The following is a 144,179-nucleotide window of genomic DNA, read 5'->3' on the forward strand; positions in this document are numbered from 1 at the left end:
CTTCCATTTATACATATACAAATTAAGGCCCTTATCTTATGTAAAAAAATGTTTAATATTGTTTCCTGCTTTGGGAGAGAGAAGCTAAGGATTTAGTACTATTTCATCCAAATGGCAAGTCACATGTATGACCCCTAATACTTATGTGTAATCATACTACATTTGTTCATGATTCATGCCTCAGATAACAGAATACACAACATTCATTTTGATAGCTCTTTGGAATAAAATGCCGCATATTTACCTAATAGTCATGATTCAAAGAGTTTCACATATAATTGCACTTACCACTAGTAACATAATAACTCTGATTAGAGAGATGAATGTCCAGTAATACACAGAAATAGTGAAAAGAGGCCGGAGGTAGATAATAGCTCTGGACCTTTATTTCATGCTCAGCTGTTTTAATACATGGTGCAATTCCAAGGATCAATTTGTTATCATACAACAAATATGTATTAGAAAAGATTCTGTTTTTTAAAAACATACATGTCTGTATGTAAATTTATGAAGAAATGTATGAGATTTATGGTTTTACAAGTTCAGTAGACATAATAGAATGCCCAGCCTCAAAGCCTGGCAAAAGGTAGTGTCCTCATTGTCACTTACCACATTATATACACTTAATGATGACTAACACTCTAAAACCTCAGTGTTGAGAGACACCACAGGCACTCGGGGACCTTATTTCAGACCATCAACTGTAAATGTAGCTACACATGAAAATCTTCTGTAATTCTATTCCATCCTTAGTGAAATATAGTTTTAGATGGGAGATGTTCTTCCTCAGTCAACTTATGAGCCATTTGCTTTGCCAGTAAATGTAGGTCTCTCCCTTCCTCTCTTTTAATGGAATGAAATGACTCAGCATTAAGGCTCATTATCAAATTGGATGCAGTAGGAACTTTAGTCACAAGTTAAATTCATGGCTTCAGAAAATGTACAAAAAAATCGTGTGTGTGTGTGTGTGTGTGTGTGTGTGTGTGTGATATGTTTGCTACCACTCAAAAATCTGAAGCCAACGTGGCACATTCAAGATCATCAACTTTCTTTAAGGTTTTATTTTTATGTTTAACAGGTGTGCCCTGCTTTGAGGACAAATGAAAACCTACTGTAGTTTAATGTGTTACTGTGGCTGGCCAAATGTCGCTGAGGCTGGGGACACCCACTTTCTACTATTCCATCCATCTAGCATGCACAAGGCCTTGGATTCCATCTGTAACAATGGAGAGAATAAGAAAAGATCAACTTTGTTGAAATTCGCAAACTCAGTAACAATATATTTCACAATTCTTGAAACTTCAACTATCCGAAAGTTTGAAGTGTCACAAGGTAGCTAGCAAGAAAGACCATGTCTCAATTTGGATGTGATACTAAGTACACAAGGTTTTATTGAAATGTATCAGTGGATGGGTAGATTAATTTAAGATCACAGGGTAAACAAGGAAGAGGAAACACGATTGTGCAGTACACTACACCATCGAACACAGTTGTTCCATGTGGAATAGGACATGCTGCCTCGTTTTTTGTTTCGGTTTGGTTTTGGGACTTTTGGGGGCAGTTGTTGTTGTTTTTGGTTTTGTTTTACTTTTCTCTTTTTACAAAATATAAAGGTGTCCCAAAATTAAAGATTTGTGATTTTAACTTAATGTTAAGAGCATGACAAGTGGCTCAACAGATAAAAGCCCTTGATGCCATCTGAGGACCCAAGGGACCCCACACGGTAGGAAAAGAGAACTGACTACTACAAGGTGTCCTCTGACCTCCACATGAGTGCCACGGCAATTAAACACACACACACAGGTAAATATAATTCTAAGAACACATTTTAGAGAAACAGTTGGAGCTAGGAGATGGTGGGACACTTAAGAGGCAGAGCCAGATGGATTTCCATGAGTTCCAGGACAGCCTGGACTACAGACTGAGTTCCAGGACAGCCCCAGCTATTAACACAGAGAAACCATGCTTCAAAAAAAAAAACAAAAACAAAATAAAACAAAACAAAAACAAAAAAAGAAGAGGATGGGAAAAGAAGAATAAGAAAGAAACAACCTAACAGCTGAGGCTAGAGAGATGGCCCAGGCCTTAAGAGTGCTACACACCTTTCATCTCAGCCATCAGGAGGCAGAGGCAGGGGGAATCTCTGTGACTTTTAAAGCCAGTCTGGTCTAAAGAGCTAGTTCCAGGACAGCCAGGGCAGTTACACAGAGAAATCCTGTCTTGAAAAAAAAAAAAAAAAAAAAAAAAGCACTTGCTGTTCTTGCAGAGAACCTGCGTTGAATTCTACCACTCAAATGCCAAATCATAAAGAACTGTTACTACAGTTCCATGGAAATCTGACACCCAATTCTTTTCATGCATGGCACACTTAAACCCATGAAGGTAAAATACAAATAAATGAATAACCACCATACTGTTGGTAAGACATATACAACTTGGCTACCTACTTGGTTGATTATTCAGCTGTATGGGGTGGTACACAGAAGGAGGTGGATCTCTGGGAGGCCAAGGCCAGCTTAGTCTACATAGCAAGACTCAGTACATACAGGCTTGCATAATGAGAACCCCTTTCAAAGATAAATGAATAAAATAAGGATTCAGGAATTCTCAAAACACAACACAAATGCTTAACATAATTAAAACTACAGGTATTTTTAAATGATATTTTAAAGGACCTTATAAATATCAGTTTGGGATTTATCGTATCACATTTGTAAATGTCTAATTCAGAAACCATTATGACTATCTCTGTGGTGCTGCACACTAAAACCAAGCCTGCCCCCTAAAAATCAGCTAGTCTGCTGGAGTGATGTATAATAAAGCAGTATCCTCTCAAGCTGGGGTTACAAAATCATAATAAACAATTATTTATTGTTTATGTCACATTCAAGTTTAAGTGGTCATCAGTAATTTTATGTGTCTTTATGCACATATGTGTGGAGGCCAGAGGTTAAGAATGAATTATTCCCCACAATTTTTTTTGAGGCAAGATCTCCCAATGAACCTGGAGCTCACCAATGAGCTAGGCTAGCTGAACAGTGAATTCTAGGATCCATCTGTCTGTGCCTTCCAGTACTAGGATGACAGACCCAAACCATCACTTTCTGCTCTTCCATGGATGCTGAGAATCTGAATTTGGGTTCTCATCCTTGTGTAACAATTGCTTTACTCAGGGAGCTATTTCCCAGTCTCCTCATTCAATATTTGAGTTAGCTAAATCGACTAAAGTTAATAAAGTTTCATACCACCATATCAGACAAGAGCCAACAAAATGGCAATTGCTACAGAATTCTGAGGACTTGAGTTTGCTCCCTGGATCCCACATAAAGCTGGAAGAGAGAAATGACTTCCTAAAGTTAACCTCTGGCCTCGACATGCTCATTGTATCCAACAGGAACCAACATATCCACATCTATATATGCACAATAATAATAATGAATAATAATCATAAATAAAAATTTAAAGTTCAGAATTCAGTTCTGTAATTCAACATTGTTTACGTCTTTATGTTTTGAGGATTTTCTTTTGGTTGTTTGTTTCTTTGACCGTCTCATGCTGGCCTAAAACTCTCTATGTAGCTTTAGATGACCTTGAACTTTAAACTTTCTTGCCTTTACTTTAGAAAAACTTGAATTAAAGATGAGAATCACCAAGCCCAATTTTATTTAACATTCTTTTTCTTTCTTTTTAATTTTAAATTTTTTATTAGTTTGTATATATACTAATATAACTTTGGGGGAGCTTTGAGACAGGGTTCCTGTGCAAACACCATGGCTCTCCTAGAACTCACTCTGTAGACCAGGCTGGTCTCAAACTCAAAGGGATCTGCCTGCCTCTGCCTCCCCTGGGCTGGGATTAGAGGCAGTTGCACTAAGATAACGTTATTTTTTAAAAAATGTTTTTATTATGCTAAACAACATTGAAAACTCAACAATGGTTCCTTTCTTGTTATGACATACACATAGGTGTATACATGAAATCTAACTGTTCCATTACTTTTAGTTTAGGATGGTACTAGCTTGTGGACACATTTTAAGTTTCTGTGCAATTCTGGATCAATGAGAAGATAACTTTTCATTTTAAAGGGTTTTTAGCGGTCTCTCTGCTGTCAGGTGGGGCCCCCTTTTTATTTCCAGATGTTCATGTTCAGTAAACATAAGGGCAGGGACTCAGGCACATGATTCTGCCGTGACAATGAGCACAATATATCTGCTTCATACTTGCTAGGCAACAGAGGGTTAAGCTGTTTTAATACTGCCACTCAAATTGCTGTTTACCATCTAAAGTACAGGGTACAGAGTGAGGGGAAAGGCCACAGGGTCATTATACTTTGGTGGCAAAAGAACTACCTTTTTTTTTTTTTTCATTTTTTTCAGTGCCAAGAAGCCATTTATTAAAGAACAAAATCTGGAAGGTGTCTATGTTCTCTTTTTAAGGCCTGAGAAGAAGGAAGCAGGCCTTCTTGCTGGAGCACAGCAATTGTGCTCAGGCTACCGTCATCCAATGAGACAGGGCCCATTGTTGAGTCTACTGAATCCTATTATTTCTCTCCATAGGGTTGGACTATTTTAAAATCTTGTTACCGAGGCTGGCTTCATGAAACTGACATGTCATTTTGGTCAGCTACTGAAGAAAGCTAATTGCATGAGGCTTTCAGCCTGGAGGAGCCTGTCACTTCTCTAAAGATCTCTCCTACTTCATTTGTACCACTCATTCATCCTTTTACTCCGAGAGAACAGAGCCTCAAGTATCACTTGGGTGTTGAGCTGGGGATGTTACCTAGGGGCCTTGCACATGATAGGTTCACATTCTTCCCCTGAGCTATATAACCTACACCTTTGTCTTAATCTGCTCATTGAGAAATTTTCCTCACATATTACTCTGGACCTTGTTTGTTTGATACTGCTATGTAGTTCTGGATGGCCTTTAACAGAGCAATCGCCATGTGTCTCTCTCCAGAGTACTAGGAATGCAGGTTAATACCACGGTGTCTGTAATATTCCAAGTTACGGATAAATACTTGTTAAATTAGTGAATGCATGAGTGAGCTGATATATTTTGTACTAAATGTAGCCTGAGCAGCAACATACTCAGATGTGTGCAAGCAAATACCTTCTCTTTCATTAGCTGGAAAAAAATACATCAGAATGCTAGTATCCACAGTTAGTTGAATGAAGAAAAAGGAGGAGAAAGGTTTGGCATTTTCTGCACCGACTAAATCTGAAATAATACACAACTAAAAACTGAGGGGGGGTAGATAAATAAAGAAGTTTACATTAGAGCTGGAGATGCTGCTCCATTGGTAGAATGCTTGCTTAGCATGCACAAAGCCTGTCTGTGTAAAATATCCACGACCACATAAAACAGGCATGGTGATATACGTCTTCAATCCGAGCACTTGGGAGGTGTTGGTTGGAGGATCTGATGTGGGGCAGTAGTGGAGATAAGGTTGAGAGAGGGAGAGGAGGAGGAAAGGAGAGAGAGAGGGGAAGAAGGAAAGGAAAGTAGAAGAGGAAGAAAGAAAAAGACAGGGGGTGTTGGTGGATGCCTTTAATCCCAGCACTTGGGAGGCAGAAGGATCTGTATCAGTGAGTTAGAAGCTGGCTTGGTCTACAGACAGAGTTCCAGGACAGCAAGAACTGCATGAGGAAACCCTGTTCGAAAAAGGAAGGAAGGAAGGAAGGAAGGAAGGAAGGAAGGAAGGAAGGAAGGAAGGAAGGAATGAAGTCTTTTATAGTATTCTCAAGGCCAAGACAGGAAAAGGTCAGTTTGGTTGAGACATCTTCCATCTGGATTTTAGGCTGTTGTATGCTGCAAGACAACTCAAATGTGAGCAGAAAAGGAAAACAGACCCAGGAGGGTTGGAAAGGTTAATGGGGCCCAGATAAAAACTGGTATGCTGATCTAAAATGTACCCTCCCAACATATATAAATTAGACATCATTTTTCCAGGAGTATTTTCTTGATTATCACCCAGATTACTTATTCAAACTGGAATTCCTGAGTCTTTTTAGTATCAAAAAGTGTGTGTGTGTGTGTGTGTGTGTGTGTGTGTGTGTGTCCTCACATGCATGCGTTCTGTCTTTTGCCTCTGCTATTCCATTTCTTTGACTACCATGCCTCCCTGGATCAGACATTCCCAGAAATTCAGTGTAAACCATGATCATCTAGGATGATTATTAATATGTGAATGCTGGGATCTTCAAGCCAGGAGATATGACTTAGTATGCTTGCAAGGGGGAATGACTCGGGAATCCCAATTTGAGGAATTAATCCAGGCGATAAGCAAAAACAGGACTCTGAAAAATGGTGTCTGGTTTAAATATTCAACATAAGGCTACAATCGGGTCACCCTTAAAATGTAAAAGCTGTCGGAGTCTTCAGTGTCCCCACAGTGGCGTTGCCATTAGTTACAGCACACAGTGAGAAATAAATGCTATTCAGTGCAATAAAATGTCAACATTTCATGGGGCCGCCCCTACTGCCACAAAAAGACTTGACAGTCACTCTTTCCACATATTGTCCTGTTTAAAGGGAATTATACCTGCTCCTACTTTAATAACCTACACTGTCAAATCTGTTTGAAGAATGCTTAAAATGAACCAAGAGCGGCTGTAGCTATACTTGCAGTGGTGTGGAACCAATCTATTGCATTCACAAGTGTAGGGATAACTAAAGCAAGTCAGCACCCCCCCAAAAAAAATATAGCCTACACTGCATTTGAGAAGAATTGTGAAGTATATAAATCACATGTGGAAATATCAATAGGTCTGGATTATACAAAAATGGAAAAAAAAATAAAACTGAAAAGCTAATACTGAACAAGGATACCTGAGAGGCACACCATAACCTGGGAAAATATTTGCAACAAACATTCAAACTGAAAGATAGATTTAAAGTATATTAAACACACACACACACACACACACACACACACACACACACACACACACACACACGAGAAGTCAAAATGGGAAATGAGGAAAGGAAAGAACAAAGACAAACATTCATGAGTCAGATCCAAATTTTAGAGGCTATGTTTTTTAAACGCTTGACTCCCCTCTGCCACACTTTTTTTTTTTTTTTTTTTTTTTTTTTTGAAGCTTTAAGGCTTAAGTTTAAAGTAAGACCGTTTGGGGCTGGAGACATGGCTCAGTGGTTAAAGTTACTGGCAGCTCTTGCAAAGAACCTGAGTTCATTCCCAGAACCCACACAGTGGTTTATAACCAGCTGGAAGTCCAGTTTCAAGGGATCCAAAGCGCACTTCTGACCTCCCCACCCCCGCATTAAGCATCCACTCAGTGTATATAAATACATGCAGGCAAAATACTCATGCACAAAAAGTTATTGATACATTTTTAAAAGTAAATAACATAAGAAGGTTTTTCTGGGTGGGGTGACTCATTCCTCTATTTCTAGCATTCAGCAGGGTTGAGACAGCAGGACTACCATGAGTTTAAGTCTAGCCTGATATATATAGTGACTTGTGGACCAGACTGGGCTACAAAGTGAGAGTGCATAAGAAAATCACAAATAATAATAATAACGACATGAAGTAAGGTATTAATTGATGTGGTAAGAACAACTATCCAGAAAGCCAAATCCTCAACCAGCCAGGGTCCATGCAGAGTATTTGTATAAGAACATGTGACATGTGTAAACTAAACCAGAAGGTCAGAGAAGTTGGAACACTATATATCATACAGAAATTGTCAAATTGAGAAATCATACACCAGTCATGCATCCTGAAAAAAAAATCTGTGACCATTATCTCTTCAGAAATTTTCTCTGTGAACATGTAGGCATACTTCATTTTGTTAAATAATAAAGATGACATTACTTAGACTGCAACCCAACACCTCACTGTACTGCTATGACTGAGTTAAGCTATAATGATACATTAAGCTTCTTTGACATATTGCTATAAGAAATAGTCAAAAACAGGTTAAACATTTTATATGTTTGGTTATGAGTCCAGCCTTTAATGGCTGAGTCATCTCTCCACTCCAGGTTAAACATTTTAAAACATCAGGGATGCGTACCATTTTGTCAATGAAGAATTCAGAAAGGGTACGGCTTCCCATGGGGAGTCAACAAAGTCTGGCGTATCAAGTTGAGGCAGGATAAAACCGCCCCCCCATGTCTAGTCTTAGCAATGTATCCCTTCATAGAGAATGGGCTCTAAAAGCTCAGTCCATGCACTAGGGATAAATCCTGGTCCCACTGCCAGTGGCCCCATAGACTGTCCAAGCTACAGAAGTGTAGGGACCTAGTTGGGTCTTGTGCATATTACCCAGCAGTCAGTCCAGGGTCAGTGAGCTCCCACTAGGTCAGGTCAGTTATCTCTGTGGGTTTTCCCATCATGGTCTCAAACCCTTGATCATATTATCCCTCTTTCCTCTCTTCAATGGGACTCTTGGAGCTCACCCCTGTGCTTAGCTGTGGATCTCTGCATCTGCTTCCATCAGTTGCTGGATGAAGGTTCTCTGATGGCAATTAAGGTGGTCATCAATCTCATTATAGGGGAAGGCCAGTTCAGACATCCTCTCTACTACTGGAGTCTTAGCTGGGATCTCTAGCACCAGATTTCTCAGTAACCCCATAATGGCTCCCTCTATCAAGATTTCTCTTTCCTTGCTCTCCCTCTCTGTCCTCCCCCCCCCCCCCCAATTCAACCATCCCTTTCACTCATGTGCTCCTCTTCCCATACCTTCACCAATCACTCCACTCCAACTTCAAATTTATTCAGGAGATATTATCTATTTTCTCAGAGTCCTCCTTGTTACCTAGCTTCTCAGTGGTTGTGGTAGCCTGGTGATCCTTTTCTTTATGTCTAATATCCACTTATGAGTGAGTATATACCATGTTTGTCTTTCTGTGTATGAGTTACCTCACTCAGGGTGGTTTCTTCTAGTTCTGTCCCCTTGCCTGCAAATTTCAAGATTTCATTGTCTCCCCCCCCCCCGCCCCCGCGCTGAATAATACTTCATTGTGTGGATGTACCACATTTTCTTTATCCATACTTCAGCTGAGGGGAATGTAGGTTGTTTCCAGGTTCTGGCTATTACAAATGATGGTGCCATGAACATAGTTGAGCAACTGTCACTGAGAGCAATAATCAATAAATGGGACCTCCTGGAACTGAGAAGATGCTTTAAGGCAAAGGGCACAGGAAATAAGACAAAGGAGCCTAAAAAATGGGAAAAGATCTTCACCAACCCCACATCTGGTAGAGGGCTGATCTCCAGAGTATATAAAAATAATACAAATTGCTACTTGCTCCCTGAAAACTCAGCTAGAACCCAAATTGCTTCGTGTTAAAATCACAATGGTGAGCTGGGTAGTGGTGGTGCATGCCTTTAATCCCAGCATTTTGGGAGCAGAGGCAGGTGAGTCTCTGAGATGGAGGCCAGCCTAGACTATATAGTGAGTTCCAAGACAGCAAGTGCTACATGGAGAAACCCTGTCTCAAAAAACAAAACAAACAACAACAAAAAACAAAACCCAAAAATCACAATGGTAAATAGCACCCCAGCAAACAAAAATTAAACAGCTTATTAAACAAAGAGCTCAATGCCAGCCTGGGATACCATCAGATACCCCCCTTCTGTCACAACAAAGAAGGGAGGAGGGAGGAAGGCAAAGCACAAGATATTTCTCCTAGCCCTATCTTGATCATTCCCATACTCAAAGGGAGCAATTTGATTCACTGAGTTTTAATTCTCCATGGTCGTATCTTTGTTTTGGAGTGCTTAGGGGGCTTGTTTTGTTTGTTTTGGGATTTCTTCTAAATATGTTTGTTTTTATGGTTTTTGTTTTGTTTTGTTTTGTTTTGAGACAGGTTTCTCCATGTAATAGCCCTGGCTGTCCTGGAACTCACTCTGTAGACCAGGCTGGGCTCAAACTCACAGAGATCCTCCTGCTCCTGTCTCCTGAGCACTGGGATTAAAGGTATGCATCACTACACCCAGTAAAATACTCCATATTTTTTAAGATTTTTATGACTATTCTTTTGTGTATATATCTGGTGCCTGTGTCTTGTGTGTGTGTGCCATGTGTCTTCTTATGCCCTTGGAAGCAGTAGAGGTGTAGGGTTAGGGTTACAGGAGGCTGTGAGGCAACCAATGTGGGTGCTAGGAAATGAATGCAGGTCCTCTGGCAGAGCAGTAAATGTTCTTCACCTCCAAGCCAGCTCCACAGCTTCAGTTATACATATTTAAAAGGACAAGCTGGCAACATAGATGAAGGCTATGGTGCTTGCCTAGATGGGTCAGGCTGTGGATTCCACCCCCACAATTGCAAAATGAAAAAAAGAAATTCAAAGAAAGGAAACCATTAACACACTGGGGGCGTGCAGGGTAAGACGATAGTGTGAAGAGGAGATAGAAGGGTTACATAATAAAGAATGGGGATGAGCCCTAAAGCCAGTTATTGATCTACATAAATACAACCGACTTTTATTGACCTGCTGCAAATACACAAAAGGAGAGTCTTAAAGATTTCATGGTTTAGGGCTAGAGATATAGCAAAGTCCTAAAGGGCCCAGAAACCTAAACCAGACAAGAACACACTACTACAGTCTCAGTACTCCAGCAGAAGGACCAGAAGTTCAAGGTCATCTTTGACAACATAGGGAGTTCAAAGATGCCCTTATCTACATGGACTCTGCCTGAAGAAGAATAAGAAGAAGAAGGAGAAGGAGAAGGAGAAGGAGAAGGAGAAGGAGAAGGAGGAGAAGGAGAAGAAGAAGAAGAAGAAGAAGAAGAAGAAGAAGAAGAAGAAGAAGAAGAAGAAGAAGAAGAAGAAGAAGAAGAAGAAAGATTTCATTCATAGTTTAGTGAGACTGTAGGAGTTAATATTTGCTGTAAAAAGCATAATCAAATCCTACGTTTTATTTTCTTTTGTGTGACAGGGTCTCACTATGTAGCCCTGGCTGGCCTGAAAAACCAGTAACATACACCAGACAGTCCTTGGATTTATGGTGATTCTGAATAAATGCTGGGGTTATAAACCATCACAACTCATGTTCCACCATACATGGCTTTAAATCCTTGGTCGTAGAGAAGTTCTGGTAGACAACTCAAGGCAGTCTCCTTCAGTTTCAAAATGTTACAAGGTGACTTTCCCAAAGTCTCAGACATAGCAAGTTACCGCGACAAGTTAATTCTGACTCTCGGTCTGTACTAGACCCTGGGTTTGAGACTTAGCATTGCAAAAATGTTCTGACCCTCCTGAACATACATACATTTTTTACCTTAAAGCTGATGAAGTAGGTATACAAGTATGTTTGGGGAATGACTAACAGGTTTAGCTGGAACATATAAAAGAATGTGCAGACTAGGATAGGATGAGAAGCAACAGGAAAAAAATCTATGGAATGTACCAGTATTTTATATGTTGTTTTACATATTTGGTCATTTGTGTTTGGTTTCAGAAAACGAGAAATAATTCTTTTTGTGTGTGAGCCTTTCCAAAAAGATCCTGGAACAAATGCAACAACAAGTTTTAAAGTTTAAACAAACTTCTGCCCCTGAAAAATTGATGATGGAAAAAATAAACCAAGCAGGAATTCAACTGATTTTTCAATTCAGCCATCTTGTTTAGCTGGGATTAATTTAAAACATTATTATGTATCTCACAGCTCTCCAGATAAGATACCAGAGCCCAAGCAACAATAAGAGAACAGCTCTCTGAAGCAAATAGGACATGGGTGCCAAGCACAAGTGACAGCCTCTACCTTGTATCATAGCTGTATAGGATATGGTATGTCAAAGTTCTCACAGTCATAGACACATTGCCAGAATCTACATAAAGCATGAAAACGCATTCTAGCAGAATGAAATCTCACTGAATCATCTGGTATTATGCTGGGGCTACAAAGAAAAAGGAAGCTTTTTTCAGAAAAGTCCATTGCTAAGGACAGACCTTTTGTGAGATATGTATTAAGCCTCAGCGCTGTATCATAGAGATCACTGGAAAAATTTGCTCAAGTTGAGATGGAAAACATTGGTTTTTGCTTTGTTCACAGGCAAACATTTAGTTGCCATGGACAATCCAACCATTGTGATTAGTTTAAGATTTAATAGATTAATTTAAGATTTAATAATTTAAATATGGAAACAAATTAAAAGAATTTGAGGCTACATTCTAGACTTGGACATCCATAAGTGCCTTGGGAAACTCCAGTTCATAATCATGTTGCTGGAAGCTAGGAAAGGACTGGCATCATATTGGGACTTAGAAGAAGTCCTGAATACCCAAGATGGAGTTGAGTGGTGGAGTAATTGTCCAGAAGGCTAGGGGCCCTGTGATCTAGCATAGTATTGTTCCTGCTTTGACAGGTAAGTAACAAAGGGAGTATTGCCTTAGTAACCCCTTACCTACCTTCGCTCCTCATGGATTTTTAAGTTTACAATATTCTAGTGCTACTGTTAGCCTACTGAGTGGTTGCTTCACTCAAAGTTTTAAAAAGGGAGGCAGGTGATGTAGTTTAGTTGGTAGAGTGATTGCCTGGCACACATGGTGCCCTGGGTTTGATTTTTACAACCACCCAAAAATGCATACTGTGGTTGGATAGAGTATGGACTCACCCTCAGATGCAACATGATCTTGTCTCCTAGACTCCTTGCTTTCCATTTAGCATTTGAAATAGGGAGTCCCTGTGTTGTCTGGCTGGCTTCCCCTGCGCTGGAATTACCACATGCCAGACACCTTGCTGAGATCTGACCTAGAGAAAAGACCTGGCTTTGGGAGCCACAAACAGGAGAGGATGAGGTAAGTGAGAAGGGAGAAGGAAAGAAGGAAAGCAAATTAAGTCTTCCCATTGTGTAGGACAATGACCTGTCTAGCGGTGAGCTCTTTGCAGACTCTGAATTTCTTAAGTGAAGTGAATCATTTACTCCAGCCTCCCTAGGAATTTCATGGAATGTGCTGCTGTCATTAGGGGAGAGCAGACTCAAATGAGAGGGCGAAGGAAAGATCTGGACATGGTTTTGTGTATTTGCAGGCAAGCTATCTCAACCCAAACAGGAACCGATCATCAACTCTCCCTTTATCCACTGAGGTGCTCTTCAGTTTTCCCTGGCATTACCTTGCTTCCACTGACCTTGAGTTCGGTTCTTAAAGCTCTTAAAGCTCGCATTTTGCATTTCCTTTTTTTTTTTTTTTTTTTTTTTTTGGCACAGCCACAGTTGTTAGGAAATGAGGAACTTCGGTTGAGAAAAATGCTCCCATCAGATTGGCCTGTAGGCAAGGCTGTGGGGACATTTTCTAGATTAATGATTGATGGGGGAGGCCCAGGCCAACTGGGCAGATTGTCCTGGGTGAGATAAGAAAGCAAGCTGAGCCCAGCATGAGGGGCAAGCCACTAAGCAGCGTGCCTCAGTGGTCTCTGCTCCGGTTCTTGTCTCCAGGTTCCTGCCTTGAGTTCCCTCCAGGGTGGACTGTGATGCAGAATGTAAGCTGGAATAAACCCTTTCCCTCCAAAGTTGCTTTTGCTCATGATGTTTTATTGCGACAGTGGAAAGTTAACTAGGAAGGCACTTTTCCCGATGGCTTGCTTTTTAAATTTTTAATTTTATTTTATTAAGAATGCCAAAATGGGCTGGAGAGATGGCTCAGACATTAAAGGCTAGGCTCGCAACCAAAAATATAAGAATGCCAAAATGGGGGCTGGAGAGGTGGCTCAGTGGTTAAGACCACTGGCTGCTCTTCCAGAGGACCTGGATTCTGAGCATCCACATGGCAGCTCACAACCCTCCGTAACTCCACTTCTAGGGGATCTTGTTCTTTTCTCTCAACTCTGCAGCCCCAAGGCATACACATATCACACAGACACATGCATGCATTTTCTTGGACACCTCTGCCCAATGACTCAGAGGGAGGTTTCCCATGCCTGGCATTGGGGTTTTTGTAAGATAGTGTATGGAGTATTGTCATCACATGTGGCTTAATTCCATTCCATTTCATTTATGATTATATGTGCATACAATTCCTCAGTAGTCTGAAGTAAACAATTACAAAATACTGTGTTTCCTACAGCTGTTACAAACATGTTTATTGCCTCTTTTAAGAAGTCTCATTCTTCAATCTCTTCCTCTCTCTACTCTCTTGCCCCACTCTCTAACATCCTCTCTCCCATTTTTAACCTCTTTCGTCCCTCCTATCACACAACCCTCATCTAGAGTTCCTTTCCCTCTCACCCCATGGTCTTTATCTGCTTTCTTAGTTCCTAGGATTCCTTCACTGCTAGGATCCACAGATGAGTGAGACCATGCAGCTTCTGAATTTCTGGATCTGTGTTACCATGGGTTACCCTGCTCAGCACAATATTTTGCAGTTCCATCCATTTAACTGCAAATTTCATTTCTCTATATAGCACCACATTTTCTTTGCCCACTCATCAGTGGAAGGACAGTTAGGTTGTTTTCATTTTCTGGCTATTATGAATAGAAGAACAATGAACATGGCTGAGCAAATGTCTCTGTCAAAAGATGTCAACTCTTGGGAACATATGCTGAGGAACGGTGTAGCTGAGTCGTGTGAACACATTTAGTTTCAGGTTGTTGCGAACTCTACATACTGATTTCCAGAGTGCCGGGACTGGTGGGCAATCCCACCAACAGTGCATGAGGGTGCCCTTTTCTCCACACCTCCTCCAGCGTTTTTTGTGGGTTGTTATGTTGATCTTGGCTGTTCTGGTTGGGGGTTAAGATGAAATCTCAAAGTACTTTTAATTTGCATTTTCCTAATTACAAAGAATGCTGACGGCTTTTCAAGATATTTCTTAGCAATTTTTATGTCCTCCTTTAAGAACTCTATAATCCAAGCACTCGAGAGTCAGAGACAGGCCGATCTATAGAGTAAGTTCCAGCCAGGGCTACACAGAGAAGTCCTATTTTGGAGGTAGGGGAATGAATTCTGTTCGTATCCATAGCCCTTTGTTTTCATTGGGTCATTTGATTCTTGAGTCTTCGGACTTTTCAAGATTTAATTTTATTTTTAATTATATGTAGCTATGTGGGTTTACAGTAAGTATATGGACATGAATGCAGGTGCCCTTTGAGCAAAAAGACCTCAGATGCCCTAAATCTGGAATTACAAATGGGTGTCAGTTGCCTGACAAAAGTACTGGTATCCAAGCTAGGGTTTTATGTTAGAAAAACAAGTGCTCTGAAGTGTTGAGCCATCTTTCTAGTACCTTCTTTGCTTTTTAATTATTTGTACATTCTGCATAGTCGTCTATCGAACATGCAAGTGAAAAAGATGTCCTCCAATGCTGGGGACTTCCTCTTCACTCAGTTATTTTTCTTTGCTATACAGAAGATTTTTTTGTTTCATGAACTCTTATTGGTTAGCTGTTGCCATTAATTCCTAAGTGAATAGAGTCCTATTCAGAAAGTCCTTTCCTATACCTATGTCCTATACAGTAGTGCCTACGTGCTCTTCTTAGAACTATTTCCTCCATTTAGAAGCTCAGCCATTTTCCTTTTCCCTATTTGTTTGTTGATCTGAAAGTCTCTGTCTCTCCTCTTTTCTTAATATTTATTCATTTATTTATGTGTGTACATATTTGTGTGAGAGAGTATTCATGTACCTAGTGTTCTTTTAGAGGTCAGAGGACAACTCTGGGTGTTGGACCTCTCATTCCAGCCTATTCCAAGGCAGGAGCTATAGCTGTGTCGTGGGGATATATAATTATCTGGCATATTTATACAGCTATTCTCAAAATTCCAATGTAGGGAAGAAATGTGTAATTCTCCAATATGCCACATATACCGAGGACAGACAATGATACAAGATTCAGGAGGTCTTGAATTTATCACATGTCTCCTGTCTCTGCCTCCTTAGTACTGGGACTATAGGCATAGGCCACTCCCAGGCAGTAAAATGGCATTACTTAAAGTAACTTTACAAACAGGCTTTATAAGGAGGGAAGTCATTGGATGCCTGCAGTCCTCTGTTTTACTACTGTATCCTGAAGAAGATGGTCCATAATGGGTCTTTCACTGAAGCAATATTATTTCCATTATCAACTAAATTTAATGTTGCAAGAGCCTTTGTATTAAATAAAATGAAAGGAAATGTCAGCTTTGAGCATTGTGCTTGTAGACATTGGCTCTTGAATGTATTTGATTTGCTTAAAACAACTTCTTTGTGATGATTGATCTGGTCTATAATGTAGAGTTTACCAGGTAGGGAAAATTGGACTGTAACAAGACAGATGAGAATCTGTCAGTTTGTATTTGTACCAAATAGCAGATGTAACAAAACCTTCCATTGAATATACATATATATACATACATACATAAATACATACATATATATATTATAGACAACAACCTGAAAATTAAAACTCTAAAACTCTTCATTCTTCTGGGTTTTGTGGTGATGATTGTTTTTGAATAGAATATCACTTTGTTGCTCTACCTGGCTTTAAACTGCCAGTGATGCTCCTGCCTCAGTTCCCAAATACTAGGATTATAGATATGCACTGCCATTCTTGGCTGCTTCTATTCTTTTTATTTATTTTTATTTTATTTTTTCTTATTTTACATATCAATCCTAGTCCCCTCTCCCTCCCATCCATCCCATTCCCCATCCCCAGGCAGGGTAAGGCCTTCCATGAGGGATCATCAAGAAAATGGGAATCAGTCTACCACAAGATCCAGCAATCCCACTCTTAGGCATATACTCAAAAGATGCCGATTCATACAATGAAGACATTTGTTCAATTATGTTCATAACAGCATTATTTGTAATAGCCAGAACCTGGAAACAACCTAAATGTGCCTCAACTGAAGAATGGATGGAGAAAATGTGGTGCATTAACACAATGGAGTACTACTCAGCAGAAAAAAACACAATGGAATCCCGAAACTCCCAGGCAAATGGATGGATCTAGAAGAAACCATCCTGAGTGAGGTAACCCAGTCTCAAAAAGACAAGCATGGTATGTACTCACTCATATATGGATTTTAGACAGAGAGCAAAGGATCACCAGCCTACAATTCACACTGCCAGAAAAGCTAGGAATCAAGAGAGACATACATGGTCCCCTGGAGAAAGGGAAAGGGACAAGATCTCCTTAGCAAATTGGGCGCATAGAGGGAGGGGAGAGGGAGCTAGAAGAAAGAGAAGGGGAGAAGAGGAGAGGAGAGGAGGGCATGAGGGCTGCTTCTCTTAATAGTACTGAAGCAACAATATTAGCATCCCTGAGCAGGAAGAATGTCATTCTACTTTGCTACTTAGTAATTTTTTAACTTGCTGAAAAATAACAGTTCCATTTGGTGAAAAGAAATGCCATATGTGAAATGGTGACAAAGCAAGCATATGCTATTATACACTGCTAAAGCAGCCTAGCTATAAATGTGGAGTTTAGCCTGATGTGTTGCTGTAATAAAATATCTTAGAATAGTGGTTCTCAACCTGTAGGTCTAGACTCCTTGGGGATCACATATCAGACATCCTGCATATCAGATATTTACATTTGATTCCTAACAGTCGCAAAATTATAGTTATGAAGAGGCCACAAAATAATTTTATGCTTGGGGGGGGTCACCCCAACATGAGGAACTATTATGAAAAGGTTGAAGCATTAGGAGGGTTGAAAGCCACTGTCTATGATTTCTAAACAACAGAAATTCACTGGTCACGATTCTAGAAAGTATGACATCTAAAAAAGATCAAGTTCCAGATGACAGACTCAAGTCATATGAAGACTCTGCATTATAGATGATGCCATCGAGTGCCCTCACATGACTGAGGCAAGACAGCTACCTGGGGCGTCTTTTATGAGGGCACTAATACCATTGTTGAGGGCTCCATCCCTTTGACCAAATACCCTATTTTCAATACTGTCATGCTGACTAAGTTTCAAAACTTGAATGGAGGGTAAGAAAGTTACTAACATTCAGATCAGAGCATGAAATAAATATGCATAGCTAAGAAGTTACTGCCTAGGAGCCAGCTAATTTTTCACAGAAGTGAGAAAAAAAAAAGCGAAGTCATGAATAGTGTTCTTATTTATGCTTAATTTCATAGGACTGAAGTCCAGAAATGCTTCATATAAAATCCCCTATCTGCAATTATGGGCTATATACTCAGACAGGAGACAGAATCATGGCCTCTGCACAGCCTAGGACTTGTTTCATTAGCTAAACTGATCTTGGACAGAAATTACTTAGTCTGTTAGTTCATGATATTTTGTTGTTTTGACTTGATATTTTTTTGAGACCAGCTCATCTTATGTAAAACCAAGTAGGCCTGGAACTTACTATGTAGACCAGGACGGACTTGAGTTAATCCTATTGCCTCTGCCTCCAGAGATTTTGGTCTCCCAAATACCCCACTTTAAAATACCAACACCTTAGTGATTAACTTACAATGCTTAAATGGAAATAGGGGGTGATTACTAACATTCAGACCTGAGCATGGAATTGAGAAGGAAAGTGAAGTACATGTAGTATTCTAATTTGACTAGAAGTGCTTATGTAACAAACAGGGTGCATGCATGCTTCAGCATGGGTCTTCAAGTCGAACAATTTCTAGGAGTCTGTTCTTTCTGGCATTTGAATTCCAGGGGTTGAACTAATGTCGTCAAGCTTGGTGCCAAGTGCCTCTGAGCTATCTCACAGGCCTGTCTATATATTTTGGAGACAAGGTCGCATGCAGACTAGTCTGGCCTCAGACTTTCATTTTTATTATTATTGTTATTGCATTGTTTGTTTAGTTACTGTGGGTGCACATACATATGTGTACACAGGTTTGTGGAGGTCAGTTATCTTCTACTACATGGGTTTCTAGGATCCAAATCTGCTAGTCAAGCTAGGTGACAAACACCTATAACCACTGAGCCTTCTCACTGGCTTATAGCCTTAGAAATTTTATGTGGCCAAGGATGATATTGAATTTTTGATTGACCTGCCTCCATGTTCTGAGTTCTGGGATTACAGCTGTGTGCTACTGTACCCAGATTATGTAGTAATGGTAATAAAAACCTGGGTTTCATTGTGCATGCTAGGCAAGAAGTCTACCAACTGAACTACATCTCTATCCCTATTACTGCACTTTCAGGCAGACTTACTATATAGCCTAAGCTAGCCTGTAATTCATGGTCATCCTGCCTTAACCTCTCAAATGGTGGTACAAGCACTCTTGGTGCTAGTACATCCCCCCATACATAATTAAAAACAATAAAATTAATTTAAAAATAAAAAATTCAAACACATTATTGAATCCCAAGGAAGCATACCATATGAGATAAGATCATATTACTAAGAAATATTTTTTAAATTAGGAGTTAGCAATGTTTGTCTGAAAAAGATTGGGATTTTTGTGTGTGTTATTGGATGATGGTGGTGGTGGTGGTGGTAGTGATTACTCCAGGACCTAGGGAATGCTAACCAAGTGTTCTACCCTCTGGCCACACCCCAGCCCATGCATACCAAGTATTCCTTGCATACAGGCCATTTAATCTCTGTTTTAAGGACTCATGTCTATTGTTGTAGTAACACAGAAGCAACCATACAAAGCAAGTAGACAAGTGGGTGTGGTGGTGTGCCTGTCCAAGTTAGTTTGTAAGACTAGGCAGCAACAGATGAGGCCTTCAGATGAGGCTACTCTTATCATTCTGTTTATTTCAGTGTGGTTTTAGCATCCTGATGGAGGGCTGTTCATTTCTTGTTCTTTTCTTAATGCTATAGATGTATCCCAAGGCCATGCATACAGTAAATAGATCATCTATCACCAAGTGATGCATTCAGCTAGAACTGTTCTTCTTTTTTTTTTTTTCTTGTTCTTTTTTGTTTGTTTATTTATCATTGTTTAGAGACAGTCTCTCTGGGTAGCTCAGGATTGCCTCTTTTTGGGAATAAGTCATGTATAAGCAATTCTGGGTCACCCAAAGTGGGTGTTGAGAATTGAACTCATCTTCTACAAGAACAATGGTATGCTCTTAACACCAGGTAATCCTGTGACACTGGTAGACAACACAACCAGCACATTCTTTCTTCTTGCATAAGTATCATGTTCCTCTTTATATGTATCAAAACGAATACTGAGCAATGGATTCTAGGTTGCAAAAAAAGGGGGGATTTATTTTCACACTTATCTCCGTTGCCTTTGTTCACCAGTTGAACAAAAACACCCACAAGTGCTACCAAGAAATGTTGCCTGGCACCAGCGAAAATTCTTATTAGATAAGCCTTCTGTGACATTTCCTAAAGAACCTCTTTGGCATTTAGACCAAATATCCAATTAACTTTATAACTGCAAGTTATATTTAAAAATGGTCTATGATTTAAATCTTTGAACTAGTTGTCATATGGTAATTCAAACTGATCTAAAAATATCAAAGAAAAAACATGTCATCTTTTGCTATCAGAACTCTGCTTCCAATTTAATTTAAAATAATCTTGTAACATTTATCTTAAATCTCATTTTTGGTAAATTGAATTGCATTGTCCTATTGTTAATGAATCATAATGTAAATATCTGATATGTAACCCCCAAAGGTGTTGTGACTCATAGGTTGAGAATCACCTCCCTAAAAGGAACACCTTCTCCACGAGCTGTGATTGCCCCTTTTCCTCCTCCAACTCTTCTCCCTAAAAACTACTAGCTTACCTTTTTTTTCCTAATGTAACTAGAATCATAACAATACATGGTCTCTGGAACTGGTTTCTTTACATTAGCTTGATATTGCAAAGTTCATCCACTCATTCACTATCTGTTTCTTTAAGTGTTTTTTTTTTTTTTGCATATTTAGTAGATACAGACTCCAGTATTTAAAAGTGAGAAGTTTTGAAGGAATAGTAAATTGGGATAGTATTTTAAAATAATTATATATGTATAGTCTCTTTCTCTCTTACACACACACAAGAACAAGAGACACGGACTCTAAAATTCACCAAAATGTGGTCAAAATATATTCAAGAATTAAGCAACCAAATACAACAGATAAATCACATCTGTTTGTTTGTTTTGTTTTGTTTTGTTTAATGTAGACCATCATGCATCGTCTTTATAGATTTTTCAATGTGCTTTTAGCAGAACTTTCTTTCCCTGAAACCTTCAATGTTTGAAATTCACATTCTGATGAAGATTTAAATCTGAATTTTCCACTTTATAACCTTGATACATAAGATGATGAATAGGGGCTAGCAATAATACCATCCTTGCAAGTTGCAGTTTTATTCATACTTATTCTAAAAGCAAAGTGGTATAATCCTAGCACTCTGGAAGTTAAACCAGGGGTATCATCTTGAGTTCCAGGATAACCTAGGCTATAGTGCAAGGCCATGTTTCCAAAATCAAACCAAAAAGTCGAACAAGATGCCTTAACTGCTAAAATTATTGCAGTGCTAGCCTAATGATGCTGTGGGATAACCCTTTTGTACTCTGTGAATATGCTTTATTCCCATTGGTTAATAAAATAGCTATTTGACTTATGCCAATGCAGGATAGACCCAGGCAGGAAATCCAAGCAGAGAAGCAGGAGAAAACGGGCAGAGTCTGGGAAGATGGCATCCAGACACCCAAGGGACAAGATATCAGAGAACTGTTATGCCACAGACCATGTGGCAATTTATAGATTAATAGAATTTGGTTAATTTAAGTTGTAAGAGCTAGTTAGTAATAAGCCTGGCCAAACGGTTTGTAATTAATATTAAACTTCTGAGTGATTATTTTAAAAGTGGCTGTGGGAGCAGGTGGCACAGAAGAGCCTCCCTCCATTTACATAATGATAATCTGAGTTCCTTATCTGGAACTCAGGTTGACAGGAGAGACCCAACTCTTGTTAGTAGTCATTGTATATCTGCACTGGCATACACAATAACACTCGTGAGCACATATTGGATGAGTTGTGTTTGGTGACCATAGTTGCAGGTTGATGGAGAGAAGGCAATTCTCATTCCTACGATGCAAGTTGATTTCTCAAGGCAACCCAGAATATCGACACAGTGAACCATGGAATGACAATAATTTTAAAAACTAAAACAATGCCAGGCATCATTGCATAATCTCAGCATTCTCAGAGGAAGTGGCAGGAGGATCTCTGTGAGTTGTAGGCCAATGAGGAACACATAGAGAGAGAGAGAAATAGAGAGAGACTGTTTTCTAAAAAAAGTCTTAAAACCTAAAGAAATCAAATAAAAATTTTAAAAATATGGCATGTGTCAATGAGGTAGATGAGGTAATTAATAGCACTATACCAAAAGTAACACAAAATTTCTGTAGACAAAAGCAAGACATTCTGTAATGTAGTGTTTTATGACTGTAAGACAAGAGTCACGAGCCTTATATGTTTCTAAAGAAAGTCTGTCCAATATAAAGACCCCACCCCACAGTGAAAATCTGTAGGAGGTTGGTTCCTGGATTCTTGTGCATGTTCAATTCCTTAAATTGCATTTACATCTAATTTAATCGAATCCTACAGTGTACTTCAAGCCATTGGATAAATGGTAGCTGCATTATTTAGAAAAGAATAATGACAAGGAGGAAAAGTCCCTATGTGGTCAGTAAAAGATAAAATCAAAAAATACTTTCTGGCCACGGTTGACTGAATATGGCAGATAGGAGGAGGCCTGGTACCCTTGGTGATTTATCTTTTCAATGGATTAAATAGATGAGAGCTCAAGCAATCAGTTTATCCATTGATGCTATCAGCAGTCCTTTATTTTGGGCAAATCCTTAGCTTTTGTTTTGCAGATGGAAACCTAGGAGCCCAGAAGGGAAGCCCAATCCCAGAAACACACCTAAATACCCCTTTTGTTTTCTTCATAAGAGGACTTTTTTTTTGCTTTTTTTTTTAAGTCTTTAATGTTTTACTCATTTTCCAAACCTCCTTGAGGCTTGCTGTACAAAGGACCCCTTTTCTAGGGTTTTCAGCTGAGTTCTTTTCACACATTGTTTTCATAATCGTTCAACATGTCTTTAATATATTTTATCTTGAATTGTTTTTCCATTATTTAACTTGTGTTGATTTTGCCATTGTGTTAATATTAGAAGACAAATTCCTTGTGTTCTGTACATATGCTTTTCAAGAAATACTTCTCATCATAATTCAAGGGCAGTGCCTCGCAGATACTTAAAAAAAAGAATAGTAATAGATTCATTTATTTGTTTGTTTGTTTGTTTATTCATCCATTCATTCATCTATTCATTAGTTGGTTTATGGAGAGGACAACTTTGCCCAAACTGTCCTCAGTCTCCCAAATTCCTAGTATGAGAGGTGTGTATCACCATGCCCTTTGCTTAAGTGAATATTTTAACAGACAGCAAAGACAAGAGGCGCAGGGACACTTTAAATTTAAAACACCCAATGGTGACAGTGGCTTCCAGTGACACTATAGAAATGAAAACTAATGTTGGTTTAAAATGCCCAAATCCTATCAAAGACATTTCAACCAACTTTTGCTTTTTATTCTTATTTATACCAAAATTCTGAAATAGCTATAGGTATGTCTTAACACTTTTTTTGACAAAGTTTTATGAAACATAGGGCCTGCCTTAGCTGACACTCAGACTAAGGGTAACCTCTGCAGTTAGAAAAGCATTTCACAAGTGCCTAGTCAAGGAATTAGCATCTGTGACTCACATATGTTTTTATTTTGAGTTGCAAACATGGAAAGCAATCCCCAGTAAACAATGGAATGATTATTGACATTTTCACTCCCCAGTTCAAAATACTTAAAGAATTTTGCAGGTCTACCAATTTACTCCATGATTAGTATTTTACTTACCTGAGAAGTCTTTAAAATCACATTTCATTGTAATAAAAATTATATGTCAGAACACATTGAATAGAAATGTAGAATCAAAGGAATACAATTATCATATAAGACATAATTATTAAAAATAATGAGAGTTTCTGTTTGTTTTTCGAGACAGGGTTTTTCTGTAATCTTGTGTGTTCTAGAACTCACTCTGTACTCCAGGCTGGACTTGAACTCAGAGATCAGCTTGCCTCTGCCTCACAAGGGATGTGCCACTACTACCCAGCAAAATAGAGTTCTTGAAAATAAATTGTGAAGTAGGTATACAATTAGTTGACACAAATGGGACTAAGGCTGTGACTCAAAAGTAGAACACTTGTCCAGCTATGCTCAAAGCCTCAAGTTCAATCTCTAGTAAACGGATATGGTGGATCTCTCTCTCTCTCTCTCTCTCTCTCTCTCTCTCTCTCTCTCACACACACACACACACACACACACACGTAACTTTAAAAACAATACAGTACATCAGTTTGATAAATAATTTAATGTTGAACTGACAAAGATTCTTTTAAGATTCTATTATATAAAGTTTATGTAATCAAATCACATCATAGTACAGTATAAAAAGAAAGATGCTATTTTCTAATTTTATTATTAGTTTTCATTTTTATATTTATTAACTTATTGTTGCCAGGTGGTGGTGGCCCATCCCTTTAATCCCAGCACTCTGGAGGTAGATAGGCAGGCCTACACAGAGGAAATGTCTCAAAAAAGCAAAAAAAAAAATGCATTGTGTACGAATATGTGTATGAGTTCAGTTGTGTATGCTATGACATGCCAATGGAAGTCGGTGGGCATCTTTCCTTCAACAATGTGGGTCCCAGGTATCTAACTTAGGTTGTCAAGCTCGGTAGCAAAAACCTTTACCCTGTTGAGCCATGATCTTTCAAAAACTTTTATTGGTTTATTATTATTATTATTATTATTATGTTTTTCTTTGTGTCACCCTAGCTGTCTTGGAACTCTCTTTGTAGACCAGGTTGGCAACAACTCAGATCTACCTGTCTCTGCCTCCCAAATGCTGGGACTAAAGTTGAGATAATTAATCTATTGTTTAATAACAAAAAATACAAGATAAAAAGAAATTTAACACACCAGCATAGCACAAAATAAACAGACAAGGGCCCTCAGAAAATGTCTGTGAAAACCTGTGGACTAGATTGAAAAGGTGTTGGAAAAAGCAATGGGAAAATGGAACATCGCGTGTAGCTAGGTAGAATGCACAAGAAAAAAAAACCTAAAAGATAAATCAGATCCTTTTAGGAGCTTCAAGGAGGACAGGAAGAAATGCTTTCAAATTTCATGTGATATTGATTTGAAGTTATTTATCACAAACTTGCGATGGGTAGAAAATTCGAGACAGAAAGTAAGAGCTAAAAACACTTAGGTTATTGATTCCCAAGGTCCTAAGAGACCTATGGAACTTTTCTCTTCACTATTGTTTTACAAGAATAGTCAATAAATATTCACTGACCTACATAGCACAGCACTTTTGTTAGGAGCTGTTAGAGGAATTAAAGACTGGAAGCACCTGAGGGGACAGCAAAGGGAGCAGGCTGATTTACATAGATAAGAAAACCATCAACTTTAGCAGACCTTCAGGAACTCTCCTTTGTGTGTTAAATTCACAGAATGAAAGGTCAGAAAGGAAAGCAGTCTAAATACACCTGTGCCTGAGTGAGGCTGCTTAGGTCAAAAAGCTAAACTTTGAAAATACCTTTGATATGAAAGGCAGCTTGCTTCTATCTTTGGCTATCTTCATGGTAGTCATTACAAAGGAGTTCTGCTGGGGTTTTATTGTTGGGCTTGTCAAACAGGAATCTCAACTACAATCCAAAAAACGTGCGTCTGTTCTTAAGGCACACATTATTATCTCTTGGAAAGTTACTGAGGTAATGAGGTATCACACCACAGCTAAACTGCCATTAAAGAGTGACATTTGACTGAGGGCTTTTATTGTGGTGGCGGTGAAGGGGGGGGTGCGCTTTGTTTTGGTGCTAGGGACTGAACCCAGAGTGTTGTTCTGTGGGGGCAAACATTCTGCCACTGAGTTACATACACCCCCACCTCTTTTGATTGAACTTGGAGATCTTTAGTGGTGAGGGAAAATACTTATTAGTAGAAATTTATTTACCAGGGAAGATAGCTCAGTTGATAAAGGGCGTGTCTGGCAAACATAGAGACCTGAGTTAGAGGTATTTTTTTCAACAACAACAAAAAAAGCATAGCTGGGAAGATGGCTCTTTGGATAAAACTCTTGCTTGTGCAAGCAGCAAATGCCTAAAAGGCCTGGTGATCACCTCTTGTCCCAGTGCTCAAGAGGTAGAGACAGGATCCCTGGGGAAAGCTGCCTGACTAGACTATTCCAGATCAGTCTGAGACTTGCTTCAATAAATAAAGAGAAGGTAACGAAAAGGGCGATTTTAGTCTGATACAGCCGTGTGCACACACATGAACCCTACCACCACACATGCACACTCATACATACCACATACCACACACATACACCCAGAAGGGGAAAAAAGGTGTGTGGCACCATTTCTTAAGGCATGCTAACTCAGGTGATCCTCTGACCATGCATGCACACTTACTGGCACACACATGTATCCACACGAGAACACATGCATGCTCACACAAAAACATACCATAAAAGAAAAACCCTGAAAATAAACCAAATGCTCTTTGTTTTGTTTTCCAGGGTCTTTGGTATCCCAGGCTGGCTGTGCTTATTAGGTTGCCAAGGATGACTGTGAACCTCCATCCCCTGTCTCCTATGTGTTGGGATTTCAAGGAGAGCTCCACCTCAAGGCTTCCCTTGCTCAGTAAACCCTTTACCAGGCCTCTTTTCTCACCAGCTGTATAAGGTTTTTGTTTGTTTTACTAAGAAACAGGTGCCTGAAAATTACACATAAATGTAACATTTCAGTTTTTTTTTTTAATTTTTTTAAGAGAAGCTTTTCACTCTGTAGCCCAACCTGGCATCTGCCTCTGGAGTGCTGGGATTATAGATAAGTGTCATCATTCTATACTGCAGAATTGTTACACCATACCTTGTTTTGTTTTGCATTTAATTCAATAATTGAACATACTTGTGCACATGCTCATGCAGTCCACTTCTGAGGTGACCTTATGCGCTTGTCAGAAGACACCTTTGAGGACTTGGTTCATTTCCTTCCATCATATACTTTCTGGACTCGATGGCAAGTGCCTTTACCTATGGAGCCATCTTGTTGGCCCCTTTCTGCCTTAGTTTAAATTCTAGAAGTAGAAAAGCAAAGTAAAACCAAACACAAAGTTACACTAGACAAACTCACCTATACTGGAACACTGCCAGAAACCTGATGGGCTACTGTTAAGTTACTGATTTCAACTTTAAAGTGGATGGGAATTGTTCGCAGTGACCTGCACAGTGGAGGTAGAAAACCAGCCTTCCCATTCAGTATCTCCAGAAATGATGTGTAAAGTGTTCCAGTGATCAAACCAAGCCTTGGGCTAATTACTGAAAACGAGGAGTCTTATTCTGGATCCTATTACAAATGTGTGTGGCAATATACTACATGTTCAACCCAGGCTGACTCAGTGCAACATCACACATAACAAACATTTAATGTCTCTGAAAAGCATTTCTTCTTCATCTTTCTGGGCTTTTTCTAAGGTCTCCTAGTTGGTGAATCATTGACTGATATTTAACAAGGCTTTCCCCCAGTGCCAAGCCTTTCCCTGCTAGTCTAGCCTCTAGGCACTGTGTACCCCCTTCATTAAAGAAGGCCCAGAGCCTGGTGCTGGTGGTGCACACCTTTAATCCCAGCATTTGGGTGTCAAAGGCAGGCAAATCTCTGTGGGTTCTAAAGCCAGCCTGATCTACAGAGTGAGTTCCAGTTGCAGGCAAATGACAACAACCCCCCCCCAAAAGGCCTAGAATTCACTACAAGTCTTATCCTTACACCTCCCCCATCTTCTTCTCGGCCTGCAATTCACTATATAGCATAAGTTAGTTTTGAACATTTCAGCAATTCTTCTGCCCAAATATTGGGATTACTGGTATAAAATAACAGAGTACGTTCTCTAGAGAAATTCACAGTAACTATTGGATACAGAAGCTCCTCTGTGAAAGCACTGAATTACAAGTTTCAGATATATCCGAACAAAAGATGCATCATTTAATTTTACCTTTATACCTTCTATAATAAAATCTTTGTAAATATCCCACATGGCATGAAATTTGTATTAATTAAAATGAGTGGTTTATTTGTGTGAGTATATGTGTATTTGTATGTATGTATGTGGTGTGTATGTGTGTGTGTGCATGCCAAGACACACGAATAAAAGTTAGAGAGCAGTTTTCTTCTTCCACCATTTGGGCTCAGGGTTGGATCTCAGGTGGACAGGTTTGGCAAGCACCTTTACCCACTAAGCCACCTCACTGGCACATACATCCAATTTTTAAGCTTCTCTATTTTCAAATTCTTTCCTGGCATATGTAACTCGGAACTTAACTGAACTAATTTTAAATTTTTAGCAAGCATCCCAAGCATACTCTTCCTGAATAACAACAAGAGTGTTTAGGGCTGGAACGGTGATGGACTTGGAAGGACTGAAGAGTTTTTTCTACTGTTCTCTTACAAAACAATTTAGACAGGATTGAGGTGGACACCTTCACCTTTGGGCCTCCAGGCTGATTTTTGGACCTAGGATGAGCCAGTGGATTGGAATACAGATACTGGGGGGAAATGTGTGTTGACAGGGAAAAGGAGGCAGGACTGTGGGCATAGGAGAAGATGAAATGAACCCGCATGTCTCCAAGTTTTCTCAGGGGACAGGGCACTGAGGAGACCGAGTGACTACTGCAGTCTAATGAAACGATTCTACCACCCCTTCTGTCTTTCACCTACTCCTCAAGGACAAAGCTACCAGACAGGTGATTTAAGCCAACAATTCTTTTGGCTGGAGCCAAAGACACAAGGGCCTTGCCCTGACTATGGTGAAATGGGCGTGGCGGCTCTAGGAGATTTTCCCAGTACTAGGGGTTGAGCCAGGAGATAATCAGCTTGAGGAAGCCACAGCTACATAGTGTGACCCTCTCTCAAAACATACCAAGGAAAAAAGGACAATAGCTAGAGATTCAGTCCTTTGGCACCAGGTCTGAACAGAGCAAAATGCAGTACTTCCTAATGAAGAGGAGCATCTTCTTCCCCATAGCTAACTTAAATAAGCTATGCTCAAACACGTTTCACAATTCCCAGCTTTAGTTATTTTAGTAATGTTTTCTAAAACATGTATTCCACGCCAGGCACTATAGACTAAGTTCTTACACCGGGTAGGGAGTGGAGAATCAGGGTTGCAAACACAGAGTTCAAGTTCCCATTCCTCCTGAGTGCCCATCCCTGTGCCTATTCTCTGACCGCTCAGCCCAGTTGATGTGACATGCTCGTGGCCCAATCCCCTTCCTGGTTCCCAGGCCGCTGGTGAACACCACCCTAGCCAATGGCTGCGGCCGCAGGGCGGAGTGGGCTGGCGGGAAGGGAGGGAGCGCTGGCTTTAGAACCACAGCTGCAGAGAATCCTAGGGCCAGAAGTTGCCTGAGAGCTTGTTGGGAAGCTGTAGAGCCAGATCTGCGACTCTGCGACTTTATGTAAGTGCTTTGCAGCTCTGGTGCAGGCAGAGCGGGTTTCCTGGGCGTGGGCAAGAGTGGGTCCTGGAGAGAGCATCTCCCGGAACCTAAGAACCTAGGCAGGAACGTGCCTTGCACCAGGCGGCAGGCGTTGGGGAAAGGGGGAGATCGAGGATAATTTTTTCTGACGATCTTTCGCCACCAGGATGGGTGGCAGCTTCAAATGGTTCCATGTCACTGCTAACTGCCTTCACTTTTTCTATTTACTGTGCCTGTTCTGTAGTTGCTTTTAACTTGTTGCCCAGCCCAGGCAAGAGGTCCTAGGTTCTCGAAGCCAACCTTTACCCAGATTCCCTAAGGCAGCGACCGCATCTGAAGTGGAAGCCCTGTGCCTAACTTCCCTCTGCCTTCCTTTCCCAGCTACTGCCATTCCCCAATCCATCCCTCCCTCCTTCCTTCTCAGCCACTGGGAAATCCCGGAGCCAGCAGCCTGGGTCGCCTCCAGCCAGTTCCCAGTGGACTGCTGAGGGTGACCCAGTGGGTTCCTGAGGACCCCGTGGCTCCTTGATGGGCCGGACGCCCAGCGGGTGCAGTGGCCCTGGGAAGGAAGCTGACCTCGGCTGCCCACCTTCTGCCTGCTCCCCTCCAGATCCTTTACCCTGAGCGTCCGGACCATGCCGAGTCTCCCTATGAGTAAGCAGTTTTGTGTGTGTCTGTGCGTGTGTGCGTGTGTGCGTGTGTGCGTGTGTGTGTGTGTGTGTGTGTGTGTGTGTGTGTGTTTCTTTCCATAGTAGAACCTCTCTAGGCTAGCCCAGAGGTGCCTTTCGGTTCTCTCCACACGCTGGCGGTCCGCTCTGGTCCCAACTGCTAAGGCTCTGCAACCCAGAGAGCTTTCCAGCTCTCCATGGCATTGGGGACCGCTCAAGATCCCTAGGAGGCTGAGCAAACTGGGTGGCTGGAACCCCATTCCGGGGCACAGCTGCACTTGCCTGTGTTTACTTTTCTCCACCCGCCTTACTTTAGCGACCTAATGAGAGGCCTGGGGACGCAGACTATCCCCGCCCTGGCGGGTAGCCAGTCCCAAAGTTGCTGCTGCTGCTCTGCTTGGTCAAGTGCTGGCGTTCTGAACCTCTGCCTGGCTCCAGGCCCTAGCTAGCTGCTCCAGACTGGCTGACACTTTCCATCCTGGAGACTTCTTGCTTTTCATTTGAGCTGTAGAACTAACTACTCCAGTGGTGCAGTAGCTATATAGGACCAGACCTGAGGGATGCTGGCATTGCCTTTCTTGTTAGGGGTATTGTAGACAGGGTGAGGGACTTTGGGTGGCCACAGTACTTAGAAGATATAGGCGAAGTTAAAACCTACCGAGCAGTCAGCTTTTACTCCATTTCAACATCAGTGTGCGTTTGGGAGCCTAAAACTGATCTCTGAGATACAGTTTACTGTGAATTGCAACTTAATGGCTGAGGTCCCACACGTGCCAATTGGCATCACATGCCTTAAGCCTCTGATGTCCCTAGGATAATGGTCACATGACCTCTTTTGACTTTAAAACTGGAATGCAATGGCTGAGGCCCATATTCCCCAAACTGCCAAGACCAAAAGGGGGAGGGGGCCATTGTATGGCCTTTCACTGAAGGGATTTCTTGGATTTGTATGAGGGGAACAGAAAGGGATTTGTTGCTGCGATTTTAAACAAACTATATTAAAATTAAAAAAAGAGGAGCTGTTTTAAGAAGAAAAGCTTGAAATATGTGCCATGACAGTTATGTCTCCTGACAATTCCATGTGTCTTTTTTAAATTTGAAAAATATTTTTAAATCATCTTCTAAGAAAGCTAACCTTTAATTCGTGTCCCATTTCATTCCTAAATGCTAGTTTTGAAGCCATATCCCACAAGATAGTTTTTAGAAACATATAGACTATCCATATCCCTTGGTCTGGAATTCTTACATTAAACCATTCTCTGTATTAGGCATCTACTTAAAGGTGGTGAATAATCCCTTGACTACAATTAACTATCAGTTACTTGTAGTTTAGGTTTAATTGGCTCAAAAATCACACACAAAACTTTACACAAAATTTCCGAAGTTGGTTGGGGTTTGTGGTCCATAGTGGTTTGGTTAGAAGACTATGAAATGACTTTCTTTTATTATCCTAGACTGGAGTTTCTTCTGGGAGAAAATATGGACGTTTCACTATTAATGCTATATATTATAACTATGGAAACCATGTAGGACAGCCAAGTGTGGGAGGTAGAGGCAAGAGAATCAGGATGGACTACACGATATCCTTTCTTAAATAATAAGTAAATAAGTTAAGGAGACAAATAAATAGAAGAAAAGAAACACGCAGTGGAGTCTCCAAGGTTAGGAGCTTAAAGGACTCACTTAGTTGTAAAAATAGGCTTAGTTTGCACATATTTGTTCTTAAAACAATTATTGCAAAAGCTACAGAAATGAAATGAGCGAAGGGGGTTGAGAGGCTTTGCAGATGGCTCCCATGATAAAGCACTCACTTTCTGTCCTGACTACCTGAGTCCAGTCCCCTAGATTTATTGAGTAGAAGAGAACTGACTCCTGCAATTAGTCCTCTAACCTTTACACGCATTCTTTGGCATTGTGTGTGCATGTACACACACAACCACACACACACACACACACACACACACACACAAACTTGGAATTATTGAAGAGAGTTTTGCTTTGTGTCATTCCCCCCCAGACATTATTTCAATAACCCTCTGAGTAACTTCTGCTCTCCATTTTCAGCGTGTGTGGGGTTCTGAGCATGAAAACTACAGCTATCTTAAAGCAAATGCTTCTAGTCTCCACACAAGCCTGTACCCCAGATAAGCTAGCAATATCTGAACTCCTACAGTTGAGCCCTCCTACTGGAAGTGAAGTGACAATACAATTTTAGACTGAATTTCTTCCTTCTTCCTTTCCTTCCTTTCTTCTTTCCTTTCTTTCTTTCTTTCTTTTTGACTGAATTTCTAATAAAAGCTCAAGTTTAAAAAAATCAGTCAAAATAACTGCCTTTGAAATTCACCATTATGTACTATGAATCAGTACTAATAATTATTGTTAATATCCTATTTCCCCCTTTTAAAAATGTTTTGATTGATATATAAAATGAAACTATTCACATCTGGGTGAAAAGTAACAAAGTCTGTATGATTGTTGTTGTTTTGTCAATATAAATTGACATCATTTCAAAATTGGTTTAAAGCCAGTCATGATAACATACATCTGACATTTAACATTTAGGTGGCAGATGCAGGAAGATCAGGGATTCCAGGTCATCACCAGCTATGATCCTAGCCTGGATTCTGCAAGAGCATGTCTCAATAAGCCAAGAAGGAAAAGGTTTTCAATAGCTCTCTTTAATTATACTGAGTTTTTATCCTTTAATTATTATTTAATTTTTTCATACAATACAGTTTGATCATATTTTTCCTCTCCCCAACTCCTCCCAGAGCCTATGCAACTTCATATTTGTGTTTCTCTCTTTCTCCAAAATGGCTATCAAAACAATTCAGACAAAAATTACTAGACCTAAATCATTTTTAAGAGGTAGAATACTAACAAACTGGACTGCAGCTTTTATAAGTCGTGTAAAATCAGAATCATGAGCCTATAAGATGGCTCATTAAGTAAAAGCACATCACTTAGGCTGACAACCTGAAATTGGTCCCTTGGACCCACATAATAGAAGGGGAGACATCACTCCTAAAAGTTGTTTTCTGACCACCACACATGTGCCAAGACATGGCAAGATGTCTCACACCCTGATTTATGTTATACAGAATCACCACTAGTTTCTGGTCTACAACAATTCTTAGATTGCTCATAATTTAAAACAACCCTCATTGTTCTTGACTTGTGATTCAATATTATCTAATTTACCCAGATTTTTGTTGTTTTGCTTGATCGTTCGTTTTTGGAGACAAGGTTTCTCTGTGTAGCTTTGGAGCCTCCTGGAACTCACTTTGTAGACCAGGCTGGTCTTGAACTCACAAGAGATATGCGTGCCTCTATCTCCTCAATGCTGTGATTGAAGGTGTTCGATAACACTGCTAGGTGAGTCCAATTCTTAATTTCTACCCTGACATCTAACCATTTACCTAGAGTGCAAACTAAATTGTGTTTTGTCTCTGTTTCAATATTGTAAGTAGACTTGAAATCTAGTGACTAATCTCTTTGATGCTCTTTAGAGTGATCCTAATTGCTAAAATGTACCTATGTTTGTGGCATTGGGAGTTAAGGATTCATTATGATGATTGAGTAATATTTTAAGGGAATTAAGTCTCTTCTACAAACATGATACATACATTAGACTTCACTATGATTGTTCTGGCAAAATGTTATTATCCATGACACTATCAGAAACCCAGGGATATTTTTCTCCTAGGCAAATATGATTGTTACTGTGAAAAAAAAAAAAAAAGGCAGCTTGGTCGTCATGGTGCTTGAGCACTAAAGTGATGTTGTGTTTTAAATGTCATTTCTACTTGGCTATCCATATTTCTTGACATCATTTTTTTTTTTTTTTTTGGTTTTTCGAGACAGTGTTTCTCTGTACTGCTTTGGAGGTTGTCCTGGAACTCTCTCTGTAGACCAGGCTGGCCTCGAACTCACAGAGATCCATTTCTTGATTGTAACTGATTTTAAAAGTAGCTGGTATGAAACCAAATTTGAAAATTAACATCTATCACTATAGGTCAGCTTGAGTATCTGTTTTTAGAATTATTTTGTACTTGCTAGTATGACAGGATATTGGATATTGGTGGAAAAGATGTGGGAAAAGATTGATGGGTAAAAAGTAAACTAAGGTTAGAAGAAGTCTAGAAACTGAATCATGTTTTGAGCCTGTGTACTTATTCTAGGGAGTGATGCACCATATAATGGAAGTGTAATGAGTTAGAGGTTTTCAAAACCTTTTCTGGATGTACTGTTGTGTTTTCAAATTTAAATCCTTTGTTTAAGGTCGTGACAACTAATGCCTTCAGGACACTCCCACCCTGTGTGTCTGTGAATATATATGTCTCTGTATGTCTGTGTCTGTGTCTATGCCAGCGTGTACCATATAAAGATGGACAAAAAGTGTCTTCCACAGTGAACTTCCTCTTTAGTTTTTAAGACAGGGGCTCCAACTGAAACTGCCTATTTGGTTAGACTGGCTACCTGGCAAGTCCCAGGGATCCTCCTGTCTCTACCTCCTCAGTGCTCTCAGTACAAGCACAAGCAACCTACCTCATCTGTCTTTTTTACATATGTGCTGGGGAATCTGAACTCAGGTTCTCATGCCTGCACAGCAAGCCCTTTACTGCTGAACCACCTCCCTAGCCCTAGACATCCCATGTGGGTTCTAGGGTTGAAGAAATGTTATTACATTCAAAAGAAAATACTAAGGGAGGAGAGGGTGTGGCAGCACAGGAGGTCAACCTCAGTGGCATGGGATTTTGTCCCAAAACAAAACAAAAAATGTGAAGGGGAAGTATATTGGACATGGTCTCAGAGTAACTGCTGCTGAGGTAGAATTTCGCCTTGAGAAACAAATACAATTGTTATATTGGTAAATAATAGCGGTTAGTTCACACATACACTAGACACTAAACATTTTCTGTTTTGAAATGTGGAGAAGCTCAGTGATTTCAGTTGGCTGAATTTTGTTTTTAAAATGCCTGTAATCTGGCCATGGTCAGTTGATTGTTTTATTATTTTTAATATGCATGTTTTACCTGCATGTATCACTTGTACTACCAGGTGTCAAATCCCCTCGATCTGGAGTTAAACACAATTGCAAGCTGCTTTATGGGTGCAAGGAACCGAACCCAGGTCCTCTGAAAAATCCGGCAGGGCTCTTAATCACTGAGCTATCACTCCAGCCCCTGTTCCCAGTTTATTTTTTCAGGCCTGGAAATATGTATCAGGGCCTCCCTCATGCTAAGCAAGCAATCTACTACTGAGCTATCTGCCAGGCTCACTTGTTGCTTTGTATTTTGAGACAGATGCCCAGGCTAGTCTTAAACTCACTTTGTAGCCCAAGAAGGCAATTGAATTTGTAATCCTCTTGCCTCAACCTCTCAAGTACCCTGGATTATAGGCTTGCACCCACCAGGCCTGACTACAGACTGATTTTATAATATGAAAAACTTAAACTTTCTTAAAGCTTAGAAATGTGACTGATGATAATCATAGCAATGCTTATTATAAAAGGCATTGGGTGTGGAATCTCTGGACTTTTATAACTCCAGTGTCTGGACAGCTAGGCCCTTCTCAGTAACTCACTGTTGTACTCATATCTGGAGTTTACTTGATTTTTTTAAGGCATCTGTTTTTAATCTATGCATTTCACAAGCATGCTGAAAGGGTAAGTGAGCTATGTGAAACCTTGGCTCTTCAGCAGACAGGTGCTATAAAAATTCAGCATACTGTAGTATATCATAACTACTAGGGCTTTAACAGGGCTTTTTAGAAGACTGGGGTGTGGCTCAATGGAAGAACATTTGCTTTGCATGCATAAGGCTCTGGGTTCAATCCCTGGCATCACACACACACACACACACACACACACACACACACACACACACACACACACACTTCTTATTATTTGAGCCCTGAATATCTATACTTAAATGTAAACGATCTCCAGCTTACAATCAAAGGTATAGTACTAAGCCAGCTGTAATGTAACGGAAAATCAGAAATATCTAGTAACAAGAGAATAAAAGCCTACACATAATACTATTTTTATATTTCCTCTTTCACATATTCTGCAGAATGGCAAGTTAATGCCATCGATTTAATTTCCCCTTGCAGCTATAAGGTTAGTTTTTCTTATTGGTGGTCAATACAGAGGCTCTGGTCTTCTACTTCATTCTTTTTATATTTTCAATTAGCATACATGCATTTAGGTTTCGTTATGCCATTTTTTTGGACAATTTGTTATATGTATGTGAACAGGAAGAAGGTGAGTGTGGCCATGGGCGATGTCATTTTTGGACAATTTATTTTTACTTTCATATACTTCTATTCTCCCCTTTTCCCCTTGTACCCTTCCACCCCCAACCTCCTTTCTGCTTTTATCTCACATGGATCAGCTTCCTCTTCCTCACCACCTCTCCCCACACTTAATGGTCTCCTTTCTACTTTCATAGCCCATGGCTACACTCATCTAATGTCCATTCACACACATATAAACATTATATGCTAGGAGGCACATAAGAAAGAACATTGAGTTTTGGTCTGAATCTGGGTTATGTCACTTAAAATAAATGTTTTTCAGATGTCCATTTTCCTGCAAATTTCATTTTTCTTTATAGCTGAATAAAATTACCCACGGTGTTTGTATTACAATTTTTGTATCCATTTATCTGTTTAATGGACATCTAGGCTGATTCCATTTCCTTGTTGTTGGGAATAGAGCAGCAATAAAAATAGATATTTAAGTTTCTCTGTGGTAGGATAGAGTGTCCTTTTAGTATATGCCAGGAATGATGAAAGCTGAGTCATGTGGTAGTTCTGATTTAATGTAATGTTTTGAATTTACTTATTTTATGGGTGCTTTAGTTATGGTGCACATGAAAGAAAGAGAATGACCTGGAGAAGGAGTTCTTTACTTTTATCATGTGGGACTCAGGAATTGAACTCAGGTCATTAGACTTGGTGGAAAATGCCTTTACCTGCTGAACCATCATGCCAGCTCAGTTAAATGACTTGAGAATAACCAAGAGTCATGACTTGTTCAAAGAGTGGGCTATTTTTACTCCTAAAAATCATTTTCATTTTTAAATGGTGTCCTCTTGCTTCAGCCATCTGTGTTTTAAAATATTCACTAAGAAAGGCATTTTTGTAATCCTATAACTAGTGCATTGAAAATAGAAGTTTGATTATCTTATGTTGTGATATACACATGGAAAAATGAATATATATGCACATTATAATTATATCTAAATGTAGAAAGTCCTTACTTTGTGTAAAACGCAATAGACTCTCAACGAAAGTTTCCATTTATAGCTCAGTTAATGTTTTACACTATCTGTGTCAGAGATTTGGATCTCTTAATTTTCCACTAATTTGAACCCTTCCTTACTGCCATTTGCTACTAAGAAAATAGGGTGTGGGGGAGGCTGGAGAGATAGCAGTTGAAGAGTGCTGCTTGCTGTTCTTACAGAGGACTTAAGTTCAATTCCCAGCACCCACATAGGGTGGCTCACAACCACTTGTAACTCCTGATTCTGACACTCCAACACCTTGCTCTGACCTCTGAGGGCAACTACACTCATATGCACATACTCCCACGCAAACATAATTAAGTTAAAAATAAATCAAAAGCAGGAAAATATGGTGGGGGTTTTTTTTTGGTTTAAATTAAATTTTACATTGGGGTGTGTGTGCGTGCGTGCGTGTGCGCGCGCGTGCGCATGTGCAGCTGCACAAGTCAGTCAACAACTGGCAGGAATTTGTTAGCCTTCCACTGTGTAGGTGTCCCTGGGTTTTAAGTTTGGTCCTCAGACTTGACTGCAAACATTCTGACTCACTGAGCTGATTCACCAGCCTTTGTTGGTTTTATTTAATGCTATTATGAAAATTCTGTTTTCTGTTGCTTTTCATTGTGAATGCAGATGATTTAAGCAAAGGTGTACCTTTGCTTAGCTCTGAAACTTGTTTATCATTGAATTCATCTTTTCAGGAGGATATGCTATACAATAGTTTAAGGAACTTTCTTTCAAAGGAAAATTGAACACATGGTTCTTAATAAGTAACATATACCATTTACAATAAACTCATAGCTTAAACAAAGATGAAAGGCAATAGTCAATGTTGACATCAGGTTTGGTAGATGGGAGAGGAGGCTTCAAGATTTGCAGGGTTTTCACAGTAATAGCAATACAAGTGTTAGAAAACTAACTTTGGAGAAAAATAGCATAGACAAAATAAATTAGTGTAAACAGAAATGTTGAAAAGATAAAAGGTTATAAATTAAATCAGTATCCTTTCTTTAAAAAAAATATTAATTGTGTGTGTTTCTGCCCATGGGCAGAGAATAGCTCTGAAGACACAGTTCCCTCCTTCCACTATAGGTTCCAGATTCTGGTTGTCATGGGTGCTGTAAGCACTTAGCTCAATATCTTTTCCAAGGTAACATACAGCCTTTAGAAATTGGTAAACCTAAATCACTAAACTTAAATTTATTATTGTCATGATCCCTTGGTAGAAGTCTTCAAATGCAAAGCCCAGAAAATGAAAGGTATTGAAGCACTAAAAATATTTTAAGCAAACTGGGCATAGTGGTGCATGCCTTTAGCCCCAGAACTGGGGACACAGAGGCAAGTGGACATCTGTGAGTTCAAGGTCAACCTGGTCTACAAAGTGAGTTCCAGGAAGCCAGGGTTATGTGAAGAGACACTATCTCAAAAAACTAAAGCCAAACAAACAAAAAAGTTTTAAGCAATTGGTGGAGCTCCAGTTTAGACCTATAGTTGAAGCATTTTTGTTAGTGGTTATAAAATCATTTCTCTGAGTGTGTTTTTGGTGATCAAACTGGTCTTTATGTATACTGAGCAAACTCCTTATGATTGAGTTAAAGTCTGAAATTTAAAATTTCAGACAAGCTCTTGCTAAGTTTCTCAAGCTGAACTTTAAATTTTGATCCTACTACTTCAGCCTCTGGAATAGCTGTGATTGCTAGCATGACTTAGAAGGCCTGGCTAAAATGAGTACAACTTGATAGCTATCCTATCATTATTAAAAATAGAACCAACTTATCTCAATAGAGTTTTAAAAGCTATTGGGGCTAAAGAGATGGCTCAGCAGTAAGAGCACTGCCTGCTCTTCCAGATGGTCCTGAGTTCAATTCTCAGCCACCACATGGTGGCTCACACCATCTGTTCTAAGATCTTGTGCCCTCTTCTGGCATGCAGGCAGAATACTGTATACATAATAAATAAATAAATCTTAAAAAAATTTAAAAAGTTACATCAATAGGTTACATATTAAAAAATACAAGTCAACTCATGCATTTGGTTTTTTTCTTTTTAATCTAAACTCTATGTAGACTAGCTTCTGTTAGCTCTCCAATTAAACTCAAGCTAGCATGTCATAATGATGGCAGGGGCAAGTGAAACCTTCCCAAACTATAGCTCTGCAGAAAGATGAAGAAAGTTTGCTATGTCTAATAGATTGAGGTGTATAGGTATTAGAAAGGAAGGAAGGGAGGGAGGGGAAGGAAGGGAGAGAAGGGGAGGAAAGAAGGGAAAGAAAGAGGGAGCAAGAGAGAGGAAGGAGAAGAAAAGAAGAAAAGAGAGAGAACAAGCAAGCCAGGTTGAGGATATAGTTCAGTGGTAGAGGGCTTGCCCAGTATATAGCAGTATAGCAGGCCCTGGGTTTGGTCCCCAGCAGCACAAGTGGCATAAGCCTGTAAATCCCAGCACTCAAGAGGCAGAATGAAGACATTTGAGGCTAGCCATACATAAGATAGTCTCTTTCAAAAGGCCTATAGTCAACTAATAAATATAAACTTGGGTAAACTATAAAATGTATTCAAGTATATTTAAGGATCTGCCTTCTGTAATCTATCATCCATCTTGACAGATATATATTGTGCATAATTATTCACAAAGTAATATGGACATGTTCTGTTTGCGAGTGGTTTTGTAGTCCATTCAGTTAACCAACATGTTCATTTTAACTATATTATGTGTATGAGTGTTTTGTCTACATGTGTGCAAGTGCACTGCATGTATGCCTAAGTGTCCACAGAGGCCAGAAAAGGGCACTGGATTCTTTGGAACCGGTATTATAGCTAGTTGTAACCTGCCACATGGGTGCTAGTAACCAAACCCAGATCTTCTGCAAGAACAGACAATGCTGGTAACTGCTGAGGCATCTCTCCAGCCCTATCATTTATAAAAGTAATTAATGAAGATTGTTTCTGTACTGAGCTTATGAAGAGGGAGAAGATAACTCCTGCAATTTAGGAGAAGAAAAAGACACAAAGGTAATATTGGTTCTCATGAAATTTAAAATTTTGTATTATACTTATTAATGTATGTGGGCATGCATGCATGCATGTGACATTAGGATGACATGTGGGAGCTGATGCTTGCCTCCCACCTTATTCGGGCAGTGTCTCTCTTGTTTCCGCTGGAGCTCTGCTTCCTCCAGCCCAGCTGGATGATGCTAGGGTGATTCTCCTCTTCACTTCCCATTCCCGGGTAGGAGTGATGGCATTGCAGATGTACACCACTACATCTGGCTTCTTACATTAGTTTCAGGATTGAGCCTGGGTCATTGGACTTGCATGACTATCACGTTTACCTGTTTAGCCATCTCCTCCCCCTCTTAAGGACAGTGTACATGGAGAATTTGAAATTATATATGGTCTCTTTTCCTTAACATAAAATAATTTCTAAATTTAAACGTTATATGGACTTTGTATGGACAAAGACATTCACTTATATCCCAGTATAATCAAATCTAAACTAAGAACAAATCACATTTAAACATTGTTATTTCTTTGCAATAATTATTACGTCCTAAAAAAAGAGCCCACTATGAGTTAATTTTACTTAAATAGAACATTGCTCAGCCTGTAAATGAAGGTCAGCAGACACCAGTTTCTTGGAATAAAATAGCCCTTTGGCTAGAAAATGCACCACACCCCATTTTGTTTTTACAAAACGAAAATTCTTTCCAGCTTTGCTAAATTGGAGATGCTGTATCCAACGACAGTAGTAGTTGGTTCTGGCTCTGTGGAAATACCCAAATACCCATGTGTGCAGAAGTCCTTAGAAAAGTTGACTTATACAAGCACTGGCTTGGGCTTTCTGTAGCTCCTGTTCGCTTAGGTTTTCTCTGACCAGTGTATAAAGTACAAGTGACTCATATAACTGATGGCTTTAAATTCCTAACTTGTACTTCATGATTTTCACAGACCGTAGATTGGGTAGGAGAACGTGGGATTTCAGATCTGACCGTGCCCCCTCTGGTAGGAGGGAATCAAAGTAATGCATATTCTTTTCTACTAGGGCATTGAGAAACTCCTGCCAACGGATGAGCTATAACTGGTAGGGACTGAATAAATAAACAAGGAAACCTCTGGTCCTAAATAGTGGCCCCACACACAACAGGTCCTGTTTACAGTATTCCATCCATCGTCGTAGGGAATACGAAAAGCCATATTGTGGCTGGAAAAAATAAGATTGTGGACTTTGTTCACAGAACCAGGAAAAACATCCTAAAATCCACATGGAAATACAAGAGACCATGCATATCCAAAGCAATGCTAAACTGGAAGGTATCAAAGTTACTTGACCTCAAGTTGTACTATAGAGTTGTACTGGCAAACACAACATGGTCCAAAACAGACAGGTAGACCAATGAGACAGAGTGGAGGACCTATGAACAAACACAGACAACTGTGACTATATAATATTAGACAAAGGTGATAGAGTATATACTGGGAGTGGGGGATGCCCATTCTGCAAATGGTACTGGCAAAACTGGATATCCACCTATAGAAGAGTGAAATTAGATCATATAGCTCATCCTTCACGAAAATAAATTCAAAATACGTTTATAAAACCCCTCAATTTAAAACCTGAAACACTGAAATTGCTAGAGAAAATAAGGAAAACATTTCAAGATATAAACATTGGCAAAACAACTTTTTTTTTCATTCTTTTAGAACTCATGTAGCACAGGCTAGTCTCAAGCTCTATATGTAGCTGAGGGTGATCTTGAACTTCTGATTATTTTGCATCTACCTCTCATGTGCTGAGATTACAGGCATGTATTCACACACCTGATGTAGATGGTATTGCAGAACCAAAAATCTTCGTGTATACTAGGAGAGCACTCTATAGAGTGCTATGCATTCAGGCTGCTCTCAAAATTCTGCCTCAGCCTTCTGAGTGCTGGAATTACTGGAAGTCATCCATATATTGGCTTTAGCTATTTCAAATGATTGATTATAAGGGAATGCTATGGATATGTCTTGTTATATTGCTTTTGTTTGTTTGTTTGTTACTTTTTATTTGGTTTGGTTAAGTTTTGGTTTTTTGAGACAGTGTTTCTCTGTTGTAACAGCTCTAGCTGTCCTGGAACTCACTTTGTAGACCAGACTGCCCTTGAACTCACATACACCTGCTTTCCTCTGCCTCCAGAGTGATGGGATTAAGGGCGTACACCACCACTGCCCAGCTTGTTTCTTGTTTTTGCAGACAGTCTCACTATGTGACCCCAGAATGGTCTAAAATTTGGTAGGTTGCCCAGGCTAGCTTCTAATTTGTAAATCTCCTCCTTAGCCTCATGGATGTTGAGGCTGTAGACATGCTCTATCACCCATATATATATATATATATATATATATATATATATATATATAGCATCTTCTTTCATTTCTTTCTGAATTGATTGATTTATTGATTTTATCTGTGTCTTTTGCCTATCTGTACATATGTGCATGGTGTGCATGCCTGTGGCCATGGAGGTCAGAAGTGTGCAACAGACTCCTTAGAAATGAATGCAGTTGTAGATGGTTGGATAGAAGTTGCCCAGAGTGGATGCTGGGACCCAAAACCAAGTCCTCTGAAAGAATAAGTGCTTTTAACTGCTAAGCTATTTTTCCATCCCACAATGTGGATGTCATTTTCATAGTAAGAACTGCTGACTTCAGAATCAAATAGGAAGCTATGATATCTTCTCATTTTGGTACTTGACTACTTATTTTCTACCTACAGATTTATCAGTGGCTGGCTCACATAAAACTTTACCTTTCTTTGACTAATGAAAAGTAAATAAAAGATCTTAAAGCTTTCCCTGGGTGGGGTCAGGCAGGTCTTGAACACTTAGCCTCCTGTCTCAGCATCTAGAGTAGCCAGGATTCCAAGCCAGTGCTATGGGGCCTTCAAAATGTACTGTTTAGAATGTTCAGTTAAACAAGTGTTATTGGCGTTTTGTTTGTTTGTTTGCTTGCTTGTTTATTTTGTGAGACAGCCTCTCCCTATGTAGCTAAGGCTGGCCTCAAACTCATGATCTTTCTGTTTCACCTTGCCCAGTAACTGGGAATAGAGGCACACCGCCACACCCAGGCACACATTTGTTTCAATACATTCTTGACTACTGAAGAGCAAAGATAAGCAATGTTAAGGAATGCAGAAGTAAATAGCAAATACTTGGAAAACAATGGTTATCTTTAACCTAAAGAATTACTGAGTACTTGTATTTTTCGAATGTGTTCACGTAGAACAAAACCCCAAAGCCACCCCAGGGCCGTAATATGTGAGGGACCCTCTTTTTTTTTTTTTTTTTTAATTGTTAAACATTATTTTACATACCACCCACAGTTTCTCCTCCCTCCTCTCCTCCTGTTCCCTACCCCTATCTTCTTTATCCCCCCCCCCCTCCATCTACTCCTCTGAAAGAGTAAGGACTCCCATGGGAGTCAATAAAGCATGACATATCAAGTCGAAGCAGGCCCAAGCTCCCCCCCCCCCCACACGTCAAGGGTAAAAGAGGCATTTCACCATAGGGAATAGGTTCCAATAAGCCAGCTCATGCACACCAGGGACAGATCCTGGTGCCACAGCTAGGAGCTTCACAAACAGACCAAGCTACACAACTCTCACCCACATGTAGAGGGACTAGACTGGTCCCATGCAGGCTCCCTAGTTGTCAGTCTAGTCTGTGAGCTCTCACCAGCTCAGGTCAGCTGCCTCTGCTTGTTTCCCTGTTAAGATATTGACACCCCTGCCTTGCTCATATAACCCTCCTTCCTCTCTTCAGTTGGACTCCCGGAGTTCAAAACACTCCTAACGCTTGCCATTCACAAAAGAGGTTTGTGCTTGATGGTTATAGGAAGCACAATCGTAGAAGGATTCTGCTGACTTTAGGATTTGAATACGAGAAAGGGAGATCAGCAGTTTCAGGTTACAGCTTATCAGGGTCACCCACATGACATTAGGCGAAAATAAATGATAGCAAACTAGGTGTGATGGGACACACCTGTAATCCCAGAACTTGGACGCTGATGCAAGAGGATTGCCACAAATTTGGGCCAATCGAGAGTATTACGAGAGTATCTCAGGAACCCTTAAAGGAATTAAGAAAATAGCTGATGATCCCTAGAACACTATTTTGCTCTTGTCTTCTGGATTCGACTGTAAGAACGCTTCCGGGAAGCCATTGAAAAGAATCCTGAAGAACCGTGAAAAGCTGTAAAGTACTCTTCACAGTTGATGGGTTCTATGGCGGTTCAGTGAAGAAGGAGTCAGTTTCCTTTAAAGGACTGGCCACTGGGAGGTTTATGGACAACACAAATTGGACTTGGTAGGTTTTTTATTTTTATTTTTTTTGATGGGGGTGTGTATGAGTGGAGATGGCGCAAGGGTGGGAGGGTGGACCTGGGAAGAATGGGAAGCCAGTGTGATGAGGTGCACTGTATGAAATTCCAAAATAACTAATAAAAGTATTATGTTGGGAAAAGAGGAAAAAGAAAAGTTCCTGGGTCTCAGCTCCTTAATCTCCTGGACACGTAGAACCATGCAGGCCCATTTCCTGGAGACCCATTTCGAAGTTTCTGTATAATTAATTCTTGTAACACATCTTTGTTAATCGTCTACAGTATGCCTCACATACTGAGATTAATTAAACAACATGCCAGCATTTGAGCTGGGAGTCCAGTCCAGGCACTGCTTTTATAGGTGAAGCCACAGAGGTCCAATTGTCACTAGCCTCAACATAACAGTTGTTGAGGTCACTGGTGGAGAAGCACATCATTATCACAGGAGATCCTGATTTTAGCAGTAGTCAAGCATCATTCTGATGCTATGCCATGTCTTTAAAACTGCCATGAACTCAACTGGAATTTGACCACTTATCACAAAAGGTGCTTAGGCCAATTTGTCCATAGTTAGTAGAAATGCATTAATAATAGTTATGCAAAGTGAATTCTTTTTCTATATCCTATCTTTAGTCAATAGTTCACAGTGTGCTAACAAGCATATATTCATAATCCTATATAGTTAATGCATCCAAAAGGTTTTGAAAACTCTAATTCGGTATATTGAAAGTGTATCATAGGGTTTTATCACTCCTGGTTTCTACTAAATTGCAATTTATTGCCAGGTGGTGGTGGTGGTGGTCATGTTTTTAATCCCAGCACTCAGGTAGGAGAGACAGGTAGATCTCTGAGTTTGAGGCCTGCCTGGTCTATAGAGTAAGTTCCAGGACAGTCAGGGCTGTTACACAGAGAAAGACTGTCTCAAAAAACATTAATAATAATAATTTGTTGTGCTAGTATATTCAATCTTTGTAAGCCCTTTTTTCTATTTATTCTTTTTTTTTTCTTAAGATAGGCTCTTGACTTCAAACTATGTAGCCATGTATGATCTTGTCCTTTTGTGCCTGTACCTCCTGAATGCTGAGATTACAGGTATATACCAGCATATCCAATGTTTTAAGGTGTTGGAAAGTGAGTCTAAGACATCACATAAATGCTGGGCAAATACTCTACCAACTGATGCAAATTCCCAGCCCCTCACTATGACTTCTTGATATTTTGCCTCAGGTTCTTAAATGCTGTAATTATAGGCTTATGCCACCACACAAAGCCTCTTTATTATTCTTGCCCCCAAAAAAGTTGGATTCAGCAAATCATTTACTTATTCAAATAATTAGTGCCTATCTTATATAATTCAGGTAATATTTTGTCATTAGGGATTATAGTTGTGAAAGAAATTCTCAAAGCCACCACCTTTATGGACTTAACATTCTATTAGAGGTGGCAAAGAAACTAACATTGATAAAGTATGTTCAACTATTTGCTGTTGTAACAAACGTATTAGAAAAACAGTTTAAAGGGAAGGTTTATTTTGGCCCATGGTTTCAATCCAAAGTAGGCTGACTCCATTGATTTGAGCTTGAGGTAAGGACAAGTACAACCTTGTGACTGGGGCTGAATACTTCATGACAGCCACGAAGGGAAGAAAGAATGATACCAGAAACTCTGTACTTCCCTTAATAACATGGCCCCATTGACATGTTCCCTCCCAACTTGGGTTGGCCTTCAAAAATTTCTATTATCCCCAGTAATGCAATCAGATTATGAATCCATCATTGGTTGTATCCAGTGATTGAATCTAGGCCTTCTGGTCCAATTACTTCTCAATGATTGGCTCCACTAGCTGGAGGTTATGACCCATTTGTGAAATGTGTTGTGTGGTATGCGTGTATTGTGTGTGTGTGTGTGTGTGTGTGTGTATGTGTGTATGCACGTGTGTGTGCACTCACATGCGTATGGTCACGCATGTGCATGCAAGCATGCATACTTGTTTTTGTGGATGTATGAACATGTGCATGGGGATGAGCATGTTTGCATGTGTGGAGTGTTCCTTTATTTCTCTCATTTAATTTTTGAAGCAGTTACTCACAAAGCCTGGAGCTCACTGATTCTCCTGGGCTGGTCCATGAGGGTTAGAAATCTGCCTCTCTCCACCCCTTCTCCCACAACACAAGAGTTACAGGTTAGCATAAAGAGCCACCATGATTTTACATGTGTGTTGAGGATCCAAGGTTGGGTTCCCATGATTGTATGACAAGCATTTTTGCAAATGAACCGTCTCCCCAGCCCCTTGTGGGACTTTTCATGTCCAAACCCTAACGTGTAGTATGCTTGATGCTCTTGTGTTGGGGAGAAAGCTAAACCAGGATTAGGGGTACAGGGAGGAGGAAGAAGGGAATAAGCATTCCCAATTGTGAAACACCAGAAGTTTTCTGTGAGAAATTTCAGGGCAGGAATGAAGGTGATCAAGGATGGCCCATGGGAATATCCAGAAAGGAATGTTTTAGGGGTTTATCAGTTCTGATTTTACTGAACTTTGTTTCATTTCTTTCTCTTTTTTTTTCTTTCTTTTTTTTTTTTTTTTTGTATGTTTGTAGTTTGAAACAGTGTTTCTCTGTGTGGACCTGGATGTCCTGGAATTCTCTCTGGTGGACTAAGCTGGCATTGAATTCAGATATTCATCTGCCTCTGCCTCCCAAGTGGTAGAATTATAGGTGTGCACCACCACTTCCCACTCTAAAAGTCACGTCTAATTGTCTTAATAATCAAAACACACTGATGGGTTTTAGCCTTGAAAGAACTCGTTATGTCAGCCCCTCTGAATTTTGGTATAGATCAGAAATATTTATATAGATTAAATACTCTAGTGGAATCAGAAATTGATTATATAATTTGGGTTTCCTGTGTTTTGCTTTTTTATTAACAATTTGTAGTAAGACTAGTTTATCAATATTTATGCTAATATTTTGGAAAGACTGTGGGAACACTTTTTAAAATGATGTTAGTTGAATTAATGCATATATTTTAATCATTTATTCACTTAATATTGGCTTTTTCAAGATGGGGTTTCTGTGTATAGCCCTAGTTGTCCTGGAACTCACTCTGTAGACCAGGCTAGCCTCCAACTCACAGAGATCCACCTGCCTCTGTCTCCCCAGTGCTGGGATTAAATGTGTGTGCGACCATGGCCCAGCTGTTTCATTTTTTTTTTTTAATGAGCTTTGTTTGGCCAGCACATATCTGTTTGAGGGTGCTGGATCCTATGGAAGTGGACAGTTCTGAGCTGCCATTTGGATGCTGGGATTTGAACTCGTGTCCTCTGGGAGAGCAGCCAGTGCTCTTACCACTGAGCCATCGATCCAGCAATTTTTTTTTTTTGAGACAGTCTCACAAGGTAGCTCTGTGTTGTCTAGAACTCCCTAAATAGACCAGGCTCATCTTAAATTCATAGAAATCTGTCTGGCCTCCCTACTGGGTGCTGCAATTAAAGGCAAGCACCACCACACCTGGCTTTTTCATGTATTTTGGTTCTGAATTTGATTTTTATTCATTTTAGTTTGAGATAAATGTAGGTTCACACACAAATGTAAGAAATGGCACAAAGCAGATCTTGTTGACTCCCCATGGGAGGCCTTACCCTTACTGAGGAGTGAATGTAGGATTGGGTGGAGGGAAGGTGGGAGAATAGGAGGAGGGGAGGGAGGGGGAACTTTAGTTGGTATGTAAAATGAAAAAAAAAACCTTTTAAATAAAGAATATGGAAGAATGTAAAAAAAAAACATGTCACAGAGACATCTTGTGTTCCTTACCCAGTTTCCTCCTATGATAGCCACTTGTTAATGTCGATCCCAGGACACTGACATTGATACAGACAGTCAAGATGTAGAAAATTCCAGCCCCTCCAGAGTGTCTTTTGTCCTCCATTTTTTAACAGCACATTCTTCTTTCCTCCATCCCCATTCTTGAACCCTGAAAATCACCAATATGCTCTCTGTTTTTATAGATTTTGTCAATTCCCTACCATATATCGTGGGACATTTGGGAACTTGAGTTGTCTCTCTCCCTTCCTCTCTCCCCCCACTATCCTTCTACCCCCTTTACTCTCTATTTTTATTTTGATGCAGTGCCTCATTTTGACCCAGGGTGACCTAGCTTGAACTTGTTATCATTCAGCCTCAGCGCTAGGCCAGGCATGGGCTACCAAGACTGGGCATTGACTTTATTCATTCAGTGTATTTTTCTGGTGAGTCTTCCAGAATATTGTATATATCCATTCTTTGTTCCTTTTCATTGCTAAATAGCAGTCTGTGGGTGTGGGTGTGTCGCTATTTAACAATGCATCCATTTGAGGAAATCTGGAATATTTCCAGCTGTATTTTGGTGTTGCTTTAAAAAAAAAAAGTTCCAACATCTCCACACCCTGGGTATCTGGTACGTGGCTTGTTTTGCACAATCACTTGTGCCTGGAAGAAGGATCTATTATCTGTGTTTGTTGAAGGATGACATAGCACACAAGTGGAGTTCAGAGAACAATTTCTACCATATGAGTCCCAGGGATTGAACTGAAGTCATCATTGTGGGTTACAAGTGCCTTTACCCAATGAGCCATCCTGCTGGGGTCTCAACATTTGATTTCATTCATCCTAAGAACAAGCCCTACCACTGAGCTACTTGCTATCTTATTTCCAAGTTTTATTGTCATAAATAAAGGTGCTATAAACATTTGTGTGCAACACTTGTCCAAGTGTTGAAATTGTTAGGGTTTGAATATGAAATGTCTTGCACAGAATCATATGTGAAATACTGGGTGGTTCTACATTAGAGACTTTAAGAGGTAGAGCCCATCTGGAGGAAATAAGTCACTGAGGATGTGTCGTTGGGGGCTGGATCTTGTGTCATGCACTTCTCTGTCTCTGTTCCTGTCCACTATGAAAGGAGTAGTCTCTTCCACATGCCACATGCTCTGTCGTAATGTTCTGCCTCTCTAGAAGGTGAAAATCAATGGAGGCAAGATTATGGACTGAGAAACCTCTGAAATCATGAACCAAAACAAAACTTTCTTCACTTAAGTTGTTCATGTCAGGTATTTTGTCAGTTATCAAAAACTCTAACGTGAAGATTAATATCCAAAGAGTAAAATTACTGAGTTGGATTGTAGTTGCACCTCAGCTGTAGAAGTTACTGCCAAAGTATGTTGGCAGAGCAACTATATTGCTTCCTACTTTTAAAAGCAATGTGTGAATCATCCCGCCTTCTACCACTATTCTTCCACTAGTAGGCTTTTTCTGCATTCTTGTAAGAAAACCATTTGTTCATGGGATGACAATATAGTTTAGTGGTAGGCCATATGGTTAGTATGGAAAAGATGCTGGGTTCTATCTACAGCACGCCCATACTTACATGCCTTCCCTGGCACCACTTCTAGGCCCTTGGGGGCTTAGCTTCCTGTCCAGGGACACACACACACACACACACACACACATGCACGTGCACACACACACGCACGCACGCACACGCACATGCACAATCTGTTGCAATAATTCTGTTTCTGAGTTTTCTCTTCTGTCCACTGGTTCCAAGTACTGATGCTCTGTCATCAATACTGTCTCTTGGTGAGTGTAGCTTCATAGTATATCTTTAACACTGGGGAAAGCCGATCCACTCAATTGTCTATATGTTTTAGGCTTGCTCCTTTCTACATAATTTTTTGGGAAAATGGTTTGCTCATAACTATAAAAGAATTACACCAGCCTGGTGTATCCTGATTGTGGTACACTGCTTGTGTGTACCCTGGATGACCTAAAACTCATGCGATTCTCTTCCCTCTGCTTTCTGAGTGCTGGGATTATGTGTATATGACACCCAACTCTTGTTTATTAATCATTTCTCTATGGCAAATGCATTTATATATTTTTATAATTTTTAAGTCATCTATTGTAACTTGAATGCAGTTGCAAAGAATTGAAGTTTTTCAAAGGAATTAAACTGCCCCTTTCTTCTTACTTATAGTTGTCAGCATGGGACTTAAGGTTTTATTCCTGCCAGGGCAAAGCTGTACCACTGAGCTACAACCTCAATCCAGGACTTACATATCCTTTGGGGTGGGTGTGGAGAGAGCAGGAAAAGGTTGAGACAGGATGTCATACTGAAGTATAGGCTGGCTTCAAATTCATCCTCTCAAGAGCTGGAATTATAGATGTTAACTACCACGCACCTGACATATTCTTCAATTTAGAATATGTAGCTTTTCTCAATCACTGATCTTTGCTTGAATTGAAGGAAAGTTTTACTTGTAGAATTTTTTATTTTGTTTTTTATTTGTTTTGGGTGCTTTTGAGACATGATCATTCTCTGTAGCCCAGGAAGACCTGGACTTTGCCAGGTAGCCTCTATATACAGGTAGCCCTCATGACTCAGCCTCTAGTTACCCATATAAACACAAACCACAATGACTATTTTTGTAATTTATAAAGACCACGCATGGTAACTGCTTGTGAGACTCCCAACTTCTTGTGCATGCCTTAAGGGAATTAGGACATCATTTGCCTCAAACAGATTCATGTCTCAAAATAGCAAAATGGGACATGCCATTAAACCAGTGGGATTTGTGGCATTGAGTTTAGGATGCATTTGCTATTCATAAGTGGTAAATTGAAAATTTTTAAAGGAAAACACTTGTGCATTCTTGGGCTTTCATTATAGATTCTACAAAAATAATAGCTTAACAATTACAAAAAGCGTCTGGTAAGCTGGTTAGCTTAAAAGAACACTGGGAAATTTACTGTCAGGTTGGAACCAAACAAAACAATGGGGGACTGCCAGGCCGATTATGGCTGGGGGACTGGAAAGAAGATGTCACCTTGTTGCATGTGGGTGAGGCAAGATGAAACAACGCTGTGCTTTCATTTCAGCCCTGCTTTCTCCAGAAAAAGCTTTTATCCCCTCTTTATATTTAATGATTCTGAGTGGGCGGCACAGAACAAAGCCATATGGCTCATTTTTCCATCCTGTTTTTATTCACAATTGCCTTTTATTTCATTTAGTAAAATTTATCATTCGGCCTGTAACATTGGAAAATGGAATGAAGTGGTTAGATTTAGAGAGGAGAAACAGGAAAACCACAGTTCAAATGTTCTGCTCTGAGTAGGGAGCAAAATTATTGTTCTATAATCAAAGCTTCCTTACCATATAGTACATGGATTCTACTGAGTCGACTCAGTGCTATCGGCTATCACTAATGCCAGTGATGTGTGTAGCTGCTTAGGTAATGGTGACAGCTTAGGAAAAAACCTATCTTTAACAGGAAGTGTGATCTGGGAAAGACAGTGAAGCATACCAGTCCCCACCTGTAATGTGGGGAGAGTGAGGCAGAAGGATCACAAGATGAAGCCAGCCTGGTCTTCTCTATGGCAAGTTCAAGGCTGACATGGTAGGCTTCATAATTGAGAAAACTAAAGGAGAAAAAAAAAATACGTGTGGCTTGTAATATAGTTCAGTGGTTGAGCACAATAGCTACAAAAGCTTTTTGTTTTTGTTTTAATAGACCATGGTAAGATACTCATCAAACAGATATTCAAGTTTCTTTTTGCACATGTAATTGATTGTATTTGTGTATATATTTTACCTTCAGAGTTATTTATTTCTTTATTTGCACTGATGGAGATGGAAGCAGACCCTTGCACGTGCTAACCAATTACTCTGAGCACTGAGTGGTATCAGTAGCCTTGAATTTTGTCTTTTAAAAATTTGCCCTGCAGCCAGATAGTGGGGGCACACACCTTTAAACCCAGCATTCAAGAGGCAGAGGCAGTCAGATCTCTGTGAGTTAGAGGCCAGCCTGGTCTATAGAGCGAGTTCCAGGCCAGCAAAGGCTACAGAGAAACTGTCTTGAAAAACCAAAAAGGGAAAAAAAAAATCACCCCACAAAACCATGGATTCTAAGAGCCGGTCAACCTAGAGTTGTCAATAGTGGAAGAATACTGAAGGTCTTAGCCAATTTCTGAAATAATGATGTGGGAGCAGGCAGAAGATGCTAATCTTAAAAGTGTAATATTTAGCAAGTGAAGACCATAAGAACCTTTTTGACTTGTGGCAGAACTCATTGTAATGAGGCATGTTTGGCGATACCAGGTTAACAGATTACTAAATGAAATGCAAGCCAAACAAATCTAGTTGGTTACAATCCAAAGGTAGCAATCTGAGCCAGCCTGGTATTGAGTTGATGAATTCTTTTCCATCCTCAAATATACACAATGAAGCTTCTCAAAAACAAAACTAAAATAAATAAACTTTGTAAGTCATCTGTCATACATATACATGAACAGTAAGAGCATATAACCTCTTTAGGAGACTGACATTTTTGTGGCCAATCTTAGAGATAAATCTACATTGTGTTCACAGTTCTGTGCTGAGGCAGATTTAACAATGACCATTATGTGTAGAAAATAGCAACCATTGTTGCTGTACTAAACTCTCTGGAGATTAAAGCCTTAACGGTAACACACCAAAGAAATTAACCAGCAAACAGTGATTAGAAGCAACATAGAAGGCCTGTTGAATTGGGCCTGGCAAATGATAACTAAAGTGTATAGAAAGCTGAGGATTGCTTGTTTATTTAAAAGAATAATTCCAAAAGTATATACACACATATTCTGAAGAGATACAATGCAGTCTGTGCACTACCAAGTCTAGTGCCATGGAATTTATTTGGTTTGTGTTTCAAAGGTGTGCATATATTTACAAGAATTCCAAGGGAGAATTGAACTGTGTAATTCTTAAAGTGAGTGAATGTTGCCAATATCCTTAGTGTTTTATTACACAAGACCACAAGTTTTCTCTGTGAATTTGTCACTACAATGATAGCAGAAGTCAGACTGTATTTGCCATGCAAATACATGTGAACCTTCATAGATGCACTTAACCCTTTGAAACGATAGCAACATCTGGTAACAAGTAGAAACCAGCATCCTAGGAGCTCTGGCTTCATGTTAGCCCTCCACCTGAATTAGCCATTTAAAGGGTGTTTTATATGCCTTCCGATGAACTGACAAGGTTAACTTTGGACTAGGGCATGTGGGCAGGAAATGCTAAAACAACGCTTTCTTTTGAAGATTTCTTTCATTATTCCCTGTGAGGTCAAAAAACAGTTGTAAAGTTTGGAAAGCCAGAGCAGTGATGTCTTGAGAATTACATGAGATTTTTCTTTCTTGTGGGGCAAGTTTGGTTTGTTCAGTGCCTGCTTGTGTGCCAGGCACTGTCTTAGATGCCAAACAAGATTACTAAAGAAAGTAAACCAAAAAAAAAAAAAAAAATCACTGCCCTGATATACTTTGATCAAGGTTAATGCTCTAGAACTATTTGAAGTTGCTTAGCTTTTTCAAACCTCCACTAAATGTGTGTTGTACTCTTGAATATTTTGCCTGATTTGAATAGGGAAAAATTGGCGATTTGTTTGGCATACATGGCAAGAATCCAGAAGCTGGTAACTAAAGTAAATATTTTCATTTTTCATTGTCCCTGCCATGTTTCCTTTGCAAATGCTACATACACCTGTACTCCTCACTATATAAGGAATTACACAGGTTTCACTTGTGGATTTATTCTTTAGGATGAGCTTAATTCAGTTTTTGTGCCAGAGTGAAAGGCCACAAGAGGCTCAAATTAGTGTGTAAATTTATTTAGAAATGTGTCTCTGCCATTTGAAGAGTTACAGAATATTAAAATGTACTTAATAGTCACCATGGAAAATGAATATATCTCTTAGTTATTTTTGCCTATGTGAGTAGTGCAAGGGCTGACTCAAAGGAGATGACATGATGGTTCCTGTCCTGAAGTAAAATAAGATGATAGGATGTGGTGGGAAAACCATGTGGTCATGCCCATATTTGCTCACATCCCTTGTTCATTTCCTTTTATAGAGGAAAACCAAGGAGACTCTCTCTCTCTCTCTCTCTCTCTCTCTCTATATATATATATATATATATATATATATGTGTGTGTGTGTGTGTGTGTGTGTGTGTGTGTTACCTCTTGATATTTTCTGATTCTTACTATTTCTTTTTAAAGTTCCATCTTAATAATTTACAATTTGCTTAGTACCTTGTACTTGTAATAGCATGTTCATGACCTTAGAGGAGAGGCATGCTGCCCGTTTTTGTAGCTCAGGGTTAATAAATATGACATATTAGTCTTGAACTCAGGATATAGGCAAGGTAAGATTGAATTTGCATTTATGTTCCTCCTGCCCCACCTCCCAAGTGCTGAGGTTATAGGTGTGCACCACCACACCTGGTTTACTTGGTTCTGGGTATCAAACCCTGAGTTTCATCCATACAAAGCAAGCACTTTACCCACTGACCTACATTCCCCGACCAATATTAATATTATTAATGTATTTATAATATTAATGTATTGCATAAATACACTTGCACCTATCCACAGGCTTAGCAGAAACCCTGTCTCAAGGGTTTAGGAAAAAGCATGTTAGAACAGGATCCCCAACATTCTCCTCTGGTCATCCCATGTGGGTTTACAGACCTATAAACATGTGCACACACACACACACACACACACATACATGTACCACACTCGTGCACATACACATACACATATACAAAACTTTTTAAATAAATGAATTGGATGTTCTTGGCATGAACGGAACAATAAATTACTTGTTTTTTCTTTTTTCTAAAATTTATTTATTTATTATGCATATAGTGTTCTGTCTGCATGTATCCTTGCAGGCCAGAAGAGGGCACCAGATCTCATTATGGATGGTTGTGAGCCATCATATGGTTGCCGGGAATTGAACTCAGGATTTCTGAAAGAGCAGCCAGTGCTCTTAACCTCTGAGCCATCTCTCCAGCTCATGTACTTGTACAAGGATCAAATTAGAGATGTTAAGCCAAATTAAAAAATATTGGAGATTTTACTTCTCAATACTTGAAATTTTCGTGTTCTGATTTCCTCCACTACTGAGGATGGAGCCTGCTCCACTAATACTTAATAATCTGCTTTGCTGTTTTGTTTTGTTTTGGTTTTGGGTTTTTTTTTTTTTTGACAGAGACTTGCACTGAAGCCCAGACTAATCTGGAATTAACTATGGAGCTAGACTGACCTAAGATTTGAGACAATTTTTCCTGTCTTTGTCTTCCAAATGCTGACATTAGAGAGAGGTGTGAGCTCCCACGCCTGATCCATAATATGCTTTTTAAAATGAGATTGATGGTGACACTAATTACTCTAATTTTTTAGGCAGTGTGCACATGTCAGCATTTAAAAGATCTATGTAACTTGGTGAAATGATCACTATCCAGGGGTCAGTCCATGATTTAATAAAGAAAGTATTGGTGAAAAGTCCCACTCACACTGCAGCTAAGACCAAAGGGATTTAATTGAAAAGGCAGTCAATACAAGTCTCAGTTTGCTTTTATTTAAATGGCTGTGTGTTAGCATACAATGGGTGATCATATGCTCTTTGTATCTTAGCATTTCACCAGCTGTGGTTCTAATATGACATCGATTTAATACACATATCAGAAAGTTCTTTGTGGCTTTCAGGTTCAAAATGAAAAAGTTGTGGGAACAATTAAGTTGTTTGCTTCCCATTCCTTTCCACACTCCTCCTCCTTCCTTCCTGTTCCTTCATCCCTTTCCTCTTCTTCTTTTTGAATCAGAGACAATAAAGTTAGAAAGATGGAGAGCATGCTAGTAATTGCTTTATATGTGTTTTTTTTATTAGCTATGAAAAGAATACAGATGTCTTAAATCAGACTCTGTCCCATGTGGAGCTCAGCTAACCATTTTCTAAGAATTTATATTTCACACTGAGGAAAACCCATAGTGCTGGACCACACTTAACAATCGCAGCACTTAGGAGAGTGGGACAGAAGGATCGTGAGTTTGAGGCAAGCCTCTAAGACCCTGTCTCAAATGAAAATGTTGATTTGTTTCAACCTTAGATTTTTAGTTCATTTTAGTGTTTAGAATCCTGGTTTAAAAAGAGGTTATTTTATTATTGAAGCATAGCTAATAAATCTATGGTAACATGGAATCATCCTTGGAATGTTGAGATTAAGGGTTTTTTTTTTTTTTGGTCTTTATTAATTCTTTGAGAAATTCATACAATGTAGTCTGTTCTTACTCACCCCAACTCTCCTTTTAACTGCTGCCAGATCAGCCACTGTACACCCCAACTGTCCTCCAAAATTAAGGTATTTTTGTGTCTTATTTCTCTCCTTAAATATGAAAGAAAAAAACCATTAAAGGGCCTGAAGCTGTAGGTCAGTGTAAAAGCATTTGCCCAGCAATCACAAGGCCCTATATTCCTTCCAGGTACTTGCGTTACAGGTTTGTAGTGCCATATCCAGCCACCCTCCCTAATTAGCTCCATTTTAAAGTTTTTTCTTTGATCTGCCTAGCCTTTGAATGATGTAAATTGTTCTACCTTCACACATTAAATAAATTGTATTGCCAACCTAGGTTGTAAGGTCACACTGTTAAGGCATTTGACTTTGATGTTTTGTTTGTGATGTTTGCTTTCCTGCCTCCATTTGGATTAGACCCAGGGCCTCACATATGGCAGGCAAGTGTTCTACTACTAAGCTACATATACAACCACTTCATTTTCTTAAAATACGTTTTATCTTTTGAAATTACAATATAGTTATCATTTCCTCAATTGCTTTTCCTCCTTCCAACCCTCCCAACATACCCCTACCTTGCTCTCAAATTCATGGCCTCTGGTTTGTTTTTTAAATTGTTGCATATATATGTATATATTTGTGTATGTGTATATTTTTCTTAATATTTAAATATAGCATTATTATTATGTCATGAGCTGGCTTGTTGGAGCCCATTCCTTCTGGTGGGATGCCATGCTCAGCCTTGATACACGGGGAGGGGTTAGGTCCTGCCCCAACTTAATGTGTCAAACTTTGTTGACTCCTCATGGGAGCCCTTACCCTTTGGGAGAAGTAGGTGGGTGTAGGCTGGGGGGAGGTGAGGATGGGTGAGATGGAGATCTGTGGCTGGAATGTAAAATGAAATTAAAAAAATTTAAAATCATTATTGGTATGTATAATGTTGCTTGCATACTTATGATTTCAGGGCTGACCACTTGGTATAAGATAACCAACTGGCGTGCTCTTCCCTGGGGAAGAATATTTTTTCCCACTCTCAGCATTCCTCAGCATTCCTTGTTTTTTTTTTTTGTTTTGTTTTTTTGTTTTGTTTTGTTTTTTTTAAGGTGTGTGTAATAACTAGACAGGAATGTGAAGGCATCCATGCAGTGAACTAGTTTGTATATTAAGTCAGTGTGTTACCTATTTTGCGTAAGCCTAGGTTTGAACTGAGCACAGGGGTGGAATATGTACAACTCATGATTTTAATTTTTGAATGTAATTGATCAGGTCACTATTTTCTGTGGACTGGATAGAAAGATGGATTGGATTAAATAAACATTGAATGTGAAAAGGGCAAAACAGGTACTCATTAGAATGCTTGAAAATCTTTGCATAGTTTGTGCATAGTTAGAGTCTAAAGGAAATACAAGCGAAGAGAAAATACTTTTCAAATGACTGTCGTTATAGTTGCACAACTAAAATTACTTTAATTATGAGAGAGAAAGTGTATGGGTACAGGTGAGTTCAGTTCCCCAAGAGGCCAGAAGAGTGCCTTGGATGCCCTGGAGCTAGAGCTGCAACTCTACATGGGTACTGAGACCCAAAGGAGTCCTCAGGAAGAGTGGCGGATGCTCTTAACTACTACGCCAGTGCTGCCAAGCGCTGTATTTTAAGAGAAGATATTAATTGAAGCTGGCACCACCTTGTGATCTTCTTGCTTCATTACTCCTCCATTCCCTCGCATCTAACTTCCTCCTCAGTAACTGGGATTATAGGCATGTGATACCACATACAACATGTTTCATCGTTGTTTGTTTGTTTGCCTGTGTTACCTTTTGGAGTATTGGGGATTGCACCTAGGACCTGTATGTATACTAGATAGCTTCTCTACTCCCAAGTAAAGAGGTTTTCAAAAAGTTACCCAAGCTACCCTTGCACTTACTCCATATCCCCTCCAGGCCTTGAATTTGCCATCTGTCCCAGCCTCCCCAATAGCAGCATAATTAGAGATCAGGACCACCAAGTGGGTTTTGTTTATCTTTTGACATCGTATCACATGCCTTACAATTGAGCAGCTATGGAAGCAATGTAAAGTGTTTACATTCCAAATGTCAAAGCTAGGGTCAAGTCTGTAGAAGATAAAGTGGATTAGGATATGGACTAACTATTCATGAGGCAGCCTGTGCTTACAGGGGTGGACTGTCACTGCTTGGTATCTCAGAATGCTGAAATTGATGCCTTGTTTTTCTCTCCAAATATGAGGGAAAAAATTACAGACTGTTGTATGGATCAGTGTAAATCACTTGCATGGCAGGTACAAGGCTCCAGATTCCATTCTCAGAACAGTCAGGGTGGTACAGAGGAAAAAGAACCCTGGAAACAAATCCATTTGTGAATTACAACCAACCCTGTCTGTGCAACAGGAAGTTTGTGTACCCAATACTGTTTCTAAGGTGAATTTTTGAAATGTTCCAATGTGGTTCAAAATTATAGTAGTATAGTAGTCCTTTACACGACATATTGATTGGCACCTGTTTTATATGTTAGATCGCTGTTCATGAATACATTTATTCACCGTGTGTTACTTTTTAAGTCACAAAAATGGGTAATGTCTTGTTTCTTGAGAGGAAATTAGATCATTGTATTGAGTGTGCCATTAAGCAGAGTGGGAAGGGCCTCCCAGGTATCAGTCAGCGCAGAAAGAAAATACACAGCAGTGGGTGCGGTGGGGAGCATGACGCTCGAGGCAAAGTTGGAAAGATCTTAAAAATACAGTCTCCATTTTGTATTCTGTCTACACATGGCACTGCTATGACGTTATTGGGTGTGTCTCTTATTATTTTTTTTCACCCTGAGGGGGGGTGTGTGAACCTGATTGTTTTGATTGTAAGATCTGAGGGACAATTTGCACATGTTTTCCCTTGGCTTTCCATTCATCAGGATGAATTGAGCATGTAATATAAAACTTGTTTTCATTCTGTTGCTGGCTTGTAAAAATGTAAAGCTTATTATTCACCCCTAGCCACCATCTTCTTTTCCCAAGACAATTTTCATTACCCACAGTAAAAGCAGGTTCTAGCCACACAGACAGAGAGTGGACACATGCAAAGACAGGCATATACAAACCACACAACCCTTCTTAGACTGTCCCCTTTCAGATGGCGAATGAGCCTAAAAGAAACAATTAAAAAAAAAAAACTGGTTGCACTATTGATGCTGTTAAAAAACATGGAGATGGTATGTTTTGAGTTTTTTGTTTGTTTTTTCCCTTTTGGATTTTCCTTCTTCCTAGGACCTAGGATCTCTTGAATGCTAGTAAGAGAGAGATTAGCATTTGAGTTTGAAAAGTTAGAAATATATAGTTTACCTATGACCAAAGAAGTTAAGCATGTGCTTTCTAAGTAAGCTATTAAAGTCATTTGTAAAGGACAAAGAAAGTGTCTTCTCAAGATGCACAGTTAGTTTAAAACATTAATTCAGGATGATGATGTTGCACATCTGGAAGGGGTAGCTATGTAGCAACTGGGACAGATCCACCTAAGTGGTTTGAGGGAGCTGGTGTTCCTGACAAAACCAACTCAGCATTTCTGGTTTCTCACTACTGTCTCCGTACTGAAGCCTTTGTCTCTGTTCCAGTACATTTTACCTGCAAAAAAACACAGTAACACCTGCATAGGTACCTGTCTTCCAGTTAGTACCAGGGGCTTTGTAAGTACCCTGACAGGCCTTGGACACACAATGATAGGCTTGTTTTGCAAATGGAGAATTTGAAAGCCTGAGAAACTCTTATCAGCAACTAAGGCAGATGAAAAATAAGGCCAGGTCGAGGTAAGACACACACGTCCTATCACTCGGGAGGCAGAGGCAGAAGCAGAAGCAGAAGAAGGTCAGCTTGGTCTATAGGATAAGTTTCAGGACAGCATGGTTAACACAGAGAAACCTTGTCTTGAAAATAAAACGTACAAAAAAAAAAAAAAAGAAGAAAGAAAGAAAAGAAAGGAAAGGAAAAGAAAAGAAAAGAAAAAAAGAAAAAGAAAACAGTAATCTGTCCTCTGGCTTCTCCTGGTACATTCTGCCTCTTCTGGTTATGTTGCTTATTTTGTTTTTCATATGAATTTTGTTGGTTGCTGAAATGCATTGAATCATATCCATTAAGCCAATGAAGTGTAATCCAGTATTGGTAGGCAACGGGAAGTAATGAGGACAGAATGCTGTCTGCCTCTTAATAGGGACTATCCAGTGATGGTTCCTCTTCACAAGTGAATGCACTATGAGTCACATTTGTATACCGAGAAGTTAGTGCATTAGAAGATGCGTCACCTGGTTTTATCTTATTTGGAAAGATCCAGTATATCTCTTGTGTCATTTTCTTATGTGGTACATAGAACGGATATTAGTAAGCAGATGTTATTGGGGCTCATTACAGTGTTGCCCTCCACTTACTGAACACCATGTGGGGCGCTGACAGTCTTACATACTTCCATCTTCCCAGGCAGCCTCTTAAAGATATTTATAATTAGCTCCATTTTTACAAATAGGGATGTGGGGCTCAGAGGGTCTAAATGATTTGTTCAGGGTCACAAAGACTTCAAAACTGTCATATCTTTCCATTCCATGCCTGTCATGTTATTAATTTGCACTGAGTTTAACTATAGAAAGTGTGTTCTGCGTCTTGTAAGTACTACTGTTTTCTTTAGCCATTTAGTGATCCAATTGCTAGCGCAGGAGAGAAGCTTTTTAATAAGGGCGGCTAACCACATCTAGTGATTACCATGATGCACATTTATGGCATACACAAACTCATTTTAAAATGCTATACAGTGTATAAATAGTTAATGTAATATGGAATATTTAGTATTTTTATTGCTGATTTATTATTGATTTGGATATTTTTGAGACAGAGTTTCTCTGTGTAATAGCCCTGGTTGTTCTGGAACTTGATCTGTAGACCAGGCTGGCCTCAAACTCACAGAGATCCCCCAGCCTCTGGAATTAAAGGCATGGACCATCATGCCTAGAGAGTATTCCATGTTATTATTATCATTTACAGTGTTAGAGATGGAACATAGGATCCTGTGCAAACTGACTAGGCCAGCACTGTGTCTGAGCCCCAGCTCCAACTCTAGCCCAAAAAGCTTACACACATCATCCGGGCTGGCAAAACCAGGCAGAAGTGTTTCAACAACTTGCCTAAGAACACATAAAGCTATTAAAAGGCGGAGCTGTGTTTCACACCCAGTCTGACTCCAGAGCTCTTTGCTAAGGTGAAACAACAGTACTCAGCTCAGCAAGCATTGGCTTTGCTCTGGTGTACTGTGCTGGTAGACACTATAATTTGTCCCTTGTCTGAGCTTACTGTTGTAACAGAAATGAAGTAAATGCTGCACCAGCTAGAATACGGAGCATAAATGTTGAAGTGGAAGGAATAATAGAAAGCGTACGTGTCCTGAGATAGTTACTTTGCTTTTCCAGGTAGTGTACTTTACTGTGGATGAGTGGCTTGGACACTGGGGAGAAGTTGTTCTTTGTGTTCTAAAATAAGCAGGTTACTTGGCTACTGCTCAAACTCTAAATTGGTATATGGGTTGTAGCTGTTCGGCCTGAACCAACTTGAAAATCCCTTGGTTCCCTGTCCGCTTTTTAAAATGGAGCCAAAATGAAAGCATAAAGTTTATCCCTCAAGGTTGTATTTAAGTTTGAATGTATTCAACCTCTGGCCAAAGGAGTGTCGGGCAGCCAGGAAGGAGATTCGTCAGGATTGTATCATTCCTTTGTCAGGGTGTTCATTTGCTAGCAGGAAGTGTTGTGACTTGCTCTTTAAAGATGCAACTGTAAGAAGAATGTTGGCTTTCCAGATTTCCAGTTCTGGGCGTGGGAGACGGTCCTGTTAGTGAATGCTTCAAGACAAGCAGGTTCGCTCCAGTCCGAATGGGTAACTATTTTAATATTGTTTTTGGAGATGCTTACTTTTAGGTTACTGAATATTTCAGCCAAGTTCGAATTTGTAAAAACATTAAAATTTGTATTTTCTGCTTTGGTGAACCATTCTAATCACTTTTAAAATCTTGGTTAAATATAGTCAAATTTGTTTTAAAGAAATCTTTGACCTCTTCTATTTATATTCTATTTATATTCTATATCTTCTCAATGTTGGGAGTGTTTGTTCAAGGGATTTTGTCTCTCCTTTTCTAATAATTTAGTTTTGAAGCCCTACTTACATAATCTTTACTTGTGAAGTTAGATGCCTCAAAGTTTAAATGGTAGAAATGATTATCTATGGCTTTTTGAGTGGAGGAGAGACGAAATGAGATTCCATATGCCTTTGATTCTTGTTAAAGGCTTTTGTTAATTATGTAATGAATTTGGGGATGTCTTGTAGTGCTAGAACATGTCACCATTAGATTAGTATCTCTGTTCTTCTAAAGTGACTTATGTCAAACAGCTGTCCTTATGTTTGCAATTCCCAAAAGACATGACTTAGACGGTGTTACTGGAACAAATCAGTGGAGGTGACTTGTAGCGCTCATCTTGACAGCAGGATTTTCAGTCATACAAAGCAGAGGATCCTAAGGAGCTTATTTCTCAAAGGTTCTGACAAAAGGACATATAACTAATTATAGAATAGTCTCAACTCTGAGTGAAATATATCTGATGTAGTATGAAAGAAATGAAAGTCTAGTGTTTTCAACAGAACGACAATATTTGAACTGGGAAGGTATGTGATACTGAAGCAGGCACTTTTAGTGACGGATACTCAGCTGATGAGAAGAGGCATCTGGAACTCTATCTAGTGACTTCTACATTGTAGGTGATAACGCCTAATACTGTTTTGGTTTTGAATCGAAACATGTTGGCTACTCTGACATTGCATACACATGTATACAAATACACATCCCAGGAGATCAGCCTTGACTTTTAAAATGTGTTCATTTTCATAGGACAGGAGGCTGGAGCATGTAGAGGAATTCATTTCATGAGCAACAGCATTCATTTTACACAGTTTATGGGTAGCAGGTATAAAAATCTGCTGGGGAAATAGAAAAGAATGAAAGTTTCTAAAAAAGGGTGTAGCCTAGCTCAGTCCAATGGGTTAGTACACATTGGCTTGGTAAACAAATAAAGTAAAAAGGGGGTTATATGAGTTGTCTTACTTTATTTTTCTTATATTTCTTAAGATTATAATATAACATCATTTCTCCTATGTGTTTCCTTCCTCTGGGTTGAGTCTTTTGAGTTTGACATATTTAAATCATTATTATGACTTGCATTAAAAACCTATAAAACTTGTCTGTAGCAAGCATTTAAAGAATGTTTCAATGTAAGCTAGATTGAATGTTGCTATTATTGGAACAATTACTGACTTCGTTTTAGATAGCCATTGCTTTGAGATCTTATCTTGGGTTTATTAAGCACCAAAGGTGAAAGGAAACTTTTACTTTAAATGGCAGTGTTTGATATTCTTTCAGGAAATGACACAGAGTTGGGCACCCTTTGGGATTTGAGTGACTCATACACATTGGCACCGAAAAAGTTCAAATAAGATCTTGCTTATACTGTTCTAGAATAGAGCAGAAATACTTTTAGAAGATGAATTTGTTTCTTTGGTAGCCGTGAAATCATGGGATGTCTGACATTAGATTGGAAGTCATTGCAGTTAGAGAGGTAGGGAAAAAGGAGGGATGGGGATGAAGAGACAGTAGAAAGAGTATTTGAGGTAAATCCTGATGAATGTACTATCTGCAGGGCTCTTTATTTATTTATTTATTTATTTATTTATTTATTTATTTATTTATTGAGATGGGGGTCTCAATATCTTCCCTTGGCTTCTTTAATCATCTCTCCCCCCCTCTCTGGAGACAGGGTTTCTCTGTGTAGCTCTGCTGTCTTGGAACATGCTCTGTAGACTACACTGGCCTTGAATTCATAGAGATCCACCTGCTTCTGCCTCCTAATTCTCGGATTAAAGGCATGCACCACCACAATTTTATATATTGAAAATGCTAATAGCACAAAATGTGAAGTCTAATTAGTTATTTTATAACTACTTATGTCTATTTGTAAACATTCAGTTTTACCTATGAATGACAAACCTGTCACAACACGATCCATGCATGTGCCATAGCATAAAGGTGAAATGTGCTGCTTATATGCCAAAAGGCAGCAAGAACTGTTTCTAAATCTCTTTCTGTTTGACTTTCAGTTACATTCAAAGATAACTTGCAAACAACTTGAGGAGTTCTGTAGTATCTTGAAGTATGTAACCAGAGTAATAAGTAAATCATTATCACAGTCCAATTGCATGAGAAGAATGTGAGTTTGTTATGTTCTTGAATTATTTTTTCCACAATTTTCTCTAATAATGTGTACAACTATTTGTTCATTTAATCATTCATTCATTTATTTATTGGCGCTGAGGACTGTAAGAACTGAGCCTATCATAATGTTCATGCTAGAGAAACACTCTACCACTAACCTACAACCTGAGTGTGAGTTGTGGGAGACTTCGTTTCCTTTTTTTAGACAGTATTTCCTTATATCACCTAGCCTGTTTTTGAACTTTCTGTGTAGGTCAGGATGGCCTGGAACTCACAATCCTCCCCACTCACACTCCCATTTTCTGTAATTAGAGGCATCACTTTCCTCAGCTCAAGAATATATATTTTGTAAACCACCTGAGATGAGATGACTAGGCACCTTGCCTGATAGGTAGGTCTGCTCAATCACCCTACTCACTGCCATCAGTGAGTACTTATACTTATGTTTCCAACCAGCATTTGGTGGGTACTTGTTGTGAGCCAAGAAACAAAATCATAGGTGATACCATCGGTGTTTTCAAGGAACTCACAAGTGAGTGAAGGAGACAGAGAAGGCAGTAGGTAGTCATCACACTGTGTTTGTGGGGGGCTTACAGAAACTTAGGGAGGGGGTTACTTACTAACAACTATTATTGTCTGATGCATCTCTTTTAAAATCATTCAAACTGATTATTTGAGGTCTAGGCATGGTAGTCTATATCTGTAATCACAGTATGTGAGAAGCAGAGGCAGGAGGATCATGAAGTTCTACAACTACACAGTGAGTTTGAGTCCTTACCTCTAAACAAAAGAAACAAATGAGAAATTTAGTATGGTTTAGTTGGTTGCCAGTATTAAGGAACTAGAAAGTGGGCAATGACAGCTTAGATTAAATCTGTATAGTGTTTTCAAAAAGTGGTTATCTCTGCTTCCTTGCCCTTCTCAAAAAACTGTAAAGGTTATTTGTGCATCTGCAGGGGTCATGGGGCAATAAAACTGCAAAAGAGAGCAACATCTTCTTTACATTTTACCAAAGATGGACAGTTAAGTCTCCTTCAAAGTTTTGGATACATCTAAATTAAAATTATAACTAAAGAAAGCAAGTTCTTGGGACAGAGCAAGGGGTCAAGGAAGCCTTCAGCAACAGTCTTCCAGAGTATACCATTTAATTTGGAATTGAAAGCATATTTTGTCAAAGGAGTGAAAGAATTACCCTTGATAAGGTTGCATTATTTGGGCTGGGGAGATTGCTGAGTGGTTAAGAGCACTTGAAATCTTCCAGAGGACCTTGGTTCCATTCCCAGCACCCACATGGCTACTCTAACCATCTGGGCAAATTGGTGCCCTCTTCTGGCCTCTGTGGGTACTGTATACACTTGATACACAGGCATACATGTAGATAAAATGTGTTCATGCTCAAAATAAAATTAAAAGCAATTTTGGATATATGTATTTATTTTTATTATCTGTTCATGTTTTCCTTACATATATATATTGCATCACATGCATCCAGTGTCCTTTGAGGCCATAAGAAGATATCAGATCCTCTGGAACTGGAGTTATAGACAGCTTTGATCTGCCATCAGGTGCTGGGAAATAAACACAGGTTCTTTACAAAAGCAACCAGTGTTCTTAACTGCTGAGCCATATCTCCAGCCCCAAGTAATAAGTAATAATAATAACAAGTGTCCTTGGATTGCATTATCTGACATGTTTTTGTGTACTGACATTCATGTATTGTTCGGTAGTACAGCTGATTAAGTCTAGGGTCTCATGAATGCTAGGCCAGCACTCTACCATTGGACCATATCTCCAGGACTTTCTTCACATTTTATTTTAAAACATGATCTGGCTCAGTTTTCCTGGTTGGTATTGAACTTAAAATCTTCCAGCCTCGGTTTTCCAAGTAGGTGGGATTATAGTTCTATGCTACCTAGCCCAGCCTATTTCCTTTTAACTAGAATGAACTAAGAAGAGGGGCTGGAAACGTGGTTCAGTAGTTAAGAGCACAGAAAGAAGGTTCAGTAGTTATGAGCACTGAAAGGAGGTTCAGTAGTTACGAGTACACACTTACACAGGATATAGGTTCTATTTCCAGCACCCACATTAGACAGCTGCCAAGCACCTGTAACTCCAGCTATAGGGGGATGCATCACCTCTATCTTCAATATTCATGCACACACAAATCAATAAATCTTTTAAAAAAGAATGAACCAGGAATATTTGTCTCATATATCCAAATATATGTTCTTTCAAGCAGTGGCTTTATTTTCCAGGTCCTAGTTCTGTTTAACCCCCATAACATACATAGCTATCTCTAAAGCTCAAATGCTGGCTTAGACATCTTGGTTTAAAGATGTTCCCTGCTTAGTTTTACAATTTGTAGCTGAAATGTCAGAGTTATCAAAAAAAAAAAAATGTAGGCCTGAAATATAACCGTGCTAAGTAAAGTCTGTAATATAGGTTGAATATTCCTTTTATAGGAGTTTTTTTTTTCTTCTTCACATTGACTATAAAAAGCAAATGGTGGGATGGAAAGATGGCTCAGCAGTTAAGAGCACTGGCTGCTCATCCAGAGGTCCTGAATTCAATACCCAGCAACCACCTCCACCACCATAACAACAACAAAACCAATGGCAGGACCTGGTGGGATGGTAAACACCTTTAATCCCAACACTTGAGGGGCATGGGCAGTTGAATATCTGTAAGTCCCAGGCCAGCCTGAACTACCCTATCTCACAGGGGGAGAAAAGGAAATAGAAAAAAGAAAAGCAAGCAATTGGTGAGTGACAGGGAACAGAGATGTAGACGTAGCTGAGTTGGTAGCATGCACAATATGTACAATGCCCTAAGTTTGATTCTCCAGCACCACATACACAGAGGATATTGGTACACACCTGTGATCCTAGCACTCAGCACCTAGAAATAGAAGTCTAAAGTTATACTTGGTTACACAGTAAAGTCCAAACCAGTTTGAATTACTTGCGACCCTATCTCAACGAACATTACAAAAATATATATGTGGGAGAAAATGTCCTAATGAAGCATAGTATAAATTAATAGGAAAAAAGACAAAAAAAAAATACTCAGAAAAAAAACAAGGCAATCTTTTTGTGTGTTCATGTGCTTATGTGTGTGGGCACACTGGCTCATGTTTGGTAGTGAGAGGACAACATCTGCTGTGAGTCCTTACCTTCTCCTTCTTTGACACAAGGTGATTTCATTCTTTGCGCCTAAAAATGTCATGGCTTTCTACATTTCAGAACTAGGAGCCTAAAACGTATTTGAGGGCATTTGGGATTTGACTGCCTGCTTTTGACTTTCAAATGATTGAAAGAGAATGATGTATAGGGTGCACACCTTTAATTCCATCAAGCAGTAGGCAGAGATAGGGGTGGATCTCTGACTTCAAGGCCAGCCTGGTCTACAGAGTGGCTCTCAGGGCACCCAGAACTGTTACACAGAGAAACCTTATCTTGAAAAAAAAAAAAAAAAGATGTATAGACTCATTTTTTTTGCATGTTTGTTTGTTTGTTTGTTTTGTTTTGTTTTCGGAGACAGGGTTACTCTGTGGCTTCAGAGCCTGTCCTGGAACTAGATCTTGTAGACCAGGCTGGTTCCGAACTCACAGAGATCTGCCTGCCTCTGCTTCCCAAGTGCTGGGCTCAAAGGCATTCGCCACCACCACCCGACAATGTACAAACTCTTATGCTATTAAAATGACTGTTTTACCAAGAGTCCATGAAAGTTTGCTGAAAGACAAAAAATCCCAAAAAAAGAAACATATACCTCAAAGTAACCATATAGATACATGATTATTTGCTTAAGTTTACATTAATACTAAATTGTTAATACCAATACTATGGGGGGGCTGAGCATTGGAGAGGCTTGATTTAAGAAATTAAGCAACAAGTAACACTGTGACACCAAAGCTTTTCACATATGGGAGTGAGCATACAGCAAGAAAATTGTTTGTATGCTGTATTCTCTCTCTCTCTCTCTCTTTTTTTTTTTTTTTGTTGCTAGGACTTGAAGTAGGGACTCTATTTATCACTGATCTGTATCCACAGACCCTCTGAACTTACTTTGTGGTAAAAGGCAATTTGAGCTCAATGTTTTGGAAAAGGCATGCTCTGCATAGTATTTCCTCAGCCTGTTTAGATTCTCTCTTAGATTTGGTCTTTTTATGATTTATTTGCTTGTTTTTATTTTATGTGAATGAGTGTTGTGCCTGCGTATATATCTGTGCATGACATGCATGCCTGATGCCTGAGAAGATCAGAAGAGAGTGTCAAACTCCCTAGAATTGGAGATTGGAATATGAGCTGCCATGTGAAAGCTGGGAACTAAACCCAGGTTCTCTGAAAGAACAGCAAGGGCTCTTAATCTCTGAGCCATTTCTCCAGCCCTATATTCTAAATATTTTATAAAATCACAGAATTTGTCATTGGAGTCAACACTTAGTTCACCTCTTTCTAGCACGTGTCTTTCAAGTGACTAAGCTTCTATAAAGCCTGTTGCTTGTTAAACGTGAATAACATACATACAAAAATAAAGAAAACTTTTTACTTGAATAGCAATATTACCAATTTTATAGAGATTTCTCTGAGAATTAACTTCCATTTTTAGGTACGAAGCAAGTAGCTTACCCCACAGTAAATAAGTTCTCTACAATTATGAGTGCCTAAAGTAGAAATTTACAAGGATTTGCAAAATTTCACTTAAATTATTATTACATATTCTTCAGCTAATGTGATAGAGGAAGGGTGGATTCCAACGAGATGTGATAATGATCAATGAGAATGAGACATGTTCCATCAAACAGATTCGATAAGAATATTAAATGTTATTCTTATGTTGACTAAATTGCCTAAAATAGGTGGGTAGATAGATAGATAGATAGATAGATAGATAGATAGATAGATAGATAGACAGACAGACAGATGGTAATGGTGCATGCTCATAATTAAAGCACACTAGAGATCAAGGTAGGAGGATGGCAAATTCAAAGCCAGTCTATCAACAAAATTAGAGACTACTGAAACTTCTAGAAGTTTGTAAGGAAGAATCCAGGGAGTTTAATGACTAACTCACCCATAAAGAACAAACTTTGGGGGCAACCAGTAATCTCGAATGGGTTTGCCAAGAGACTGAGCAGGAGTTGGAAATGAGACCTGGTATATCAGGAAGGAGAGTTGGGGTAGTGTCTGTGTGGAGGGGTAATGAGGCCAGCGATGTGACTCACTGATGGAGCATCTACCTAGCGTGCTTGAAGCCCTGGGTTTGAATCATAGTACTGAGAAAAAATGGTGAGGGATGACAGTGAGGCCAAATGGAATTACTCTTGCTAACCTTCATCCACTTAGTTAACATCTCAGCTGGACCCTGGCCTTCTGTAATTGTGTCTTGTCAGTAACAGTTGGCTAAAATCCATCCTGTATTTCTGCAGCCTAGAACAGGTAACCAGTCAAAGACAAAGTAACAGGTAACCAGACAAAGATTGAATCAGATCCAATGGGAAAAATGTTCCCTGACGTGACATACCACTCAGCACAAATGGCTATGATAGCTCTAGTATGATGTCCTTGAGTTGCTATCTGTTTCCTCCACTGGACAATAAGCTCTACCAGAGAAAAGAAGCTTTAGGGTCCTAATTGTCTACCTCTGTGGCACTTGATACACTGTCTAGCATATATTAAGCCTTCGGTGAAGGCTTGATGAGTGGAAATGAGTAAGGAGTGAATGTGCTAGACATTCGCTTTGAAATCTTCCAAAGTCATTAGGAAATATGGCACTGGAGTTTGAGTAATCATAATAAGAGAAGGCGAGCTTTAGCCCACAGAATGGCACACACCCATCCAACCTCAAGACTGATGTTGTTGATTTACCTGAGGAGGAGACAGGGTGGCAGTTTCTGTTGGTACAGGTAGGAATGTGAAGTGTGGGCGTTCCAAAGCACTGCCTGTTTTAAATGGAAGAAGGTGACAAATAATAACCCCCTTTGTTACCTGCTCTTGAATCATTTGCCTACCTACAATGGTGGCTACATCCATCCTTAGGTTTTCCTCCTCCTTATAACTAAATAATACATTCTTCCATGTTTTCCTCACCCTTTATTGCATTCTCCTTTAGGAGTTTTAAGTAATGTATTGTGCAGTCTTCTTGTAACTAATTAACATTTCTTTCCTAATTCCATTTGTATATAGTTTACTATTAAACTACAGAAATGAAGTCTACAGTGACTATCTCATGGGTTGCTTGGGTGGATGATCAGTTTGTTTTCTTCTGTGCTGAGAATGAAACTCGGGGCACTTGATAGACAGGCCTGCCAACACTGAGCTATAAGGATAGCATTATCCCATTTTTATCCTTTATGTACCCAGTCCAGCTTCATGGAATATATATATTTCCTAGTCCAAGCTGATGACCAACCAAGGAGTTCCTGAATGCACCACCCTTCCTCCTGACCCAGCCTTCATACAGCATGACACACGTTAGTGAATCCACCATACAGTAAGATACATTTCAAATGTGAGCACCTGAGGAAAAGAAATCAGGACTCTCCATTTTTCTCCTTCAAACAGCCTTCAAATTTTGAGTAATAGTTTCAGGTAAAGCATTCTCAGCAAGGATTTGTGTTCATGGTTTCTGTATAGTGAAATGAGCCAGTGGGGGTGGTTTCATAATTGCTGTATTGTTAGTCAAACGCTGTAATTAGGGATGACTTCATAGGCATAAGATTCTTCTATGGGTGACGCCCTGAATTCGTACCCAGTTGTACACCATATCCTTTTATGAAAAAACAAACAAACAAGGTTCTCTGTTTGCTTTTGTTTTATTCCCTGAGTTGAAAATCTGTTTTCCCGTGTGTCAGATATTTAGGGGGGAAAAGCTGGCTTTTTTTTTTTCTTTTACATTCTCAGCTGATTTAGCTGTACAGAAGAATTGGTCAGACAGAGCAAGGGGAAAAAACCAGAACCCAGGCAGAACAAAGGGCTTTGCAGACGAGAGACCCTGGGAGCTTTTATCCTTGACTAGTATTTCATTTGCCGAAATGAAACGGAGGGAAATGTAGTTCTCTTCTTTGAATATTAGTTCTTTCTCATGTCATGTAAACAAAGTTCAATTTTGTGGTAAGACAGACTTTATTACAAACAGCCTTTTCCCTGTAAATCACATATTATGAAATTGGAGTTAAATTTGAATCTTCATCTTACCTTTTTAACATTTCATTTGCTCAAGAGAAAATGCAAATGAGGGGGAATGTGATGATATAAATCAGGTGTGGATGATTTTTTGAAATATTTAAAGTAAAATTACTTTTGTTTTTAAAAATGTGTCACTTGCCTGCACTTCAAGTTCTGTATAGAAGCTGACCTTATGAAAGAGCCAGACTGAGTCATAGATAAAATGTGCCTGACAGGTTTTCTTTAGGCGCATCCTTCTTAAACTACTTTGACTAAAGGCTTGTAATCTTTATATATGAGGGAGGCTTGTTATACTCTGTAGTCAATAATTATAGAGGAGATGAGACAGCTCTTCATGTACCCCATTTAAAAGGCTCTTAGTAGACTGATGCCTAATATTTGTAGTATCTCACAATTACTTATGGAGTTATTTATTCCTGGTTTTCTTTCACTGAGAATTTGAAGGTGCTGTATGATGCTTTGTAGTTTATAATGTGCCTTCACGTACGCCATCTTTAATCTTTATGAAGATCCCAGAAACAGGTATTATTAGTGCTGTTTGTAAATGTGAAGCTGAGGCTCACAGAGATGAAATGAACTTACTCATGGACATACAGTTAGGAAGTAGCAGAACCAGAGTACTGATTGATGCCCTCTCATTGCATACTGAGTAAGAATACACTATGTTATTGGGTATAAAACAACCACTGGGCACGACCAGTGTTCAAGAACTGTCCAGAAGCAGCAATGACAGCAAATGTTCTATTTCTCATGTAAACAATCTGGGATACTTTTAGTTTCTTTGGGAGAACCTGTATGAAATAGTCAAAAATAAAGAAAAAATAAATAAAATAATTTCAATGAGCTTTAAGCATTTAATTTTATAGGAAGAATAAAAGAAGTGTCCCTGGCCTGCCTTAAAGTTTCCAGAGCCTTTAGGCTTCTTCAAAATGGATATCTATACCTTTCATTGCAGCCAGTAATTCTTTGTCATATTGTAATTATTTGGTTGCCTCCTGAGATTGTAAATTCCTAAAAAGCAAAAACTGGGTCTCTAACAGATATTGAAAATATGGTGTGGTGCTGATGCTGGAGCGATGGCTCAGCAGTCAAAAGCAGATAATATGCTTCCAGAAGACCATAGTTCTATTCCTAGCACCCATTTTGGGGAGGGTGGGTAAAACTGCATATAACTACAGCTCCATGAGAATGACACATTCTTTTAGCCTCAGCAGGCACTACACACATATGTGCTTATGTAAGGGCATGTGTACACACACACACTTAAAAAATAATAAAATGCTTTTAAAGCTACTGTGTGAGGATAAAACGGGGCCTGAAAAGCCTGTAGAGGAGGGATTTGAAAAGGGAGGAAGTAGACAGAAAGATGTACATTGCTGTTATCAGGAATAAGGATGGTGAGCATGGGTGGTTTATGTCTATGCTTAACTCTTTTAATGTCCTTTCTGGTTTTTCAAGGACAGAAATGGTATGGAGTATATGAATGAAAGTTGTATAGGGTTTTGTTGTTGCTTGAATTTTTTATTGACATGTTTGAAATTATTACTGATTCAAACTATCCAAACTGGAAGGGACCTTTGTAGATAGAGGTCAAGCCACATGTTTTAGATTTTCTTCCTCCCAAACTTTTTGTGCCATTGTTGTACACATATAATTCATGGAAATGGGAAATAATTTTTCATTAAGGCCATGATTGACTGGGCATGGTAGCATAAGCCTGTAATTATAGTATGGTACAGTGTGGAAATGGGAGAATTGCCAATAGTGTGAAGTCAGCTAGGTCTCCATAGGGAGTTCTAGCCCAGCCAGGGTAGCAGAATGAGACCCCAATTCAAAACAAACTAAAACGATTGCTTAAAACATATATAAATAAATTTATCATTTATCATATTTAGTATTTTGTGATTGGCACATATTTATTTTTGTGATACATAGAATAAATTTAAAATTATTACTAGAGCATTACAGCTTAATTTTTAAATATTTATTATTATTTTATATATATTTTATTTATTATTTTTTCTTATTTTACATACCGATCCCAGTTCCCTCTTCTTCCCTCCCATGACCCCTGACCCCCCTTCCCATCCCATTCCCCGCCCCACTTCACAGGGAGGGTGATGCCTTCCAGGAGGGGTCAACAAAATCTGTCAAGTCATTTGGAGTAGGGACTAGGCCCTCGCTCCTACCTCTAGGTTAATGGAGTATCCCTCCATGGGGAATATGCTCCCAAAGTCCTTTTGTGCATCAGGGATACATCCTGGTTCCATTGTCAGAGGTCCCTTAGACTGCCCAGGCCTTCTAGCTGACACCCATGTTCAGGGGATCTGAGTTGGACAAATGCTGGTTTCCCAGCTGTCAGTCTGGGGATCCATGAGCTCCCCCTTGTTCAGGTCAGCTGTCTCTATGGGTTTCTGTAGCCTTGTCTTGACCCCTTTTCTTATCACTCCTCCCTCTCTGCAACTGGATTCCAGGAGTTCAGCTCAGTGTTATTCTTAAACAAAATTGCTACTTTTTGTGTCAATGTTATTATTTAAGATATTTCTTTCATTTTTTGAAAGCATTTTGTTTTAAGATCAGAATTTAGTTACCTTTTCCCCTGCGTTTCCTTCCTCAACTATGCCACTCGTACAATCCCTCTCAAATTCATGACCACTTCTTTTTTCTCTTTATTATTGTGTATATTCAAATATATTTAAATTATAAATTTTGAAAATACTTTTAATTCTATCTACTACATAATATCAACAATTTAATATAGCATGTGTATATTAACATATACTTGTGTGGCTTATATATCAAAACCATGTATTTTGTTTTGTCTTTCCTTTAATAAGAGTGATTGACAGGTATCAGTATGCTGTTTAAAATTAGTGACATATTTTAGAAGAATTGTTAGCCAAATTATTTTGACCTTCATATGGGCACCATAAAACAAAAAAACAACACCAAAAAATAACCCAACCAGGATTCTCTTATATGTCACTTCCTTATTGTACCTTGGTCCTTTCTTATACTCTTTTAATGTAACTTAAGATTTTAACCTTAGAAGGACAAAGTTGCCAACTAGTGAGACCTCCTGAGTTCAACTCCTGGAATCTGCAGGATAAAGAGATAATCTATGCCAGTAGCTATCCTTGGACTTCTACATGAGCACTGACATATGTGCACCCCAACACACACACCACAATGGATAAATGTAATTTTTTAATTTAAAACTTCATCCTTAAAGGGATAAATTCAGACTTTTTTTTCCTATAGCTTTAGATAAATGAGGATTTGTCGCCTGTTTATTTTCTTTATTTTGGACAAAGCCACATGGTCATCTATTGAGATTGTTTTAGTAGTTTGCAAATCTACTTGGTGTATTTGCAATTTAACAAGAATGCTAATGTTATGTATTCACAAACTCTTTTGAAGTCTGAAATCTTTGCTTTCCTTTAGATCTTTACATGGATGAGATGGCGACCACTCAGATTTCCAAAGATGAACTTGATGAACTCAAAGAGGCTTTTGCAAAAGTTGGTGAGTCTACTTTATATTGTAACCACAGGAAAGGCACTTTTATTTGGTCTTTATGTTATATTTATAGAAATTGTCATGAATCAGCCTTAGCCTGAGCAATATGACAATGAGTACAAAATTTAGATGGATGAAATTATAGTGAGCTTGGTGGTGGTGCACACCTTTAATTCCATCACTCAGGAGGCAGAGGCAAGCAGATCTCTGTGAGTTCGAGGCCAGCCAGGTCTACAGCCTGGTAAGTTACAGGACAGTCTCCAAAGTTACACAGAGAAACATTGTCTCGAAGACCTCACTTCAAAAAAAAAAAAAAAAAAGCACAGTGAAAATTCTATTATTTTGGGTAGGCATTGCTCAGCAATTAATGTTGCTTACCTGAATTCCGTCCTGAGGACTCACATGGTGGAAGGAGAAAACTAATCCCTTCAATTTGTCCCCAATACTCCGAGAGAGACGGGGGAGAGGGTAGAGAAATGTTAGTATTTCTATATGAGTATTGTTTATATGATTTACAGGTCCCCTTCTTTCCCTCCCAACTCCTTCTATGCCCTCCATTATCCCTCTCAAATTAATGACTGTATCTTTCCTGTTATTGTTGTATATATACACATACACTTTTAATTTTTAAAATATTTCAAATTTATCTAATATTTAATATGGTCAAACATTTTTTGCTAAGAGCCCTAGTCACTAAATCAGGACTGCTGTGTCAGTTGAAATTTTGATGACATATATAGTATTGTAAAATATTTTGAATACATGTATACTCACAGGAGGTAGCAGGCGTGTAAGCATTGGTTTTCACAGTGGGTCATGACCCCTTTGGCAACCATCTATCGCCAAAAATAATTACATCATGATTCATAACTAGCAAAATTTCAGTTATGAAGTAGCAATGAAAATAATGTTAGAGTTGGGATTCTCTACAAACTGAGGAACTATATTAAAGGGCCACAGCACTAGGAAGGTTGAGAAGCACTGGCTGAAGGTACACCATGTCTTCTTAGCACTGCCTAAGCTAAAGGGAGAGTGAAGTTGAAGCATTTTATTATTTAAGTCAGTTTTACTCAAACTTATTCTAAAAATCCCATTATTATAAAAGGAAAAAGGATACCTATCTCTGTTCCCTATTGATTGATTCTCTCTCTCTCTCTCTCTCTCTCGACAAAATTTCTTGTAGCCCAGGTTGGTCTCCAGATTCAAACTCTGAATCTCCTTCCTCTACCTCCCTAGAGATGGGTTTACAAACATTACCACTATATCAACCTTAATGTGGTGCTGGGGATTGAACTCAGGCCTTTGTATATGCTGGGTAAACTCTGCCAACTGAAATGCATGATTCATGACCCACATCGGCTATAAAAGCATTGCTATTAGTAGAAACAGCATCCCTTGGAGAGGGTAATAACATGTAGATAGAATGCCTATTCATATCCTAAGCCTAACTAGAAAAGGTTAGATTGTTCTGAATCTTTTTTGTTTGTTTGTTTGTTTGTTTTTATTTGTTTTTCGAGATAGGGTTCTCTGTATAACTTTAGAGCCTGTCCTGGAACACACTCTCTTGACCACACTAGCCTCAAACTCACAGAGATCTACCTGCCTCTCCCACCCGAGTGCTGGGAATAAAGGCATGACCACCGCCTGGCCCTTATATGTGCATATTTTACAAAACAATAAATTAACTTGCTATAGCGAAGACTCACTGGGAGAATGGAAATACATAGTCAGATATTCAATTGATGAAAATAGCAAATGAGTTCTTGGTCATAAGAGGTAAGGTTATTTTTCTCTTTTATCAATATTCTTTAAGGCTGTTCTTATTATAATTGTTTTAGAATGTATTTCCTTGACCATTGTCTTTTGCTCACATTCATCATGCAGTGTTAGCAGCAGCAGAGTTTGTTTATGAATAGAGCATTAGTGTAAGGCCCATGACTTATTAATGTTGCATTGCTTATTCACTACATCTAGCCTCCTAAAATAAATGCTTGTTGTTGAATGTAGGCCTTGACCTCATGTGTGGCTTCTTAGAAATATTTTTGCTCACTGTTTTTTTTTTTCATTAACATTAATTCAGATTAATTTACTTGGGGCCTGCTCTGTTAAGACATGATAATAGAGAGCTGACCAGTAATTGCCATTGTGGAAACAAGGTTAAATTTTCTTCAGTAAGTGAGGGATCCTTAGAGTAGTGATTCTCAACCTTCCTAATGCTACAAACCTTAAACACAGTTCCTCAGGTTGTGGCAAATCCCAACCAGAAACTTATTTTCATTGCTACAATTTTGCTACTGTTACGAATCTCAATGTAAATGTCTGTATTTTCCTATGGTCTCTAGCAGACCTTTATGAAAGGGTCATTTGACCCTCCACCCTCAGAGGGGTCTCGACCCACAGGTTAAGAAGGACTGAATTAGAGGTTTGACTGCAAAAAAAAAAAAAAAAAAAAAAAAAAAAAAAATCCAGAACACTTCCAATACCAAAAACCTAGCACTATGTAACTCTTTGCTTTGCATAAGCAGGAGGGACTGGGAGACACATATGTTCAGTCTACCCCAGCTTACTAACATACAAGCTGTCAACTAGAATTCAGAAGGCCAATATTTCTGCCTGTTCTGAATAGCACTCTCTTGTATCCCCTCTCTAAATACCTAATACAGTGTTGCGTATATGTTAGGGTCCCAATAAATATTTAATTACTTGAATCTCAGGGAACCAGCAGCAGGCTTTTGATGTACTGGGATTTTACAATTGTACATTTAAAGGATCTTTGTCATGAAAAATTTATCATGAAAGATTGTTTTGACCATTACACTGAGACACATAGGTGTGTGTATGTATGTGTGTGTGTGTCTGCTGGGGGGAAGTATGTGTGTGGTAAATGCTTGTACGGATTCTTGCCACTCAGAAACTCATTCAACAGTTAACAGCTAAATCTGGTTTTCCCTCAAATCTCTTTGTAGTTTTTAGGTGGTGTGAGTTACAGAGCCCTCGGGCAGCTGTCAAAGGTGTTGTGGAATTTAGTTTTTCATTTGAGAATCTCTTATTTATTACAAAAATAAAAGGCTCTAGAATTTATTTTCCTGGCAAGAAAAATTGTTTCCTACTTTGTGTGGCAGGGGAGAGTAGAGAGGACTACTTTGTCTCACTTCAATTGGGACAAAATATGGAAATCATTTTCCTCGTCTATTCACAATAATAGCTTTGATTATCTACTTAGAAATTCAGCAAAATCATAGTGTGCAGAGAAAATCTCTGTAATTACGAGTAATCACAGGTTTTGTGCAATCAATTAATAGTGCTTTGAAACTCTCTTTACTAGCGATACATTGAGAATTAGGATTTAAAGTTCCTTCACTTTCTTTTGCACCTGCTTACTGTTAAGCTCTAATCACATGTAATTATTTTAATTATCTCAACGATTGTCTCAGTATTTCCCTGTGGGTTGGTGGAAACCTTAGTGTCCCCTCCCCCTCCACACACACAAAAAGTTTCTGTTTTAATTAAAATGCTGCCATCCTGCATGATTCTTTTCCTAAGGATAATAAAGCTTGGCTTGTTGGTGCCTGTAATCTTTTCACTCTATAAACCTTGAACTAGGGTGTTTGAAGCAAGAAGGTCCCAACAGTACCAGCTTATCAAGGCTGAACAGGGAAACCCTTCATCTAAAATACATTTTCAAGCTTGTTGTGGTGGCACACTCCTCTAACACCACTACTTGGGAGGCAGAGGCAGGTACAGTCAGGCACATCTCTGTGTGAGTTCAATTCCAGCATGTCCAAGATAGAATTCTAGGTCATCCAGGACTACATAGTAAAACACTGTCTCAAAAAAAAATGAAATTGATAAATACATATTTTCACGTATTAACAAAGTGAATATTTACCAGACAGAATATGCCTTTTAGATTCTAAGACTTTAATTTTGTATTATTACTTGCCTCAAACAATGAATCTCAGGTAACTTATGTCCTGTCAGTTTGGCTTTGGTCCTGCAAACGCTATCTTTATAATAGGGCTTTTGAGGGCTGGAAAGGTAACTCACTGGTTATGACTACTTGCTGCTCTTGCAGAAGATGTGGGTTCAACTCCCAGCATCCATAAAGGGGGTTCACAACCTCCTATAACTCCAACTCCAGGGAATCAGACACCCTCCTCTGAACTTTGGGTAGCTGCAATGACATATGTGTATACTCCCCCCCCCCACACACACATATACATACATAAAAATAAAATAAATCTATTAAAATAATAATAAAACATGACTCTTCTTTTTCTTCCCCAAAGCATGCTATAGTGAACTTTATAAACATGAAAGCCGGGACTTTTGAAACACAAGAAAATACTTGGAATTCTTAAGTGGCCAGGAACAGTGTGGTGCATTCCTTTTGAAGTTGCCCACCAAATATAGCCAAGACATTTTGGTTGTGGTGATTTAGCTATACCAGATTTCTCTCAGACCAGGAAGTTGAATTGCTTCCAATTACTTGATATTGTCTAGTATATAGAAACTGCAGAGCCACAAAAGTCACTGTCAATTTAGTAAGTTTACTTTCAGTTTTAACTAAGACTACACCACTCTACATTTGTTTAATTATAAGTTAAAGCATAAAAATGCAAAAGCTGTGAGGCCAGTTTTGTCAATAGATGGTAGAGCTGTTTTTAGTGTATAGGAGACCCAGGGCATGCATGTGTGTGTGCATATACATATATACACATATTTCTAGAGCCACACCAAGAAAAATGAACGAGTGATCAAACAGATAAAAAGGAAAGCAGGCATGGTGGTACAAAGCTACGATCCCAAAGTTTGGAAGTTGAGACAAGAAGAGGAATTGAAGGCTAGCCTCAGCTAATTAACAAGGCCAACATCTTTTACCCGAGACTCTTGGATCACAAAACTAAATGAATGAATAAAAACTGCAGCTCCACTAAAATGAATTAACTAGCACTCTTTCATTATGGTGTCTGGCTCGTTATCTAGGAAATAGGGAAGTGGTTGTTTAGGGATGGTCTGAAGACCATGTGCTGACACTGTGGAAAGTTATACAAGTATATTCTGTGTGAGAGTGCAAGCTGTACGGCACACATGTGAGAACATGTCTATGAACGCATGCATGCATAAATATTTTCAGAGTGGGAAGAGTGACAACAGCGAAACGGTTAGAAACATACAAGAAAATTTAGGAACATTTCTGACTGTGCAGTCTTGGCCTTCTGGACCGGTCCCAGTCTTCAGACCCTTTGGAAATCTGCCATTGAATCCTGTGTGATGTGTTTTGCCTGCATGTATGTTTGAGCACTCATGTGTGCCTGGTACCCTCAGAGGTCAGAAAGAGGGTGTCAGACACCTTGGAACAGACGTTATGATTGCAAGCCAACCAGGTGGTTGCTGGGAATTGAACCATAGTTCTCTGCAAGAGCAGCAAGTACTCTTGGCCACTGAACCATCTCTCTAGCCAAAAACATTAAATCAATGTTTTTATGAAAATGAATTATTACACATTTGAATTCTTATTATAAGTTTTCTAAATAAAAGAATTTGTATTACATTGGTTAAGCTAAATTGAACATTTTAATCCCAGCTTTTCAAAAAAAAGTGTTTGTCTGCACTTGATTTTCTTTAAATTGTGATGAGCACTAGCCACAATGGCTCATTGCAGAAGCCACATATGTACTGCATATGAGGGCACACAATTGCAACCTCTTTATAGGAAAAACACCAGATTTAGACAGACTAAAGAGAGTTAAAGCAATACACACACACACACACACACACACACACACACACACACACACACACACACACAAACACACCCTCAGGGTCAAAGGAAGTCCTCATCTTTCTTATTGTCAGATTTATAGGGCAAAGTAGCACCCCAAAAGATGCTTTTGAAATGATGGATTATAGCGCATACCACCTAAGCAAAGGCAGTGTAAAACAGCAGCTAAAATCAAAACCACTTGAATTCTGGCTCAGCTTTCTCCAGACAAGGACTTAAAATAGCTTAAATAACAGGATGCAAGGGGAGGGAAAACATTGCCTTTTAAGGTTATGCATTCTTGGTGTGATTCAAACTTCTGCAGGAACATGGCTGAATAATAAGTTTATTTACTTTGAGGTTACTTGGGGGAGGGTGTTGAAGGAAGTAGCTGGCATTTAAACTAATACTTGGTAAAAGAGAATAATACGATTTCCTTTCAAACAAAATGCAGATGTGACTCTGCGAGTGTCATCTGAGAAAGACAGAGAGAGACAGAGACGGAGAGTGAATTCCTTGTAACCAACAGTTGTTCTTTCTGATGAATTCAGCATCCAGAATGAAAAATGACTCTGTCTAGTGCCATCTTGAGTGGCTCCTAGTGATTTTTTTTCAAGTGGAATGTTTTTTCCGTGTTTGTTTGTTTTTAAGTCCACTGGGTATATTAGTTAAATGTTATCTCTTTACCTTGTGAAAGCACTTGTTTGATGATAAGGTGGCATTTCTTTTGCCTCCCCCCCCCCGTAGCTTGTTAATTTACCCATACTGATTATATTTTCAGAATGAAAATGCCCATGGAAGCGTTGTGACTGTTGTGAGCAACGTAAGCTGTACATAAATCGTTTATGATTTTTAATCAGTCATTTGAAATGTGATGGCAGAAAAGATGAGTCTTCTGAGTGCCAAGGCTTTTCCACCTAATGCCAGTGTCTAGAAGCAGTGAATGAGCCAGAAATGGCTTCCAGAATGTTGGCAGCTTTAATAAGAAAAAAAGGGCTACCATCGTGCCTGGTGTTTGTGATTTAATTTCCAGTTAAAACTGCTTTTGATGTGGGTCTGTTTCTAAGATGCACACATTATTAAAATCTTATGTTTATATCAAAACCCAGAATGAGGAAAGTACACTGTCCAACATGGTTAGGGCTTTTGGTGAAGAGTGTTATTGACAAGATGGACCCTGGCTGTTTAGCTTGTGCTCCCTCATTTTCTGGCACTTGAGATGACTCTCACTGCTTAGGGATGTATTAGTGTTTGTGTTTCTGCTTTTTTTTTTTTAAACTGGAGATTGAAAATAAAATCAGCATAAAATGAGCTGAAAATAATTACACACTATGTTGTGTCTTTCAAGGACTTTACCAGCTGGGAGGTTTTGTAAAATTAATTGATAGCTGCTGCCATTTTCAGACTCTCTCTGCCTTCTTAATGACATTGAAATCATTCTCTTCCGATGTAGGACTTAGAAGTCCTAATAAAGAACCAATGAGATTTGCTACTAACACTTAATTGCCATCGTGTAAAATGGATTAGCATCTCCTGAGAAAATATAGGAAAGTAGCCAAGTAGAATTTATTAAAGAAAGGTAATATACACTCTAATCTCAGAAAAAGTAAAGGATAAATTTCCTAAGGAATTCCAAAGTCTTACAAGAATTTGAAAGCCATTGGTTCACGTGAGATGCAAGGGTCCTATCCTATTCTTTTCTTCTCTCTTTTGGGTCCAGGTTAGTGTCTGTGTGGCAGAGTAGCTTAAAGTGTTTTGTCATGTAGTTTTGGGAAAGTATCTTGCTGTGTTTCCCAGGCTGGCTTTGAACTCCTGACACCTCGTTGTCACCAGTCCAGTGAGTAGCTAGGACTACAGGCAGCCACAAGGACTCCCAGATACCTGATAATTCTTGACAAAGGCAAGGCAGGATTCTGTATTGGAAAAGATGCCCTAACCGTGGTAGCCATCTGTGCTCTCTGCACTTAGGTCCTGTTTGATGGTTGTGGTCACTTAGCAAACCAAATTACAGATCTTACTTTGCTGGGTGGGGACAGGATTAGAACAAAGGGAGAGAGTAAATGTTATTTGAAAGATATTTCTGTCCAGATTTGGTTTCCTGATGAACTGGCATTCCATCTTTTCGGTGCTATTTCTGGAGTTTTTTGATCATTGCTGCTTAGTTTTGTTTTTAAAACACTCATTTAGGATTAGAGCATTGTTCTCTGATTAATGTCTGAGAATTAGTTTCTATGGGCACAATTCTTCCCATTGCTTGTTATATGCAAGGCACTGTGGTATATGATATGCTTACAAAGATAAGGAGATTAATGTTAAACTTTGTCAAGAAATGTGAAACCTAATAAGGAGGGCTGTAGAAAAATGGCAAATGTTTCTTCCCACAACCCCCTCCCCCTTTTAAGTTTTCCTCTCCTTCACTAGAAGTATCTGTTATTACTACCCGACTTTGAAATGGGGTTTCCGAGTGTGGTTATTTTACGTTAGTTATATTTGAAGGTAGCTACTTCCTGGCATCTTTTTAATCACACCACTGAACTGTCTTCTAATTAATGCTAAAGAGATGTTATTGCAGATAGAGTCTATGCAAACAACAGTTCTCTGTTATCCAAATCTCCATTTCCACCTAATTTAAAAAAAAAAAAAGCCACAGACTTTCAGGGAACAGCTTCAGGGAACTAGGAATCCATGATGGTTTTTCAATATTTAGCTTTAAGCCGTCAGTCTTCTGCTTTTGTTATACCAAAAGAATGCTTGTGGAGTACCTGGCGTTGTATGCAAAGTCTAAACTATCAAAAATGAAAGGTTAAGGGGATTTAGCTCTGTGGTAGAGCACTTGCCTAGCTCATGCAAGGCCCTGGATTTTTCCCTCCGCTGGGAGGAGAGGAACAAAGTAACAAGAATGAAAGGTGAAATTGTGTTCAGGGTTCTGCTCTTTCACAAGAAAAGTTATTTTCTTTTCGAACACTGAAGTGGACAGAATTTGCTTAGTTCAAGGGAGCAAGTTATTTCCTTCTCTAAAAGTGTCAGGAAAAATGAGCTGGGGTGATTCCCAAGCATCCCACTACTGTGTAGCCTGTGCGCCCTGGCCTTCCTCTAAGTGCCTCTCTCCTTTCATCAATGCCTATACTTAAATCTGCTGGAAGTCTCTAGCCAGCAAGATGGCTCCGCAGGTAAAAGCATTTGCTGCTAAGCCTAATAACCAAGACCTCATTGATGAAGGACAGAACTGACTCTTGAAAATTATCCTCAGATCTCCATACATGTACGAGGGTGCACATAAGCCCACACATGCACACACACCCTGTAATTTAAAAATTAAAAAATGAGGGACAACGTTTGGGAAGTCAACTGACATTGACCTCTGACCTCCCCGTGCACATGGACCAGTACATAAATGTATACACATACAAAAATAAAAGATAATGACAATGACTATGTTTTTAAAAGTATGTTAAAATCTCTTCTTAAGAAATTCCAGCCAGACAGTGGTGGCACACGCCTTTAATGCCAGCACTCGGGAGGTAGAGACAGTTGGATCTCTGTGAGTTTGAGATCAGCCAGCCTGGTCTACACAGTTAGTTCCACAACAACCAGGGCTACACAGAGAATCCCTGTCTTAGAAAGAGAGAAAGAAAGAAAGAAAGAAAGAAAGAAAGAAAGAAAGAAAGAAAGAAAGAAAGAAGGAGGGAGGGAGAAAGTGGTAATGGCAAACACCTTTAATCCCAGCACCCTGGAGGCAGAGGCAGGCGGGTCTCTGTGAGTTTGAGGCCAACCTGGTCTACAGAGCGAGTTTCAGGGCAGCCAGGGCTGTTACACAGAGAAACCCTGTCTCAAAAAATCTAGAAAAGAAGAACAAAAAATTGCAACTTTGCTTCACAACATATAAAGAAGTGAGCGAGTGAGTAAATGGATAAACAGCTAGGTATGGTGGCATACAACGATAATCCCTGCACTCAGGAGGCAGAAGGCTCATGAATTCAGTGTCAGCTTGGGCTATGTCCTGAGACCTTGGCTGGGGGTATAGCTCAGTGACAGAGTGCTTTGCCTGGGATGTGCAAGGTGCTGGGCTCCATCCCCAGCACTGAAAAAATAATTCATGAAAAAATAAGAATAGGACCAGCATTTGACTATAAAATTGTATATGAAAGAGTTAAAAAACAAACAAACAAACAGAGACACTTATCAAAAAGTAAGACACACTCAAGAACATGGGTATGGTCTTCTCAAGGAAGAGTCACTAAGGTAACAATATTGTATTTAGGTTATGAGGAATAGTGTTAGTATAGAGTTAGCACCTAGATCTGTATTTAATAAGCATTATGTTTCTACTTCTGGCTTTCAAAAATGTGTTCTAAGGTGGCATTATGAGTGTCCTTGTATTCAGGACACTGAAATATGACTTGAACAAGAGCAATCTGAGAGATTTCATAAAACATAGGAAAACACTGAAACTTGGAGAGATTGTATGCAAATTAATGACCAAGTTCTGATTAAATCCTGTTATATTATATTATTCCCATAGTGTGTCCCTTCAACTATGCAATGTACTTTTCACCATGTCTGCTGTAGTCCATAGTCCGAAGCTCCATCTTTATTTTATCAAGGAAATGGGAGAACCAGATTGATACGTGCTCAGGAGCAGACACATCTGAATCCAGAATGTTCATATACAAGAGTTGCTCACTTTCTTCCACAATCCCCTGAAAACTGCTTTGTTCTCTTAAGCAACTTAGTTTGTTCCTGATTTCATTTCTAGATATAGGTAGTTCACATGGATAAACAGTTCAATGCTTGACTCTTAAATTAAACACAAAACACATGAAAATTGACCATAAAAACATTGCTTTACTTTGAAGGAGATATAAATGATTGCACGAATGTCGAGCAGCCTGTGATGAGTCCTTTAAAAATACAAATATTTTAGCTGGTAGATTTTTATTTTTGAGACAGGAATTTATAAAGCCCAGACTAGGATCAAACTCTCTATGTAGCCTAACATGACGTTGAATTTCTGATCATCTGGCCTTCACCTCCTCATTGCTGGGATTAAAGGCATGTATCACCATGCCCAGGTTTATAAAACTGCAAGGACTGGACCCAAGACGTCATGCACCTTAGGCAAATACTCTACAAATTAATCTACATCCCCAGCCCTTCAATAGATTTTTGAAAGTGTCTTGGGCCTCATTATGAATGCCTGTGATTGCAGCTCTTTAGAAAGCTGCATGCAGCAAGAATCACAAACTCAAACACTACCTGGACTACAGAGTAAGTTCAAAGCTGGCCTGGGTAACTTCATGAGATCATGTCTCAGAATAAAAGGTGGCTGGGGATACATTAATAACTCAATGATGGAAGTACTTATGTAGCAAACATTGAGTCCAAAAAATCCCTCCTCATTATAATATACACACACTAAAATTCATACAGTTTAGCAGCGGCCAGTGAAATGGCTCACCAGGTAAAGGCACTTTCTGCCAAGCCAACAACAACTTGAATTTGATTCCCAGAATCCACATGGTGCAAGGAGAGATACTACTTCCCTAAGGTATCCTGACCTCTGCCAAGATACAAATGCTCAGGTATACATAAACACAGAGAAATACCCTTTCAAATGTAAAAATCAGTAAAAAATAGTAATCAGCTTTTAAGAGCATTTGTCAGTAGAACTTGGGGTTGAGTTAGAGCTCATACTTGGTATGTATAAATCCCTGGTTCAGTTTTAACCAATGCAAAATCAATAAGGATATATATATATATATATATATATATATATATATATATATATATATATACTGTATTACAACTAAACACAGAATTTCATAAGCTTTTGCACAAAGTATACCACTTTTGCTGGTGGTAAAGCACTTGCTTAGGAAGTAGACCTGGTTTAACACCCTGTTACCAACAAAAAGACAAAAATACTCATCAACTTCCAATTGATTGGTGAAGTGGTCTTAGATAAGATAGTTAAATTTTTTGCTAGGTGTGGTAGTGGCATGTACCTATAATCCCGGCACTTGGGGAGGCCGAGAACAGAGCATCACTGTAAGTACAAGGCTAAATAAAACGATAATGGTGAAACCCTGTCTCAAACTCAAAGCTCCAAACAAGTGTGGACATAAAATAGTTAATATTTTAGTGGTGCCCAGAATTAACTGCTATGAATCACACTTCATTGACACTGTGGTAAAAATTCAAAATATGTACTGCAACCTAGAAGAATGCGCATAAGCCACTGACTGACCTTCTCTTTACCCTTTGCTCACTTTGCTAGAGGCAGCTAGATCTGCAGTGTTCCCAGAGAACACCGCATGCACATCTGCATTGCACACTGGTGGCTCTTTTCCCTGCCCTTACTCTAGATTTCTGCCTTTGCCTCACACAAATCTGTATTCAAATGGAAACTCCACACAAAGGCCTTCCTTAACCATTCTGTCTAAACAGCAGACTCCACAGTGTGATTATAATCCAGAGTTACTCAACTTCAGCGCTGTTTATATTTTGAGCTGCAGCATTGTGGTGTTGCCTAGTGGAGCAAGGGTGTCCTATGGGCTGTAGGAGATTTCATGGCATCCTTGGACTCTACCCACTGGATGCCAGGAGCATCATCTACCCATTCTGATGTGGCAATCAGGAATGTCTTCAATTTGAGTTGCAAGTTGAGATGCGAGATTATAATCCCAGCTCATACAAGGCTGAGTGATGCACAAGTCATGGCAAATTCTAGACTAGCCAGGGCGCCATTGTAAGGCCCTGTTTTACAAACAATGCAAAATAGTCCAGACATTTCTGAATTTCTCAGCTGCAGGTGGTAACGAGGGCAGGGATAACTGCTGGTCTAATCCTCTTCTCTGCTTTAAATTTTCCCTCCCTAAGTAATATTCACATCGTTACATTGAGTTATGTCTTATAGCCATACTTGCAGCTCTATATGTGTATTCTGGTTAGAATGTGGATTCAAAAGTGCAACACATTCTGTGCCATCTTTGGTTCCAAGAACAATACTTAGCAGACATTTTTTGTTATTCTTATAGTTTCTGAGATAGAGCTGTACCCCTGGCTGTCCTGAAACTCTGTAGACCAGGCTGGCTTTGAACTCACAGAGTTCTAGGATTAACACCACCCTCACCCTACCTTGGCAGAACCTTTAAGTAAATTCCCTAGCCATAAAACATTTCCATTAATAAAGGAGTAGAGTGATCATCTTGGGCCATTTTCTTATTTGCAGATTACTTCTTCCTTTAGATTTAAATTTATCACCTTCCTATCTCTGGTAAAAGTGAAAATTTATTCACACACATATGCATACATACATGTATACATAATGCCTGCTTTTTCAAAAGCCAGCTTATAGTCATTCGTTGGTGATTTTGCCCCAACTTTCATACTTTTGAATAATCATTATTCATTTGTGCATTTGTATGTTCTATTAAAACTATAATAGCACCAAAATAAAAATGATTTATAGAATCATTTTAAACATCTGCTTTATTCAGGACTTTCTTTATTCTTGTAAACTCTCTATTGTCTTAGATTAACATTTGTTTACATTAACTGAAAAAAAATGGCCCTGAAAGCAATTGCTTCATATTAGATGTGCTTTGAGATAGAACCAGTGCGATGCCTTAAAAACATCTTTTGCAAAAAGAAAAATAGAGCTGGAGAGATGGTTCATCAGCTAAGAACACTGATTGCTCTTCCAGACGGCCTGGGTTCAATTCCCAGCATCCACATAGCAGCTCACAACTGTCTGCAACTCCAAAATCTGACACCTTCACACAAACATGCAGGCAAAACACCAATGCACATAAAATAAAAATAAATAATTTTTAATAAAGAAAAATAAGGATAAAACTCTGTAGTGAGAGAGATATTCACTTTGTCCACACCTGTGGCACTGACCAAGCCCAGAGAAGCAGACCTTCTGGGGGAACTAGGTCTGGAGAAGGGGCCCCAGATCGCTCTCTTGCCTGCTGTATGGGGACAGAGAGCATCTGAATGCATCCTTGGGACCAGGAACCTTCTGGTGTTCATCTGTCTATGTTGTAAGTTATTTCTCCCTGAATAAACACCTATTCAGCCTATCTGTTTTCCCCAATCCTTATTAAAACCTCAATAAAACTCCCACATAGGTACAGTAGAAATTATGCTCTACCATGACAAAATTTTTCTGTTTTCTTTTGTGTTGTTTTTGGTTTTCGAGACAGAATTTCTCTGTATAGTTTGAAGCCTGTCCTGGAAGTCACTCTGTAGACCAGACTGGCCTCAAAATCACAGAGATCCATCTGCCTCTGACTCCCAAGTGCTGGAATTAAAGGCATGTGCCACCGCCAAGGCCACCACCACCGAGTGACTAAGTTTTGTTGGTACATAAAGTATTATTTTAAAGACTCTTCTTGGTTCTATTATTTAATAACTATTAACCAGAAACTCTACTTTCTTATAATCAGAGATGCTTTGTTTTTATTTAATTCTTCTAAATTTCATTTTACATTCCAACCACAGTTTTCCCTCCCACCCCTCCACCTGCCCCCTCCCTGTTGCTTCCCCCAAGCCCACCCCCAGTCCACTCCTCCTCAAGGGTAAGGACTCTCATGAGGAGTCAACAAAGTCTGACACAATAGGTTGGGACAGGGTCAGGCCCCTCTCCCATACATTAAGGATGAGCATGGCATCCCACCCTAAGGATTTGGCTCCAACAAGCTTGCTCATGGACCAGGTTTGTATCATGCTCCCACTGCCAGGGGCCCCTCTGATAGTTTAAGCTTCACAACTGTCTCCACATATGGAGGACATAGTTTGGTCCCCTGAAGTCTACCACCATTGGTCTAGAGTTCATGAGTTTCCATGAGCTTGGTTCACCTGTCTCTGTAGATTTGTCCATTATGATCTTGACCTCCCTTGCCCATATGTTTCCTCCTCCCTTTCTTCCTTCGACTGGATTCCTAGAGTTCGACCTGGTGCTTGGTTGTTATGCATCTTTGTGTCTGGTTCCATCAATTGCTGGATGAGTTAGGGTAGTGATCAATCTGATTACAGGGGTAGAACAGTTCAGGCACCCTTTCCATTATTGTTAGGGGTCTTAGCTGGGATCATTTTTGTGGATTCTTGGGAGTTACTCTAGCACCACGTGGCTCTCTCTGATAAGGTATCTCTTCCCTTGCTCTTCCACTGCACAGGGATTCTATTTTTTAAGTAAAGCTTTGTACACATTGTTTAAAATACAAGATACATGATATAAACAAAACATTGCCCTTTCAGTTAAAATATACATTTCCCTTCCAAACATCCTTACATTCCAAATGATAAAAAAAGATTGTAATTAAGCATGCATGTGGAGTGATAATATTCTTTTTTATATAACAGTCTTACATATTTATTTCTAATCATTTTTCCTGTTGTATCTTTTTGTTTTTTTCTTTGTTTGATTTTTTCCCTTCCTTTCCACAAAGATCTCAACAGCAATGGGTTCATTTGTGACTATGAACTTCATGAGCTTTTCAAGGAAGCTAATATGCCGCTGCCGGGATATAAAGTGAGAGAAATTATTCAAAAACTCATGCTGGATGGTGACAGAAACAAAGATGGGAAGATAAGTTTTAATGAATTTGTTTACGTAAGTATGGGGAAAGTCTGGGATTATTAGAAGTCATTGTTGATCCATTGTTTAGTGGGAATCTTAAAATATAAATACTATTGTATTGAATAGTTAAATATGTCATGTTAGTACTCCACTACCGAGTAATAGTGCTGTCATTCTGCTCACTAAATTTAATTATTACAGCCACGAGGATACATAACAAAATATCAAGAAACGGTACATTGACAGAGACAAAGCTATAGCACAACACTCACAGTGGGCAGAAACAGTCTCCTTTAGGGGCATCAATAAGGGGATCTTTCAAGGCGCTAAATGACATCTTTGGAAGCATTCTTTCTCTCCCCCATAGAGCATGGTGTGCTTCACGAGTTTAATGATATCATACTACTCAGTTTTAGAAGCTTTGTAAGCTGAACTTTCTGTTAGAAGATGTTTTCTAAGCCTTGTACTAGTAGTATTTAACTGAACCATTTTCTCCAGGGTGATCATTTTTGATAATTAAAAGCTAGAAACATGTTCTTTGAGTCTGTTGTAAGAGACATTTACAGTCTTTGTTTTCTGGTCTAATGTCATCAATTATTCCTCAAGGTTCTTGGCTGATTGTATAACTTCTCCCCTGTAAGCATTTTAGCTCCGTGCCTGCAGCATGGGTGACAGGCACGTGGTTCTTTATCAAGATCTAACTATTGTAGCTGCCTGCAATTAATATGGATTTTATTGACTTACAGATTTTCAGTCTAGATTTGTTAACAAATTATTGCAAGATGTCTTTTTTAAGAGCAGTTGCTTCTTCTCTCAGATAAGAATCACCTTAAGAGGGGGCTAGAGAGACGGCTCAGCAGAGAGCATTGGCTGTTATTCCAGAGGTCCCTAGTTCAATTCCCAGCAACCAAAAGGTGGCTCACAAACATCTGTAATGAGATAGGGTTCCCTCTTCTGGTGTGCAAACCTACATGCAGACAGAACAAGGTATACATAATAAACAAATAAATCTTTAAGAAAAAAAAAAAAAAAAAAAAACAAAAGAACACCCTTAAGGGGATGGATGAATGGCTCTACAGTTAAGATTACTGGCTGCTTTTCTAGAGGACCTGGGTTCAACTCCCAGCACCAACATTGCAGCTCACAACTGTAATCCCAGTTCCACAGCATCCAACACTCCCTTCTGGCTTCTTCAGGCACTGCACATAAGTGGAGCACAAACAAACATGTATTATAAACATAAAATTAATTTAAAAAGAACACCCTAAGGGCAGACATGGCAGTGCATACCTTTAATCACAGCAGAGGCAGGTAGATCTCTGTGAGTTCAAGACCAGCTTGGGCTACATAGCAAATTCAAGGCCATCCATGGCTGTAATTGTAAAATGAGACCCTGTCTCAAAAAAGAAACATAGGTGTTTATGTTCTTATTTTTATTTGGGTTAGGGCTTGTTTTGTGTTTGTCTTTGAGTCAGTCTAACTTTAAAGTAATGAACATCCTGCCTTTGCCTCCAATGAGCTGAGGGAGAAAGGCATGTACTACCATGTCTGGTCCACCCTAGTAATATTTATTCATTTACTTGGTTGTTTGGTTGTGATTTTTGTGGTGAGGGATCAAGACAGGGTTTCTCTATAGCTTTGGAGCCTGTCCTGGTACTTTCTTTGTAGACCAGGCTAGCCTCAAACTCACAGAGATCCACCTGCCTTTGCCTCCCAAGTGCTGGAACTAACGGTGTGCACCACCACCGCCCTGACATTTACTTGGCTTTTAAGACTACCTTTGGCTATGTAGCTCAGACTGGCATTCAATTTGTGATCCCTTGCCTCGGCATCCTAGTGCTGGGTTTATACCATAATGCCTGAACACTACTAATTAGTGTTCAATACTTGTCATCAAGAACAAACCCACCTGTCCTTCTCTGTATTTTATCTTGGCACCAAGATAGCTGCAATTAGAACATATGCTCTCACGAGATACCATGACTCACTATGGCAAGTGAATTTCAGACATGTTCCGTCTGATTAGAACTAAAAGTATACACCATACGGTCAGAAACAAATGGACCACTTAATCAACAGTCAGTGTGTGTGTGGGGGGGTCGCTACTGTTTGAAAACTACAGACTCATGTCCTGATTATCATAAGTTCTTGCCATTTTCCTTTTGAAAGACTGATTTCCTCCCATCATTTCTGTCTCCAGTTCTGGCCAAAGCCTTTTGCTTTGAATTCTGTGTTCAATAGTAAGTTACAAATGATTTATGATTTGAGCACTTGCATGTCTCCTTATGTAACTTGCATGGGTCGCTGTGAATTTAAAGCTGGCCAAAGCAGTAGTGAACTACCATCAGTAGCTTTTGATACAACTTACAGCTGAGAATCTTCGTATCTACTAGAAAGAAGCAGCCTGAGCTATTAGGATTTGTAATCCAACTGGTAATGTTGAGGGCAAAATTATAAATGTGTCTATACAGAAAATGATCTTGGGAAAACTTTCAATTTTGTATATTCTGAAGTTCTGTAATTTCCACACAACTTTTAGTGGTTTTTAAGAAATAAGGTGAAGTTGTCTTCGTGTGTTCTTTAATAGTCGAAGCATAATATTTTGGGCAACATTGGGGACTTTCTAGAATAAAATATTAAGGAGAACATTTTAGGTCAAAGTAATGTTTTGTTTGAAAGAGGATTGGTGTCTGTAGCCCCCGCTGTCCTGAAACTGATTATGTTGACCAAGCTAGCCTCGAGGTCACAGAGGTCTGCCTCCTTTGGCCTCAAATACTACATTTAAGAGTATGACCACTCTGCCCTTCTTTGACTTTGGACAAGCATTTATGGGTTCCTGAAAAAGACAATGAGTTGACCAGCATTATCCAAAGGGCAGTAGCCTTTTCCAGTTAGTCCCTGCTAAGCAAAACACATGAAGTGGTGCCTAGAGACATGGCTCAGTAACACTGGCTGCTCTTCTAGAGGTTCTAGACATGGCAACTCACAAACATCTGTGACTAGTTCCAGGGGATCTGATGCCCTCTTTGGATCTCCAAGGACATCAAGGACATACGTGGTAAACAGACATACTTGCAGGCAAAACAGCCATACACATACAATAGAAACAGTTGAAAACTTGAGCTATGATGGTAAAGTAACCCACATAAAGAATCGGAATAGTGCTGTCATGACTGGTAGAAGAAAGGAGGGACATTGAAATGGCTGTCTTCTTTCATGTTCTTTGTCATTAATTTAACACCTTGCCAGTTGTCAAAGAAAACTGGATTATGACTTAACTACCTGAGATTCAGAGACTGCTATTCTTGTCAGCTCTTAGCTTAAGGAAAGAGAAATAAATGGATTCTCATATGCTAGATTTGAAGGTTTTATGTGAATTGGAGTTTAAAGGAGTATTCAGTATAAACTAGGTGCAAATAAAATCAGTTTTTATTTATTTTCAAGACTATATATAGTTCCAAAAAGGTGCTGAATAATGAATAAAAATTTCAAAGGCAGAGCTGTAATTAATTATTTGTTTTCATTTTAAGAATTGCAAACTCTAATTAGTGATTTTGTTTGGTTGGTTGATTTTTAAATTTTCAAGAAAGGGTTTCTCTATTAACAGCCCTGACTGTCCTAGAACTCACTCCATAGACCATGCTGACATTGAACTCAGAGATCTGCCTGCCTCTGCCTCCCTCCCCAGTGCTGGGATTAAAGGCGAGTGCCACCATGCTGTGCTATTGGATTTTTTATGTTGATATTTTTCCTATCTTGACTTTTCTTGTAGTATGAGTTAAATCCTGGGCCTTACACATGTTACGTAAATGCTATACCACTGAGCTAAGTACCCAGAACATAAGGTTTATATATTTGCAAACTAACATAATTGTTGCCTTCAGTTGTGAAAGGCTGACGGGGCAGTATATTTTTAAACAGAGATGATTGTGTTAACTTCTTGTTTTCACAATGAGAAACTTGCTTTTACACAATGGTAATAAGTCTTTAATCTCTTACTAATAAAATTACCCACAGAAATAATCATTTAAAACTAGCAAAGTACTTAGAATGGAATAAATGCTCCATAGCTATTAGTGGTTAAAATAATTCTTTCCATGTTTACTAGTTGATTCCTTTGAGCTAGGGTCTCACCAAGTTACCCAGCCCTGGCAAACATCGAGGGCTCAATAATTTTATTGTATTCAACCTTTCCGACAAATGTAGGACTCCAGGCTCCCTAATGCTATGATTTCCTCCTATGTAAAATCAGAGTACTAGTGTTTTTTAAGCCAGCAACAATTTCCAGAAGATGGAAAAATTCAAATCTGCTATATTGCAAACAAGCAATCAATACTTTCTACAATTCTTTCTGAAATCTTTCCTTCTTAATTCGCATGCCTCTTTAATGTTTTGGCTGCTAGGCCTACGCAGGGCTCACTTTGGGGTTAAAGGAACTTAAGTGATTGGTGAAGGTTTTGAAAGAAAGCTTCTGGCCAGACAGTGGTGGCGCACACCTTTAATCCCAGCACTTGGGAGGCAGAAGCAGGACGATCTCTGAGTTCCAGAGCCCTGTCTTGAAAAAAAAGAAAGAAAAAGGGAAAGGAAAGGGAAGGAAGGTAGAGATAGGGGGAGGGAGGGAAGGAAGGACAGAAAGAAACAAGAAAGAGAGAGGGAAGAAAGGAGAGACAGAAGGAGAAAGAAAAAGAAAGGAAGAGAGGGAGAAGAAGGAAGGAAGAAAAGAGAAGAAAAGAAAGCTAGGAAAGGAAGTAAGAGCCACAGGCGCCACCAAAGAAATGGAAAAGGATATACAGGGTGAGAATGGCCTTTCCCTTTGAGCACAGGACCCAAGGAACTTGTCTCCGCCTGCCTGATACAGCAAATCCTACCTCTTGGAGAGAACACTGGGATTGTAACACAGGGAGCTCATTAGGATTACAACTCCGGCTTGAAAATATTCGTTGAGAAGACTAGTACCATCTTGTGATAGCTCTGATTTCTGAGGGTCCTGTAAAATCAAAGCCTTTACTAAATAAACATCATTATCATCCAATCCAGCAATGTCGCTGAAGTAGAAAGGAAAACACAGATTTTTCAGGTGGTAAACCAATCTGACATGGGAATTTTCAATTCTCTTCAAGTTTTTAGCTTTTAATCTAAGAGACAGACTAAAATGTTATGGAACCAAATTTGAGGATGGCTGAGATAATCTGTTTAGAAATATTTGGAAGGTAGGATTAGGAATATAACTCAGTGGTAAACATGGACTTAGTTCTCAGCACCACAAAAAGAAGACACTTAACAAATGTAGCCGGTTCCAGGACAGCCTCCAAAGCCACAGAGAAACTCTGTCTCAAATACACACACACACACACACACACACACACACACACACACACACACACACACACGGAATAAAACCAAATGTAGCTAGACTTTTCACATCGCTTCCCAGCACCGTTTCCTGGACACATAAAGAATATAGGCTATTTTACCACGAAGATATTTTTTTTATTTATTTTTTTCCACGAAGATATTTTTAATTGAATTATTCCCCATTTCCATAACATATAAATTTGAATTTACATTCAGCTAGAATCATGATCGTTTCAACAACTTAATTTTTTAGAAGGCTACAATGTTTGAAGCAAATGCATTCACAAGGAGAAAAAGAGCCTTCCCTGTCTTGTTCTGAAGCTATTACATACTTTAGTCCTGCAAGGTTGTGTGGGATGCCTGGTGTGAGGAAATGCATATCTGTCCATTTTTTAGGTATTCCACTTTTCTTTTTTTAACTAAATAGAGCAGAGTTCACAATTAGGAAGACTAACTTTATACTAAGGAGACACCCCCCTCTCTCTCTCTCTCTCTCTCTCTCTCTCTCTCTCTCTCTCTCTCTCTCTCTCTTTCTCACTTTGTTTTGTTTTATTTGAGCCAGGGTCTCACTCTGTAAACTAGGCTAGCCTTGAACTTCTGGAAATCCTCCTACTCTAATCTCCTGAGTGCAGGGATTGCAAATGTGAGCCACCATGCCCAAATATTTGTATTTTGGTTTTGGAGACAGGAGATTATGTGCTCCTGGAGCTTTTCTGTTTTCCAGGCTTACCTACAGCTCACAACAATCCTCTTGCATCAACTTCCCATGTTCTGGGATTGCAAGTGTCTGTCACTATTTTTATTAGTTTATTGTTTTTGATTTTTCAGGTGTTGGTTCATTTTATCTGCAGATAAATATGTGCGTTATGTGCATGTTTGGTGCATGCAGAGGTTTTGAAAAAGAGAAAGGAATCTTATCCCCTAGAACTGGAGTGGCAGGCAGATGGTTTAAGCCACAGTGAATTGAACCCAGATCCCCTGGAAAGGCAGTCAGTGCTCTTAACTGCAGAGCCATCTCTCCAACCCCAGAAAAATACGTATTATTTTCTTTGTTGTAGGTGTGTGTGTGTTCATTTTAAGGTTTATTTTTAATTGTGTGTTTTCTCAAGTACCATTTTTAATATTTATTTGTGTGTGTGTGTGTGTGTGTGTGTGCGCGCGTGTGCATGTGTATGAGCCTGTGTGAGTTTGTGCACATGTGGATACAGGCACCCACAGAGTCCAGAAGATATCAGACCCCCTGGAGCTGGAGTTCCAGGCTCTTGTGAACCACCTGATGTGGTTCTGGAAATGGAACTTAAATCCTCTGGAAGAATTCCAGATTCTCTTAACCATGGAGCCATCTCTCCACCCCACAGCAGATGTATTCTAAAACACAAAAGGACGACATCCCACTAACCTGGAAATTACCTACTCAGGGACCCATTCTGTTATAATCACACTTATGTAGTTCAAATAATAAAAACCCAGCAACAGATGTTGGGGCTCAAGCTGAACATCAGAGAAGCAAAGCAGCCAAGCCACCAGAGAGCTCTCACCTCTACCAAGGCTGGGGAGATCCTGTCCTCAATGTGGCTGGAGACTAATTGCCAGAATCAAGTCCCTGCTCATGTCTTATATACTTCTCCAGTGCTGGGATTAACAGCTTACACCACCGCTGCCTGTTCCGTATGGCTGTGGCTAGGTTTGCATTCTGCTATCCAGGAAAGCTATATTAGATCATAAACAATATATCCCTACACACTTACATTTGTCCTTCTTAAAATCTCCTGGTAAAATTGGAGATATAGCATAAAATTTCAACTTTTGAAGACACATCATCAAAAATAGAGAAAGTAGTTGGGCATAGAGGAGCACACCTTTAGCCCCAGCACTCAGGAGGCAGAGGCAGGCAGATCTTTTGAGTTCAAGGCCAGTCTGCTCTACAGAGCGAACTCCAGAAGAGCCAGAGCTACACAAAGAAAACCTATTTTGAAAAACCACCCTTCCCCCCCCAAAAAAAATATAGAGGAAGCTTGATTTGTAAAGATGATTGCATAGTATTTTCCTAAATAAAAGTGTGTTAAGTTGGGATTTGAGATCAGTGATGGGATGATATTATTGGGATCATCAATGGCAATATCCATTACAAAAAGTTCTTTTCGTGCTGGGCTTGTGGCACATTCCTCTAATACTAGTACTTGGGAAGCAGAGGCATTAATCAAACAAACAACAAAAAGGCCCTTTCTTTAGACTAATTACAAAAGGGCACCTCTCAGGAAGACTAATTCCAAAATGTGTCTTGCCTGAAGCCTGACTATATTGCACGGGTTAGATTGTTCCAGTCTGAACTTCTGCATATTGGGAACCTCTGCTAGAGGTGACCTCCTGAGAGGAAGAGAATGACAGTCAGCAACACTAAAAGCCTTTATCATGTGTTCTATTTTGTTCAGCCATTTTGTGCTACATTGCTCCACTTAAAGGGAGATTTTAAAGGCACTAAGAGAAATTTCGGAGTCTGAAAGACAGCTCAGTGGGTAACGCCCTCAGCAAGCCTGCTGACCAGAATTTGATCTCTCAGGATGCAAGTAAAGGTGGAAAGGGAGAACTATTTCCTCAGAGCTGTCTTGTGACTTCCACATGTGTGTCCCTCTGATTTAGAAAGTTGCCAGATTTGTCACCAGTTGACAGTGACTAATTTCTGCATGCACATTGGTAAACAGAAGAAAAATTTGGGTGAGGCAAATTCCAGAGTTTCCGAAGTATAGAGACAGATTTTTAGAATGTTCATTCATTTGCATTATTAAACCGAATTATGAAGCTTACATTTTTCTAACCTGATTAATGTTATTAGAACGTAAGTGTTACTTTGTTATCCAAGTTCTGTGATGAAAAGTACTGAATTCAAATACCCAAATAGGACAATCTCTAAAAAGCCTTTGGTTTGGTTTTTGGTTTTATTGTTGTTGTTTTGTTTTGTTTTTCAAGACAGGGTTTTTCTGTGGCTTTGGAGGCTGTCCTGAAACTAACTCTTGTAGACCAGGATGGTCTCGAACTCACAGAGATGATCCTGCCTCTACCCCCCGAGTGCTGGGATTAAAGGCATGTGCCAGCAACACCAGGCCTAAAAGCCTTCTATGTGTGTCTCCCCCTCCTCCTCTTTCTATAATGCTGAGACTTGTGTGTACAAGGCAAGTTCTCTGCTCCTGACCCATAAACACAGCTCTAATTTCACTTGTTTGTTTTGGTTTGGCTTTTTCAAGACAGGGTTTCTCAGTGTAGCAGCCCTGGCTGTCCTGGAACTCACTCTGTAGACGAGGCTGGCCTCAAATTCACAGAGCTCTTCCTGCCTTCTTTACCTCCTGAGGGCTGGAATTAAAGGTGTGCACCACCACTGCCAAGCTAATTTCACATTTTTTGTTAGTTTTATTTTTAGACATGGTCTCATATTGTTCTCCAAGGTGACCATGAACTTGCAATCCTTCTGCTTCACACCATTTCTTTTTTTTAGTTAGTGTCTACACCCTTATTCTCAAGCCCTTCCTTCTTGATATAATCTTTCTATGTAGCTCTGGCTAACCTGGAAGTCCCTGTGTACATGCAGCTGGTCCCCAACTTGTGCAGGTCCTCTTATCTGTGCCTCCCAAGTCCTAGGTTTACAAATGTGTGCCACCATGGCCTAGCTTGGTTGTCTCCATTCTTGCTTATTTTCCGCTAATAGTTTGAGTCACCACAGTAAAGCAGTGGGCTGTGTACTGTTGATCCTATTGCCTGGTTAGTACTTAACTATTCTTGATAGTGATCGTCATCTATGCCACCAACGTAACAATTTTGTTTCTTTATTATTGTGTTGCTTTTGATCGAGTGAACTACTAAGCTACTACATTATACCACAAAATAGTTCTTTCGGTTGAGTCATAAATCTTTATCCGTGTGCTAAGAATTGTGGTTAAAGAAGGGGAAGTCGTTCAGCATCTCTCAAAGAACAAGCTTCACAGTGGGAAATTAACAGATTTACTGGCGCCTTTGAACCACACTTTTTTTTTTTTAACTTGAAGTGGATTCAATGCATGCAGCACTGAACGAGTTTGGCAAGTGTGTGCGATTTAGTAGCAGTATTGTAGCATTGCAAAAACCCAAGCCAATTTCCCACTTAACACTCACTGCCTGTAGAGAACACTGTAGGTGATCGACAGGTAAAAAAGGAAAGGAGTTAAATGTGCTTATTCTTGTGCTTGCTTGAAGATTGTGAATGAACTAAACCATTTTAATTGATAGATTTTTCAAGAGGTAAAGAGCAGTGATATTGCTAAAACCTTCCGCAAAGCCATCAACAGGAAAGAAGGGATTTGTGCTCTGGGAGGAACTTCAGAGTTGTCCAGTGAAGGAACACAGCATTCGTACTCAGGTAATAATGGCATGGGTGTGCTTACATTAATACAGTGCGCTGAGCAGATATATACTGCAGTTCCTTAAAAAGCTTGTTCTTCTAATTAAATATACTAAAGAATAGGCTTGGTGCCGGGCGTTGGTAGCTCATGCCTTTAATTCTAGCACTTGGGAGGCAGAGGCAGGCAGATCCCTGTGAGTTCAAGGCCAGCCTGGTCTACAGAGCAAGTTCCAGGACAGCCTCCAAAGCCACAGAGAAATCCTGTCTTGAAAAAGAAAACAAAATAATAATAATAAGAAGAAGAAGAAGCAGCAGCTTGGTGACATAATTGGTCTTGGGTCAGATATTTGCCAGAAAGTCCTGATAGACATGTTGATTATAAGACACATAGTGAAATCTGTGTAATGATAGTCTTTATTACAGTGGAGTTAGGCAGTAATGTAAGTATTTTTTTAATATTTTGTAACTTCCCTAAGGGGTGATTAACCTATTATTTTGTTCTTACTATGTCATTGATTCCTAAGACACTGTGTTGCTTTAATGTCTGAAGAGTAAAGCCACATACTTGTGATGTCTTATAGCAGAACTGTACAATTGTAGGTTTGGGGACCAAATGATTAGCATTGCTTTAATGAACAGTATGAACTGATTTCTTGTTATTTAACATAATTTTAGAAGAAGAAAAATATGCCTTCGTTAATTGGATAAACAAAGCTCTGGAAAATGATCCCGATTGCAGACACGTTATACCCATGAACCCAAATACTGACGACCTCTTCAAAGCAGTTGGTGATGGAATTGTGCTCTGGTAAGATAGTAGTTTGTCTTGTAACCATATTTGCAAAGATAACCTCCACCGAATGAATATGTCTTCTTATGGATGCTTGGCTGGTTGATGTAAGGAGAGAAAAAGAGAGGACAATTACCGGAATTTTGTCTTTTTCATCTAATATATGTCTAAAGTTACCTGTAAAGGCAAAATCAGTCAAGAAGTAGAGACCTTTTTATAAGGTAGAATGCTCAGCTTCCAATTTTTCCTCATCACTTAGCAAGTAGAGCATTACAGCGTTGTCAAACTTAAAGTATGTCAGTATCTATTTATTGTGAAGTGCCGTGGCTTCTAAAGAGACAAAAGAAGCTAGCCCTCAGTTCTCGCTCTTCCCTGACCTAATTCTGAAAATGCTTTTGTCAGTGTGGCTGCCGCAGAGCCAGCAGTATCTTGGCAGAAATGATGTAAGATTATCAACACTGTCCATTACTGCCCCTGGCCTCAGAGACAGTGGTCTAAAGTATGCTCCGTAGTAAGTTCTGAGCTGCTGTATTCTTTTTTTTGTTCCTTTTGTTCCTTTTTCTCTTTTGGTTTTATCGAGGCAGTCTTTCTTCGTGTATCCTTGGCTCTGTGAAAGAGGCTGGCCTCATGGAGATCCATCTACCCCTGCCTCCCATGTGCTGGCATTAAAGGCATGCACCATCAGGGCCCAGCCTCATTCTGAGTTTCTATGCAAGCCTCAGCGACTGTGTGATTGGAGTCCAGATAATCAAACCCTTTACATTCAAGTTTCCACTATGATCTTCATAGTATCATAAAATTTCAGCATCCCTGATGCAAAACTCCAAAAACTAAAACTGTTTTATTTTTGTTTTTATTAAAATATGGTAATTATACATGACAATGGGTTTCACTAACCTTTTCATATACGTGTGTGTATATATATGTCATACCCCTACACATTGCCCTTTCCTGTCCTGTCCCTCTCCCTTCTGCTTCCCATCTCACCCACTTCTACTTGTAGTTTTTTTTTTTTTTCAATGACCCAGTGAGTTTCATCAGGCTTGCTTACAGAAGCAAGGCTTAGAGCACTGGAAATGTTTCAAATTCTGATAATGATGCCACAGTGGAATTCTCCACAGCTAGCTTCAGGTGACAAGTGATAGTCAAAGCATAGGTACTCCCAAAATACTGCATAAAATTACCTTCTGGGCCAGGAGCATACCTCAGTGACAGTGTATGCCTAACATGTTCATGGGGCATGGTGACATATGCCTATGATTCCAGCACTCAGGAGGTGAGGGTACACAGATGTCTGAGTTTGAGGCTAGCCTGATGTATTATATAGTGAGTTCAAGGACAGCTAGGGAGATAGAGATCCTGTCCCAAAAAGAAAAAGAGAAAGAACAAAAAATAACAACAAAACAACATTAGCACCACAAAAAAGCAAAACTTATATTTAGGTTGTGTGTGTATATGTATGTGTGTGCTTGTATGCATACATACACATATATGTATTCATGGAACATGAATGAAAATGTGCATTCAGACTTGGGTATCCCAGTATGTCATCTGCATTCTGAACATATATAATTTCTTGTGGTCAACATGAGGAAAGTCATCTATTGCATTTGGTATTATTTTCTAATTATGTGTGTGCCTCCATGGGTTTATGTATACCACACGTGTGCAGGTACCTGTGGAGGACAAAAGATGGCCTAGGATCCCTTGAAACTGGAGTTACAAGCAGAGCTATTCAGTGTGGGTCTGGGAAACAAACCTGGGACCTCTGCAAGAGTAGTAATTGCTCTTAACCATCTCTTCAGCCCAAAATCTATTGCATTTTTGAGATGGTATGAAGGATATTTTATAATAAGCTTTAACATTAGTGAAGATTTACACACCGTTGATTGAGACAGGATCTCCTGCGTCTCCAGCCAGCCTCCAGCTTGCTATGTAGTTCACAATGGCCTTGAACTCCTGGTGCTTCTGCCTCCATGCTCCAGTGCTAGGAATACAAGCTTCTCCATGTTCCAGTTAGGTGGTCCTGGGGGATTGAACCTGTACCTCATGCATGCTAGTCAAGCACTCTACAAAGTGAGATATACATCTCCAAACTCTATCAACTTTGAAAGTCGATCAATTTGTGTTTGTTTGTTTCAGCAAAATGATCAACCTTTCAGTTCCTGACACAATTGATGAGAGAGCCATCAACAAGAAGAAGCTTACACCCTTCATCATTCAGGTGTGACATGCTTCCTGTGCCATCTTCCCTAATAGCGTGGTTTGAATTAGAGGCCATAGCCTCTGTATTCCATGTGCTGTACTTTAATCCTCAGAGCCGCTCTGACTGAGGAATGATCATGGACATTTTATACAATGAGCTGGGACTCAGAAAGGCTTGGGGAGCTTGCTGGATGTCCACAGAGGCACAGATCCTCATTGTACTTAAAGCCCTCTGTTCCTTTTATTGTCTATTGTGTTAAGATATTGCCAAAATAAAAATGACTTAAGCTCTTACTTAGCTGGGATGCTCCAGCGATGGAGTGTTTGTGTTTTTCAGTGAGTGAGGAGTAGAGTAGTATAGCAAAGTCCCTCCGGCAGGAGTGTCACTTGAGATGTGCAGATTGGTCATTTCTAGAACCTGGGTGTATGCCATATGCTGATGGACTTGCCTTTAGGCAATTTTAGAAAAGTGACCCTGTTACTCTGGTTATGTGACGCCTTCCTTTAAAATCAGCAGAATTCAGAGCAATAAAGTAAAAATAAAAACCCTACTTCCAGTAGAATTCTACAAAAATAATAGGAGTGAGGCTGAGATTTGTCTCTTTGATTTTTAAGGCTAAATTCTGTTTTCTCTGACTGGAGGCGGATGAAATGGATAACTCATACTGATTTCTTAGCGTTATTTTCAGTGAAGGCAGAAGTGAACTGGGTGGGGAAGAAAGATCGAGAAGTGTATAATTTGGCTGTCTTGCAGGAAAACTTGAACTTGGCACTGAATTCTGCTTCTGCCATTGGGTGTCATGTTGTGAACATTGGTGCCGAAGATTTGCGGGCTGGGAAACCTCATTTGGTTTTGGGACTGCTCTGGCAGATTATTAAGATTGGCTTGTTCGCTGATATTGAATTGAGCAGGAATGAAGGTAATGGAACACAGTTGTTATTTTGAGAGCTGCTAATTGGTGATTCTTTTCTTTCTCTTGCATTTTACCGAAGTGCGTAAATGATGACTAGAACGAACATGGAACTATTCAGGAACAAAATCCATACACCTCTATCTTTTAGCTGTTGTGAACATTTGATGACAGTTCATGTAAAGACACGAAAACACATAGAGATTTACACTGGGTGTATACCTCAGTTTCTGTCCACCTTAGATTTTTTTCCCCCGTTATGTGTGTGTCTGTGTGTGTGTGTGGTTTATGTATATGTTTGTGGGTAAATACATGAGATTTACAAGTGTGTATGCATATGTGAGTGGAGGCAAGAAATCAATGTAGTGTGTCTTCCTAATGCACGTTCCACCCTAGTTTTTGAGACAGAGTCTTCTACTGAACCTCCAGATTTTCAATTTGACTAGACTGGCTGGCCAGCAAACCCCAGGTAACCCTGGTCTTCACCTCCCCAGCATTGGGATTACAGATGCACCCCACTGCACCTAGCTTTTACTCCGATGCTGGGGATCCAAGCTCTGGGTCTCATACTTGCACAGCAAGCAATTTACCAACAAGTACCTTTCTCCAGTCGCAGACTTACTTTTGAGACAAGGTCTGTGACTGAATCTGGACCTCCCCAATTTGGCTGGACTGCTGGTGAGCAAGCCCCAGAGAACGCCCTGCTCCCTTTTCTGCAGCTCTAAGAGTACAGAACTGTGGCTTTTTCATGTGGATGCTGGGGATTGAACTCGGGTCCTTATACTTTCACAGAATGCCCTTTGCTGACTGAGCCATCTCCTCAGCACAGATGCTGACTATCTCAAAGCTACAACTAGGTGGTAGTAGACCTTACATCTCTATTACCAAAAAACTAAGTATCAAAAGACTGAGAGAAACTATGTATGCTGCGATGTGCTTGTAATGTCAGCGTCTGGGGCAGGTTGATCATGAGACTGAAGACAACATGGGTTTGTCTCAAAGAACACTGAGAGGGGAAGGGCATAGCCAATATCACATCACAAATTGACTGAGGGATTTATGTCTACAAGCACTGGCAGCTTTGCTTAGAGACGGGGAGACTTTGGAGGAGCTTATGAAATTGTCTCCGGAGGAGCTTCTGCTAAGATGGGCCAACTTTCATCTGGAAAACTCGGGCTGGCAAAAGATCAACAACTTCAGTGCTGACATCAAGGTAACTGCAAAGAACCAGAGCATTTGGGGATTTATAGTGACTTGGGAGATTTTTTTTTCCAGCTTAACAGAGAAAAGGATCCTAGGATATCACCAAGCCTTGCAGCCTCTTGTTTTTTGAGACAGTCTTGCTTATGTAGCCCAGGCTGTCCTGACATCACTGCTGTAGACAAGGATGACCTCAAGCTTACTGTGAATCTGTTTCTACCTCTTAGGTGCTGACTTTCAGACACATGCCACCATAGCTAGATGATTCTTTTTTCTTATTTTTGTATTTGTTGTTTCAAGCAGCCTGTATCTCGAGCTGGCCTCAAATCTCAGTAGTTGAGGATGATATGAATTGCCTTACACAATTTTGTGAGGTGTTCAGGATTTAACCTAGAGTTTCATGAATGCCAGGCAAGCACTATAGTTACTAAGTCCAATTTGGTTTTTTTCAGATATGATTTTACTTTGTAGTCCAGGTCAGACTACAGCTCTCTGTGTTGGTCAGGCTGGCCTCCAATTTGCAATCTTCCCGCATCTGCCTAAAGAATATATGCAGGCATATGCCAATGTGCCTTGTCAGTGGATATTATTTTTTAATGAAGCCCGCTTTGAATATTTTTGAAAAGCAAAAAATTCTTGCATTTGCCAATCAGGTAAAGCCTTAAACTCATCCCCCAGGGAAAGGGGGAGAAATGAGCATGTTTTGTTATATGAATTCCAATCCTATAAGGTTAAATGTTATTTTACCAACTATACATGTTTCTCATTTGGGACTTTCTGTCAGTCCCACTTTTGATTATATAATTAACACAGCAGATGTTGACTCCATAAGTTGATATATCTCATGCTTTGGAATGCTACATAATGTGTTTATTTTCTCTTTCCCTATGCTTCCTGGATTTCTGTTCTCCTATTTCATGCTTGTTCTATCTGTCCAGCTTTTTGACTTCAGTAATTCAGTGAAGGTACAGAAACACTTACTAGCTTTATTGTAGTGATGGCATCAATGCATTGGGAAGCCTTAACAAAGATAAGTTCAAGACAGATGGGCTTGTCTCGGTAAAGATCTCTCAAATAAGGAGGCAGAGAAGGGTGCCATATCTCTTTGCACAATCTAATCCGATCAATTGTTCTTGTCAACATGAGATAGTAAGATGCAGTTCCACTCTCTAAGTGTGATCACACTGATATTTTCAATTCTTTCGTAGGATTCCAAAGCCTATTTCCATCTGCTCAATCAGATTGCGCCAAAGGGACAGGAAGGAAGGTGAACCACGGATAGACATTAACATGTCAGGGTTCAATGTAAGTATAGGTGTTCTTTCAAATTCTACAGGCTTATACTAGTGTTGTGTCTTGCTTGTTTTCTTTCTTTCTGTTGAGACAAGGTCTGGCTATGTAGCCCTAGCTGGGCTAGAACTTGCTATGCAGAGCAGACTGGTGTCAGCCTCCTGGAGATTCCCCTGCCTCTGCTTTTTGAGAGCTGGGATTAAAGGCATGTGCTGCCACATCCAAATAACTTTCTGTAAATTCAATCAAAATTTCCATGTAACTTCATGTAGTGGTGTTGACACTTTTAAGATTGTTTTAAAAGGATGTGGTACATGTGACTCACAGGAGACAAACTGTCCTGATTTATTTAGATAATCTGTGAATTTCATAATTATGGTAGTACTGGATTTTATGAATGACATACAATATTCAAAGTGAGTATAGGGAAATCCATACTCTGGCTTATTCACTGTGAGTAGAGTAAAGGGCTAGTCTATGCAGTCTAGACTAGAATATCTGTGATAGCCTGACCTCTCTTGAAATACAATCAATCAAGATGAACCACCATACCAGCATATCCTCCGTTTGATTGTTGCTACTACATTCCTTTGTGTCTTGCCCCAATATTCATCCAGGATTTCCCCCACTGGCTCTAAAATTTGTTCTAAATTGACCTGCTTAGGTTTTAGTTTCTACAAAATATTATCCATTTCTTTTCATCTGTCCCCACACACCTCTCTTTATCCCTTTGTGCAGTTATTCTTCTCCAGAGACCCTACTTTTTATTTTATTTAATTTTGGCTTTTTGACACACAATTTCTCTGTGTAACCTTGGCTGTGCTGGAACTTGTTCTGTAGACCAGGCTGACCTCGAAGTCATGGAGATTCACCTGCCTTTGCCTCCCAAGTGTTGAGATTAAAGTTGCATGCCACCACCACCCAGCCCAAACATCGCTTTTAACGCCAAGGCTGTCCTTGCTTGTTTTTTTCAGGTATGTTTCTTTAAGTGAAAATTAAGGGTCTGGAGAGGTGGCTCAGCTGTTAAGAATGTTTGCCACTCTTGCTGAAACCATAGTGATGTTCCCACCAACCACTTCAAGTAGCTCACAACAATCTGTAACTTCAGAGCCAGGGGACCCAAGTGCCCTCTTCTGCATGCTCAGGCACATGGGGGTGAAAGAGACTTTTTTAAAAAGATTTATTTTATTACGTATATAGTGTTCTGCCTGCATGTATGCCGGCAATGCATGCCACAAGAGGGCACCAAAACTCATGATACATGGTTGTGAGTCTTTGAAGAGATTCTAAAAAAGAAAGAAAACTTTCTGAAAACAAAAGGTTTTTATGAAACTATCCACATTGAAAGTTAAATCTTCTAGGGAACATGGCTGAAAAGATGAATAACAGCTTTTTTTTTCCTCCTCTGCATTTTGGCATGATAACCCCAGTGTACTGCTTTACTCATTCTTTAGACATGTGTTCTGGCGCCATCTCGAGGGATGTACAAGTACTACAAATCCTGTGCCTCCTGCTTTTGCATTCAAAACTATTATATAATAAGTGCCATGTGTTAGCTGAAAGAAAGTACAATCTGTTACCCAGCCTATGATTATAGGGGCAATTTATATATACTTTTTAAGTGGCCTTTAAAAGATGCTTTCTTTTACTTCAACAGGAAACAGATGATTTGAAGAGAGCCGAAAGTATGCTTCAACAAGCAGATAAATTAGGTTGCAGACAGTTTGTTACCCCTGCTGATGTCGTCAGTGGAAACCCCAAACTGAACTTAGCCTTTGTAGCTAACCTCTTTAATAAATACCCAGCACTCACTAAACCTGAAAACCAGGACATTGACTGGACTCTACTAGAAGGTAACTTCAAAGTTTCTGTGATTCTAATGCAGAATCTGTGACATAAAAACACAGAGGCCACAATGATATGATTCCAACACAGTGAGTTGCTTTATCCATTTGGCCTTTGCAAGAATCTGCTAAAAGCAGGCGCAGTCCTGAATGAGAACTGGAAACTGCTGGATGGTGATGGAAACAAAATTGCAAATAAAGTAGTTGAGTTGGGGATTGTGACTCAGTGCCAGAACTCTTCTCCAGCACAGCCAGGATTAGAAAAGAAAACAACAGTCCAGGTCCTATCATGAGACCAATTAGTAAACAAATGTTTTGTTTTGATGTTTAGTTATATATATTGGTAAGGCAGGTTTTGTTTGAGTTTTACTAACCTATTTATTTTGAGAAAAAGGTCTTAGGTTTTTGTTTGTTTGTTTGAAGGTTTTATTTTTTAACCTAGTCATCTATAGAGTCAAGCTTTTCATGTGCCTCAGGATGACCTCAAATTCACTATGTAATAAAGAATGAACCTCTCAGTTCCTTGTGGTTGTGCTGTTAATGGTAAAGTCAAATACTTTCAATGCTAAAGGCTCAGAAATCTTTCTTAAAATGATTTCATGTCCTGTGCAAGTGTTTTCTACAACCTGCATAAGCAGCACTTTATAAAACTTGTTTTTGCTTCAATTGTACATAGTGGTTTTTTTTAAAAGAAATATATAGTATTTTTATTTAAGTACTTCCAAACTTGAAATCATCTGTGTGAAGCATTGTAAACGATGCATTTCTTTTTTGAGTATTTCACAGTTGTACAAAGATTCTTGGAGGTTCTATTTTTCTGCTGTTACTGATAAGCATGTAACACTGGCTTTATCCTACATATAGTTGGCATTTCAAATAAATGACTTCTATAGAAAAGAAAAAAAAAAAGAATTAGGCTAAGTTTCTGATCCTCCAGCATCCAAGTGCTGGGATTACAGGTATCACATGAAGTTTTAAGGGTGCTAAGGTTTAAACCCAGAACTTCATGTGCTCTAGGCAAGCATTCTGCAAACTGAACTACCTTCCCCCAGAGCTTTGGAAGTGGATCTGAGACAGTGTCTCACCCTGTACCTGAAACACACTCTGTAGTAGCTTCAGACTGACCTTGAACTCCTAGTGGTCCTCTTTCTTCAGCCTTATGAGGGCTGATATTATAGACATGAGCCACCAGGTATAACTAGATCATCCTGTTAAGCCTCTAACTAGAAAGACACAAATACATGGTGAATTTAACCTGTTTTAGGAATTGTATTTCAGTTATCCATAGTCAGAGTGGCATACTAACATGTGACAATTATTAGATCACAAGAAAGCACATAAAATAGATAAATACATGCACTGGTCCTATCTGTATACAAGACACTTAATGAATGAATACATTTTGTGGCTGTTTTAATAGGAGAAACTCGGGAAGAAAGAACCTTTCGTAACTGGATGAACTCTCTTGGTGTTAACCCTCATGTAAACCATCTCTATGCGTAAGCTATCCTACTGCTACTATGAAGTTATGAATGTTATGAATGGATTTAGCATAAATAATGACATCTCTGTAGCAAGTATTCATATTACAAAGCATTAGTGATTGCCACCATCATTCCCTAATACACAAAAACCCAAATTCTTTCTTTACCTGATCATTGGCTGTAAATGATAGAATATGTAAATGTACTGATGGTATCTAGGGAACAGGTACTTTAAATTTCTTAAATAGTCTGGGGATATTCATAGCAGACATCCCATGAGTCCCTACAACCTTTGGCTTCCTGGCTGGACTGTCCTTTGCTGATGTGTAATGGTTTGAAGCCTAGCTATATTTCCTATCTTCACTATTTTCCTACCATTTGCCATTCACTGCCTACTAAGTCTAATATTAGTTTTGGTCATTGGCGTTTACATATATACCAAAATCATATCATTGTTATCCACATAGTTGTTCATTATATGTTTTTCTGACTTTCATGTAGGGCTCTGAGATTTAATGCAGTGTCCTCATCATTTATAACAGCTTTTGCTTATAATAACATGTGTCCTTTCCTCATCTTCATTATTATTATTTTTTTTTATTTTTCTAAACAGAGTTTCTCTGTGTAGACCAGGCTGGCCTCAATGTAGATCAGGCTGGCCTCAAACTTACAAAGATCTTCCTGTCTCTGCCTCCTGAGGGCTGGGATTAAAGGCGTGGGCCACCACTGGCCAGCCCTTATTACTTTATTTTAAGGCAGGACAGGATGTCACTCTGTAGACCTGGCTGACCTAGAATTGTTTATATAAACCAGGCTGGCCTCTCTGTCACAGAGATCACACTGCTTTGCCCTCCCAAGCCTAGGATTAAAGGTGGGTGCCACTTTGCCTAGCTGTGCTCACAGACTTTGGAAGTGAATTGAGTGGTCTTGGGTCTATTTTCAGCACAGACTAATTTAGAAAAGTATGAGTCATAGGTATTGTGACTTAGAGATCTTGTTTGAGTTGTGTTACTGCTTATAAGCACTGATGATGTTGTGTTTTGAATTGTTAGTGACCTGCAAGATGCCCTGGTCATCTTACAGCTGTATGAACGAATTAAAGTTCCTGTGGACTGGAGTAAAGTTAACAAGCCTCCATACCCAAAGCTGGGAGCCAACATGAAAAAGGTAGCAAATTTGGCATCTGCTTCATTTCTTTCTTTTGTTTTAAAACCTATGGGCCCTAAGCTGCTTCTTGAGGATAGGAACTACCTCTTGGTTTTGGGCAGACACCTACCATTACAAAACACATGTGTGTGTGGGGGGGGGCTCATGTATATTGAACAAATGACAATCTTAACCATTCATTTACTTTTGTACATTTGCAGTTAGAAAACTGCAACTATGCAGTTGAGTTAGGGAAGCATCCAGCTAAATTCTCCCTGGTTGGCATTGGAGGACAAGACCTGAATGATGGGAACCCAACCTTGACGTTGGCTTTAGTCTGGCAGCTGATGAGAAGGTATTGTGTACAGTGTTGATCACTGAAGTTTCTCAGTAATATGGGTCTAGGAATTCACCCTTAGTATATTTTCATGGGTTTAAATTAATCATTTAGTTCAATAAATATACTTTGAGCTTATTGTACTTAGACTCTGAAATGAGTTTTCCATGATTATATGTTGGATCATTACTAAACGATACTTCCTTGTGTATTAGTTAGAACTGCATTTGTTGACAATCTTTCACAGAAGTCTGATATGTAGCTTTAAGCCTGATGCAGTGTCACTGAGTAACATTGACAGACGGGCTGCAGCTCCAGCTCAGTAGTCCGGGATGCTCTGGCTCAGTACTCCAGGATGCTCTAGCTCAGTAGCTCAGCATGCATGGAAACTATCCATAGACCCCAAAACAAATAAGAAAAAAGTTAGAATGGTGGCTCTTACTAGAAATCTCAGCACCTAGGAGTTTGAGGAGGGGACTGGCTATTTGAAGGTAGTTTGTGCTACATAGGGACATCCTGAACTATAGAGAAAGACCTTGCCCAAAAGGAACAAACCAAAACAAAATATCAGAATATATATATATATATATATATATATATATATATATATATATATCCATTTGAAAATGAAGATCTGGGCCAGCAGGATGCCTCAATGGTTAAAATTACTTGTTCCCAGCTTGACGACCTGAGTTCTGTCCCTGAAACCTGTGTGGTGAACCATCTCCTCCAAGTTGTTCTGTGACTTCCATAGGTGTCCTGTGGCATATCTGTGTCCATATAAACATAATAACTATAATTTTATACGTTTTTAAGAAATTGAAGAATTTATTTTGATGTATTTTTAATATTGGTATATATGAACTTTAATAATATCCAATCCCACTTGTAGCCCCTGCAACTCCTGCTGGACCCCCCCCCCTCCCCCCCCCCCCACTTCACCTGCCCACTTCAATGCTTTTTTTTTATAACCCACTGAGTCCAATTAATGCTGTCCATATAGTGTGGGAAAATCCATTTGCAACATGTGCCCCTATTAGGAGCCATGATAAAACTGTCATAAGCTACCAATGATCCTGTGTGGGTATCGTGCAGGCAACCACAGCCACTGTGAATTCATGGGTTCAACAGCCCTGTCATGGCCAAATGATGCTGTTTCCCAGCACTTCTTTCTGAGTTCTGGCCCTTGCACTCTTCCTACCCACTCAAAAAATGAATATCTCTTACCAATACCACCAAAAGCATTCATCATGCCTAGGTACCAGCCAAAGCATAGTGTATGACGTGCATGTGTGTGAGTGAGTATGGGAAGGCTTATGCCACTGTCTCAGATGAAGGTCAGAAAAACTATTAGGAACCAGTTATTTTTTCATCCATTGTAGCATCTGGGAATCAAATTCAAGTGGTCAAACATGTGCATCAAGCTACTTTACCCACTGAGCCCGTCTTGTCAACCCCATGAAATCTGTGTGATAAAACTGTACATGAGACTTTTAGCTTTTTTTTATTTTTAGTTTTTAGAGTTTCTGTGTAGTTGTGGATCCTGTCCTAGAACCAGCTATTGTAGACAAGGCTAGTCTTGAACTTACAGAGATCCCCTGCCTGTCTCCCAAGAGCTGGAGTTAACGGCATGCACCACCACTGCCTGGGAAGACATATTTCTGAAGCAAGCATTTTTTTTTTCACAGAATAGATTGTGACTTTTTTCTGCCGATTCTCTTAGATATACCCTTAATGTTCTGGAAGATCTTGGAGAAGGTCAGAAAGCAAATGATGACATCATTGTAAACTGGGTGAACAGAACATTGAGTGAAGCTGGAAAGTCAACTTCTATTCAGAGTTTTAAGGTCAGTATACTGATTATTATATATCCTGTTTGCTAGATAACAGAAGTTGCTTTAAGGACAACCTTGGGTTTCTTTGTAAGAACTGTTCTTGCACTAATGGCAAGATTTCCCTTCCCTTGGTCAGGCTTATATAAAGAAGCACATGTTTATTTCTCATTACTAAAATTCTTAGATTTGTTCCCTTCTTTTCTAATAGGACAAGACGATCAGCTCCAGTCTGGCAGTTGTGGATTTAATTGATGCCATCCAGCCAGGCTGCATTAACTATGACCTTGTTAAGAGCGGGAATCTTACAGAAGAAGACAAGCACAATAATGCCAAGTAAGGGCAAACACTCGTTGTCATACAAAGAGCACTGGTGTTACAGCCAGGCAGATGCTCTATTCAGGTTCTCCCTGGATAGTGATGGCATCTGGGAAAGATCTCTTTACTTTTAACGGTTTTATTTGGATCCAGTTCACAGACATCCAATTGACTTATACAATGTAATGGTTTTGGCAATATTCACAGTGTTATATGACAATCATCGCAATCGATGTTAAAACACTTAAGAGACAACAAGAGAGCCTTCCTGAGCAACACTAGTCACTGTCACTGTCACTGCCCTTTACTTCCGAGCACCCAGCAAACAACATAGTTCCTAGCTCTGTATTTGCCTATTCTTCTTAACTGTTTTATCTCTCCATTATTTAACATCGATTATATATCCCTTTCACCAACATCTTCCCTTTGTACCCCTCAACCTAACTACCTAAGCCTCTGTCCTTAAGTGAGAATAACTTTGTGGAGCCCACTTAAGACAATGAATGACTATATAGCCTCTATATGAATAAAATCCTATCATTTGCAATAACATGGGTAAATATGGAGATGAAAATTATTTAGAGTAGAAATAATAAAATTTTAATGTCCATAAAGTTTCCTGTTGCAGTATCTTGGAAATGCTTCCTGGATCATTCGGAGTGTGCTCCTTCCTACCTGATCTCCTAACTACACATGTCAGTATTTTCATCTTATGCCTTTCCTAACCTTGCCTGGCAACTCCCTGTGTAGCATGTAGATCCTCACTTCTACCTCTTGCTTTGAAAGTACTTGGTGCATCAACCTAGGCATTTGAGTTTTACTTCTGGTACTTAAGGGGAGGGAACTAGCATATACAAGTCCCTGAGTTCCATCCCCAGCACCACACTCACAAAAGATAACTATCTGTTACCTCATTATACTACACGGAGTATTTCATAATTAATTGTGTGGTCATCCTGGGTAATCACACACACACACACACACACACACACACACACACACACACACACACACACACTTCATTTTTATGTGAAGTTAGTGCAAAATAAATTGTAAAAAATTAGTATAACTTGAGACTGGAGAGCTGGGGGCTCAGCAGTTAAGAGCACATGTTGTTCTTACAGAGGACCTGGGTTCAGTTCCCAGCACCTACAGTGTGGTTCCCAAACATCTATAACTCCATTTCCAGGAGAATGAATGCCCTTTTCTGACATCTTCAGTCACCAGGAACACATGTGGCATCCATATTTGCATAAAGAGAAAACACTCTTGCACATAAAATAAAATAAATAAATCTCATGTTTTTTATTTCCTATAAAGTTGAAAATCAATTCTAAATAAAAATAAAACAGAAAATAAGTGTGGAATTATTAATTGTACTTTTCTGTTTTCTGAAATAATGTCTCATTGTGGAGTTCTGGCTGCTTTCAAACTTACAGGGACCCTTTGACCTCAACATCTGTCTCCACAGTGCTAGGGTTATAGAATTATAATCATGTGCCACTATGCAGGTTCTCTGATTTGTACTTTCAATACAAAAATTTTGCATCCCAGCCACTAGATTATGTAAAAGGAAATAGATGGTGTTCTTGGGGCTGGAGACATGGGTCAGTGGTTAAGAGCATTCATTGGCTGTTCTTCTAGAGAACCTAGGCTTAGGTCCCAGCACCCACAGGACAGCTCACAGCTTTCATAACTCTAGTTTCAGGGAATCCGACACCCTCACACAGACATACATGCAGGCAAAACACCAAAGCACATAAAATAAATGAGTCCTTTAAAAAAATATTCATAGGTACCCTTGACAAAGAAAAAGCTCATTTTGATTTTTTGTCTCCTCAAAAACTAGGTATGCAGTGTCAATGGCTAGAAGAATTGGAGCCAGAGTATACGCTCTCCCTGAAGACCTTGTGGAAGTGAAACCCAAGATGGTCATGACCGTGTTTGCATGTTTGATGGGCAGGGGGATGAAGAGAGTGTAAAATAACCAATCTGAATAGAACCATCCTTACTCAAAGGTGCATGATTGGCAAGTCAGTTATTCCCAGGTCAAGTGCTCACCGCTTAAAGAATTCTCGGTCACTTAAAGGACTTTTATTTTTGATTAACAAGACTAGCTCATCATGACATCCTTCGGGGAAAGAGATTTAGAAACAAGCAACTCCTCTTTCCCTTCCAGTTGGATCTGTTCAGCACACCTGAACATGCTCACAGCCGACCTTCTGCTCTCTCCTCCCAGAATACTGCCCTTGACATTTCCTGATGCTGTGTATTACCTCTCTGTGTATCTTTTCACTCTTAGGATGTCCATCTCTTGTGACTTGCTTAGATAGGTAAATAGCAATAGTATTAGCTTGCCATTTTGCTTTCCAAGTTCTTACTGGAGAACGTGGTCAGATACCATATGGAGATGAGTGTCCTTGCTTACTTTGTAGTGATGAAAATCTGCTCAAGTAACTGGATGTGCAGAATGTACTAGAAGCTTTTCTCATTCTTTTATTTTTAAAATCAGTATCTTTTTACAGTATTCTTTTACATGATTATTTTTTGTACATTTAAGACTATTTTGATTATGATCAACAAGTCTGCTGATTTGCTACTTTTTTAAAGGGAACTTCAAGTAAGTAAAAGAAAAAGCATAAACTATATGGGGTGGGAGGAAAATGGACCCTAAGATTGTATTCCCCCTCACAGCCAGGATCAAATCAAATTAAATATTTTGTCTTCAAAGAGTCAGTTCCGACACATGCTTCTTTGTTTTGAAAACTTTATCACAAAACTCTCTTTTGATCTAAAATGCTGTTGAATATGACCCTTTTGAGGAGAGAGTGAGCTCAGAATTTAGATGGGGACTCAATAAGCAAAGTATACTAAGTGTACAATAGAGTTTTGAGGTTAACACATATGGCAAAGCGATGTGGTCACAAAAAAAGGGAAAGTATGTGTGTCGGACTTGATGTTCTCTTGCTTTGTCAAGCTTTTTGCTGTAGTTCTCAAGATCATATGTTAATCTAACACTGAAAAGTGATGTAATCTGGTAGCAACATAGTAGTTCAAATAAAGGCATTTGCATAATAATTTATTTTTTTCTTTGTTTTGCTTTAAAGGTTTGTTTTTATTCCTATTGTGTGCTGGGGAGGGTGTGCCTACAAAGATGGCATTGGTCCTACACAGAGGGCATTGGTTCCCCTGGATCTGGAGTTACAGGCTGTTGCCACTCACTTGGGGAGGGTGCTGGGTCACAAACTTGGATCCTCTGAAAGAGCAGCAAGAACTCTTACTGACTGAGCCATCTCTCTGGCTCACTGCTTTTGTTTGTTTGTATTTAAAGGTTTATTTACTATGTATACAGTGCTCTGTCTGCATGTATACCTGCAGGCCAGAAGAGGGCACCAGATCTCATTACAGATGGTTGGGAGCCATCATGCCATTGCTGGAAATTGAACTCAGGACCCCTAAAGAGCAATCAGTGCTCTTAACCATGGAGTAACCTCTCCAGCCCACACTGTTTTGTTTTTGAGATAAGTGTCTGTAGCACAATAAATAAAAGACCCAGAGACAGATATTGGAGTTCAAGCTTCAAGCTAAAGATCAGAAAAGCAAAGCAGTAGCCACCAGCTCTTACCTCTACCCCAGCTCATGCCAATCCTTAAACTGCTCCTGACTTCAATGCTCCTCAGATTCATTCAGACTACTATGATCTCCTCAACCATGGCTAGAGACTAACTCTCAGCTGAATGCCAGCTCTGAGACCCTGGTCCTGTCTTATATACCTACCTAATGCTAGGATTAAAGGCATGTGACCCCAGGTGCTAAGATCATCTTTGTATACGCTGCTTATTTTAGGACTGGATCAATTTCATGTAGTCATTGTGGCCTTGAACTAACAGAGATCCATCTACTTCTTAATCCTGAGTCCTGGGATTAAAGTTGTGGATCATCATTGCTTGATCTCTATAGCTTGAGGCTGGTGTTGCTTTCTGAATACTTAGGCAAATTTTAATAAACCATAAATAATATACCATCATAGGTGTCCCTGTATAGCTCAAGATGGTTTTGGACTTGGGTCTTTCCACTTCAGATTCCCTAGCCAATCTTAGGGTAAGCCAGCCCCCTAGTTTCCTCTTAGTGCATCTGCCCTGTAGTCATATGCCAATGTTGACTTGCATTTCCTCTTTTTCCTGTTATAGTCTATAAAATCATCCTGAGCATTGCAAGGAATATAGAAGCATCCTGTATTCTCTGCATGCCAAGACCACGCTCCTGATTGTATCCACCAAAAATATACCCAGCAGTGGCCCGTTGTCCCCTGGGATATGAAATGAACCTTAGCTGATAAGCACAGGGTTAGAATGCCATTTTAATGTCTTGTGTAATTTATTAACATGAAGTCCAGTCCTTTTAGAATCTATGTCCATGACAACATTGTAATACAGTTTGAATAAGCATAGCGATGTCCACCTGTTGTTACGACACTTGGGAGGCTGAGGCAAAAGGATGGCCATTTCTAAGACAGCCCCAGCAGTGTAGTGAAACCATGTCTTAGAAAGAAAGAAAAAATGAAAAATGAAGGCTGAAGAGATGGCTCAGAGTTTAAGAGTACTGACTGCTCTTCCAGAGGTCCTGAGTTCAATTTCCAGAAACCATCTGTACTGAGATCTGCTGCCCTCTTCTGGCCTGCAGGCATACATGGAGATAGAATGCTTTATACATAATAAATAAATAAATCTTAAAAAAAATAAAGAAAGAAAAAATGAAAAGGCTGTGTGGTAGTGTTGACACACGCCTTTAATCCCAGGACTCAGGAGGCAGAGGCACGAGGATCTATGTGAGTTTGAGGGCAGCCTCGTTGACAGAGTGAGTTCTAGCATAGCCAGGGCTACAAAGAGAGACCTTATCTCAAAGTAACAAAAAAAGAAAGAAATTATATGTACTTTCTGAAAGCTTGACAAGGCCTTTCTAAATATATCACAATTTCTAAAGACATAGAATATAAGAATGAAATTTTTGGCAAATCTACTTTAGAGGCAATGAGCTTTTAATTTTTTAATTGTTTTTGGAATTCACTAAATGGGAATCCTAACAGAATGAGTGAAGGTCAGTAAGAGATCCTGCCTCAAAGAATAAATTAATTTGAAACACAAATAAATAGAAAAAAACATTAAACATGCATTACAGTCCAGTATGATGGTACTTACAGGTGGGACATAGCCCAATACATGAGAAACAGAGATTTAATCATAAAAAAGAATGAACCTACTTTGTCTTTACTATAAAATAGCTTTCAAGTCTAAAATGGAGACAGAGGGGTTCAACAGCTGGGGAGATGATTCATCAATTGATAGCTCTTGCCAATCTTGCAGAGGACCAACATGACTTTACCAGCACACAAGTGGCAGCTCCTAAGGGCCTAAAACTCTAGTCCAAACAAAGATATGATGCCTTCTTCTGCTCTCAGTGGGAACTGCATGACTGTGGTATACTTTCCTACATGCAGGCAAAATATCCAACCCCTAACAATAGTTTTAGAAAACTTAAAAAATAATTACACACATATATTTTTATGTGTTTGAGCTTTACCTGAGTGTATACCTGAGCACAGAGTATGTGCCTGGTACCCAAAATGGCCAGAAGACCTTGTCATATTCCCCTGGGATTGGAGTTACAGACAGAGCTGTGAGTCACAACGTGGCTGCTGCAAACAGAACCTCAATATTTGGATGAGCATCCAGAGCTCTTAACCACTGAGCCACCTCATGCGATCTCCCACCCCCATCCCACCCCACACACAAAGAGCACATTATAATTATTTATGGTTATTATTGTATTTATTTATTTTTACTTTGGGGGACAGGGTTCTCTGTGTAGTCCTAGCTGTCCTAGAACTCACTCTGTAGATCAAGCTGCCACTGCCTCCTGAGTTCTGGGATTAAAGACATGCACTACCACTGCCCAGCCACACATAATTTTAAATTATTTAGGCAAGGTTTGTGTATCCCAGGCTAGCCTCTAGCTCACTGGGATGCAGTTCAAACTCCTGGTCTTTTCTTTCTCCACCCCTTACATCCTGGAATTGGGGGCAGAGCAAGAGTGGTGTCCGGTGGATCTGTTAGTTGCATAGTAACAGTCTCAGGATTGGTGCAACTCTGGACTGGGAGAACCTGTCTGGAGTTGCTTGGTCAACTACAGCTGCTGAAGGTTGCTTGCTATGTCTGGAGGCCATGCGAGGTCCAATGCTACCTACTGCATTCCATTATTATCAGTAAAGTACAGCCAAAGCCCACAACTTGGAGGATATCTGGCAGTTTCTTCCTAGTAATTAGGGCAAGGTGGGGGAGAAAAGATCTCAGTCAGGAGTCTAGACTTTTCTGTGGCCTATCATGGCTGCCAAAGCAGGGTCTAGGCGTTCAATACAGAGCCCTCACAAACTGGAAATTGGAGTTGCAGATGGTTGTGAACCACTTTGTGTTTGCTGGGAATTCAACCTTGGTCCTCTGAAGGAGCAGTCAGTATTCTTCATTGCTGAGCCATCTTTCTAGCTCTCCTAAGCATTCTTTTCTACCAAGGAGAAAGCAAAGGATTTGTGCCATAGGAGTTCCACACACAAGGCTCACTTTGGCAAAGACATTTAGGTTGTTGTCAGACCAGGAAATCAACTGGGTGCAAGGCTTCTGTCTTGTGAATGGCCCTTACTCCCTAAGGAAAAAGAAAAACAAAGCAGAATCAGGAAAGGGCTTCCACAGAAGAGGGAAGACCTAATATCCCAGCCCAGGGGCCTCTTGGGGAATTCCATCTGGGAGTTGTTTCAAGCTCCTTTGACTTCCCACTTCCTAAGAGGTGTAAATGTGGCCTATCCTTTGCCCCCTCCTCAAGCATCCCCCAGGGGAAATGCAATGAGATTGTTGTGAGATTTCTTGGTGATCTGAAATGCAGAGACACCTGTTTGGCCAGGATAAAGCACCTCATTGATGAAACAAAAATTAAAATTAATAAAAAGTTTAAAAACTTGGGCCCTAAATCTATACAGAGAAAGGGAAATTCTAATGGTAAAGGAAAATTTAACTCCTTAAATCAGGAGTGCCATCTCAAAGAAGGGGAGGTGACTGGCCACCACTTATGTCAACATTCCTAAGTCTTCTAATTGCTGGTCATAAAAGTCCCCTGATGGTTGTAAAGATCCCTCAGCCCAGGGAAAAACTGACAGACCCTGTGACCTGGTAACTCTGCAACCCCATGACCTGTCTTATCTTTCTCAAATGTATCTTGCTTAAAATATATACTTTTGTTTTACTCTGTCCTTTGTATGACCTTAAATAGCCATGGAAACTCTGGAATGTGTGGCCTTCAACCTCACGGTCTTCCCCTTTAAAAGCTCCGCTATATGGCTGGTTGGCATCTCATTCCCCCATCATAGACTGAGATCCAAACAAGCCAGCTTGAACAATAAAGAGAAACCTTTGCGTTTGCATCGAAATTATCTGGCTTCTTGGTTGGTCCTGGGCTCTGCGAACCTGGCACAACATTATGGGCTCCATTGTCTCCTTCCCACCTTCCCCTCATTCTCCTATTTCTACCCAAACAGCCAGGAAATGAGTCAGCAGAGGATAAACAAAACCTGTGAAGTCAGGGCCTTTGGACACAAGGCTGGGCAAGGCAGCCCCCAGGTGGTCATAAGGGGAACCTCAGCCCAGAAAGAACCCTGGGGGTTGGGAGTGCAGGGAATGCAGGCAGCAAAGCCTGCCCTTATGGTAGCAGGTAAAAGCCAGTTGGTGGGGCTGCTGGTGTGGCTCAGCAGTTAGACCCTGCTTGGCATGTCTGAGCCCCTGGGTTCCATCCCCAGATCTTTCCTTGGGATTTCGGTGCCCGTACTATCGTGCTTCTGCTATCAAATGGAAACCCCTGAATCAGACAGCCATTAGGAAATCAAATTAAGAAATATGTTACAGAAGCCTGTTTTAATCGAGCCTTTTATCTGAAGGCATTCCCATGGTGTGACTCATTGGGTTTTGCTGATTCCAGAGACAAAGTCCTTGCCCTTGCCCCTGCCCAAGGTCTAGACATAGTAGTAAACAAGTGATGGGAATAGCGTCTTTCACATGCAAAGTAACCAGAAGCCAACTCACCCTCCATTCCCATCCTTTTCACTAGTATTTCTAACACTAATCTCCCCAGGGCCAGTTACTAGGCAAGTCTGGACTCACCCACTGAAGGCGTTCAAATCAGCCAATGTTTAACCTGCGCACCTAGCCTAAGCCACTTCATATCTACAAAAATCGCAACAAAGGAAAAAGGTGGCTTTGCTACCCCACTCTTGCCCCCCCACACACACACACTGCTTCCCAACGTATCCAACTTCTCTCTTAGGACCTAGGAACTATAAAGAGTTTTGTCAAGAATGTCTCTAAAACAGTTACAGAGAGGGAGGAATGATGAGCAAAGGGGTCAAGACCAGGCTGGAGAAACACATAGAAACTGCTAACCTGAACAAGAGGAAGCTCATGGACTTCAGTCTGACAGCAAGGGAACCAACATAGGACCATGTGAATGTTAGCTAGGAGGACTGGGCAGTCTATGTATGGGGCCTCTGGGAGTGGAACTGTAAGGATTCAGGCATTATTCTTGCCTGCCCCTGTCACCTGGGAGAACGAACTCTGGTCAGGCCAGGGTCCCATGACTACTAAGAAAAGGACCCCTTTAAAAGTCAGACCCAGCCAACGTAAGCTCTCTTTGCTCTCTTTCTGTCTCTTGTTTCTCTCTGTGTGTGTGTTTGTGTATGTTCTCTCTCTCTCTGCTCTGCTCTGCTCTATCTCTCTCCTCTTCTCTCCTACCCTCCCCTTCTTCCCTTCCCTCCTCTCCTCTCCTGCCCTCTCCTGTTCCAGGTGTCTCTATGTCTCGTCCCTTCCCCCCTCACTCCCCTTTCTAAATAATCTCCTCACTCAAGCCTCTATCTGCTGGACATGTTTTCCCCTCCTGCTCAGTCACCCTCATCTGCTATGGAACCTGCTATACTCTCCCACTTGGTCCCTTACCTTGGGACCCCCACACAGGAACCCTACTTCTCCAGCTTTAGCCTATAGCTGTAACGAAAGAACAACCGGAACCAGGATGTAGCCCTAGTGCAAAAGGACTTTGGGAGCCCATTCCCCATGGAGAGATACTCCCTCAGCCTAGATACACAGAGGAGGGCCTACATGCTACCCCATATGACCTGACAGACTCTGATGATCCCTCACTCGAGGCCTCACCTTCCCTGGGGAGTGGGTGGTAGATGGGTTGGGGGGGACAGTGAGGGTCACGGGAGGATGGGAGGGAGAGGGAACTGGGATTGATATGTAAAATAAGAAAAAATTAAATAATAAAAAAATGAACAGAAAAGAAGAAGAAGAATTATAATAGGATCTGATGCCCTCTTCTGGCAGCCAAGGATCCATGCAGAGCACTAATACATAAAATATAAATAAAAAAAATTTAAAATAAAAGAAACACCTGTTCTGGTGGCAATTTCACCTTAATTACTCTGGCATCCATATACTCAAAGAATCTGGAATGTTCTAGTGGAAGCTCTAACCCCAGTCATTTTTTGCAGGAGCATTCCTGAGGCTAGCTCCAGGTTTAATGAGAGGTGGGTCCTGTGTGATAGTAGTAAGACAGGGAGTGATGACATAGAAATCTGAACCCTCTCGTGGTACTTTGAATGCATTTGGCCCCCATAAACTCATAGGAAGTGGCACTCTTATGAGGCGTGGCCTTGTTGGAGGAGCTTGGTCTTGTTGGAGGAGGCTGGATTACACACCAGGCCTTTATTCCAGACTTTGAGGCTGGAGGGCACACCCTTAATCTGGGCCACACCTTCTGTTGAAAGCGTGCCACTGTGGGGGGTGGGCTTTGAGGTCTTTTTGTCAAACTTGATTCAGTGTGACTTTTGACTTCCTGTTGCCTGCAAGATTTAGTGCTTTCAGCTCCAGAACCATGTCTGCTGAAAGCTTCCATGCTCCCTGCCTTGAGGATAATTGACTGAACCTCTGAAACTATAACCCAGCTCCACCCTCAATTAAATGTTTTCTTTGCAAGACTTGCCATGGTCAAGGTGTCTCTTCACAGCAATAGACCACTAACACACTCCACAAGCGTCTGTGTGTGCACACACATGTGCACATGCACATATCACACACATATACATGCCAATAAAAGGGAAATAAGTGAGTATCATAAGTCTTAGATTTATTCAGTATTTGTTCTTCATTGATATCACTTGTGGATTTGGGAAATTTTTACAATGACCATGTAATACTTATTAATCGCTATAAATGGTTGCAATCAACCCCTTGAGTTTGGGCAAAAGAACCTCTACTTGGGAGATAATAGATCCTCTGCAAGAATAGTAAGTGTTCCCAACCTCTGAACCATCTCTCCCAGCCCCCTTAATATATTTATTTGCCTTGTTTCTTTTGATGCTGAGGATTAAACAGAGGCCCTTACATATTGTAGACACAGGCTTTATCATGGAGCTCTTCTTTCAGTACCAAGAACAATGTGTTTAATCTCCACAAGAAAAATATATGCAATTGGTTTCTGTGAGTGATAGAGAAAAGATAAACTTATAAATATTTAACACAGCTGATTTATGGGTTTCTTTTTATCTGTGGAATAAAAGACACCACAAATTTTTTGGATAAAAAAATAATAGTATCTAGAACAGACAAAAGCATATTTTATTGCATAATGACTTAGGTGCTAGTTAGTTTTATATCAACTTGACACAACTTAAAGTCATTTTGAAAAAGTGTCTCCATCAGATTGGCCTATGGTGCATTTTCGAGTTTGAAGACTGATGGTGTTGGTAGTGCCAGCCTTGGGCTTGTGGTGCTGAGAGTTATAAGAAAGAAGGCTGGGCAGGTGGTGGTAGTGCACACCTTTAATCCTAGCACTAGGGAGGCAGAGGCAGGGAATCACTGTGACTTTGAGACCACCCTGGCCTACAGAGTGAGTTCCAGGTCACCCAAAGCTGTTAAAAGTAGAAACCCTGTGTCAAACCAAGAAACAACAAAAAGGTTGAGCAAGGCCAGGAGCAGGAAGTCAGTAAGCAGCATTCCTCCATAGCCTCTGCTTCCACTCCTTCTGTGTGCCAACGCCATATGTCCTTGAAGATGGCATCTTCTTTTTTTTCAAATTTTTTAACACTTTATTAATTATGCTAAACTACATTCTGCCTCCACGTATGCCTGCATGGCACATGGCAGCACCAGATTTCATTACAAATGGCTGTGAGCCACCATGTGGTTGCTGGGAATCGAACTCAGGACCTCTGGAAGAGCAGCCAATGCCTTAACCTCTGAGCCAGCTCTCCAGCCCTGAACATGGCATCTTCTTGACTTATACTCTGCAATGTTAGAATTATAACCATGTACCACTACCCCTGGCATGTAACAAACATTTAAGAAGAGCTTCCTGGGAGCAAGCTAGAATTCTTTTATTTGTTTTTTTTTTCTTATTTTACATATGGATCCAAGTTCCCTCTCCCTCCCATTTTCCCATGCACCCCAGACTACCCTCCCCATCCCATTCCACATACCTTCCCTAGGGAGACTGAGGCCTTCCAGGTGAGATCTTCAAACACTGTCAAGTCATTTGGGGTAAGGTCTAGGCCCTCCAACCTGTCTGTAGGTTAAGGGAGTATACCTCAATGGAGAATGGGCTCCCCAAGGCCTTTAATGTACCAGGGATACATCCTGGTTCCACTGTCAGAGGTCCCTTAGACTGACCACGCCTTCTAACTGTGACCCATGTTCAGGGGGTTTGAGTCAGTCCTATGCTGGTTTCCACTACCTACTAAATAAAGGGTCCAGGATGGCATGCAAGACAGTTATCAATCTCATTATCAGGGAAGGGCATTTAAGGTAGCCTCTCCAGTATCACTTAGATTGTTAGTTGGGGTCATCCTTGTAGGTCTCTGGACGTTTCCCTAGTACCAGATTTCTCTTTACACCTATAATGGCTCCCTCTGTTATGGTATCTTTCTTTGTTATCCTCTATTCTTTGCCTAACTCAATCTTCCTGCTCCCTCATGCCCTCCTCGCCCCTCCTCTTCTCCCCATCTCTTTCTCCTAACTCCCTCTCCTCTCCCCACAGGCTCCTAATTTGCTCAGTTCTTTTCCTTTTCCCCTCTCTCTGGGTCCTCCTTGTGTCTTAGCTTTTCTGGGGGTGTGGGATGTAGACTGGATAATACTTTGCTCTATGTCTAAAAACCATATATGAGTGAGTATATGCAATGATCAACTTTTTGTTACCCCACTCAGGATGGCTTCTTCTAGTTCCATCCATTAACCTGCCAATTTCAAGATTCCATTATTTTTTTCCACTGAGTAATACACCATTGTGTAAATGTACCACATTTTCTTCATCCATTCTTCAGTTGAGGGGCATCTATGTTGATTCCAGGTTCTGGCTGATAAAATCATGGTGCTATGAACATGGTTGAACAATGTCTTTGTTGGATGGATGTGGATCATTTGGATATATGCTTAAGAGTGTAATTGTTGGATCCTTTGGTAGACTGACGCCCATTTTCCTGAAGAAACAACATACTGATCTCCAAAATAGCAGTACAAGTTTGTATTCCCACCAACAGTGCAGGAGTGATTCCCCTTTCTCCACACGCTCTCCAGCATAAGCTGTCATTGGTGTTTATGACTTTAGCCATTCTGACAGGAGTAAGATGGTATCTCAGAGTTGTTTTGATTTGCATTTCCCTGATGGCTAAGGATGTTGAACACTATCTAAAGTGTCTTTCTGCCATTTTGAATTCCTCTATTGAGAATTCTCTATTTAGTTCTGTATCCGGCTTTTTAATTGTATTATTTGATGTTTTGATGATTAGCTTCCTGAGTTCTTTGTATATTTTGGAGATCAGCCTGTCATGTGTGGGGATGGTGATCCTTTCCCACTCAGTTTTATCTTGTTGACTGTATCCTTTGCCTTACAGAAGATTTTAAGTTTCAGGAGGTCCCATTTATTAATTGTTGATCTCAGTGTCTGTGCTACTGGTGTTATGTTCAGGAACCAGTCTCCTGTAAAAATTAGTTAAAGGGTACCTCCCATATATTCTTCTAAGAGGTTCAGTGTAGCTGGATTTATGTTGAAGTCTTTGATCCATTTGAACTTAAGTTTTGGGCATGGTGATAGACATGGGGCTATCCACAGTCTTCTATACACCAGCATCCAGTTGTGCCAGCAGCATTTGTTGAAGATGCTTTCCTCTTTCCATTGTATACTTTTAACTTTTTATCAAAAATCAGGTGATCATAGGTGTGTGGGTTAATATTGGGATTTGATTTCATTGGTCTACTTGTTTTGTTTTGTTTTTGTGCCACTATCAAGCTGTTTTCAGGACTATAGCTCTATAGTAGAGTTTGAAGTCAGGGATGGTGATGCCTCGAGAAGTTCCTTTATTGTACAGGGTTGTTTATGCTACCCTGGGTCTCTTGTATTTCCATATAAGGTTGAATATTATCCTTTCAAGGTCTGAAAAGAATTGTGCTGTGATTTTAATAGGGATTACATTGAATCTGTAGATTGCTTTGGCAAGACTGATATTTTTACTATTTTGATTCTACCTATCCGAGAGTATGGGAGATCTTTCCATTTTCTGGTATCTTCTTTAATTTCTTTCTTTAAAGATGCAAAGTTCCGGCCCAATAGACCTACCTATACACGTGGGACCACCCTGAATCCCCGCCTGCCTGATCTCTGACCCCCACCACCCGATCTCAGCCAGAATTCCTGGCATCAGCCAAAGATCTGCCTATCCCCCTGGACAATCCTGAATCCCTGCCTGCCAGATCTTTGACCCCCATTGCCTGGCCTCTGCCAGAGGTGACTCAGGGACCAGTTCCGGTTGAATCCCCCCCCACCCCTTCCCTGGGAACTCCCTGGATTGGCCCGGGAATCGCGCTCCCCCCTTGTCCTGTCACCAGCGACAGCACTCCTGGTGCTCTGATACACACCCACCCACCCACCCCGTACCACACCCTGTGCCATAACCTGCCCACTGTCCCACTGCACTGGTTGAGTACTGGAACAGAGGGTGGATTCAACAATACCGCCACCTGGAGGGAAGTTCCTGGAGCTGCTCTCAGCACACTATACCTGCCTGTCCACTAGGTACCACTCAGAATCCCCACCTGCCTGATCTCTGACTCCACAGCCAGTCTGATGCCTGAGTTCCGGCACCGGCCAGAGATGCACCTATTTCCCCGGGACCACCCTGAGTTCCTGCCTGCCTGATCTTTGACCCCCATCTCCAGGCCTCTGCTGGAGAGTCCTCCTAAAGAGCTTGGGCCACATAGAGCTACAGGCTTTGAACATCTGACCCACCTAAGCCCACCACAGGCATACCACAGAGAGAGAAAAACCCCACCTGCACCCACTGGAAGAAGCGATGGGAAGACAGCAATACAAGAAAACACCTACCAATAGAAAGACAAGCATAACACCACCAGAATCTAGGAACTCTACACCAACTAGAACTGAACACAGCAAAGCAGATGAAGCAGAAGGGAATGACTTAAAAATTATCATTATAAAAATGATAGAGGACGATGTGAGAAAATCCCTTAAAGAAATGGAAGAAAAAACAAACTAAAAATTGCAAGAAATGAACAAATCTCTTAATGAAAGTACAGAAAGCCAAGAAAAAAAACAAACAGGTGAAGGAAACAGATCAAGACTTGAAAACTGAAATAAATACAGTAAAGAAAACACAAACTGAAGGAATGCTGGAAATAGAAAAACTAGGCAAACGATCAGGGACTACAGACACAAGAATAGCCAACAGAATACAAGAGATGGGAGGAAGACTCTCAGACGCTGAAGACAAACTAGAGGAAATAGATTCAGCGACCAAAGAAAATCTTAAATCCAAAAAATCTATAAGAAAAAACATCCAGGAAATGGAGGATACGGTACAAAGGCCAAACCTAAAATAATAGGTGAAGAAGGCAAAGAAGCCCAGCTCAAAGGTGCCGAAAACATATTCAACAAAATCATTGAAGAAAACGTTCCCAATTTGAAGAAGGACATGCCCATGAAAGTACAAGAAGCATACCGACCACCAAATAGACTGAACCAAAGAAAAAAGATCCCTCAACATATAATAATCAAAACACCTATCATACACAATAAAGAAAGAATATTAAGAAGAAAAAGGCCAAGTAACATATAAAGGCAGACCTATCAAAATTACACCTGATTTCTCCATGGAAATTCTCAAGGCCAGAAGGTCCTGGATAGATGTTCTACAAGTACTAAGAGTCCACGGGTGCTAGCCCAGGCTACTATACCCTGAAAAACGCTCAAACAATATAGACAGAGAAGAAAGATATTTAATGACCAAGCCAGATTTTCACAATATTTATCTACAAAAGCAGCCCTACAGAAAATTCGGAAGGAAAAGTCCAAAACAAGGAACTTAACTACACCTCACAAATCCATAGGCAATAGGTAATTCCACTTCACCAGGGCAAAAATATTCACAATGCCACCACCAACAATAAACCTAAAACAAATAAGAATTAACAATCAATGGTCCTTACATTCCCTCAACATTAATGGTCTTAACTCACCTATAAAAAGACACAGGCTAACAGAATGGATACGAAGGCAGAATCCAACCTTCTGCTGCATACAAGAAACACATCTAAGATTCAAAGATAGATGTTACCTCAGGGTAAAGGGTTGAGAAAAGATCTTCCAATCAAATGTACCCAAGAAGCAAGCAGGTTTGGTTATCCTTATATCTAACAAGTTAGACTTCATACCAAACTTAATCAAGAGATGAAGATGGAAATTTCGTATTCATCACAGGAGAAATTCATCAGCACAAAGTCTCAATTCTGAACATCTATGGCCCAAATACAAAGGCACCCACATTCGTAAAAGAAACGCTACTAAAATTCAAAGCTCACATAAAATCTCACACACTTATAGTGAGAGACTTCAACACCCCACTATCACCGCTAGACAGTACCACCAGTCAGAAACTTAAAAAAGAAACAAAAGAACTAATAGAAGTTATTTCTCAATTGAGTTTAATAGGCATCTATAGAGCATTCATCCAAACAAAAACCTTCTTCTCTTCTCGACATGGAACCTTCTCTAAAATCGGCCACATACCAGGCGACATAAAAAACCTCACCAGATATATATATATATATATATATATATATATATATATATATATATATATCAACTGGAATAATCCCCTGTATCTTATCAGACAACCATGCTTTAAAGTTGGAATTCAACAACAGCACAAATCACAGAAACCCTACAAACTCATGGATACTGAACAATGCTCAATTACACCGTACCTGGGTCAAAGTAGAAATAAAGAAAGAAATTAAGGACTTCCTAAATTTCAAGGAGAATGGGGACACAACATACTCAAACTTATGGGACACCTTGAAAGTAGTGTTATGAGGGAAGTTCATTGCACTAAATGACCATATGAAGAAAATGGAGGATAGTCACATTAGAGAATTAACAGCACAACTGAAAGCCTTGGAGCAGGAAGAGGCAAACTCACCCCAGAGGAGTAGATGCCAGGAATTGATTGATTTGAGGGCTGAAATCAATAAAGTAGAAACCAGGAAAACAATACAAAGAAATCTATGCAAGGAAGAGTTGGTTTTTCGAAAAATCAACAAGATAGACAAATCTTTATCCAAACTAACCAAGAAAGCAGAGAGAGAACAAGCAAATTAACAAAATCAAAAATGAAAAGGGTAATATAACAACAGACACTGAGAAAATCCAGACAATTTTCAGGTCATGCTTGAAAAATTATACACCACAAAATTTGAAAATTCAAAGGAAATTGACAAATTTCTGGATAACTATCACTTGCCAAAATTACGCCAAGAACAGACAAAAAACTTAAATAGACCTATAAGCTCTAATAAAATAGAAGAAGTCAACAAAAGCCTCCAACACAAAAAAGGCCATGGCCAGATGGCTTCAGTACAGAATTCTATGTTCCACATAATAGAAACAGGAGTTTCATTACAAAAATCTTTCTATGAGGCCATAATCACCTTGGTACCCAAGCCACAAAAGGACACAACTAAGAAAAAAACTACAGCCCAAAATCCCTCATGAACATTGATGAAAAAATACTCAATAAAATACTGGCAAAACGAATCCAAGAATACATCAGAAAAGTCATCCAACATGACCAAGTACGCTTCATCGATGGTTTGCAGGGATGGTTTAACATATGAAAATCTATCAATGTGATCCTCCATATAAACTAGATGCTGAAAAAGCCTTCGACAAAATTCAACACCCTTTCATGATAAAGGTCTTGCAGAGATCAGGGATAACAGGAACATACCTAAACATAATAAAAGCAATATACAGTAAACTAACAGCCAACATCAAACTGAATGGAGAGAAGTTTAAGGTGATTCCTCTAAAATCAGGAACAAGACAAGACTGCCCTCTCTCCCAATATCGCTTGAATATTTTACTTGAAGTTCTAGTTAAAGCAATAACACAACAAAAGGAGATCAAGGGGATACAAATTGGAAAGGAAGAAGTCAACCTTTCACTATTTGCAGATGATGTGATAGTGTACATAAGCAACCCAAAAAAAAACTCTACCAAAAAACTCCTACAGCTAATAAACACCTTCAGCAAACTGGCAGGGTACAAGATAAATTCAAAACAAGCATTGGCTCTACTTTATTCAGATGACAAAGGAGCTGAGAAAGAAATCAGAGAAACATCACCCTTTACAACATAAAGGATGTTAGGGTAACACTGACCAAACAAATGAAAGTCCTATATAATAAGAACTTTGTGTCTTTAAGGAAAGAAATTAAAGAAGATACCAAAAACATGGAAAGAACTCCCATGCTTTTGGATAGATAGGATAAACATAGTAAAAATGGCAATCTTGCCAAAAGCAGAATAAACATAGTAAAAATGGCAATCTTGCAAAAAGCAATCTACAGATTCAATGCAATCCCCGTTAAAATCCCAGGACAATTCTTCACTGACCTTGAGAGGATAATAATCAACTTTATATGGAAAAACAAAACACCCAGAATAGCAAAAACAACCCTGAACAATAAAAGAACATCATGAGACATAACCATCCCCGATTTTAAGCTCTACTACAGAGCTATAGTCCTGAAAACAGCCTGGTATTAGAAAGAAAAAAAAAAGTAAACCAATGGAATCAAATCAAAACTCCTGACATTAACCCACACCCCAAAGAACTATGAACACCTGATTTTTGACAAAACAGCTAAAATTATGCAATGGGAGAAGGAAAGAATCTTCAACAAATGGTGCTGGCACAACTGGATGATGATGAGTAGAAGATTGCAGATAGCCCATGTCTGTAGCCATGCACAAAACTCAAGTCAAAATGGATCAAAGACCTCAACATAAATCCAGCCACAATGAACCTCTTTGAAGAGAAAGTGGGAGGTACCCTTGAACATATTAGTACAGGAGACCACGTCCTGAATATAACTGCAGTAGCACAGACACTGAGATCAGCAGTTAATAAATGGGACCTCCTCAAACTTAGAAGCTTCTGTAAGGCAAAGGACACAAGTGACAAGACAAAATGGCAGCACACAGACTGGGAAAAGGTCTTCACCAATCCTATATCCGACAAAGGGCTGATCTCCAAAATATACAAAGAACTCAAGAAACTAGTCAACAAAAACACCAAATAACCCTATTAAAAATGGGGTACAGAACTGAAGAAAGAAATCTCAATAGAGGAAATCAAAAAGGCTGAAAGACACTTAAGAAAGTGCTCAACATCCTTAGCCATCAGGGAAATGCAAATCAAAACAAATTTGAGATACCATCTTACTCCTGCCAGACTGGCTAAAATTAGAGACACCAATGGCAACTTATGCTGGAGAGGATGTGGAGAAAGGGGAACACTCCTCTACTGCTGGTGGGAAGGCAAACTGGTACAGCCATTTTGGAGATCAGTAGGGCGGTCCCCAGGAAAATGGGAGTCAGTCTACCACAGGACATGGCAATCCCCCTCTTAGGCATATACCCAATGATCCACATCCACTCAACAAAGTCATGGGCCCAACTATGTTCATAGCAGCATTATTTGTAATAGCAAGAACATGGCATCAACCAAGATGCCCCTCATCTGAAGAATGGATAAAGAAGATGTTTCACATTTACACAATGGAATATTACTCTGAGGAAAAAAAAACAATGGAATCTTGAAATTCGCAGGATAGAACTTGAAGAAACAATCCTGAACGAGGTAACCCAATCACAAAATGAGGAACATGGTACATACTCGCTCATACATGGATTTTAGACATAAAGCAAAGGAACACGAGCCTATAATTCACACCTCCAGAGAAACTAGGAAACAGGAGGATTCTAAGAGGTTCATATAAGGTCCCTCACAGAAGGAGAATGGGACAAGATCTCCTGAGCATACGTGGAGTGCAGGGGCAGTGAGTGGAGACGGAACTAGGAGAGGGAGAGGGGGAGGAGGGGAAGGCATGTGGGACTAGGAAGATTTAGTCAGGGGAGGAATAGACAAGAGAAAAAGAGAGAAGAGAGAGAGAGAGAGAGATACAATAAAAGATGGAGCCATTATAGGTCTGAAGAGAGAACTGAACCTAGAGATATGTCCCGAGACCTACAAGACTAACCCCCAACTAACAATCTGAGCAACAGTGGAAAGGCTACCATAAATGCCCTTCCCTGATAATGAGATCAACAACTAACTTATCCACCATCATTCAGCCCTCATCTAGTACCTGTTGGAAACAAATTCAAACACCCACAACTAAACACTGAGTCGAACTAGAATCCAGATGCAGAGAGAGAGAGGACAAGACCATGTAACAGAAACACATAGAGACAGGGGACCTAAACAAGGATGAGTTGGTGAGCCCACAGCATGGGACTGACTCCAGAGCCCCTAAACATGGGCCCCCGCTGAAGGGCCTGGGCAGTCTGAGGGACCTTGGAGGGTGGAGCACTCTGTCTTCAGGAGTGCTGGGATCAAAGACATGCACCACCACTTCCCAGCTCTGGTTTCATGTTTAATCTGTGAATCCCATTCTATTTTTCTTGTCATTCCTTTGAGGAATGAGTTGGGGGTATTTTTGTTGTTGTTGTTGGTGGTGGTGGTGGTGGTGTGTGATTGTTTTGCTTTTGTCTTGTGAAGTTACTCAAAATCAGTATTTTACCCTTTCTTTCTACTGAACACATACCATTACAAACTGACTTTCTTGTACTCAGTGTACACTAGGTGGGAATCAGGGTTCCGTGTTCCAGTGAGAAGTCATTGCAGTTGATGCTTTTATTCTAATTGCATCAAACTTATTGTTTGCTACCCTTCTTTTGTAAAGATTGATCCATGGCTTGCAACAGTCTCTCCTTGGCCATATACATTGTTTGCAAGTCCAGGCTTGCGGGAGGGAGGATTTCAATTTCACCAAGCTTAGGGTGAAGTCCTTGTTTTGGAAACAAAGTGGGAACATGGTGTGAACTGAGCATTTCACTGAAACACTCATCAGTTGAAGGATGCGAGGTTATTCACACTTGGGGACAGCTGAAAAATGGCCTCAAGTACATTCATGGAAGGATCTTTAGTAGACTGGGCTGCTTTCAACCAAATGAGAGAGGGCTTATTTGAGCAGAGGAAGAGGATGAACAAGATAGAGGAAATGGGTTGGGGGTGTAGTAGGGCAAATGTAATTAAGCACATCTATGAAAAGGTTATTTTATTAATTTTCATTAAAAATATATAAATAAGGACCGGTTGTTGGTGGCACACCCATTTAATTCCAGCACTCAAAAGGCAGGAGAAAGAGGATCTCTATGAAGTCAAGGCCAGTTTGGTCTACAAAGAGAGTTACAAGACAGGCTCCAAAGCAATACAGAGAAACCCTGTATTTAAAACCTCTCGCTCTCGAGAGCGCGCACCCGCGCCCGTGTGTGTGTGTGTGTGTGTGTGTGTGTGTGTGTGTGTGTATGTAGACCATTCTACATGGAAATATATGGAAAGATGTCTTGCTCAGTCTAGACAAAGGGGTGTGGGGTTGTGGAAGTATTATGGTCCTGCCTCAACGAGGTGGACAGAAGTAGTACACTGCCTGGGGGGGGGAGGAGGCTAACCCTCTCAAAAAGGAAGTGAGAGGTAGGGGTGGAAAATGTGGGCATGGGGAGAGTGGAACAAGAGGAAGGAGGTAGAACTGACATTGAAATGAAAAAAATAATTAATGAAAGATGTTTAAAAATATCGTGGTACAAGAAATATATACATATGAAGATACACACATACACCCAACCCCCCCCACACACACTTGGAATATCAATTCCAGGCATCCTGTGCTCTATTCAAACACTATTTCTTGTTCTTTCCCTAGTACAAAATAAGCAGTGATTTCTGGCCCCCACAATCTCTGAGGACCCAGGGTCTGGGTCACCCTTTGTCATTCAGTTATGAGGCTGCAACAGACCTCACTGAGACACTGATGGCCTCCTGACAGTGGGTCCCACCCGTGTTGCCAGAGGGACCAGAGCACACAGACTCTCAAACACCCCTAGCCTTTCCCAATCGTGTTGCCCCTTCAACAGTCCTTGTCATGGACGATGACAGTGGGCACCAGACTAGCTAGCTAGCACTGTTGAGCCTAAGCAAGAGTAGAGAAAGCTTGGCTGTTTGCCCTGCTACTGCATGCACAACAGCCACTGAGGCAGCTCGGGTCTGGCCCGTGCAGCAAGGCAGCTCGGGGGTCTGGCCCGTGCAGCCCCGAGGCCAGCCATTCGGAGCGCCCCTCTGGAACTTTGTCTTGATTCCTGAGGCCAACTGCCACTCGAGTTCTGTGTGCTACGCCCTCCGGACGTGTCCACGGTTCTCGGGAAGGAAAGCCTCCTCTCAGAGGATACTGCTTCACTGCTGTTTGCCGCGAGTCACCATCGGCAAGTACATTCGCTGCCCCTTTCGAGGGGTGACATCCCATTTCCCTTTTTTCTTGTCAACTACCTCGCTGGCTAAATGGCCAAACGCGAGGAGACGACGGGCCAGCGAACCGCAGCCCGGACGTTACCCCCTGAACGTAGACAACAGCTTCCCCAGCCTGGGACACCCTTCAGTGTCCCCCCTACCCCAAGGGTGGAAGCAGTGGCCTCCCAGGCCTGGGACACCCTTCAGTGTCCCCCTACCCCCAAGGGTGGAAGCAGTGGCCTCCCCGGCCTGGGACCCCCTTCAGGGTCCCCGAATGGGACGATGACACTCCACCCCAGTGTGGCAAGCACTTGACCAGCACCGAAGACCCATGGGATTTCGCATCTCCAAGGGTGATTAAACTGACTCGGCGCAAGTTCAGGTGCCAAAAGCCTTATAAGGACAAAACATTCAAAGTCCCCGAATCTGGTACTGAAGTGAGACCGCAGAGTCTTAGAGCTTTGACAAAAGATTTCATCTAGTAAGAAGACCCTGAACCCCATGGAGGAGCTGGAAGAGATCAGGAAAGGAAAACTTCCAGTCCTTCCGGAGGTTCCTGAGTGCAGGAGTAACCCACTGAGCAGGGAGCACAGACCATCTGACAAGCGGCCTGACACCAGAAAAAAGAGCGGCCTCAACTGTTGCGCCCTTGCCTGGGAAGGTGCAAAGAAGCCTCGATATGTCTATTGTGTTTGAACAACCTATGGACTTTGACCAGTCGGGCACCAGAGTCCCTGCAACATCTTCAAGACATTGTGCTGAAGACTCCAGTGAAAAGTTCAACGCAGATGACACAGTGCCTGCGCCATCTTCTGCTGACTCTTCCACTGACCAACGTGGACCGGTAATCTCCCCCACATATTCGAGGGCCCCTGCAACCTTCCCCACCCGCCCAAGGAGCTCTGGGATCTTCCACTTCTTCCCAAGATGCTCAGGGACTATCCCTCCTACCCAGGAGGTTCTGGGAGGAGCCCAATGTGATCCAGGGGCTATGGGACATTCCACATCTGCCCAGCCATCCCAGAGACCTCCCACCTTTCCTGAAAGGAAAATCAAACATGTCTCTTTTTCTAGAAGGGGTTTCAGAAATCCATCCTCTAGCCTAGGGGTCACTGATCCCCCCAAAGAGTTTTAGACGATCCCCTTCTGACCAAGGGGCCCTCCCACAGGCCCCATCAGAGAAAGAGAGTTCCAAACCTTCTTCTCCAAAACGGGGCTCAGTGATTCCTCATTTTCCCCAAAATGGTTTGAGCCCCCACCACCTCTCCCCCAGAGGAGTTTAACACCTTTGACAGCTGTCGGAGGTGGCTGGAGTACTAATTTCTCTCATGAAGACAGGCAAGTATGTACCCCCGACTCCCCCAAAGGGCCCTAAGCAATGCACTTCTGCTGAAGTGAGCTTGAGTCCTGCCTCCTCTGACCAAGGGAATTTCATAACTTCTCCGTTAAACCAAGAGGGCTTTACAAGTCCTCCACCATCAACAAATGGGCCTCAGCTCTTCTCTAACAGCCCCAAAGGGGCTAAGCCCAACCCCTATACCCGCAAGTGAGCCTCACACCGCTCCTACCTGCCCAGGCAGAAACAAAAGTATCCACACCTATAGCGGAGGGGTCTAGGAACGTTGCCATCGCTGGAAGGGGTCCCCAGAGAGTTCCACGTATCCACAAGAGGTTCTAGAAACTCCCGAGTCTGCCCAAGGGACTCTTGGGCCTTCTCAACACACACAGGGCGCTCTAGTGCCTTTGCAGCCTTCCCCAGGGCCTCAGAGTTCTTCTGTGTCTGTCGAGGGGATTCCAGGATTGTCCACATCTACAGCAGAGGGTCAAAGACCTATTCTCTCTCGCAAAGGGAGATTCAAACCTAATCCTGCTATGAAAAGGGACCCTGCACCTTCCCACTGTAGCAAAAGGAGACGGAGAGATCCCCCTCTAAACAAGGGGACTCCACAGTGTCCCTCTCAGACCAAGAGGGCTTCAAATATTCCCTGCCAGCCAAAAAGGCCCTCCTGACTCGTCATCTGGCCCAAAATAGGCACACATATTCCAAGATGCTCCCTGTGAGCCATGCAAGTTCCACATCTGCCCAGGATGTGGAGAAGAGGCAGGCTTCTCTGCATCCTCAGGGGTCTCTAGACCTTTCCACATATGTAGGAGAGGATCTTGGAACTCCTGCATACACACCAGGGATACCAGCACATTCCCCACCTGTCCAGCACTCTCTGAGTTCTACCCTATCTGATAAAGGGACTGTGGGACAGGGGACATCTACAAAACGGCTTTCAGTCACACCCGCATCCTCAGAAATGGCTCTGGGATGTGACACATCTACAAAAAATGTTCCAGGACATAGTCCATCTGTTCTCAGAGTTGTGGATCCTACCCTAGGTCATCGGGGGGCTGTGGGATGTGACACGCCTACACAAGAGTCTGTAGCCATGTTCACATCTAGAAAAGGGGATTCCTTGGATTCCACCTGCACACAAGCACCCACAGGATCTCCATGCACTTCTCAGGAGGCTCTGGGAAGTTTCCCAGCTCCCCAAGAGTATCAGCTATCTGCTACAAATACACAAGAGGCTACAGAAACTTTGCCATCTGCACAAAGGACTGTTAGTCCTTCCACACGCCCACAAGGGTCTTCAGAACATTCAACAAATACCCCAAAGGCTCTGAATTCCACCTTATCTCCCCAAGGGGCCTTGGAACCTAGTTTGCCTGTCCAGCTAGCTCTGGAACCTGACAACTCTACACAAAAGGCTATATCGCCTTCTCTCCCTGAACCAAATGATCCAGGAAATTCCTCATATACACATGTGGCTCTGGTAAATTCCTTACCTGCCCCTGAGGCCCTTAGACCTCCCACAGCCACCCATGATGCTCTAGAAGAGACCACACCTACACAGGAAGTTCTAGTATCTTCCCCTCATTCTGAAGCCACAGGTAAGGAACACTTATGTGTACTAGACACATTAGTGCCTTCCCCATCTGAGAAAGAGGCCCCAGGATCTATCACACCTCAACTAGGTGATTTACCATCTTCCCCATCTACACGAGAGGGTTTCGTGAGGATCCCTTCTCAGGAAGGAAATATTAGACATTCTCCCTCTGCTCAAGTGGACCCTGGTCATCCCCTTTCTACCAAAAGAGGTTGAGAGATGATCCTTCTGACCAAGAGGACTCCAGAACTTCTTCTTCTGAGGAAGACAGTTTCCCAACCTTCTCCCTTCTAGAAAAAGGTAGTGTATTTTCTCATGCTCCCAAAAAAACCACCAGCAGCTAGAAGTTCTCCTCAGGTGAGTACGACACCTTCTATTTCTGTCCAAAAGGACCTGGAGTGTCCCAAGTCTGATCAAAAGACTGTGAGACCTTGCCAATCTATCCAAGGGCCTCTTGGCCATTCTGGATCTCCCCAAGAGACTCGAGGGCCTTCTCTGTCTGTCCCAAAGGGTCTACAACGTTCACCATCTGACCCAGGGCTTCGGAGACATCCTCTGCCTCGGTCAAAGGGCTCCAGAAAAATTGCCCCATGCCCAAAGGGCTTCGTCATTTTCCAAATCTGACTTAGGTACCATGGAAACTTTCCCCTATCTGCCCCAGGGTCTGAGGGAAAGTCCACATCTATACAAAGAACTCTAGGATTTGTGCCATTAGCACAAGAGGATCTGACATGTTCTAAATCTTCCAAAACATCTAGCGATCCTTCTGCCTCCTGCCTTATTGCTGCAGAACGATTTACAGTCCCAACCAGGGGCTCCAGTACCACCCACACGTAGGCAGGGCCATCTCAGAACTTCACCATCTGTCCAAGTGTCTCTAGGACGTTCACCATCTGCCCCAGGAGCTCTATGTTCTTTACCATCTTCCCAGGGCACATTAGAACTCTGCCATCTGCCCAAGGGACCAGGCAACATCTTCCATCTTCACTGAGTGATTCAGGACATTTTCCCCCACCTCCCAGGAGATGTGAGAGTCTCCTCATCGGAACGAGGGATTTTAGGACTTGTCTCCCATGTTCAGGGGCCTCTCCAAACTTCTTCATGCTCACCTGGGGTGTCTTTACAGAGGCCTATGCAAATGCAGCAAAGATCTCTGGATATTTCCACACCTACTGAGGGTGCTACTGATACTTTGCCCTCTACCCAAGGGGCTTTAGGACCTTTGTTATCTTTCCCAAGCAAAGCAAGAGCTACCCATTCTGAACAAGGGTTGCTAGGAGTTTTGCCATCTGCGCAAGCAGCTCAGGAAATTTCTCTTTCAGGCTTCATGCCTGTTGGACCCTTACCAGAGAGTCCAGAGCCTCTGGGCCTCTCAGCTTTGTCTCAGGAGACTCCTTCGCATTTGCCACAAGTTCATCGATGTTCGGAGTTGTCTCAATATGGCTCAGGGGCCCTAAAGTTGATACCCCATCTGCAAAATGGCATCAGAGAAGTCCCTCATCCTCAAAAGAGAGTATAGCATCTGTAGACTTGCCCAAGGGGCCGTGGGACATTTCCCATCTGCACAAGAGTCTATAGGTAATTTCCAAGTCCACACAAGGGACTCCAGGATATTCTTGGTTTGCCGGGGAATGTGTCTTCTCAGGGACCCTCAGACGATTAACCCCTGGAAAGTGGAGACATATTCCCATGCCCCAGGATCTCCAGGGCATTTGGGAAATGTCTCAGGGTTTCCAGGACTTACGGTATCTGATCACGATGCTTTTGCAATTTCCTTACCTGCCCAGGGCACTCTCAGACATTTGCCATCTGCTCAAAGGGATGTGGGACACTCCCTGTCTGCCCAAAGAACTCCAGAACTGTCCACATTGGCAAATGGGACAGAACAACTTCTGGAACCCACTCAAGTGGCTCTGATAAACCCACCATCTTCCCGAGGGCTACACAACGTTGTCAGTGTGACCAAGATACAGTAGAACGTTTGCCACCTAGCGTAGGAGTTCTTACAAGTTCCATCAATCATCTGGGGGCCATAGACGTTTGACATCTGCCCAAGAGACTCTTGATATTTTGCCATCTTACTCTGTTTCTGTCACGGGCGGTCTGGAATGCCCTCCACCTGCTCCAAGAGCTCGGGAAAAATAAAGTCTGTTAAAGGGTCTGAAAAACTTTCTGTATCTGAACAGGTGCCTCTGGGTAACTCCCTGTCTATGGAAGAAACTCAAATACATGCATCGCCTTCAGTAGGGTGTCGGAATCCTTGCTCCTCTACCAAGGAAGCACGCAGAAGTGTGGTGCCTTCACAAATTGTTCTGGAGTGTGCTCCAAGTGTTTCAGAGTCTATAGGAGCTTTGTCATCTGCTCTGGAGAATATGTCACTTTCTCATTAGCCATCGAGTCACCAGAGCATTCACAAAATGCCTAAGCAGGTGTGGGGTCTTCTTCCTCTGCCACAGGGTCCCCTAGGACCTATGGCATTTGCCAAAAAGTCTTTGGAAAATCCTTATCTGGACAAGGGCTTATAGAAATATTGCCATCTTCCCAAATGGAAGCGGAAACTTTCTTTCCACAGATGGGGTGGTGGAACTGTCCACATCCACAAAAGAGAGTAGAAAATATATCATCTGCTGAAAGACCAGAGAATCCTCCTACTTCTTTACAGGAGGCTTCAAGGCAACTCCCCTGATCCAAGACCCTCACCAACATTCACTCTCTGGCACAGAGGCTTTGGAATCTTCTCATCTAGTCAGGGATCTGAAGAGCCTTTGTTACCGGTCGGGGAAGGAGAAGACTCACCTTACTCACAGATGCACTGAAAATTCCTCCATTCACTTCACAGGCCCTAGAAGCTTTGGTAGATACACTAGGGCCACTTCAATTTCATACACCTGCGAAACTCCCTACACTAGGGGGATTAGAACACTCCACTTCTTCCAGAGGGGTTCCAAGAGGAGCCCAGCCTGTTCAAAATGTTCTTGGCCATCTGTCAACTAGAGGAGAGGCTGTAGAGTCCCTGTGTCTGCTCTAGGAAGTACAGATATTTCTCCATTTGCTGCAGAACCTTCAGAACTTTCCTCATTACAAAATGTGACTCGAGCCCCTTCCCCTTGTCCTCAAGAGGGAGTGGCAGCTTTTCTTTCTGAACGAGGGTCTCCAGGACCATTCTATCCATTCAATGTTCTCTAGGACCATTGGCAACTGGACTAGGGACTGGGGAACCTTCCCTATCTGGAGATGTTACTGTACATCTGTCTGCATCTGCACCAGGGACTGATGCACAGTTGCCATCTACTCTTGGGTCTCAGCATCTAAGCTTATAGCCTGATGAAAGTGGGCTTTTGCCATTTGTCCATGGAGGTCTTGGACCTTGTCTGATCCAAGGGCTCCTGGTGTGACCAAGTCCTCAGAAAGGGCTGTAGAAAATTTAACCTCCTGTCATGCGGCTGTGGAACATTCAACTGGCTCCCCGGAGGGCTAATAAATCTCTATCTGAGCAAGGTCATCTACCACATTCACCATGTGTCACAGAGGCTTTGGGGCCTACTCTGCTCGATCAGGGAGCTGAAGAATCTTTGTTATGCCCCTTGGAGACACACAACATCCACCTCCTACACAAGGTGCTCAGGTGCAGGAAACTGATCTATCTCCCTCAGGTCTTCAAGACGCTTTGTTAACTCAAAGAGAGCATCCTAAATTGTCCATATCAGCCTGTGACAACCTGTGTCCATTGCCATCCACTGTAGATGCTGTAGAGCTTTCACATCATCTCCAGAGTGTCTGGGACCATCCAAATCTGCCAAGAGGGAACTAGGAAACTATTCAACTAAAGGGCAGGCTGTAAAATATTCTCCAACAGCCTTACAGACTACAAGAACACTGTCCCCAACCCAAGGGTGTGGAGGGCATTTGTCATCTGCCCCAAGGGCTCAGGAACTTCTCACCGGACCCAGGGAATCTAGCACCTTTGCTATCTTCCCAAGGTCCTCAGAAAACTTCCATATTGACTCAAGGGATGCTGGCTCCTTCAGCTCTGCCCCTGAGACTCCAGAACCTTCTGAAACCCCCAAAATCTTGTGGGAACTCACCAATCCTCTCAGAGGAATCATGAATGTTTCCATCTGTGATAGAGCCTGTGGATGTTTCTACGGCAGTCTCAGAGACTGCAGGTAAGTTTACCATCTGCTTCTTAGCCTCCACAACTTTCTTCATTACTACCAGTGACTTCAGTAAATTCTCTAAATGGTGAAGGGGTACTAGGATCTATCCTGCCTTCGCAAATGATTCTACACATGTCACCATCAACAGGAGGGACTCTAGAACCTTTGGATCTGCCCAAGGTGATGGGAGAAATCTCCATTAGAAAAAGATAGTGTAGGACAGTCTATATCAGCACAGGGGATTTTAGGATCATCATCAAGCACCACAGGGGATCTAGCACCTACTCCATATGCCCCAGGGAGACAGGGATATCTCCATCTACCCAAGAGGCTACGAAGGACCCCCTGTCTCTTCAAGGAGCTCTTGAACTACCCATATCTGCAAATGGGGCTTTAGGAAATTTGTCATCTGATCAAGGACCTAGGAAACATTCTGACTCCCTCTTCAAGAGGATTGTAGACAGTCACTGTTTATTCAAAGTCCTCTGGAACATTCACGATCTGCTGTAGAGGCTGTAAGACCTTCTTGTAGCCAGGGAATTAAAAACTTTTGTTATCTACCCTAGCGGCTGTGAAAGCTTCATCATCAGCACCAGATGCTCAGAAACCTCTCCAAACCACTTTAGGGACTCTACCTACTCTCCTATCTAATCAAGGGCCTGGAGGGACATTCTAGGTCTATTCAGGGTGCACTGGAGTCTTTTCTTCAAGTTGTGGGCCTCTAAAACATACAGCGTCCTCCCGGGCGGTGCTGGGGTCGCCAA

At 40.4% G+C, this 144,179-nt stretch overlaps 1 protein-coding gene and 1 non-coding gene across 2 annotated transcripts; one reads left to right on the forward strand and one right to left on the reverse strand.

Moving 5' to 3' along the window:
• Positions 1–20,024: 20,024 nt before the first annotated feature.
• Positions 20,025–20,157, reverse strand: LOC127217975 (small nucleolar RNA SNORA40). The gene has a single exon (XR_007834131.1). It is a non-coding gene; the product is annotated as a small nucleolar RNA SNORA40 (small nucleolar RNA).
• Positions 20,158–29,987: 9,830 nt separating this feature from the next.
• LOC127217973 (plastin-3-like) lies at positions 29,988–116,965 on the forward strand. Its single transcript, XM_051178982.1, is given in 18 exon segments — positions 29,988–30,081; positions 75,805–75,885; positions 91,099–91,262; positions 100,842–100,971; positions 101,629–101,761; positions 103,886–103,967; positions 104,703–104,868; positions 105,930–106,072; positions 106,998–107,024; positions 107,268–107,318; positions 107,320–107,364; positions 109,007–109,202; positions 110,614–110,692; positions 111,730–111,844; positions 112,045–112,178; positions 113,884–114,007; positions 114,204–114,328; positions 116,160–116,965. Coding segments are annotated over 18 exon segments (1,947 nt in total). The 5' UTR covers positions 29,988–30,062; the 3' UTR covers positions 116,293–116,965.
• The last annotated feature ends 27,214 nt before the right edge of the window (positions 116,966–144,179 follow it).

Source organism: Phodopus roborovskii, unplaced genomic scaffold (genome assembly GCF_943737965.1).
Source record: "Phodopus roborovskii unplaced genomic scaffold, PHOROB, whole genome shotgun sequence".
In the NCBI taxonomy this organism is placed as follows: Eukaryota; Metazoa; Chordata; class Mammalia; order Rodentia; family Cricetidae; genus Phodopus; species Phodopus roborovskii.